The 134,990-nt window shown below is 42.9% G+C and overlaps 5 protein-coding genes across 15 annotated transcripts in view; 3 read left to right on the top strand and 2 right to left on the bottom strand.

Moving 5' to 3' along the window:
• Positions 1-18,188: 18,188 nt before the first annotated feature.
• LOC135552845 (arfaptin-2-like) lies at positions 18,189-26,955 on the top strand. Of its 4 annotated transcripts, XM_064984748.1 has the most exons (11): positions 18,189-18,389; positions 19,213-19,314; positions 19,474-19,506; positions 19,924-20,032; positions 20,480-20,575; positions 21,427-21,528; positions 22,082-22,197; positions 22,483-22,704; positions 22,946-23,103; positions 24,731-24,905; positions 25,010-26,955. In XM_064984748.1, the coding sequence occupies exons 2-11, from the start codon at positions 19,222-19,224 to the stop codon at positions 25,163-25,165; spliced, it is 1,260 nt and encodes a 419-aa protein (XP_064840820.1). In that variant the 5' UTR covers positions 18,189-18,389; positions 19,213-19,221; the 3' UTR covers positions 25,166-26,955. The 4 variants fall into 4 exon arrangements, with proteins under 4 accessions (XP_064840820.1, XP_064840817.1, XP_064840818.1 ...); XM_064984745.1 differs by lacking the exon at positions 20,480-20,575; XM_064984746.1 differs by lacking the exons at positions 19,474-19,506; positions 20,480-20,575.
• A 4,337-nt stretch (positions 26,956-31,292) lies between these two features.
• LOC135552844 (inverted formin-2-like) lies at positions 31,293-42,676 on the top strand. 4 transcript variants are annotated; one of them, XM_064984743.1, is made up of 13 exons: positions 31,293-31,655; positions 32,074-32,729; positions 36,504-36,565; positions 37,699-37,801; positions 38,074-38,159; positions 38,292-38,392; positions 38,495-38,565; positions 38,766-38,873; positions 38,964-39,034; positions 39,170-39,287; positions 39,688-39,852; positions 40,107-40,252; positions 40,426-42,676. In XM_064984743.1, the coding sequence occupies exons 2-13, from the start codon at positions 32,466-32,468 to the stop codon at positions 41,846-41,848; spliced, it is 2,718 nt and encodes a 905-aa protein (XP_064840815.1). In that variant the 5' UTR covers positions 31,293-31,655; positions 32,074-32,465; the 3' UTR covers positions 41,849-42,676. The 4 variants fall into 4 exon arrangements, with proteins under 4 accessions (XP_064840815.1, XP_064840812.1, XP_064840816.1 ...); XM_064984740.1 differs by having other exon boundaries at positions 31,984-32,729; XM_064984744.1 differs by having other exon boundaries at positions 31,293-31,660.
• A 2,709-nt stretch (positions 42,677-45,385) lies between these two features.
• LOC135552842 (tripartite motif-containing protein 3-like) lies at positions 45,386-97,953 on the top strand. Of its 5 annotated transcripts, none has more exons than XM_064984735.1 (15): positions 45,386-45,564; positions 71,918-72,096; positions 85,475-85,715; positions 86,825-86,976; positions 87,277-87,457; positions 88,209-88,379; positions 88,559-88,855; positions 90,885-91,149; positions 91,858-91,961; positions 92,485-92,652; positions 92,843-93,011; positions 93,666-93,725; positions 93,954-94,024; positions 95,523-95,663; positions 95,809-97,953. In XM_064984735.1, the coding sequence occupies exons 2-15, from the start codon at positions 71,951-71,953 to the stop codon at positions 95,959-95,961; spliced, it is 2,319 nt and encodes a 772-aa protein (XP_064840807.1). In that variant the 5' UTR covers positions 45,386-45,564; positions 71,918-71,950; the 3' UTR covers positions 95,962-97,953. The 5 variants fall into 5 exon arrangements, with proteins under 5 accessions (XP_064840807.1, XP_064840808.1, XP_064840809.1 ...); XM_064984736.1 differs by lacking the exon at positions 45,386-45,564 and adding an exon at positions 65,236-65,330; XM_064984737.1 differs by lacking the exons at positions 45,386-45,564; positions 71,918-72,096 and adding an exon at positions 72,298-72,343.
• Positions 97,819-128,485, bottom strand: LOC135552841 (complement C4-B-like). The gene is made up of 40 exons (XM_064984734.1): positions 128,217-128,485; positions 124,910-125,105; positions 124,630-124,816; positions 124,487-124,557; positions 124,306-124,391; positions 124,144-124,226; positions 123,976-124,063; positions 123,787-123,892; positions 123,533-123,659; positions 123,300-123,415; positions 122,888-123,064; positions 122,554-122,751; positions 122,126-122,320; positions 121,785-121,931; positions 120,423-120,555; positions 120,199-120,267; positions 117,119-117,325; positions 116,760-116,880; positions 116,441-116,511; positions 116,071-116,210; positions 115,683-115,886; positions 115,149-115,200; positions 114,950-115,033; positions 114,521-114,724; positions 114,190-114,422; positions 113,668-113,772; positions 113,327-113,495; positions 109,768-109,982; positions 104,301-104,456; positions 104,165-104,224; positions 103,963-104,056; positions 103,659-103,842; positions 101,859-101,946; positions 100,558-100,632; positions 100,292-100,394; positions 100,013-100,102; positions 99,808-99,900; positions 99,637-99,720; positions 99,290-99,431; positions 97,819-98,339 (listed from the first exon to the last, which is right to left on the bottom strand). Exons 1-40 carry the CDS (start codon positions 128,276-128,278, stop codon positions 98,198-98,200), a joined length of 5,157 nt encoding a protein of 1,718 aa, XP_064840806.1. The 5' UTR covers positions 128,279-128,485; the 3' UTR covers positions 97,819-98,197.
• Positions 128,486-134,626: 6,141 nt separating this feature from the next.
• The window catches only part of LOC135552840 (FRAS1-related extracellular matrix protein 2-like), a 124,739-nt gene continuing 124,375 nt past the window's right edge, over positions 134,627-134,990 (bottom strand). The window contains exon 26 of the mRNA XM_064984733.1: positions 134,627-134,990. This exon is cut by the window's right edge and continues 695 nt beyond it. Coding sequence (XP_064840805.1) covers positions 134,930-134,990 — 61 coding nt within the window. The 3' untranslated portion in view covers positions 134,627-134,929.

The raw sequence follows: 134,990 nt of genomic DNA, 5'->3' as shown, positions 1-134,990 counted from the left end.
TGATGTATGCTTGTTCTACTTTTAGCACTAGTGGCCCCATTTAGCTGATTCATTTGATATAATGAAGTGGTGAAGACGGCGCCAAACCGATTGTGTTTTAATGTTGTGGTTTTTTTGCGTTGTTTGTAACTTATTTTTGTACTTATTTTGTACATAATGTTGCTGCTACCATCTCTTATGACCGAAAATAACTTCATCAGAACAGCGATTACTCACAACAAACTGGCAGAAACATTTTTTTTTTCCATTAACGTGAACAACATACTGCTTTCCCGGAAACAGGCCCAAATCTCTGTTATTTGCATGAAGAGACAAACCAGAAAAAGAAGTCGGAGGTCGGGCTTGAATTCTGAGAATTCGTAGGCAATCTAATAAACCCACCCTGCCTTCTGTTCTTCTAGCTAGCGTGCAATCATTGGAAAATAAAATAGACGACCTACGAGGAAGATTAAACTACCAACTGGACTTCAAAAATGGTAATATCTTATGCTTCATGGAGCCATGGCTGAACGACGACGTTATAAAAATACAGCTGGCTGGTTATACGCTGTATCGGCAGGATAGAACAGTGGCGTCTGGTTAAACAAGTGGGGGTGGACTATGCATATATGTAAACAACAGCTTGTGCACGATATCCAAGGAAGTCTCAAGGTTTTGCTCGCCTGAGGTAGAGTATCTCATGATAAGCTGTAGAACACAATATCCTTCTAGAGAGTTTTCATCTGTATTTTCCAAGCTGTCTACATACCACCACAGACCGAGCTGTATTCCTCCATAAGCAAACAGGAAAATGCACATCCAGAGGCGGCACTCCTAGTGGCTGTGGACCTTAATGCAGGGAAATTTAAATGTTTTACCAAATTTCTATCAGCATGTTAAATGTGCAACCAGAGGGAAGAAAACTCTAGACCCCCTTTACTCCACACACAGAGATGCGTACAAAGCTCTCCCTCACCCTCCATTTGGCAAATCTGACCATAATTCTATCCTCCTGATTCCTGCTTACAAGCAAAAAGCACCAGTGACTCGGTCAATAAAAAAGTGATCAGATGAAGCACATCCTAAGCTACAGGACTGTTTTGCTAGCACAGACTGGAATATGTTCCGGGATTCTTCATATGGCAGTGAGGAGTACATCACATCAGTCATTGGCTTCATCAATAAGTGCATTGATGACGTCGTCCCCACAGGGACCGTACGTACATAGCCCAACCAGAAGCCATGGATTACAGGCAACATCCGCACTGAACTAAAGGCTAAAACTGCCGCTTTCAAGGAGCAGGACTCTAACCCGAAAGTTTGAAACAGGCAAAGTGAAACAGGCAATCATGAAACAGGCAAAGTGTCAATATAAGACTAAGATCGAAAAATGAAACAAGCAAAGTGTCAATATAGGACTAAAATCGAATCGTACTACACCGGCTCCAACGCTCGTCGCGTGTGGCAGGTTTTACAAACCATTACAGACTACAAAGGGAAGCACATCGAATCGTACTACACCGGCTCCAACGCTCGTCGCGTGTGGCAGGGTTTACAAACCATTACAGACTACAAAGGGAAGCACATCGAATCGTACTACACCGGCTCCAACGCTCGTCGCGTGTGGCAGGGTTTACAAACCATTACAGACTACAAAGGGAAGCACAGTGACACAAGCCTACCAGACGAGCTAAACTACTTCTATGCTCGTTTTTAGGAAAATAACACTGAAACATGCATGAGAGCACCATCTGTTCCAGACGACTGTGTGATCATGCTCTCCACAGCCTATGTGAGTAAGACCTTTAAACAGGTCAACATTCACAAGGCCGCAGGGCCAGACGGAATACCAGGACGTGTACTGCGAGCATGTGCTGACCAACTGGCAAGTGTCTTCACTGACATTTTCAAACTCTCCCTGTCCGAGTCTGTAATACAAACATGTTTTAAGCAGACCACCATAGTCCCTGTGCCCAAGAACAATAAGGAAACCTGCCTAAATGAATACCAACATGTAGTACTCACATCTGTAGCCATGAAGTGCTTTGAAAGGCTGGTCATGGCTGACATCAACACCATTATCCCAGAAACCCTAGACCAACACCAATTTGCATACCGCCCAAACAGATCCACAGATGATGCAATCTCTATTGCACTCCACACTGCCCTTTCCCACCTGGACAAAAGGAACACCTATGTGAGAATGCTATTTATTGACTGCAGCTCAGCATTGAACACCATAGTGCCCTCAAGCTCATCACTAAGCTAAGGACCATGGGACTAAACACCTCCCTCTGCAACTGGATCCTGGACTTCCTCACCGGCCGCCCCCAGGCGGTAAGGGTAGGTAACAACACGTCCGCCACACTGATCCTCAACACAGGGACTTACTCAGTCCCCTCCTGTACTCCCTGTTCACTCATGACTGCACGGCCAGGCACGACTCCAACGCCATCATTAAGTTTGCCGATGGCACAATAGTGGTAGGTCTGATCACTGACAATGACGAGACAGCCTATAGGGAGGAGGTCAGAGACCTGGCCGTGTGGTGCCAGGACAACAACCTCTCCCTCAACGTGATCAAGACAAAGGAGATGATTGTGGACTACAGGAAAAGGAGGACCGAGGGGCTGGAACAGGTTGAGAGCTTCAAGTTCCTTGGTGTCCACATCAACAACTAACATGGTCCAAGCACACCAAGACAGTTGCTAAGAGGGCACGACAAAACCTATTCCCCCTCAAGAGGCTGAAAATATTTGGCATGGGTCCTCAGATCCTCAAAAGGTTCTACAGCTGCACCATTGAGAGCATCCTAACTGGTTGCATCACTGCCTGGTATGGCAACTGCTCGGCCTCCGACCGCAAGGCACTACAGAGGGTAGTGTGTACGGCCCAGTACATCACTGGGGCCAAGCTTCCTGCCATCCAGAGCCTCTATACCAGGCGGAGTCAGAGGAAGGCCCTAAAAATTGTCAAAGACTCCAGCCACCCTAGGCATAGACTGTTCTCTCTGCTATCGCATGGCAAGCAGGACCATAGCGCCAAGTCTAGGTCCAAGAGACTTCTAAACAGCTTCTACCCCCAAGCCATAAGACTCCTGAACATCTAATCAAATGGCTACCCAGACTATTTGCATTGCAACCCCCCTCTTTACGCCGCTGCTGCTCTCTGTTATTATCTATGCATAGTCACTTTAATAACTCTACCTACATGTACATATTACCTCAATTACCTCGACTAACCGGTGCCCCCTCACATTGGCTCTGTACCGGTACCGGTACCTGTATATAGTCTTGCCATTGTTATTTTACTGCTGCTCTTTAATTATTTGTTACGTTTATTTCTTATTCTTATTCGTACTTTTTCAATTGCATTGTTGGTTAGGGACTTGTCAGTAAGCATTTCACTGTAAGGTCTACACCTGTGGTATTCGGCACGTGTGACTAATACGATTTGATTTGATTCAATAATAACTTTACCGGACCTCTTTAGCTGTACTCTTGATCATTTAAATATAACTCCTCTCCTGTCTGTGAGTTCTCTCAATATTCATCAGGGGGAGAGGGACCTGGGGCTTAGGGGGAGAGGAGGACTGGGGGTCTGGGCAAGAGGGGGACTAGAGGTTGGATGAGGCTTGAGATGGGGAGGATTCCGGGCCTGGGAGAATATGGGGGACTGGATGGCCTGGTGCAGTCGAGGGCCTAAGGCTTATGGGGAGAGTGGGTCTGGGGTTGAGGATTGGGATAGGGCTTGGGATGTGGTTTAGGATGAGAGGGCCATGGATGTAAATAACAGTGTGGTAAGGCCCGGGCATGTGACAGAATCTACACTCTGAGAAAAATGGGTTCAAAAAGGATTTTTCGGCTGTCCCCATAGGATAACCCTTTTTGGTTCCAGGTAGAATTATTTTGGGTTACATGTAGAACCCTCTGGGGAAAGGATTCTAAGTGTAACCCAATAGGGTTCTACCTGGAGCCAAAAAGGTTTCTCCTATATGGGACTCTGTGTGAGGGGAGGTTTGGAGGCTTATAGGTGGTTCTGAGAGGGAAAAGGGTCAACTCTAACCCTCTATCACAACCCTTATTCTAACTTTAATCCTTACCATAGCTCCATGTCCACATTCCAGTTCAACCCGAACCTTTAACCACAACCACAGCACTAACCCTAACCTTAGCCTGAATCTTCTACAACCACAGCACTAACCCTAACCTTAGCCTGAATATTCTACAACCACAGCACTAACCCTAACCTTAGCCTGAATCTTCTACAACCACAGCACTAACCCTAACCTTAGCCTGAATCTTCTACAACCACAGCACTAACCCTAACCTTAGCCTGAATCTTCTACAACCACAGCACTAACCCTAACCTTAGCCTGAATCTTCTACAACCACAGCACTAACCCTAACCTTAGCCTGAATCTTCTACAACCACAGCACTAACCCTAACCTTAGCCTGAATCTTCTACAACCACAGCACTAACCCTAACCTTAGCCTGAATCTTCTACAGCCACAGCACTAACCCTAACCTTAGCCTGAATCTTCTACAACCACAGAACTAATCATATCTTCATGTCTACATTCTGGTTCAACCTTAATCCTAGCTTCAAAAGTAGTGCACTATATAGGGAATATAGAGTGCCATTCGGGACGTAAACAAAGAGGGAGATATTAATCAGCAAATGCTATGTCTGTTGGCTGTGTGGATGCTTCATCGCATCTGGCCTGCTGCAGTGATTTACAGGAACACCTGCATGTGCTGTTCTGCTTCACTCTGCTCCTCACAGCATTCTGGGGAAGAGGGAGAGAAGAGGAGGGAGAGGCAAAGAGGGAAAGAGGATGAGGAGAGAGGAGGCAGGCCCTCCATTCTGTGGCATACAAAGGTTACATCCTAAGTGGCACCCAGTTCTCTATTTAGTGCACTACTTTTGACTAGAGCCCTATGGGACCTGGTCAAAAGTAATGCACTAAATAGGGAATAGGGTGCTATTTGGGATGCAAACGAGAGAGGCAGTCCCCTTCTACAGTAAAGTGTGCTGTATTTTTCCACGTGATAAGGAAGGGAAAGACGGAAAGGGAGGTCAGACACAGTGCTGGAGTCAACAGGCCCCTCTCTTCCTCTCTTTCCTCATCCCCCTCTCCTGCATGTAGATTTATGTGGGTATCTAAAGGGAGCAGAGGGGGTCTGAGGGGGACTCTGTCTGGGAACTCTGTCTGGGGACTGTGTCTGGGGACTGTGTCTGGGGACTGGGGTGCCTGGTCCAGGAGGATGTTATTCTAAACAGTATCTAAGGGAACTAGAGAAATAATGAACAGGACATCACATAGAAACAATTTCCTCTTTGGCTGTGTCCCAAATGGCACCCCATTTATTCTTTACATAGTGCTCTACTTATGACCAGAACTCTATGGGCCCTGGTCAAAAGTATTGCACTATACAGGGAATAGGGTGCCATTTTGAATACAGTGTGAGTGTTTCAGCAGCACAGTTTAAATGAGTCTGCTGATTGCAATCTACAAGACAGTATATGTATAGTATACTGTGTGTTAGAGTAACATTACAGAAATAAACATCTCCCACAAAGGGGCTCAGGGACTAGGGAGTATGAATGTTGGGATTCCCCAGTAGAGTCATTAGCAGTGATGTAGTATTCAGGCTGCTGTTAAGAAGGGCAGGGTCACTGGTTAGGAGCCTACCTGATATCATCTCTCTGATATGACAGTTATTTCCTGCTGTACTCTATGCATCCAAAATGGCACCCTATTCCCTATATTGTACACTACTTTTGACCAATGCTCCTAGGGAATGCAGGGGAAAGGGTGCCATTAGAGACACAGTGTATCACTGAATCTGTGGGCTCTCCATTGGAAAGTCTCCAAACTTGGTGTCAAAATAGCCACAAGTGTTAAGCACCAATGTACTCAACTGCAACACAACTCTACTTACCAAATCAATGATGCCTGAATTCCAAACTGCAATATAAATGTTAATGCACAGTAGGACCATATTGTATGTTGTACATAAAAACATGTGCTGTACAAAAGTTTTTACTTGCCTCTGAGAAGTTGTTAAAAAGAACATGAGAAAACCTACCGTTATGGAGCAGCTGTAGCCATACAGTACTGTGCCTCAGAGTTCTGCACATTCTATAAGAAATCAACTGGAAATCGACTGATTTATCCAAAATTCCCTGCTTGAATTGTTCAAAAAGTTTTGTTTTTATTCCATCAAATGAGATTCCAAGGTCTTTCATTCTCTGTTTCCCATTGGCAGCTTCTATGGTTTAATCCACACTACTTTTATTGCATTCCTCAGTCCAAGCAACACTACTACAGTATCAGTGGCTCGCAGTAAACACATTGCCATTTCATTGAGATCCGTCTGTCAAAATACTTAAATTAACAGCGAGGTTTAGGTCTGTATTTGAACTCAGGAGAGGTTTGAGTGGGTTGTTTGTTATCCTCCTGAGGCCAGTAGCAATGCAACGTACAGCTGGTTCAATATTACTACTGGTACAATCCCTCTGACAGCTACTGTCTAATTGGAAGACCTCTGACATGTTCTCGATCTCGGTTCCCAAACCAACTTCATGTCATATTGCTCTCCTTAACCACCTTTTGAAACATGTATGTTCTCTGAGGAGCAGAACACCAGAAACAGAGCATCTTTTTTTCCAGACATTTCTATCAGAAGGATTTCAAGGAGAGTCTATGACTCCAGGTGGATCCTCATAGCTCAGATCTGTCTAAGGGGGTTCTGTCTAGTTTTCAATGAATATTCCACTGACAGTATTTCATAATAACTTACAGGGATTTATGGAGAAGATTTAAAAAAATACAATAATAGCCAAATTAATGTATTTTACCCAAATAGGATAGCATACACTCTAGCGTCCTTAGTTGGGCTAAATGAAAATTGCATGGTCCTTAAAGACTACTTTTGTAGCTTACACAGCACTGTGAAATAAGAATATCTGGGGGATCAGAGAGTGAAAACAGTGATAAACTTAACGTTAGAAAACACATAACACAACTAAAAGATCTGCTGCTGCTGCTACGTGCATGTAGGGCCCCTGTTCACAACCCTCTGTGTGCCAATCACTGGTAGCTAGCTAGAGCTCACAAAAAAAGAAGGGTTTCAATGCTTCAGTGAAAATGCCAACAGGCCCCTTGTGGGATTTACGACATCTAAATTGCTCAGTGTGTTTACTTGCGGCGGCTTCTGACTAGTCATGGATCTGATGGTCTGTTGCTGCAGGTGAATTTAATGGGCGTATCAAGGCCTCCTGGTGGGGTAGTGGGGTAGTGGGGGAGGGGGATGATGGGGCAGCTGCTCTCCTACTGGTTGGTGAATTTCCTGGTTGGGTTTTATAGGCAGCAGGCTCGCACGGCATCCACAGGGTCAGACTGGCAGACTGACACAGAAAGCAGCCTGTGAACCACAGCAACACTCCTGTGAATGAGGAGGAACAGAGAGGAATTACATCATATATCCTATATAGTGCTCTAATTTTGCCCTGGTCAAAACTAGTGCACTACATAGGGAATAGGGTGCCATTAGGGACGCATATAAAGTCTATGTATCCATAAGCTATTTTTGTCCTTCTAAGAGAATGGGTTAATAAAACATACTAAATAAATGTAAAATAGTCTTTATGCCCATTCTCTTTGGACCCACTCTCCAGCTCAGGCCTTCTCTGAGGTCCCAAAGAGGCCTGAAAAGATTCTGATGGTAAGAAGGAAGAAAGAAATAGTGTGAAAAAGAGTGTGAAAGGCAGCACTCGGATTCCAACACTTTGGAGAGAGGATTTTTGTTTTTCATCCATATGATCTGTTTTCTGATTTTCTCACTTGTCAGGGAACTTAGAAAAGTGAAAACTCCCAGTTCCTCTTAACAGTTTTTTCATGGTTCTGGGCCTACACTGGAAAGAAGAAACCTTGAGAGAGGAGAGGATGAAAGGGAGAGAGAGCGAGAGAGCGAGAGAGAGAGAGAGAGAGAGAATAAACAAACTTGAGTAAATACTGTTTCATATCTTCTCCTCTGCCAAAAGCAATTTTATTGCAATCTAAATAAACCTAAACAAAAACACCATATATTCCTTAAGGATGAGGTCTAGATTAACGAGTGCCCCATGTTGATATGCAAAGTACTAATACATTTTGTAAAATATGTTAAAATCTGTTCCCCTATCCAGTTTCTACTGGAGAGGATAAACGATGATGACAGATCAGAAGTATTTCCGTTCTGTTGATGGCTTCTGTCCATATAGCTGAACTACTACCAATGGTAGTAGAATACAGCTGATGTATTTCATTGCTAAAAGGAATACTTGAGTAGTACATCTGCAATCAACAACAAACATCTTAGCATATGTTAACAGCCTATCAATCTCTCAACACTTTGAGATAAACATACATATTACGCTTGATTCCTCGCTCTATACTCTATATATCAACTATACTCACTACTACTCAATCTATGCAGTGTGGTCTCATTGCTCTATTTTCAACCAGGTCAAGCTACAGGACTGTTTTGTAGCACAGATTGGAATATGTTCAGTCACCGGCTTAGTTAATAAGTGCATTGACGACACCGTCCTCACAGTGACCGTACATACATACCCCAACCAGAAGTCATGGATTACAGGCAGCATCCTGTCTGAGCTAATTGTAAGAGCTGCCACTTTCAAGGAGTGGGATACTATTCTGGATGCTTATAAGAAATCTGGCTAAGACCTCCGACGAGCCATCAAACAGGAAAAGCAACAATACAGGACTAAGATCTAATCCTAGTACACCAGCTCTGACGCTTGACAGATGTGGCATGGCTTGCAAGCGATCACAGATTACAAAGGGAAACCCAGCCGTGAGCTGCATAGCAACACAAACCTACCAAATGAGCCAAATGCCTTCTATGCTCGCTTTGAGGCAAGCAACACTGAACCATGCATGACAGCACCAGCTGTTCCCGGATTACTGTGTGATCTCACTCTCTGTAGCCAATGTGAGTAATACCTTTAAACAGGTTAACATTCGTAAGGTCGCGCACCAGATACCAGGATACGTACTCAGAGCATACGCTGACCAGCTGACAAGCATCTTCACTGACATTTTCAGCCTGACCCGGTCTGTAATACCAACTTGTTTCAAGCAGATCACCATATAGTCCCGGTGCCCAAGAACGCCAAGGTAACCTGCCTAAATGACTATCGCCCTGTAGCACTCACAGGGCGATAGCTGATCATGGTCCACATCAACACATCCCAGAAAACCTGGACCCACTGCAATTCACATACCACCCCAACAGATCCACAGATGATGCAATCTCTATTGCGCTCCACACTGCCCTCACCCACCTGAACGAAAGGAATACCTACAGCATTTAACACCATAGTCCCCTCCAAGCTCATCACCAAGCTTGGGACCCTGGGACTAAACACCTCCTTCTGCAACTGGATCCTGGACTTCCTGATGGGCAGCCTATAAGGAGGAGGTCAGAGACGTGGCAGTGTGGTGCCATGACAACAACCTCCCCCTCTATGTCAGCAAGACAAAGGAGCTGATCGTGGACAGCAGGAAACGGACAGGCGAGCAAGCCCCCATCCACATTGATTGGGCTGTAGTGGAGCGGGTCGAGAGTCCACATCACCAAGGACTTTAGATGGTCCACACACACCCACACAGTTGTGAAGATGGCCCGACAGCTCCTCTTCCCCCATAGGATGCTGAAATGATTTGGCATTGGCTCTCAGATCCTTAAAAAGTTCCACAGCTGCACCATTGAGAGCATATTGACTGTCTTGATCACCGCTTGGCAAGGCAACTGCAAGGCACCCGACCCCAAAGCGATACAGAGTGGGATGAGTACGGCAGAGTACATCCATTGGGTGGAGCTCCCTGCCATCCAGGACCTCTATACCAGAGGGAGGCCCCAAAAATGATCAGACTCCTGCCACCTAGCAACAAGGCTGATGAATAGCTAATCAAATGGCTACCCGGACAACCTGCATTGACCTTTTTTTTTAAAGTAACTCTCTTGCACTGACTAGACTCTACACACACACTCGCATATACTTACTGTGACACCCCAGCACACACATACTTGTACTTTCATACCCACTATGTGTGCTGCTGCTACAGCTCAGTCTACTATCTATCCTGTTGCCTAGTCACTTTACCCCTACCTATGTGTACATAGCTACCTCAATTACGTCGTACCCCTGCACATTGACTCGGTACTGGTATAGCCATGTTATTTTTCCTCGTTATTTTGTTTCACTGTGCATTTCTTCCTTGCGTCACTATTTCTATTTTATATATTTTTATCTTTAACTCTGCATTGTTGGAAAATGACCCATAATGAAGCATTTCACTGTTAGTCTACGCCTGTTGTTTACAAAGCATGTGACAAACACAATTTGATTGACTGAGTGAGTGAGGTCAACCAGTCTTTGGTATTAAAGCAACCCAGCACAGCAGAAGCAAACTGAGTGCAATCTGCATGCCAGCCAGCAGTGGAGCGGACTGCAGCCCCAGAGGCAGATAGTGTGAGAATATCAGCAGGCAGCAGCATGAGTAAATGAAAGCGGCGTGGTCTCACTGCCGCTACACCCCTCTTCCTGTAATTGTTGTCCTGACTGGAACCTCAGGAATCCTGAGTGATTACTATGGAACGGAACGCTCTGCATCGTGTTGCCATGGCAACACCCACATCTTCTGTCCAGCAGCCTGGACCTCACCTCTCACACCAGTGATCCATTAGTTTAACCACTACCACAACCCTGAACCAGGTCAAGAATGGGTTGTTTTGCAGACATGAGTCGGGCTCCTTTTGGTCTAACCATCACGTAGTTTGTTTTTTTCCCCATGGGAGACTCGGATGCAGGTTTCGTCGTGACAGTTACGTCCCAAATGGTACCCTTTTCCCTTTATAGTGCAGTACTTTTGACCTGGTCCCATATGGCTCCGGGTGCAATTTAAGATGCACACATGGTCAATGCAACTCTGGGCAATAGATAACAAAGTATACAGGATCAAAGAAACCAAATTTACAGTCTACAGTAAGAATTTGCAGGCTAAAGTTTGAGGGAGTGTTGTCATTCTGTTCAGGTAGCAGGTAGTGGATGATTGAAAAGCTTTTGTATTGACTCTGCATGTCACGTCTGCCTTGCTCCACCCTCTCTTTCCTTCATCTGCTGTTTTCAAACCCTTGAGAAAACCACAAGGCTTTGATGGATATAAAATAAAATAAAAGAGAAAAAAGAATTGTTATCCGTCTGGTCATTCATTCTATTCCTATCGTTGTCTTTTCAGGGTTTTTAAAGCTGGATGTCTACTACAGTCACGCAGAATATAGATCCATGATGATGATGTACTTCTCCCTCCCAGATACAACACTGATTAAACCACTGGGTGGAAAAACCCTTGACAGCTTGTTTGAAATGGCACATTATAGATACTATAAAAGGATCATCTCCATATGCTATATACTATAAACACCGTGCAGTGTTTGTAATTGTTTTCCCAGAGAATAATGACATAGCAGGCAAGACATCCACAGTGTGGTGTATTGCCATGTTTTTCTAAGGTTCTTCCACCCTCGCTCACTCTCTCTCTCTTTCTCTCTCTTCTCTCCGGTGCTCTGATTGCTGCAGTAGGAACACACACTTTCTCTCGCTCGCTCTCTCTCTCTCTCTCTCTCTCTCTCTTCTCTCCGGTGCTCTGATTGCTGCAGTAGGAACACACACTTTCTCTCTCTCTCTCTCTCTCTCTCTCTCTCTCTCTCTCTCTCTCTCTCTCTCTCTCCCTCTCTCTCTCTCTCTCCGGTGCTGATTGCTGCAGTAGGAACACAGAGGTCTGTGTCAGGACAGGTCGCCTGCCAACATCTGGAAGCGCGCTTAATGACCATTAAAACACGAGACGAACCCTCCACTAAAATGTCAGGGGGTAGGAGGACGGGGGGGGGGTCGAGGAAGTCTCACGCTCCCCTCACATGCACTCAGGCAGCGGCTCCGTCAGCTCTGTGACATTGGCCTTTGCCAGGGCTCCATGCATGGAGCATTTAAATTTAATAGAACCTTGTTCTCTGTTAATGGCTGCCAGTGAAATTGCTTTTCTCCTGTGTGTGGCTTTTTGTGTACAAGGTTAGCCTCAGAGCCATAGAGCCTGATACTGTATTTACAATACAATCATCTAGAGAGACCATTGAGGTGTTCTGACTGTTGACTTTTACATTGAGATTGTGTTCTCAGCCTGGCAATATAAGCATTAGATAAATTAAATTAATAAATAATTTAACAACCAGGACTGTACAGTATATTACTCATAATAACCACTATCATGCAATGTGATAAAAGGACAATTGGGACTATATCAACAATGGACTAATGAAACAAATACCAAAATATACTTTTGGGGTGGAGTTTTCCTTTAACACAGCAATTGCACTGAAACGCACAGGATGACATTAACATTGTCATCACAAAACACATGATCATAACAGAAAGGCATTTTGCTCTGCAGTTCTGGGTTTTACAGTGACATGCCAGTACAGCTGAGGATTTCCAGTTTCCTCTGGTCTTGTGCAACTCAGGCCAGGAAGGTAGCTCCTGTCCTGATCTCCTCTCTTCCGCTTGGAGAAAGCAAAACAACTGGTTTATCAATTCAGAGCAGCGAGTCCTTGAGAAGACGACCGGCGAGCGCACCTCTTTGTGGACCGTGAATAATGCTGGAGGTCAAGGGTGAGGTTAGAGGATGTTGAGTCTGTCGCTCTCTTCAAATACTAAGTAAAAACATTCTACATGCATTTTTCACTGGCTAACACGGACGGAACTACTGGCTCGCAGGCAGTCGGACCTTCCAAACTCTTCCAAACACTCAACACGTGAAATGGTTTTAACATCCAGGTTCAAAACAGCTAGAGGAGAGACATTGTTTCATAGGCTTCTATTTCAGACACTCCCCACAGGCTCCTGGGTATCTGTTTGTAGGAGCATTGTATACTGTAAATCAGGGGTGTCAGATGATCCGGCACAAGGGTGGTTTTATTAAAAACATTATATATATACAGTAATTCCTTGGGGGGAGAACAAACTCAAGATACTTTAAAATAACTAAAACTAAATCGAAACTGTGAAGAAATTATAATGGATCTACATTTATTCAATTACTTGATTGTCCAGCTCGCTAATAATCACTAAACATTCAGGGAGCATCGAAGATTCCAAAAACGATGGATAGAGAACTATTTTTTGCTAATTTTGACAGCAAGGAAATATCACACATTTTCAGGGTGGCCCTCCGGACCTCGTTGAAGACCAAATGCGGCCCCCGAGGCAAACAGATTTTGACACTCCTGCTGTAAATGCATAGGCCTACTTCTAACTATGCTCTACATATCGAAACACATGATTGCTGATGAGTAGTGTATTTATTCAATGTAAAGTTTATGGCGTCTCTAGGTCCTTTGCTTATCTGCTTCATGTTTTCTCCAATGATAAACATCCTGGACCTGGTATGTAAGGGTATTCTCTCTCAATCAGCATCTCAGTTTAAAGTCTCTGCTGGGCGTTTGCCTTGAAAGATGAGCTTCAGAGAGAGAGAGTATGAACAAAGGAGACCGAGTTTGAGTCCCAAATGGCACCCTATTCCCTTTATTGGATATTCCCCTATAGGTCCTGGTCAAAAGTAGTGCACTATATAGGGAATAGGTTGCCGTTTGGGCCGCATGCCCAGCTTCTCTCCTCAATTGATATTAATGCATTTCAGTTCTGTAGCTTGTTGCTTTATGATGTTATAGAGATGATAAGAGGTCATGTTCCGGAGGAAGGCACCAGCACCAGCCAACTGTATCATCTACATTCATGAACAGACTGACTCACAGCGCAAAGCATATATGTCCCAAATGGCACCCTATTCCCTATGTAGTGCACTTCTTTTGACCAGATTGATGGGACTCCGGGCAATAGTAGTGCACTATGCATGGAATAGAGTGTCATTTGGGACGCACACCTGATAAGTCTCACCGACTGGGATTGGGGTTTATTCTGGGGTCGTTGAGGTGCTCTTGTTTTGTGTACTTTTTTAGGGTCGCTCCGATTTCTCGTCTGCTTAAACAGAATATTTATATCTTCAGGTCATACTGTTAAGGGGATGTATTAAAGATTTATCAAAGACAAGCGGATCTGTCCCTTGTCAGCAACTAGGCACTTTCTCTATAGTACACTCTTTTTTTACTATACTTCCAGCATAAACTCCCTTCTACTTGGTCTGTCCTAAATGGCACCTTGTTCCCTTTTGACAAGAGTCCTATGAGCCCTGGTCAAAATAAGTGCACTATATATGGAATAGGTTGCCATTTGGGATGCGTCATTGCTCTCTTCTCTGTGATAAAAGTAGTTTGTCAAGGTTTTGACACGTTTTGAACAGCTTCTCTCCTGACAAAAAGGTAGTCTTAGAGACCACTAGAAGACAGATTATTCAGTCTTAACACCAGCAGCCATACAGCCATTTCCTGTTATGGGAAGTTCTTGAATTTCTACTGGAATATCTTTGGGTTGACTAACCCTCAGTCTTGCGTGTGGTGTAGGGCCTGCAGTATTACAAAGCTTCTGACCTGTCCTGTGTCACTTAGTTGGTAGAGTATGGCACTTACGATGCCAATGCTAGGATTGTGAGTTTGATTCTCGCTGGGGACACACTTAAAAACATATATGCTAACAAGACTGGATAAAAGCATCTGCTAAATGGTATATATTATTCAGATTCTTACACAGTTGAAAACTTGGTTACCTCCATGTACCTTTCCAGGTCGCACAACGGTAGCCAGAGGCTTCTTCAAACCTCTCTGCTTCTTCTGTTCACGTCTGTAAACTTCATGAACTAGAACATTCAACAGTAGGCTATGCCAAAGATGGTTCTGTGGCTATGCTCCAGTCCAGTCATGTAAACCTCACATCCGTGACGGTATCAAATTTAAAAATACAAATCTTCACTGTATTCCCCGTGCTTACAGTGACACCCTCTGGCAAAGTTTGGTACCTTACTTACTACATTATTATTGTTTTTAAAATATGACAGAGAATGAGACATCATAGAGTTTAAAAAATAATAATGATAATTTAACCTTTACATAACTTAAAGGCAAGTCAGTTAAGAACAAATTCTTATTTACAATGACGGCCTACCAAAAGGCAAAAAGGCCTCCTGCGGGGACAGGGACAGGGATTAACAATTGAAAATAAAATTAAAATGTAAGACAAAACACACATCAAGAACATAAAACAAAAACAAAACAAAAACAGAAACATTAGTTATGACAGTATACGATCATGTGACAATGACACTTATTCCAAAAATAATTTGTTATAATATTGGACTGTAGACAAGCTTTTCTTAATATTTAGTCATTTTAGAGACTCAATTAAAAACCTAAAGTCTATCAAAAACCCTTTAAAGCAGTGGGTTGATTTAAAAAAGTTGGTTTTGTGGATATAAGATTTACCAACCAACCAAAATCATAACATTAGTTATACATTTCAAAGAGTTCAGAGTACTGTTAAACAAGGATATAACATCATTGCATTTAATATCAATAGAATGACAGGTTTTCCTTCATATCTATCCAAAATCGAATCATGCACAAACAACTGTAAAACAAATGTGTCAGCATTTCAGGTTCATCATTGCAGAAGGTAAACTTGTTGTCAATATCTGTAAACCTTGACACCATCGTGTTGGAGGGATACATGTTGTGTAAAATCTATAGTTCCACCACTCTAATCTTATTAGAAATACATTTAAAAGGACAAAGCCAAAACTATTTCCATCTTGGTGTGATATTTATTTTGCTATAAAAAATATTATCTTATGTGTTTATTTGTACACTTGGGACTTTTGATATCAAAACCATTAATAAATAGATTAGGTTCTATTCGAAGTGTATCTTGAAAACACATGACTTTTCATTAGCTGGGAAATACCAGAGGGAAAATCATTAACCACCAGGATTGGGGAGTAACAAATTACATGTCATCCGTTACATGTAAGGGGTTACAAAAACGGTAACTGTAATCCGTTACATTACCAGCAAAAATATTGTAATCAGATTACAGATACTTTTGAAAAACTAGATGATTACTTCGAGCATTACTTTTAAATGATGAAAGGAGGTTTGTGAAAAAAAATATTTGACACTTCTCTGTTTCTCAATTACATTCAAATCAGCATTGAAAAAAGGCGCAAGTTGAAGTTTTTTCCACCTGTGCGAGTCTGAACACAAGTCAGAGACTTGAGACATAGAGTAGGTGAACGAATGATCTACGCATGTGTGGTTCACACCGTGAAGCATGGAGGAGGAGGTGTGATGGTGCTTTGCTGGTGACACTGTTGGTGATTTATTTAAAGAGACACTTAACCAGCATGGCTACCACAGCATTCTGCAGCGATAAGCCATCTCATCTGGTTTGTGGAACTATCATTTGTTTTTCAGCAGGACATTGACCCAACACACCTCCAGGCTGTGTAAGGGCTATTTGACCAAGGAGAGTGATGGAGTGCTGCATCATATGACCTGGCCTCCACAGTCACCCAACCTCAACCCAATTGAGATGGTTTGGGGTGAGTTGGACCACAGAGTGAAGGAAGCAGCCAACAAGTGCTCAGCATATGTGGGAACTCCTTCAAGACTGTTGGAAAAGCATTCCTCGTGAAGCTGGTTGAGAGAATGCCAAGAGTGTGCAAAGCTGCCATCAAGGCAAAGGGAGTTTATATATATATATATATATATATTTGTATTATTTAACATTTATTTAACTAGACAAGTCAGTTAAGAACAAATTATTATTTACAATGACGGCTTACCCCCGCCAAACCCGGTACTTTGAATAATCTAAAATATATTTATTTGTTTGTTTAACAATTTTTGGGTTACTACATGATTCCATATGTGTTATTTTATAGTTTTGATGTCTTCGCTAATATTCTACAATGTAGAAAATAGTAAAAATAAGAAAAACCCTTGGATGAGTAGGTGTGACCAAACTTTTGACTGGTACTGTAGATATATAATTTATAAGTCCAAAAATGGGTGTACTGTAGCAACTACAGATTGCCCCTTTAAGTCTATCCAAAGTGTGTGAGTTTGAGCATGTGTCAATTAGGCCTATGGATTTAAAAAAAATAATCAGCATGAATTAGATTGAGCAATAAAAGCCTCCCTTTTATTTCACAGGCTGGGACCCGCACTATGCAGCTGTTGCAAGAGCTCATTTTTCACTGGCTGTCCACTGGTTTCAAAAACAATGATTGATAGGCAGTCTAAACTTCTTGAATTGAACCATTATTGTGTTCAAATACACATTTAGATTTGTGAACATCCATCCACAACAACCACAATCCGTAAGGCGCAAATAGCTAAATGAGAGAGTAGAAGTGTGATTCACATCAATGCGCAATGTAGATATCAATAATAAGCGATATCCGTATCGACGGAGATACTGCTGTCATCCTTACCTCCAAGCTTTATTCAAATTGGATTATTTTTGGATGCAGCAGTCGCACTATTGGAATACATAGCTTGGACTGTAGCCTACAAAAGCGTATTCCTGCTCTTTTTCCTCGATCCATCAAACTCATTTGGCGTGTCATCATATTTGTCTCTGATTTATGGTCAGACTCGCTCACGTTGAACAAATTTAAAATAGCGAATGTTTTCAATGCTGATCTGAATGTCATTGAGAAAACAGAGACGTGTCAAACATTTTGTTTTCGCAAACATCCTTTCTGAATTTAAAAATAACCCTCGAAATAATAATTTCGTTTTTCAAAAGTATCTGTTATCTGATTACAATATTGTAGCTGGTAATGTAACAGATTACAGTTACAGTTTTTGTAATCCTTTACATGTAACGGATTACTCCCCAACCCTGCTGAGAACCATAAAGATGCTGGAGTTCAACGATTTAATCGTAAAACTATTATTCCTATCCACAAAATCCAATAACTCAAAACCTCCTTCTGCCCTAGTTGCAGAGAGAACTTCATTTTTATGGTGGTGATGTTTGTTTTTCCACACAAACCAAACAATCCAAATCACTAAATGGTTGAGGGCAGAAGGGAGTTGATGTCGTCAACTGTTCGACGTGGCGACTTGACGTAGCGTTACGTGTAGCGCCAGAGGAAGGAAGGAGGGAGGGACTGGGCTTCAGGGATTTTATCTGCATACTGTGTCCGGTTCTACCGGGGGATGCTAACGGAATAACGACCACAGTCATGCGTTCATCAACTTACGAAAAATAAACATTGCAACGGTGTCATTCCGTTCATAATAGTAATATTTGATGAAATACCGTGTGGAATAAGCAGCTATATTTGACATTTTGGGAGATTTGACTACTGCACCTACACAGCAGGTAACGTTAGCTAGCTAACTGTGATCATAATTTTCAGCAGCACCACCAGTTTATCCAACTGGCTAGGGACGCAAGGTTGGAGCTAGCTAGCTATGTGTTGTATTGCTGGGACTAACAATCTAACTAGATACAATACGAATGATGATAACGAATAGCTAGCTATGGCTGCTATAATCTGTTGTTTGTTGTGAGAGCAGGTTATCGTTGCTTTCAGCACTGTGGACAGATCAGCCAGCTGGCTAAGGAATATGGACACTGCGTATTTACATATCACAGCTGGCTAAGGAATATGGACACTGCATATTTACATATCACAGCTGGTTAAGGAATATGGACACTGCATATTTACATATCACAGCTGGCTAAGGAATATGGACACTGCATATTTACATATCACAGCTGGCTAAGGAATATGGACACTGCATATTTACATATCACAGCTGGCTAAGGAATATGGACACTGCATATTAACATATCACAGCTGGCTAAGGAATATGGACACTGCATATTTACATATCACAGCTGGCTAAGGAATATGGACACTGCATATTTACATATCACAGCTGGCTAAGGAATATGGACACTGCATATTTACATATCACAGCTGGCTAAGGAATATGGACACTGCATATTTACATATCACAGCTGGCTAGGTTGGATATTATCCTGAATTAGGCAGATTTGATTCATATTACATTGAAACCATTCCTATCATTAATGTGAAAAGCTCAGTGTGTGATGATCGTGCTCTCTCTCTTCATCACCACTCCATCTCTCCATCTCCCATCTCTTTGTCTCTCTCCCAATGCTCTCTCTCCTGCAGACGACCACCATGGCAGACAGTTTTATGGGCAAGGCGGCTACCATGGAGATTCCTATCAACAGCAATGGAGAGACCCTGGCTGAGGATGACAGTTTGGAGCAGGTGGGTCATATGGTCTGTGTCACATGGGAATACGGTGCCATTTGGGATACAGTAACTATGTACAGTATTTATATGTATACTGTGTGTGGTGACCTCTCATTACATCAACTATTTGTTTGTGTATTTTATTGTACTGTATTATGTCTCACTTCTGTGCAGGCTGCAAAGATTCAGTGGACCTTAGATGAGAAGGTAGGGATATGCAGTAGAAGGGATGAGAGAGAGTGTGTCACGTCGTGGTTGGAGAACTGTAGATTTAGATGTAGTGTACGTGTTAACATGGACGACTTTCAGACTAACCACAATAAACCTTCATCAATAGGTTTTCTCCTAATTGTTTTTCACCTAATCTACTGAACCATTTTCATGTGTGTGAGTGTCTGTGTACAACAAAGATTAGGCCTATATGGAAGGTCATCGTCAGATTGACAATATACTCTACAGGAGTGTTACGCATTAGTCAGTCCCTCCAGGATTCACATTTGTTTTTTGGCGCAGCAAAATCAAGTGTTTTTGGCCGCAAATATCATAAATCTCTGCAAAATCAGTGAGGGACTGATTAGAGTTAGGTTATATCTATTCCATTGATGTGTTGTGGCTTCATCTTAGGACCTGCAGCAGGTGATGGTGTCTGGTCCCAACCTGAATGAGACCAGTATCGTGTCTGGAGGCTACGGAGGACCTGCAGGGGGCATCATACCCACCTCCTCCATCAAAGGTACACACAGCTCTACTGCTCTCACTAGCTCCATTAAAGGTACAGACAGCTCTCTCTCGCTCCGTACTGCTCTCATTGCTTTGCATTACTGGAATGTCCACTTAATTATGTCCACTTAGGCCTTATTAAATCAATGAATAGCCTAGTCCCTTAAGCAATGTCTGTGCTGCTTGCTTGGTTTGTTAGCATTAAGAATGGTGAAGACTACATTTTCAACTGCCCCAATGTGGTTTGTCCTGATGGAATTCAATTCATTTTTTTTGTTTATTTTAGGAGTTTGCCTGCATGCTGTTCTGCATCAGTGACTCTATTTTGACCTAACCTTCTTTCTGATCTTTCATGAGTCTATGAGTAGCAAACAGTCTCTCTACTGTATTGGCTATTTTGATTTTAAGATCTACTTCCTACTCTCTCTTACTGACTATCTTAACCAACCCTGTCCTCCAGGCCCCGCTATCCACTTCAACCCTCAGTATGTGGACAGGAGACGTCCCCCTGCCCTTAACTGTGCCCTTGTCCCTGGAGCCGAACCTCAGCCCACAGGTGGCTTTACACTGAGCTCAATTATTTTTTTGTGAAGTCACACAAAGTATCTGCGCATGTGTACGGGTTCGTTTCATGCTGTTCACAGCGTGGAGGCCAGGGCACCAAGACAGCGGAGAAGTTGAGCCTCGAGCTTCAACACTCTTAGTTGTTGTGGTAATTGACCCTCTGTGCTGTTTACTCTCTGCATCTACGTCATATTGCTGAGTCTGCCTGTTTACACTTTCAAGGGTGTTTTCATGAGTTACTCTTTCATTCTGTGGGAGAATGAGCCTTGCCTGTAGCCTGGGTTGCTGTTTAACCCCAGACACTGTTGAAGTCCCTCACTTCAAGAACACTGTGTACCTGTTGTCTACAGATGTCATGGGAAAGAAGGGCATGCTGCTGTACTGTCTAATGCATACTGAATGCATGTCGGTGGATGTTAACTAAAAAACTGGATATGTTTACTAACCTGATTGACTTCATTGCAGAGCTGTTTGATTTACTGTGTTATGTTTGCGTGAATGTTTCTAATGACGACGACTGCATCCCAAATGGATAGGGCACTACTTTTGACCAGAGCCCTATGGCTCCCCCATAGGGAATAGGGTGCCATTTTGGATGCATCCTATGTATGCAAATGTCACATGAAGTGGTTAACGAATGAAATATTGAGGTTCATTAAATCATGACATGTACATAATTTCATACTTTACTACTACTTATGTTCTCAACATGTTCATATTTCATATTTTTATCCATCTGCTTTTTATTCTGTTGTTTTTTTGACTTGGAAAACACCTTCACCAACCTTCATCTATTCTCTCCATCTCATATATCACATCTCCTCCCCCCCATGTCCATTCCAGACCTGCGAATGAAGTCCAGGGCACAGGGTGTAGGTCTGGTCCCCAGCCAGTCAGCAGCCAGCAGGATAGCCAACCAGAACCAGACCGACCAGCCATTCACAGGTACCAGAGGAGTAGGGTTGCAAAATTCCAGGTTCACCAAAATTCCCAGGTTTTCTGGAAATCCTGGTTGGAAGATTTCCAGAGTTGGAAGGTAATTCCAGAATTACTATAAGCACTACATTTTGAATTCTGCAACCAGGGTTTCTGGAAAACGTGGGCATTTTACCTGGGAATGCTACTGGAACTTTCCAGCCCTACACTGGACCCATACAGCACCACCCACCTTGTTCACTCATTCATTTCATTCACTCTCAACCGATCACTTAATCACTGTCATACTATTTGTCTCGAAGACATACTTGGTACATGAAATGAATATTTCAGGTCTTTGCTTTGAGGAGTAGTGATGAGGAGAGTGCCCAAGGAAACACTGATCTGCCTTCATGTGTATCGCAGCGCTACTGACTGAAGCTGGTTTTGTGACGGCGTTCATAGTAAATGAGATGAAAGGTCCATCTTATTTACTATAGACTTTATCAACTAGGTCTCAGCATCTAACCACTTTAAGGAATCCTCTGAGAGTGAGAAGGTTATTTTTTATCCTTTGTGTCAGGGTCGGGGATGCACCACAGTAACAGCAACCAGAACATGTCAGTGGAGGAGGCTAACCGTGGTGTGGCTGTGGAGAAACTAGACAGCGTTAAGAAGTGGGGCATCAACACCTACAAGGTACAGAACAGAACCTTTCTCCTGGGGAAAATGTGTTGAAGCCATCCTTCATTGAATCCTCACTGTGTTCTATGGGTGTGATTGCGACAGTACTGGTATGATCAATTGTCTTCATACAAGACTGGGAATAATTTCCTCCTTGGAAAGCAAATAACTCTTCTATTCAGTTCTATTCTGATCACATCTCTCCATGTCGTCTTTATCCCAGTGTGCCAAACAGATGTTCTCATCTCCTGTTCTCTCCTTTATCCTAATCACATCTCTTCCTCTCCATCTTTACACCAGTGTACCAAGCAGATGTTCTCTGAGCGGTTCGGCCGTGGTTCTCGGACGGTGGACCTGGAGCTGGAGGCCCAGATAGACGTGCTCAGGGACACCAAGAGAAAGTACGAGTCTGTCCTGAGACTGACCAGCGCCCTGACCAGCCACTTCTACAACCTGGTCCAGACCCAGCAGGCCCTGGGGGACACCTTCGCGGACCTCAGCCAGAAATCACCTGAACTACGGGTAAGAAAGACCTTTAACTCCTGACCCCTGACCTTAACCCCTTAACCTGACCTTAAAATCAGCTGCAGATGGCACACTGTGTGAAATTGGCCTCCAGAAATGTAGCCTGAAAATCCAGGCTGTAATCTTTGGTTGGAAACAAAGCCTGTCAGTTTCACTTTGGAATCCAGGCAACCTTACTGACTGTTCCTCTATACGAGATATTTATTGAGGATGTAAACGCAAGTGTTTGTGTCCACAGGATGAGTTTGGCTACAACGCGGAGACCCAGAAGTTGTTGTGTAGGAATGGGGAGGCTCTTCTTGGAGCCATCAACTTTTTTGTGTCCAGCATCAATACACTGGTTAACAAGACAATGGAGGACACACTGATGACCATCAAACTGTACGAGGCTGCAAGGTAACAACGAAGATGGGGAAAGTTAAAAAGATGCGGGGCGGCCTCCCGAGTGGCGCCGTGGTCTAAAGCACTGCATCGCAGTCCTAGCTGTGCCACTAGAGAATCTGAGTTCGAGTCCAGGCTCTGTCGCAACCGCCCGTGACCGGGAGACCCATGGGGCGGTGCACGTTTGGCCCAGCGTCGCCCGGGTTAGGGGAGGGTTTGGCCGGCAGGGATATCCTTGTCCCATCGCACGCTAGCGACTCCTGTGGCAGGCCGACACAGTCAAGTGGGCATTGTGTCAAGAAGCAGTGCGGCTTGGTTGGGTTGTGCTTCGGAGGACGCACGGCTCTCGTCCTTCGCCTCTCCCGAGTCCGTACAGGAGTTGCAGCGATGAGACAAGACTGTCACTACCAATTGGATACCATGAAATTGGGGAGAAAAAAGGGTAAAACATAATAACAAAATAAAGGTGCGGTGCCTGGAGATTCTCTAGTAGTTTCCTCCTTATAACAGTTTCAAATGATCATACTGACAAATTATGAGGTTTACAGTCTTTCTTTTACAGAGATCTGTGCTCCTTTACACCATGAAAATGTGGCCCTATATCTAGGATTGCCAGAGACATTATATAGAGTGTGTTTGACATGACATCATAGTTCTGTGTGTCAGGCTGGAGTGTAATGTGTACCATGCATACCTGGAGGAGTTGAACCTGGGTTTGAGGGTTATATACGTTGTTACAGGGTGTTATGTGGGTGTTTTATAGGATTGGGTGGTATACCGTATAGGTATTTTTTCTAAAAGCCACAGGGTGGTTTTTTAATAGACAAAACTATTTATTTTAAGAAATGTGAATATTTCTAGCTATTTTTTTAAGTTAATACCTGCAGTCAACTTGTGCAATACGTTAGGAGATAAAGCAGATTGTGTTCTTCATTTCACCTGTCAAATTATTTTACATTATGAAGCTTACTGCAGTTCCCCAGAACAGTTAAGCCAGTCACGTGTCTATTTATAAATAGCACAACGGGAGACAGCAGGAGCTGGTGAGTTGATAGCGTTCTTTATCTATCGGAGAGTCTCTGTTGTGCGGTGCACATGAGGTGATGAGGTTACACTTGTATGCAATTCACTATTAATTGTTTGCCATCAGTCATCGTATAACGGCTTTCTGCCGTGTTTGAGAAGTCAAAGAGCTCTGGATGGGTTGTCTTTACAGCTCCGGTTGATCACTGTGCTTCCTACTAGCTTTTTTCCCCTCTGTTCTACTCCCCTCTGCTCCATGTACACATGCTGCTCTTCCTTCAGAAAATCACAACTTTAGTCATTTGCACAATTTCTCTCGTTCACCTTTACTTGTAAATGTCCACACTCACTGAAAATGACATTCGGTAGCAACTAGCTATACTTGTATAACTTTATGAGCGGGATTTGCCTCTGCAATTAGTTTGCTTTTGCTCATTAGCATTTAGCTAACAGCATCTGTGTGATTTTTGTTTTTTAGTTTGTTTTGTTGTGTTTTTAGTTCCCCTCCTGTGTACTATGCTGGTAATACCATAAACCCTGGATGGCAGACGAACTAACGGTATGACTGGATACCGCCCAAGCCTATTTCTTTACGCTGCCTCTCCCCTCTCTCTCCCAGGCTGGAGTTTGATGCGTACAGGGCCGACCTGGAGGAGTTGAGTCTGGGTCCTCGTGATGCTGCCACCATGGTGCGTATTGAGGCGTCCCAGCAGCAGTACCAGGTGCAGAGAGACAAGTACGAACGGCTGCGCTCAGACGTCACCATCAAACTCAAGTTCCTGGAAGAGAACAAGGTAGGTTAGTTAGTTAGTTATGGGTGAGTTAGTTAGTTAGTTATTTGCTTAGTTAGTTTACAATAATGCTACATCACACTCTCTCTCTTTTTCTGTTTGTGTAGGTAAAGGTGATGCACAAGCAGCTGCTGCTCTTCCATAATGCTATCTCAGCCTACTTCGCTGGGAACCAGCAGCAGTTGGAACAGACACTGAGACAGTTCAACGTCAAGTTAAAGCCCCCAGGGTCAGACAAGCCCTCCTGGCTGGAGGAGAGCTAGAGTGATCAGCTCCCAGTCTCCTGGGCTTGTATGTATCGAGCATCTCAGAGTACTAGTACTGATCTCGGATCAGTTTTGCCTTTTAGATAATTATGAATCAGATTATATGGATAGGCAGGACTTGATCCTAGATCAGCACTCCTACTCTGAGATGCTTGATACATTTGGCCCCAGGTCTCAGTCAGGTCTCTGGTATATTAGGGACACAGATGGAGAGACACACTGGGGTTGGAAGACACAAGAGGAATGGATGGATGAGTAGACGGATGAACATATATATGAAACCTACACAAACTGTATATACAAACCAGAGATGGGACAAGTAGAGACTAGTGATGATCATACTAAGGGGAAAAGAACGCAGTTCTTACATTTAGTTTTGCCAATACATTGCTCATTTGTTTATAGAATGTCCATTTTATGTTGATTTGTTGTGTTAATAATTATTCTCAACAGAGCGTCATTATGTTGTTGCTATGTAGCGTAACTTTTAATTTATCATACTTTGAGAAGTTATTCTAAGATTATAGTTTACACATAAATGTAATCATTATTTTCAAATTGTTTTCGCTCTTTTGTAAAGCATTATGTAAAGCATTCCAGAGGTCATAATTTGAAAGGTCAGTAAACTGTTTACATATGTAGAGGATATTAAGAATAGGCTATGTATCTGGACCAGTTACATTGTTTGTACCTGGTGACGATTAGAGGTATATTTATTAATGAGCAAAGGCAGAAAGAAGCCTACAGTCTGTGGTATACTATTGATGACAGAAGTTATGGGATAAAGGGGCAATCTTGGATTTGTAAAAACAAAAAGCAGTCAACAATCAATGGCTATATATCATGAATTTAAAAGTCAAAAAATTAATTTGTACCAATCCCAGATTGCCCCTTTGTCTACCAATAATTTTGAGGACAGGAAATACAACTTTTGCATTTACAATAATCTCCCTCTGATTAATCCTGTATATCATTTAATTACACATGTATTGTCTTTAACATATCCAATATCTCAATAATCAAATAGAGTTAACATTTGTTCATAAAAATACCTTGACTTGGGCCTCCCGAGTGGCACTGCATCGCAGTGCTTGAGGTGTCACTTACAGACCCGGGTTCGTTCCCAGGCTGTGTCACAACCGGCCGTAACCAGGAGACCCATAGGGCGGCGCGCAATTGTCCTAGCGTCGTCCGGGTTAGGGGAGGGTTTGGCCGGAACGGATGTATGTCTCATCTCGCACTAGCGACTCCTGTGGCGGGGCAGGCGCAGTGCACGCTGACACGGTTGCCAGGTGCACAGTGTTTCCTCCTACACATTGGTGCAGCTGGGTTCCGGGTTAATTGGGCATTGGGTCAAAAAGCAGTGCGGCTTGGTTGGGTTGTGTTTCGGCGGACGCACGGCCCTCGACCTTCGCCTCTCCCGAGTCCGTTGGGGAGTTGCAGCGATGAGACAAGATCGCAATTGGATGTCACGAAACTGATTCCATTTAAATGTAAATGTTCTCTTTTGGTTTTTCTTTTGTTTTCTCTCACATTTCCACATCAATGTTGTGTCTTGTTCTAAAACAGATATGGACCTGGTGTACAGTATATTAAATGGTGGTGTACAGTATATGGTTTGGTATTTCCATAGAGAAGGTTTCCCCACAGAAGCTGTACAGTAATAACAATCCGTCCACCTGCTGTCCACTGAATATGTTGTTGTAGGCATCATCTGTATAAGTACTGTACCATATTGTGTTCATACATTACATGGCAATACAATCCAAAACATGGCTGAAAAATGATTGGTACTTCCATCTGTGATTGTCTTCTTTACTGTTAATCAGGCAACGGTCCAGGCGTGTGTCCCGAGTGGCACCTTATTGCCTAAGAAACACACTATGTTTAAGTAGTGCACTATATAGGGAATAGGCGCCCTATTCCCTACATAGAGCATTACTTTTGACCAGAGCCCTATGGGCCATGTTCAAAAGTAGTGCACTAATGGAATAGTGTGCAATTTGGGATGTGCGCCATGTTTAATCACATAATATTGCTATTTAATCATGTCGTACATGTCAACACCATGATCAGTGATGTGATGAATTCCACTGTCTTTATGTTGACATGTTTCACCTAAAAGTCTAGGGTGCCTGAAATGTAATATCCCAAAAGGTGGTGGTCAGGCCCTGAACCCCTGAATGTGTTCAGTTAATGATACTGAAAATGTTGTATAAAAACTCAGTATTAACACAAACTAGAAAAGGACATTTCATATAAAAGAAAATGTGTGCTTGCTAGTCTTGAAGTATTATGTCTGGGAAATAGTAGCAGTAATGGTAGTGACTGCAGTAATAATGGTAGTACTAGGGTTGTCATAAGCTACGAGTTAGTTAAAGATGGTTGTTTTGGGGTGGTTTGTACGTGTGGCGATATTATAGTGGCTTATAGTGGGCACTGTAGAGCATAATGTCGCTGTCTGATGAAAGCCTCTCCAAAACAGAAACCTTTCAGGAAGTTGAAAAATAGCCATGTTTTCCCATTAACGAACATACAGTTATTAAACTTCAGAGGCTATTTTTAATAAATTTTCTTAGTCCTAGAGGCATGAAATGTTCTGAGTACATTGAGGGGAGTTACAGCTTTCAAAAAAATTGGCAAAAATGGAGATGAGGTTTACATCAGACAGCGACGATAGAGTAATATGGCACCATAATCTATCAAATGTGTTTGTTTGAACATTCTGAAAGTTCTGTGGTGGTTGTTCTGCCATTGAAATGAATGAGGATACAACAAGCTTTATAGTTTATACAATAGCCTATGAATGGTATCAAAAAGATGTGTTGAAGCAATCTAAGTTGAGTCTGACTGCACATGTCAATGTTGGCTTGGTGTTTGTAGCATAAACGGTTCAAGAGCAGCGCGGATCCAACATCGAAGGTTGAATGGCTGTATGAGCATTTGTGGTCGTGGTTATGGGTCTGTTAGCAGAAATACAAAGCTTTGTTAGTGTGTTTGAAGCTTTTGGAGGTAGAAAAAAATGCTATGCTATTATGCTAGGTGGATACAGTGAAGCAGCTCAGGTGGAATGTATGGACAAAACAAATGTTTCTATTTGCATTACCAGTTTCACAGCTCCGGGCAAGAACACATTCTAGGCCAGGTATGGAGATCGCTTCAGTCAGGTTTCTCAACTCCACAATGTACAAATACAATGGATTTGAGTGGTGATGAGTGTGGGAGGACTGCACTTCCGACTCATCGAGTTGCTTTCCTTGTACGTATGTTTCTCCTGTGTAAATGCAAGCTTTAATTTAGTTGCTGAAATCTGTCGTCTTTGATAAATGTAGCATTTTACGTGACCTCTGCCAAGGGAACCATTATTTGTTAACAGAGAAGGAGCAGCCTGTCATTGCACACCATATTTTTTTGTTTAGGCAGGGGACGCATAAAATGCCAAAACGATGGATTCCAAATATAACAATCAGGACAAGCACAGGTACACAGTAAGCCTTAAAGAATGGATATTTATATAATGATGAAGTGGTAGTGCATGCTTAAAGTTGTAACTCACCTGGACTAGAGGGGAAATAACTATGTGAGAATGCTGTTCATAGACTACAGCTCAGTGTTCAACACCGTAGTCCCCTCCAAACGTATCACCAAGCTCGGGACGCTGTGACTGAACACCTCCCTCTGCAGCTGGATCCTGGATTTCCTGACTGGTTGTCGCCAGGTGGTGAGGGAAGGCAACAACACCTCTGCCACGCTGACCCTCAACACGGGGTCCCCTCATAGATCTGTGCTTAGTCCACTTCTGTACTCCCTGTTCACCTACGACTGCGTGGACACGCACGACTCCTACCACATCGTCAAGTTTGCTGACCAACAGCGATGACACAACCTACAGGGAGGTCAGAGACTTAGAAGTGTGGTTACAGGACAAGAACCTCTCCCTCAACGTCAGTAAGACCAAGGAGCTGATCATGGACTATAGGAGAAAGAGAGGAGAGCAAGCCCCCATACACATTGACAGGGCTGTAGTGGAGCGGTTTGAGTGCTTTCGTTCCTTGGCGTCCACATCACTACGGACTTAACATGGTCCACACACACTCGTTCAGCCCCTCTTCCCCCCTCAGGAGGCTTAAAAGATTTGGCGTGGGCCCTCGGATACTCCGAAAGTTCTACAGCTGCACCATCGAGAGCATCTTGACTGGCTGCATCACCCTCTGAATGGCGCACATACACAATCCATGTCTCAATTGTTTCAAGAAATATTGAGACAAAAATATTCTTTAACCTGTCTCCTCCCCTTCATCTACACTGAATGAAGTGCATTTAACATGTGACATCAGTAAGGTATCATAGCTTTCACCTGGATTCAACTCGTCAGTTTATGTCATGGAAAGAGCAGGTGTTCCTAATGTTATGCACACTCAGTAGCTTGATTATTGTGTATTTTATTCCTGTTGTGTTACTATTTCTATTATATATATATATATTTACACCTGCATTATTGGGAAGGGATCTTAAGCAAGCATTTCAAAGTCTACAGCTTTGCATTTAGCACATGTAACAAATACAATTTGATTTGATTTGAACTTACTACTCCATTGGAAAACAGTGGATTACGTGGCACAGTACTAGTCTGACAGACATCACATAAATTGCTACTTTTATCAAAAACTACCGATTTCAGAACCCAAAGAAAAAAATGCATTTACACAGGACAAACATGGGTACACGGAAAGTATTAACCAATTACATTTTTTACATGTATCAGCTGACAGTGACACGATGAAGTCGGAGGTGCACTCGCCCACACTGGTTTCCATTCAACTCCCATTGCAGCCTATGACCAGTTTTACACTGTTTACATCTCACTGGATTATATCAGTGGTATAATTCAGTTGGTATAATTCAGTAAGAACACTAGGCCTACTGTAAACTGACACATTTGGGTGGCCAGACACAGTGCAGATTTTACAGTACTGCTGTCAAAATGGAACATGGCACTGGCAGTAAGGGGGTTAACAGGGCATCTGGCTCAGTCATTAATGTATATATACACTAGATGACTAAGAGTGGGCACTGTGTTGAAGCCACCGTACCTCGATGGCTTCTGGCACTCCGATATTTTCGAAGGTATAGAAATGCATTTATTAATGTTTACATTAGTTTTTGCCACACACACAGACACCTTAATGCATGCTTTTAATTTATATTATATTAGCTAAACATATATATATTTTTCTTTCAAATGCAAGAGAAGTGCCACAATGTATTATTGCAGTTTAGGCACAATTTAGATTCTGGCCACTAGATGGCAGCAGTGTATGTGCAACGTTTTAGACTGATCCAATGAACATCAGCATTACTGTTCAAAATGATGTATCAAGTCTGCCCAAATGTGCCTAATTGATTTAAGTACATAACTGTGCACTCTCCTCAAACAATAGCATGGTATTCTTTAACTGTCATAGCTACTGTAAATTGGAGTTAGATTAACAATAATTTAAGTTTATGCCCATATGTCTATGTCCTGGGAAATGTTCTTGTTACTTACAACTTCATGTTAATCATATTAGCACATGTTAGCTCAACCGTCCCGTGTGTGTTATTTTTATTTTTACCTTTAAAAATAGGCAAGTCAGTTAATAACAAATTCTTATTTTCAATCTAGTAACCTTCAATAATGTATTTTCAGCTGTTTGAAGCTGTTGTACAAAACCAAATGTAAAATATTTAATAGTTTTACTTAATAATGGGAATCATAGAAATGGCACACGGAGAACAGATTTACCGCTTCTTAGACAATGAGAATGACAGACCTATAACACACATTTCTACGTGAATTTGGTGGGGTCGCCCAAAAAGTGACATAGTGCAGCTTTTATTGAAAAACTGTATAATTTCGATCATTCCTATGGAGGACTGCTCCTACTTGGGAGTGCCAATATGGCTGACCGGTGGCTGCAAAGCCTCTCAATGGCCAAAATGTTGTACCAGGAATTCAGGGTTTATATACATCTTTAGGCAGATAAAGTTGCGACATACTTTTACGTCTCCTCTGACACCTCGGTCGTCACTAGTTAACACAGCCACAAGGTCATAATTATGTCTAAACCCCGCCCATTTCTACAATTGATCTTCTTCAAATCTGATTTTAAACCTTAATCCTAACCTGAACTACACTGCTAACCTTATGCCTAACCCTAACCTTAAATAAAGAGCAAAAAGCATACTATATATGTTTTGGAAATGTTGACGATGTGGCTGTGAAACCTGACGATGTGGCTGTGAAACCTGACTTTGTGGCTGAGTTATCTAGTGGAAACCTGACAGCACTGGTAGCAGACCAGTGGTCGTAGTCAACTCAATTCACACGTCCGATGTTGAAGTTTGAAGAGGAAGGCGGCGGTATAACTCATGGATTCAATTGAATTGTAGTTTTTGGTGTTTCAAAATTGTTTTCACTCTTGGTGGAACGTTGCATATCGAGCAGGTAAGGTAGGCTACAGAATCCTCTTCCCTTACGTTGAATGTTATAACACATTAGTAGCTTAAAGAGAAAACCTGATCAAAATAGGTAGCTTACTGTATTCAGTTTTTCTGGTGGATGTATTGTTTTGATTTGTAAATTCATACACGTATTTTCTCATTAGGCTGCTTTCAATGTCTTTCGAATTATGCATTTGTTGATATGTTGTCTCATTTGAGCACTTCAGCAACAATTGTCATGAGGCTTGTTCGGTGCTGGGCAATAGAGTAAGTTCTGCTGCATGCCTACCATTCTCTGTTAAAAGTTCACCGGTACCATTATTTCTTTACAGGAGGGATCAATCAAAGAAAAGGATTATATCACCCTCTTCAATAACTGATTTTCAATACTAATCAAAGAACATTTCCGTGACACCTTGCAGGTACAAAATGGAGGTAATGATGAAGCAATAATGATGAGACCATGATCTGTTCCTGATCCTTGGTCCATCTAATTCTTTTCCACTAAAGATGGAATCAGCAGTCACTCTACCACCTCCTCTTCCACCACCACCTCCTCCTCCTCCTCCACCACCACCACCACCACCTCCCCTCGCCCCCCCACCTCCTCCTCCTCCACCACCACCTCCCCTCGCCCCCCCACCTTCTCCTCCTCCTCCACCACCTCCCCTCGCCCCCCCACCTCCTCCTCCACCACCACCACCTCCCCTCGCCCCCCACCTCCTCCTCCTCCACCACCACCTCCCCTCGCCCCCACCTCCTCCCCCTGGTCCCCCGCCTCCCCCTGGCCCCCGCCTCCCCCTGGCCCCCTGGCATGGACTTTGGGCTATCTAGAGGCCTCCAGCGCAGCGGCTCCAAGATGCGTAACTTCAACTGGGATGCGATCCCCAAACACGTGGTGGTGGGCAAACACAACATCTGGACGGAAGAGAAGACCCTGGGAGAGTATGAGCTGGACACTCAGAGGATTGAGGAGCTGTTCAGTCACAGCCGACATCAGGGACAGGGACAGGTACAGAAGGCTCTGAACAGACAGAGTCTCAGAGGCAAGCCAACCAACGGTCAGGGCACAGAAGTGGTGAGTTGACCTAACCTACTGTACTAGGAAGCACTTCTCTAGTTTTATACTGACAGATGGAGTTGAAAAGGTTAAGTCAAGAGGTACCACCACATCAGCTATTTTGCTCCTCGATCAGATACAGTATATAAGTCCTCTTCAAGGAATACCTAGGATAGGATAAGTAATCCTTCTCACCCCCCCCCCCTTAAATGATTTAGATGCACTATTGTAAAGTGGCTGTTCCACTGGATGTCAGAAGGTGAATTCACCAATTTGTAAGTCGCTCTGGATAAGAGCGTCTGCTAAATGACTTAAATGTAATGTTAAATGCAAGGCATACATATCCTATCTGGTCCCAGTCAAGGCCTCTTCAATGTCATGCAAAATTCTGTCATTCTTTTCTTGCTCATGATTTCTCACCTGAGAGTTTGTTTTGAGCAGCTATACTTTCTGGGGTTAGACGAGAGACCGAAACAGTGTATTGAAAATGAATATTTGTTCTGTTTATGACCAGAGATATTGGATATGTTGACATGTGTTCTTTAGACCCTAATTGATTTTCTTAGGGAGTGTGTGGAGTGTAGTTGTGGTGTACATCATATCATCACAGGGCGATGTGTTGTTTTCCTACAGCCTTTCTGTTGTAACAGGCTCGGTCATGTCGTCATAGTGGCCAGGGTTAGGGTTACGGTTAAGGTGGCTCGGTGGAGGTTGGGAAATACATCAATTCCAGCAGCCCATGACTCTTGTTTATCTCCATGATGATACTGTTTTCTGGTCTGGGCCCTGGTCAAAGTAGTGCACTCTTAAGGGAGTAGGGTGCCATTTGGGAAGCAGTCTCTCTATTGGTGCGGCTCCATCATGATTCTATGTGCGCCTCACTGGGATCAAACTCAAGTACATCAGGAAGCAACGATGTATTAGTGGAAATGTTGTGTTCAAAACAAACCAATCAGAATGAGCAAAACTTGGAGACGATTCCACCCTAATCTTTTTTTATAGGATTCATTATCATGCTGTGATTGGAAGGCTGTGTTTCCTTTCTGTCCAGATACAGTGCCTTGCGAAAGTATTCGGCCCCCTTGAACTTTGCGACTTTTTGCCACATTTCAGGCTTCAAACATTAAGATATAAAACTGTATTTTTTTGTGAAGAATCAACAACAAGTGGGACACAATCATGAAGTGGAACGACATTTATTGGATATTTCAAACTTTTTTAACAAATCAAAAACGGAAAAATTGGGCGTGCAAAATTATTCAGCCCCCTCAAGTTAATACTTTGTAGCGTTACCTTTTGCTGCGATTACAGCTGTAAGTCGCTTGGGGTATGTCTCTATCAGTTTTGCACATCGAGAGACTGAAATTTTTTCCCATTCCTCCTTGTAAAACAGCTCGAGCTCAGTGAGGTTGGATGGAGAGCATTTGTGAACAGCAGTTTTCAGTTCTTTCCACAGATTCTCGATTGGATTCAGGTCTGGACTTTGACTTGGCCATTCTAACACCTGGATATGTTTATTTTGAACCATTCCATTGTAAATTTTGCTTTATGTTTTGGATCATTGTCTTGTTGGAAGACAAATCTCCATCCCAGTCTCAGGTCTTTTGCAGACTCCATCAGGTTTTCTTCCAGAATGGTCCTGTATTTGGCTCCATCCATCTTCCCATCAATTTTAACCATCTTCCCTGTCCATGCTGAAGAAAAGCAGGCCCAAACCATGATGCCGCCACCACCATGTTTGACAGTGGGTATGGTGTGTTCAGGGTGATGGGCTGTGTTGCTTTTACGCCAAACATAACGTTTTGCATTGTTGCCAAAAAGTTCAATTTTGGTTTCATCTGAACAGAGCACCTTCTTCCACATGTTTGGTGTGTCTCCCAGGTGGCTTGGCAAACTTTAAACAACACTTTTTATGGATATCTTTAAGAAATGGCTTTCTTCTTGCCACTCTTCCATAAAGGCCAGATTTGTGCAATATACGACTGATTGTTGTCCTATGGACAGAGTCTCCCACCTCAGCTGTAGATCTCTGCAGTTCATCCAGAGTGATCATGGGCCTCTTGTCTGCATCTCTGATCAGTCTTCTCCTTGTATGAGCTGAAAGTTTAGAGGGACGGCCAGGTCTTGATAGATTTGCAGTGATCTGATACTCCTTCCATTTCAATATTATCGCTTGCACAGTGCTCCTTGGGATGTTTAAAGCTTGGGAAATCTTTTTGTATCCAAATCCGGCTTTAAACTTCTTCACAACAGTATCTCGGACCTGCCTGGTGTGTTCCTTGTTCTTCATGATGCTCTCTGTGCTTTTAACGGACCTCTGAGACTATCACAGTGCAGGTGCATTTATACGGAGACTTGATTACACAGATGTGGATTGTATTTATCATCATTAGTCATTTAGGTCAACATTGGATCATTCAGAGATCCTCACTGAACTTCTGGAGAGAGTTTGCTGCACTGAAAGTAAAGGTGCTGAATAATGTTGCACGCCCAATTTTTCAGTTTTTGATTTGTTAAAAAAGTTTGAAATATCCAATAAATGTCGTTCCACTTCATAATTGTGTCCCACTTGTTGTTGATTCTTCACAAAAAAATACAGATTTTTATCTTTATGTTTGAAGCCTGAAATGTGGCAAAAGGTCGCAAAGTTCAAGGGGGCCGAATACTTTCCCAAGGCACTGTACCTATGAAGTCTATAACATCATTTGAATGCCAACTGCCAGAGTGCTTGATTTAACTATACTCTCAGAGAATAGATTGATAATAAATATTTGCCCTCTACAAGTAGCATTAGTTCACCAGCAGAGGCTATCTAATCGGATTTATAGATAAGCACTAGTTCCCCATACAAAACTACTGTGAATAAGCAACACAATTGGACTAAATTAATGACCATCATTTTACTATGTATCCATTTCCCTTTTTCATGTGTGATATTGTGGGACTTATTGGAACTATGACATGTTCCTCTTAATGCTCCTCTGCTTAACAAACATAGGATGTTTATGCAGTGAGGTTTCATTTAGGAATGCGTTTATGTATAAACTGAAGGGTGGAGTCAATATAGCCTAACTATTCTTCATCAGTTTACCCAGGGAGAGTAAATTAAGCACTAATATTTGCTAATTGTTGCCATACAGTTGATACTTTTATGTATTGGCTAATGCTACCTCTATAACAAAGAACTGGGCTGTGGGTTCAGTTAAGATACAGTACTTCCCTTTCTGTAGGTGTCGGTTGGGATTTTACAGAACTGTTGTGAATCATTGTCCTGGTTTACAATGCTATTGTCATATTGACAAAGCTATTTCTGATCCTCTACTTGTTGTTTGCTAGTGAAACCACCCTGCTATCACATTTAGGCTACCTTGGCAGTACAATAAAGGTCAAATGTGGAGCTATTGAAACTGGCCTTTAGTCTCTTACCTGTCCTTGTTTCTAACTCAGTATAGAGGAGCAAGACTTAGGAATGTCAGTATGTTGACAGCTGTTGCAATGGCTTATCATGGGCTCTCAAAAACAAGTCAATCAAACCAGTAAAACCTTAACCGTCAGAATCAGTTGTTTTTGGGGGAATGAGGATGTATTTGTGATAAAGAAGAAGACTGTGTTTAAGGAAAACGCTAAGCACCTGATAAACTCAACGCCTGTTATTGACCTACTGATATCTTCACGTGTGTGTCTGTGTGAATGTGTGTGTTCTGGAATGACCGGCTGAAGTTGGTGCGTTTGTGTGTTCTATTTTTATTGACTAACTCATGTCTTCATGGCTATGTGTCCCACCACCACCAGGTATCTATACTGAACTCCAAGAGAAGCATGAACGTTGGGATCTTCCTGAAACAGTTCAAGAGGTGTGTCATAGAGAGGCAAAGATATACTGAATTCCAAATGGCACCCAATTCTCTAATTGTGCACTACTTTTGACCAGAGTCTGATCTAAAGTAGTGCACTATATAGGGAATAGGGTGCCATTTGAGACGTAATATAAACTGGAAGTGTGCTAAAGGTGTGGGGCTGTGGGTTTGTCAGAGCCACGTGTTTCAGGATAAAGATCACACAGTGGTTGAGTCACAAATTGCACTGTCTTGCTATAGTGCACTCCTTTTGACCACATAGGGCTCTGGTCAAAAGTAGTCCATTATATAGGAAATAGGGTGTAATTTGGGACAGCAAGGCTTGGTAGTCCTGAGGCTAGGCTGCTTGACATTCCCAGCTCTGTGTTTCTGAGGTACAGCAGCCTGTCCCAACAGGTCGACTCGACATGATAACTACTGCAGGAACAGTGCAAACAGGTCATTCCACAGATTAACTATTGAAACATGGCATTAATGTGTTTCTAAATGGTTTTCTCTGTAGGCCCACAGTATTACTGTGTTATATATTACACAATTACTACATGCCATGGGCTACAGTGTCTAACTTTCTGAAGATTCTCGCAGTACAGAAAACTCAAAAAGCAATAAGTATAAAGCAGTAAGACATAGAAGTATTATTATCCAAATGTTTTGTCATTACATTTATTTTTCATGTCCATGTATGGATGCACTTTTCTATTTTCTGTTAAATGTATTTTTGTGTCAAAGTTTTTGTCCTTGTGCTTCTGAGGAAGGAAGACATTGTTCCAGTTCAGCTGTAGTAGGTGTATACACTATGTGTAGCAGGTAAGGGCTTGTCTATGGTTGGTTAGGTGGAAAAATGCCGTAAGAGGGTGTTCAACCAATGAGGTAAGAAGGAGCCTTGCTTACCAGGCTTAAAGAAACATGGCAACGAGGAAATGAGCAACACCTTTAGAGACCCAACCCTAGAACATGAGTAATTCAGGAAAATAACCACATTGTGGAGTTGGAGATTAATGAATCACAGCTATTCTCCTTGACTAGTCCCCTAGGAGATTGAAAGAATATTGAATGAATCAGTCGATGAGGTTTCCAAAGTCACGTTGGTTTTAATACAGTAACTGATCAGTGTCTGTGTCTCTCCCCAGGCCAGTGGGAGACATGATCAACGACATCAGTTCAGGAAACGGCCTGAAATTTGGGACAGGTAAACTGAAGGAGCTGTGTAAGCTTCTGCCAGAGAAAGAAGAGGTACAGTACTTCACACAGCCTTTCCCAGTAGACAAGCATAGATCAGGCCGCTGTCTCTTTGGCACCCGTGTTCTGCATAGGGCAAACTCCAGTTCGACCACCATTGGGTGAGCTGAGGCTTGCCGCCAGCTTGCCGCCATTGTTGATGCTAACTATCACAGTGAACTGATCACATTTAGCTTGAGAGACAGTTATAACAGTGTTCTCCCAAGTTACCACCCTTACCGTAATGCTGTGTCTTCCTAAGATTGTTCCCTGTTGTGTGTGTGCAGGTGAAGCAGCTAGTTGGGTTCAAAGGGGACCAGTCAGCTCTTCCTGAAGCAGACCTGTTTATGATGCTACTTATCAAGGTTCCCAGGTGAGTGAGTGTGTGTGTGTTGAACCATCTACAAACGTCTAATTCACAGTTTTGTACATTTTTGTGTTTTCTGTGTCTTGAATGCCAGTTGTGTTCTAGAATGTGAATCATTATTCGTGCCCTTTCTTTTAGTTATGAGGAGCGCCTCAACAGTTTGGTTCTCAAAGAAGAGTTTTTCCCATTCATGGATGAAATGAAACGATCCATCGCCACCATGATCACAGCTGGAAAAGGTGACCTGAATGTGACCTGCATGTGATCGGGATCTTAATAAGGTAAATATGTATCTGTACTAAGCTCAACTGTCTCATTTGTCTGTCTGTCTGTCACTCCAGAGCTGTTAGAGTGTGACGACCTACACTCTGTGATCCGCCTGGTGCTGAAGACTGGAAACTACATGAACGCTGTGAGTGGGGGAAAAAATGATATCATAGATGACATTATATACTGTATACCTTTATCTATGGTGTAAACTAAGTTGTTGGCATCCGACGCTTTGAGTAAGCCCAAGAAAAATAAGAACTCATTCTACAAGTTTTGAATAATCCTCAGGTTAATTTGTCAGCCTGTCTGACTGTCTCTCACTTGTCCTCTGTGTGTCCATAGGGTGGCTATGCTGGCAGTGCCATTGGCTTCAGGATGGCATCGCTACTGAAACTAGTGGACACAAGGGCCAACAAACCAGGCATGAACCTCATGCACTATGTAGTCATGGTAATTAGAACCCTTATTTAAAGCTCATCCTTTATCTAGAATCTTGTTTGTCTCCGATGCAGTAGTTGTTCATGTGTATCTCGATTGTAGCAAGCTCAGAAGGTTGATGTGGCCATGCTGAAATTCCCAGACAAACTCACACACATCGCCGATGCTGCAAGGTACAGATATACAATGTCTTACGCACTTCAACAAAATGTGTAATATTGCTGTTTGCCCCACAATAAGGCATTCTATTGTAGTGATTGTGCTTTTCATTATTGAGTGATTGATATTGGTGTTCTGCCCCCCTGTAGGATCCATAAAGAGGACATAGAGAGTGAATTTCAGAGAGAGGTGAAGAAAGTAAAGGAGGCGAAGGAGGAGGTGCAGAAACAGGAGGAGCTACGGGCTCAGATGGAGAACTTTCTCAAGGTGAGGTAGCCTGCCTGTGTATTCTCTATGCCTTTCAGATCTTGTATCGCTACCTTCCCCTATACTGTATATCTATGTCATGTTTCCAGGGCCACAGGTTTTGCCTGACCACTTAACCTGAACAGGAAAAACTCTGGGCCCTTTTTATAGCCTTAATAATCTCTGGTGGTGAATCTACATCTCTAAGGCCAGTGATGAGGTTGTTGATGTTTGTGGTCCCCTGTAGTTTCAGAAATGTAGTCCGAGACCCTAATGGCACCCTTTACCTTTTTACGTATAGTGCACTACTTTTGACAAGGGCCCATGGGGGTTTATTCAAAACTACTGCACTATATGGAGAATAGGGTGCCATTTGGGACACAACCTTAGTTATTTCTGTTCTGTGTGTGGTCCCCTGTAGGAAGCAGAGTGTTGCCTGGCTGAGACTGAGCTCTCTCTGCAGTCGCTGGGTTCAGTCAGTGACTCAGTGGCTGAGTACTTCTGTGAAGACCCCAGCAAGTTCAGACTGGAGGAATGCTGCTCCATCTTCAGCTCTTTCTGTGCAAAGTTCCTGAGGGCGATCCAGGTAAAAAACGGTTTAGAAAGTAGTCTACATGCTCCTTTTACATACTATTATTTATGCTCTCTGTATTACGGACTTTTATCTTGGCCCCCTTGGGAGCCTAGCTTTCCATGTCACTCTTTTCTGTGTGAGGACTTTTTGCTGGCTTTTGTCTTCATTGAGTTACTCTTTTCTCTTTAGCCTTCCCTGCTTTTTTGGTGGACTCCAGTGTTCACTGTCTCTGGCGTGTGTTATTGTGTTATTGTATCTGTGTGTAGGAGAACCGTGATCGTGAGGTGGCGGAGGTGAAGAGGAGAACCAGAGACAGACTGCTGAGTGATGCTGCTAAACGCCGTTCCACCGCCACCTGCTCCATACGGGACAAGGATATGGAGGGTGTGGCCCTGGAGTCCGTACTACAGAAGTTAGACATACTTTAATGAACATCACTCTTTTGAACTTGTCTTTTGGAAATATAATCTGTTATCTAGCGATTTTCCTTTTGTATTGTATTTTTGTGTTTTTCATTTTTTTCTGTGAAAGTGTTTTGTGACATTCATGTTTACTTTGAATAAAGTTTCATTTGATTTGATTTAGGTTCCTGACCAGTCATGGGTCCCAAAGGAGAAAAGGCAAGGGCACACCTTCCTGCACCAGTAGCAGCCTATCAAAGGTCCCCATTCAAGTAAACCTCGTCTCGGCAGAACAAGGAAACCAAGGTTCTGTTAAGGCCACAGAGGTGTGGAAGGAGAATGAGCGGAACTCTGCCAGAGACCTGACTGGGACCTCTCAGAGCGACCAGAAGGACCAGTCCCACAGCAAAAATAACTGGAAAGAGAACATGGTTCCAAATCCAGAGGAGACACAGCAAAACCCTAAGAAACCAGAGCAGAACCACAGAGGTTCTAGTTCTGGTTCTACACAGCCAACCAGGAGAACCGGTAGCAGCAGCTCCTCCTCTTGCTCCTCCACAGGTAGACCCATCTCAGTGATGATGAAGGACAAGGAGGAAGAGGAAGAGGGAAATGAGGAAGAAGCCCAGATGTTGCGTGAAGTGTCCAAGAAGGTTCTGAGGTATCAGAACAGCCGTGGTAGTCTTTCGTCTGGGGAGTACGGCCTGGAGCAGCAGAAGTCTCCTAATGCCACCAATAATACTAACACCTCCACAAGATCACCCAACGCTACGACCACTAATGCTACATCCTCCACCATCACCTCCACCTCCCCTCACCAGAGGACCTTCCAAGAGGATAGACAGCGGCTGCTGGGAGATGCATGTAGAGGCAGCGAGAGTCTGGCTAGATACCTCCTCAACCCTCACCTCTCCCCCAAGGGAATACTCACCCGCAGACACACCTTCACCCTCCTCCCTAAAGCCCCTCCTACTGAGGAAGAGGAAGAGGATGATCTGTTCATTTTTCCTGCTACTCCTACTCTGGGGGTCATAGGGAGGATGAAGTCAGTAGACACTGGTCTGATGTCCCCGAAACACAAAGCCTCTGGAGGACCTAACCTCACCAAACTCCCTGGCCACTCTGAGAAGTCTTGTGTCCAAGACCTGGTGTCTAAGAGTCCCTTGTCAAAACACAACGTCATGACAACAAGTCTCAACATCCCCAGGGACTCTGAAAACAGAGGCTTGGTGGTACCCACCACCCCTCGCCACTGTGAGACATCTGGTGTCCAGCAGGACACGGTATCCAACAGCTTGTCAGCAGCAGAGAGACCTACACATGTAGAGCTAAGAGAGCTGAATCAAGACAAGAGCTCCTCTATAGTCAAGACAAAACCTCCCCCCTTACACCTAGAATTCAACCACAACCAAGATGAGGAGATAAAGGAGTTTTCTCCCACCCCTCTCCAGACTCTCGTCTCCCAGAAACCCAAGCAGGCTGACCCTCCTCAGAGTCCCAAACACAATATGGATAACCCTTCTAAGAGCCCGAAGCCCAAACCTTCAGAGACCAATGGATTCATGTCTTTCTTTAAACGCCTGAGAGAGAAGAGCAGGCCAATGTGAGGAATCTGGTGTCCAAGACCAGGTGTCCAAGAGTGTTATCAGAGAGACCTACACACATAGAGCTGAACCAGGAGAAATGGACAAAGGAGTCTGTCCTGGACAAGCCCTGAGCCCAAACCAGATGGCTATGGATTAATGTCTTTCTTTGAACAACTGGGAAAGAAGAGCAAGCCTTGCTAACAACAAGGATATAGACTCTAGAGGTGCTCTAGACTCGTGATTCATCTATTTATTCCGATTCAGACTACTCAGACAGATGTTACATTGCCCTATGGTCTATTGAATATATTTATATCCATCCATTGATTTTATAAAGGCTTAATTCAAGGGAACTGTTGAAGTGGATTTTTAGTGGTAAATAATGATCTGTTGAGACTTGGAGAATGTGTCCAAAAGACAAATGTAACTTTATTCCACTAGGTGGCAGAGTGAGACAGCAACGCCACATGTAGTGTGCTGTAGGCCACCAACAAATCACTGTTTATTCATTCTACCACCTCATATTCCCCCACAGAAGAGCATGACACTTACTGTAATATGTTTACCAATGTCTTTAATAATAGTGATATATTTACATCAGTATTCTTCTGACTGAATAAACCCACTGTTGAATAGAATGGACCCCATGTGATCTTTACCTTGGAAAATACTGGAACTATCTTTGCCATATCCAGTACTATTAAATTATATTTGCAGGAAGATATACTTACAGAGCTGTAGAAATTACATTCAATTACAGGCGAGGGCCTGTAAAGAGAAATACACAGTATTAAGATCAAATAATTTCATGGACAAACCTGTTAAATAATAAAAGTGTTTTGCATTACATTTATCACGTCATTTCAAATTTGTATTAAAGTGCTCCTCTTCTTAAAGTGCTCCTCTTCTTAAAGTGCTCCTCTTATTAAAGTGCTCCTCTTCTTAAAGTGCTCCTCTTCTTAAAGTGCTCCTCTTATTAAAGTGCTCCTCTTATTAAAGTGCTCCTCTTCTTAAAGTGCTCCTCTTATTAAAGTGCTCCTCTTCTTAAAGTGCTCCACTTCTTAAAGTGCTCCTCTTCTTAAAGTGCTCCACTTCTTAAAGTGCTCCTCTTCTTTTACTAATTTCATATGTATGTATTGTGTTCTATTCTACTGTATTGTAGTTAATGCCACTCCGACATTGCTCGTCCTAATATTTATATATTTCTTAATTCCATTATTTTACTTTTAGATGTGTGTATTGTTGCGAATTGTTAGATATTACTGCACTGTTGGAGCTAGGAACACAAGCATTTTGCTACACCCGCAATAACTGCTAAATATGTGTATGGGACCAATAAATTTGATTTGATTTGACAAACAACCAAACACTATTGTATTGCTCTTATTGGGGTCAGTGTTACAAAGACAGCCAGTCTCTTAGCCAGGCTGAATGGCAGGCAGCTCCATGGTGGGGAGGACGTCACTAATCCCAAACCAAGTTGTTGAGGTCTCAGTCTCAGAAATGAAGAGAGCCAGGCCATGGGCCCTTGTCAAAAGTACTATATAGGGATAGGGTGCCATTTGGGATGCAGCCCAAGCTACCAGCACCTGGTGGCATAGCACAATGGAGGGAGAGAGCCATGGACCCAGCAAGTACTCCCCAAACTGCTTCAGTGTGTGGCCCCAGCATCCCAGCCTCCACCTGCCTCCCCAAGGATGTACCCCCTGCACTCCAGCCAGCCTGCCGCTCTGCCAGTCCCAGGGACCACCCTGCCTCTCCTGGCAGCCAGGGCCTCAGCATGAAGCCCCAGAATGTACACCATGCATCCCCCTCTGCACCATGTGCCCCCCCCTGCCCACTCATGCACCCCAGTCTGCCATTCTACCAGGCATAGGGGCCCCCTGCCTACCCCCAGCTACTTCAGGCTGGCCTGATCCCAGGGGGTGGGTGAGGGATTAACTTGTGTTGCAGAGATCTCTGGGAGAGAGGAGTGAACGTGGCACTGTTTGTGACTTGAGTCGTGATGTATTATTTTGATAAACCTTTGTGATGGTCCTCATGAAAAAACACCAAACGATACCAAAAACCACTATATTAAATCTTTAGCTTTCCAGAAAGACATTATATATTGAAAGCTGTCCTCCTGCTCTAAATCCTGTGCTTGATAAGCATACAAATAGACAGACAGATGCGTGGATAAGAGCTTCCATTATGTAAAATTATCAGAGACCGTTATTGCTTGAACATTATATGCTTGCATTCTAAATGGGATCCTATTTCCTATATAGTGTAATACTTTTGACCAGAGGCAGTACACTATATAGGAAATAGGGTGCCATTTGGGACACAGTGTTATGTATGTGTAGCGGTAGTCTGTCTCTGTTATCTACTGTACAGTCTGGTTTCTGCAATCTGCGGCTGCTGTTGAGTCTGCCTGTCTGTCTGGCTGCCATCTGGGCTGGATGCAGTCTCCATAGCAACCCCATCTCTTACAATGCAACCCTGACAGGGCCGTCTATGCCCACCCCCACCCCTCCTCCACCCCCTCCAAACCTGTGTCAGCATAAATACAACACCTCCTATTACCACCATGTACATTATCTCCCTCCTCTCTCGCTTTCTATCTCCTCCACCTAGATGCACCAGTTTTCTAAACCCATTAATGAAGAACTTTATGGCTGTGGGGGAGAACAAAAGAATAGTGAGGATCACAAATCCTTTGTTGTTGAAACACTAGAGACGATCCTGGTCTGAGTCCCAAATGGCACTCTTTCCCTTAATAGGGCATCACTATATGGTGAGCGACAGTACTTCCCCTATGGGCCCTGGTCAGAAGTAGTGCACCATATAGGGAACAGGATGCCATTTGGGATGCCACCTCTGGTCTTATTGGGTTTTTAAACACCTCTTCTGAAAGCATCGCCTTGCATGTTCCACTGCACCCCACACTGCACCCCCCATCCCTACCCCCAAACCCTAGCACCACCCTGTCCTCTTGCCTTTCACCCTTCAGGATACAGAAGTCCCAGCTGGTCTGCTCTACTGTTTTCACATCCCTCCATCACTCCCTCCACTTCTCTTCTCATCTTCTCATCCTGTACTAACTTTGCATAAAGATAAGCCATTTTATCCAACCCCTAGATCTATTAATTGGAATCTTGTTTGGAATTCTAGTCCGAGTTATTTTCTATAAAGATCACCCCTCATCAGTTGCTCAATGGGTAAGCTACATTTATTCATGGTAAATACAGTTATTAGGGCTTGGCCATTGTCTTCTCTACAGCTTCTCTATGTGTTCCTTATGTCTTAAATAGCATCCTGATTCAGACCAGAGGAATCAGTGAAAAGCGACCTTTGTCCTTTTATGGGCAGGGGGCGTGGTTAAAAAAGGTCACACCCTATTGCAGTAGACAGTCTGTGTCCCTCCATCACATTCTGAGGATGCTCTACATCATTTATATCTCATTTACATACGATATATATCATTGGACAACTAAACTCCTCCCACTGCTCTCTAGCCAATCCTCAAACAGTCTTTGTATGGGTCCCGCCTCTCCCCCCTTCCTTTCTCTTCTCCTTCGTCTCCTGGTCTCTCTCTCCTTCTCTTCCCAAACACAGCAGACCCTGCCCATTTATTCCTTTCTCACCGTTCTCTCTGTGGATTCTGTTTTAACAAAGTAGGACTTAGACAATGGACAGCTCTCTGTGTGGACTTGGATGCTGACACTTCTCTCTAAGGCTGCCTGGAAATTCATGTGAGTACAATCCTCCCATTCAGCCTCTCTCTCTTGCTGTCTGTCTTTCTGGGCTTTCTCCCCAGCCAACCGTAGTGCAGTGCATTGCCATGTCCAGGATCTTTCGCTACATATGGATGCAAGGAAGCGTTTGAATAATTGATTACAGTATCTCGTCTGGCATCTGCCTCAGTTCAATGAATCACAGAACAGGAACAGCAGTGGTTACTGACCACTAGGCTTCTCCGGCTCTTCTATTCATAACAGGGGGGGGGCACACACACACACACACACACACACACACACTTCTCCATTTTGGCTCCTGGCTGCTTGCTCTTCTCGGTGGCAGGTGGGCATCTATACTGCAGTCTATGGGCAGGGCTTGTGGCTGGAAGAGGTTACAGTATTTTGGAGAATTGATCATATATGTCTATATATGTTTGTTATGTTTAAATGTTAAGATCTTAGGAATAAAAGGTACTAAAATGGTTCTTCAGCTGTCCCCATAGGAGAACACTTTGAATAACCCTTTTTGGTTCCAGGTAGAAACCCCTTACACAGAGGGTTATACATGGAACCCTAAAGGGTTCTTCTATGGGGACAGCCCAATAACCCTTTTTTCTAAGAGTGTATGTTAGATAATGTTATGTTTCAGTGTTAGGTAATAATGTTATGTTGTGTTTTGGTGTTATGGAAGGTAATGATGTTCTGTTGTTTCAGTGTTAGGTAATGTTAGGTAATGGTACTGTAATCTCCTACTGTCAGACAGGAACATGCGAATCAGCAGGTTAGATCTATGTTCAAGTCATTCTATGGCTCATCATTTGGCATTGTATTGTCACAGGGTTGGATGTCTAGGTACCTCCCCTATCCTGCATCAAACATTATAGATGTCCAGTGGTGTTCCACAATGTTGATTGCCTTTCTTAGTGAGATGTGTTTAAGTTTGTTGCAGTGCTAGGTTATGTTGGGTTGTAGAAGACTACTTTGGATGCCGTGCATGTTTGACTACTGGGTAGACTGTGTTTGATGCTGTTCCTACTGCCTAAGGGTTGCATGTCTGACTGAGGGTTGCAGTCAGGTCTTATTAACGGTGGGAGCTGACTATAGCGAACAGCGGTTCCCAGATCTGTTAATATATTACAGTGTGCACTATTAGGGCACTGAACACAGCTAACAACTGATCTCAGGTCAGTATGTAGGGGAGCTGCCCACAGCCCTGGTCTTGCTCAGAGTAAGCAGCCCTGCATGCGTAAGATCAGACAGACATCAGCAGCCATGACACAGGCTGTTCGCTGTAGTCAGCGCCCACCGTTAATAAGACCTGACTGCAACCCTCAGTCAGACATGCAACCCTTAGGCATGGTCTGAAGCTAAGCATGGTCTGACTGGTTACAGGATGCTGTCCCTACTACTACTACTACACTATTAATATTACATTATTACTGTAGTTTTATAATGTAATACTGTGTACTAATACATAATTGTACTGTGCTGTATTAATAATGTCATTAGTATGAGTCTTTGCTGTAATTCCATGCTGCTTTATGGGAGATTAATAGACAATGGTGCATTGTGACTGTGAATGCTGTGGGTTTGTAGAAGAGAGAGAGAGAGAGTCTGGAATCTTGTTTGGAATCCTAGTTCAACCCCCGTCCCCCCCAGTGGCCTCCATCATTCTTAAATGGAAGAAGTTTGGAACCACCAAGACTCTTCCTTGAGCTGGTCGCCCGGCCAAACTGAGCAATCAGGGGAGAAGGGCCTTGGTCAGGGAGGTGACCAAGAAATGATAGAGTTCCTCTGTGGAGATGGTAGAACCTTCCAGAAGGACAACCATCTCTGCAGCACTCCACCAATCAGGCCTTTATGGTAGAGTAGCCAGACAGAAATCACTCTTCAGTAAAAGGCACATGACAGCCTGCTTAGAGTTTGCCAAAAGGTGCCTAAGGACTCTCAGACCATGAGAAACAAGATTCTCTGGTCTGATGAAACCAAGATTGATCCCTTTGGCCTAAATGCCAAGCATCACGTCTGGAGGAAACCTGGCAAAGTCCCTATGGTGAAGCATGGTGGCAATATCGGAATCACCCCGATGTCTAGTTTAACGCCGATATCAAAGCTGGCGTGCGTGCCTATATAATGTAGGTAGATGATGTGCGTACCTATATAATGTAGGTAGATGACGTGCGTACCTATATAATGTAGGTAGATGACGTGCGTACCTATATTTATTTATTTATTTATTTATTTCACCTTTATTTAACCAGGTAGGCAAGTTGAGAACAAGTTCTCATTTACAATTACGACCTGGCCAAGATAAAGCAAAGCAGTTTGACACATACAACGACACAGTGTTACACATGGAGTAAAACAAACATACAGTCAATAATACAGTATAAACAAGTCTATATACGATATGAGCAAATGAGGTGAGATAAGGGAGGTAAAGGCAAAAAAAGGCCATGGTGGCAAAGTAAATACAATATAGCAAGTAAAACACTGGAATGGTAGATTTGCAATGGAAGAATGTGCAAAGTAGAAATAAAAATAATGGGGTGCAAAGCAAAATAAATAAATAAATTAAATACAGTAGGGAAAGAGGTAGTTGTTTGGGCTAAAATATAGGTGGGCTATGTACAGGTGCAGTAATCTGTGAGCTGCTCTGACAGTTTGTGTTTAAAGCTAGTGAGGGAGATAAGTGTTTCCAGTTTCAGTGCTTTTTGTAGTTCGTTCCAGTCATTGGCAGCAGAGAACTGGAAGGAGAGGCGGCCAAAGAAAGAATTGGTTTTGGGGGTAACTGGAGAGATATACCTGCTGGAGCGTGTGCTACAGGTGGGAGATGCTATGGTGACCAGCGAGCTGAGATTAAGGGGGGACTTTACCGAGCAGGGTCTTGTAGATGACATGGAGCCAGTGGGTTTGGCGACGAGTATGAAGCGATGGCCAGCCAACAAGAGCGTACAGGTCGCAATGGTGGGTAGTATATGGGGCTTTGGTGACAAAACGGATTGCACTGTGATAGACTGCATCCAATTTGTTGAGTAGGGTATTGGAGGCTATTTTGTAAATGACATCGCCAAAGTCGAGGATTGGTAGGATGGTCAGTTTTACAAGGGTATGTTTGGCAGCATGAGTGAAGGATGCTTTGTTGCGAAATAGGAAGCCAATTCTAGATTTAACTTTGGATTGGAGATATTTGATATGGGTCTGGAAGGAGAGTTTACAGTCTAACCAGACCCCTAAGTATTTGTAGTTGTCCACGTATTCTAAGTCAGAACCGTCCAGAGTAGTGATGTTGGACAGGCGGGCAGGTGCGGGTAGCGATCGGTTGAAGAGCATGCATTTAGTTTTACTTGTATTTAAGAGCAATTGGAGGCCACGGAAGGAGAGTTGTATGGCATTGAAGCTTGCCTGGAGGGTTGTTAATACAGTGTCCAAAGAAGGGCCAGAAGTATACAGAATGGTGTCGTCTGCGTAGAGGTGGATCAGAGACTCACCAGCAGCAAGAGCGACCTCATTGATGTATACAGAGAAGAGAGTCGGTCCAAGAATTGAACCCTGTGGCACCCCCATAGAGACTGCGAGAGGTCCGGACAGCAGACCCTCCGATTTGACACACTGAACTCTATCAGAGAAGTAGTTGGTGAACCAGGCGAGGCAATCATTTGAGAAACCAAGGCTGTCGAGTCTGCCGATGAGGATGTGGTGATTGACAGAGTCAAAAGCCTTGGCCAGATCAATGAACATGGCTGCACAGTAATGTTTCTTATCGATGGCGGTTAAGATATCGTTTAGGACCTTGAGCGTAGCTGAGGTGCACCCATGACCAGCTCTGAAACCAGATTGCATAGCAGAGAAGGTATGGTGAGATTCGAAATGGTCGGTAATCTGTTTGTTGACTTGGCTTTTGAAGACCTTAGAAAGGCATGGTAGGATAGATATAGGTCTGTAGCAGTTTGGGTCAAGAGTGTCCCCCCCCCCCTTTGAAGAGGGGGATGACCGCAGCTGCTTTCCAATCTTTGGGGATCTCAGACGACACGAAAGAGAGGTTGAACAGGCTAGTAATAGTGGCGGCAACAATTTAGACAGATCATTTTAGAAAGAAAGGGTCCAGATTGTCTAGCCCGGCTGATTTGTAGGGGTCCAGATTTTGCAGCTCTTTCAGAACATCAGCTGAATGGATTTGGGAGAAGGAGAAATGGGGAAGGCTTGGGCGAGTTGCTGTGGGGGGTGCAGTGCTGTTGACCGGGGTAGGAGTAGCCAGGTGGAAAGCATGGCCAGCCGTAGAAAAATGCTTATTGAAATTCTCAATTATGGTGGATTTATCAGGGGTGAGTGTGTTTCCTATCTTCAGTGCAGTGGGCAGCTGGGAGGAGGTGTTCTTATTCTCCATGGACTTTACAGTGTCCCAGAACGTTTTTGAGTTAGTGTTGCAGGAAGCAAATTTCTGCTTGAAAAAGCTAGCCTTGGCTTTTCTAACTGCCTGTGTATAATGGTTTCTAGCTTCCCTGAACAGCTGCATATCACGGGGGCTGTTCGATGCTAATGCAGAACGCCATAGGATGTTTTTGTGCTGGTTAAGGGCAGTCAGGTCTGGGGAGAACCAAGGGCTATATCTGTTCCTGGTTCTAAATTTCTTGAATGGGGCATGTTTATTTAAGATGGTTAGGAAGGCTTTTTTTTAAATATCTAGGCATCCTCTACTGACGGGATGAGATCAATATCCTTCCAGGATACCCCGGCCAGGTCGATTAGAAAGGCCTGCTCGCTGAAGTGTTTCAGGGAGTGTTTTACAGTGATGAGTGGAGGTCGTTTGACCGCTGACCCATTACGGATGCATGCAATGAGGCAGTGATCGCTGAGATCTTGGTTGAAGACAGCAGAGGTGTATTTAGAGGGCAAGTTGGTTAGGATGATATCTATGAGTGTGCCCATGTTTAAGGCTTTGGGGAGGTACCTGGTAGGTTCATTGATAATTTGTGTGAGATTGAGGGCATCAAGTTTAGATTGTAGGATGGCTGGGGTGTTAAGCATGTTCCAGTTTAGGTCGCCTTGCAGCACAAGCTCTGAAGATAGATGGGGGGCAATCAGTTCACATATGGTGTCCAGAGCACAGCTGGGGGCAGAGGGTGGTCTATAGCAGACTGCAACGGTGAGAGACTTGTTTTTAGAGAGGTGGGTTTTTAAAAGTAGAAGTTCAAATTGTTTGGGTACAGACCTGGATAGTAGGACAGAACTCTGCAGGCTATCTTTGCAGTAGATTGCAACACCGCCCCCTTTGGCAGTTCTATCTTGTCTGAAAAGGTTGTAGTTTGGAATTAAAATTTCAGAATTTTTGGTAGTCTTCCTAAGCCAGGATTCAGACACAGCTAGAACATCCGGGTTGGCAGAGTGTGCTAAAGCAGTGAATAGAACAAACTTAGGGAGGAGGCTTCTAATGTTAACATGCATGAAACCAAGGCTATTACGGTTACAGAAGTCGTCAAAAGAGAGCGCCTGGGGAATAGGAGTGGAGCTAGGCACTGTAGGGCCTGGATTCACCTCTACATCGCCAGAGGAACAGAGGAGGAGTAGAATAAGGGTGCGGCTAAAAGCAATAAGAATTGGTCGTCTAGAACGTCTGGAACAGAGAGTAAAAGGAGGTTTCTGGGGGCAATAAAATAGCATCAAGGTATAATGTACAGACAAAGGTATGGTAGGATGTGAATACAGTGGAGGTAAACCTAGGTATTGAGTGATGAAGAGAGAGATATTGTCTCTAGAAACATCATTGAAACCAGGAGATGTCATTGCATGTGTGGGTGGTGGAACTAATAGGTTGGATAAGGTATAATGAGCAGGACTAGAGGCTCTACAGTGAAATAAGCCAATAAACACTAACCAGAACAGCAATGGACAAGGCATATTGACATTAAGGAGAGGCATGCTTAGTCAAGTGATCAAAAGGGTCCGGAGAGTGGAGAGGTTGGTTGGGGGTCACGGCGATTTAGACAGCTAGCCAGGCCATCAGTAGCAAGCTAGGATGGATGGATGGACGTCTGTTATTAGCCACCTCTTGCGTTCCGTCAGTAGATTAGTGGGGTTCCGTGTGGTAGAGGGGATTAATCCAAATCACACAACAACAACAAAAATAAAAACAATAGATATAGCTAGAGGCCCAAAAAGAAAAAAATAACAATAACAATTAAAATAAATAAATAAATTGTCCGATTGTCTATTCAGATAGCAGCCGATAAGACAGCTAATGGCTAGCAGGCCGCAGATGGGCGCGCAGGCAACGTCACGACACTACGGAGGAGCCATCCGGATAACTCCTTCGGTAGATAATGTCGGCAGTCCAGCCATGAAGGCCCGGTGGGGCCTTTAATTTCCTGTAGCGTCATAGCTGGCTGGTTAGTGAGGTACTTTGTGCTCCTCCTGACCCCTGGCTCTGAGATAATGGACTATGTTCGCATCCCAAAAGGTACCGTATCCACTACATAGTGCAATTCTTTTGAGCAGAGCCCTGGTCAATAGTAGTGCACTATGGAATTAGATGCCATTTTGGACACAGACATGGACTTTATTAGCTTTCTGAATTCATATAGACAGAGACACTGAGCACCAGGTTCACTATCTATCTGTCTATGACTGTGCCTGTGTTGTATACCAGAATGTTTCTTTGTGTATGGAGAGGAGAGATGAGTCTTTTCCATTTGAATGTGTTGAGGCTGATTTGCATCTAGCCTCTTTTATCCCACATGAATCAATAAACTCGAGTCAGGACTACAAATGGCACCCTATTCACTATGTATTAAACTACCTGTGGCCAGAGCTATACAAAATATTGTTTATCATTTGAGACAAAGTGGGCCTCCTATGGGCCCTGGTCAAAAGTAGTCCACTATATAGGGAATATGGTGTCATTTGGGATGCTGACAGGGCCTATGTGAGTGACAGTAGTTAGCAGCAGATTGCAGCCTGGCTTGACAGGAGTGTGTGTGTATGTGTGTGTGTGTGTGTGTGTGTGTGTGTGTGTGTGTGTGTGTGTGTGTGTGTGTGTGTGTGTGTGTGTGTGTGTGTGTGTGTGTGTGTGTGTGTGTGTGTGTGTGTGTGTGTGTGTGTGTGTGTGTATAGGCCTTTTTGAGATCTGCAGTGCATGGTGTGTGTGTTTATGGAGGCTTGCGGTGTGTGTGCAGGCGGTAGCCTCTTTTTAATATGCCACATACATAGGTGTATGTATTCTAATGAGCGGCTGTGTTTGATGCTGAGTAGGATAGCATATTTTGGGAATATTCAGAGGTGGAAACCTTCCGTGGCAATTAACGGAAATAGATGCAAATTAATATGAATACCATTTTAAAATGTAGATGTTTTTTGCATTGGATATATTTACCATATCATATGGAGACAGAAACATAAACCGTTTACCTTATCATAAGTAGACATAATTGCAAATGATTAAATTCTTCCAATAGAAATAAAAAAAACAATTTAGTTACAAATTGAACTTTAATTAAATTAGTTGACTCTTCACATCGGATGATTTTACTGAACAACAAAAGAAAGGAAACATTGAATGATTCCCCCCCCCCAAAAATTCAACATACATAAAAGTATAGTCTAGAAACTAAAGCTTTGGTTGTCTTCCTCTCAGGCTTCCATGTCTTCTCCCTGGACCTCCTCAATGTCCTCCTCTTGAACATCAGACTCTGAGGCCTTATCTTCACTGTCACTTTCCAACTTTGTTGAGGATGGCTCATTGTCAGGCTCAAAAGCCTCAAATTTGCCCAGATGGCCACCAATTTTCAACCCTTGTATTGGTCAGCCTTAGTTGTGTGCTTTGGTGTGTGTGTTCCCAAACAAGGACCAGTTGCGCTCTGAGGTGGCTGATGTTGGTGGAACTTGGAGGATGATGGAGGAAACAGTGGAAAGAGCCTCAGATCCACAAAGCCCCTTCCACCAGGTGGCTGATGAGATATGTTGGCACAACTGCCATATTGCATCTCCATCCCAAAGCCCTTGTTTGGAAGTGTACTTCGCCAGACTGCCAATAAACTTGCCCTCATCCATGCCAAGGTGGCGAGACACAGTAGTGATGACATCATAGGCCTTGTTGATCTCTGCACCAGACAGGATGCTCTTGCCAGCATACTTGGGGTCCAACATGTACGCTGCGGCGTTTATGGGCTTCAGGCAGAAGTCTTCACGCTATTTGATGTATTTCAGAACTGCAATTTCCTCTGCTTGGAGCAACAATGAAGTGGGCAGGGCAGTACGGATTTCTTCTCTTGCATCTGCAAGCAGAGTCTGAACATCAGACAGGATGGCATTGTCTCCCTTAATCAGTGCAATGGCTACAGCTATAGGTTTCAGGCTGCTTACCACGCTCTCCCAAAATACATCATCCAGGAGGATCCTCTTGATGGGGCTATCCATATCGGCAGACTGTGATATGGCCATTTCTTGGAGAGAGTCCTACCCCTCCAGGAGACTGTCAAACATGATGACAACACCACCCCAACAGGTGTTGTTGGGCAGCTTCAATGTGGTGCTCTTATTCTTCTCACTTTGCTTGGTGAGGTAGATTGCTGCTATAACTTGATGACCCTTCACATACCTAACAATTTCCTTGGCTCTCTTGTAGTGTATCCATTGTTTTCAGTGCCATGATGTCCTTGAGGAGCAGATTCAGTGCATGAGCTGCACTGGCAATGGGTGTGATGTGAGGGTAGGACTCCTCCACTTTAGACCAAGTATTGTATGTCACCAGTGCAAATACCTTCTGTGGTCCAAGGTCATTGACTGCCTTCAGCTCATCTGCAATGTAGAGAATGGTGTGTCTGTTGTCCCTTGTCTGTGCTGTTGTAGAATACTGGTTGAGGGGTGGAGATGATGTAGTTAATTATTCCTTGCCCATGAACATTCGACCACCCATTAGAGCTGATTGCAATACAGTCTGCTTTCTCTATGATTTGCTTGACCTTCTCTTGATCTCTGCATCCAGCAAATTAGTAGATAAAGCATGTCTGGTTGGAGGGGTGTATGCTGGGCGAAGAACATTCAGAAATCTCTTCCATTACACATTGCCTGTGAGCATCAGAAGTGAACGAGTTGCATATATATACTGTATATATTTGTAATAAGGACAATTACAGCAATACTGAATTAACACATTTTTATTTTAACTAAATATAATACATAAATAAAAATCAATTTAGTCTCAAATAAATAATTCAACGTGCAATTTGGTTTAAATAATGCAAAAACACAGTGGTGGAGAAGAAAGTAAAAGTGGAATATGTGCCATTTAAAAAAGCTAACGTTTAAGTTCCTTGCTCAGAACATGAGAAAAGGAACTGGAACTGGTGGTTCATTTTAACATGAGTCTTCACATATTACAAATTTTAGGTTGTAGTTTATTATAGGATTATTTCTCTCTTTTGTATTTGTATTTCATATACCTTTTGACTATTGGATGTTCTTATAGGCACTATAGTATTGCCGGCCTAATCTCTGGAGTTGATAGGCTTGAAGTCATAAACAGTGCTGTGCTTCAAGCATTGCAAAGAGCTGCTGGCAAACGCAGGAAATTGCTGTTTGAATGAATGCTTACGAGCCTGCTGCTGCCTTCTACCGCTCAGTCAGACTGCTCTATCAAATATCAAATCAAAGATTTAATTCTAATTTAATAAACTCACAGAAATTTGAGCCTTAGGTCATTAATATGGTCAAAACAATAATTTTTAAACCAAAACGTTTATTCTTTCAGTGAAATACAGAACCGTTCCGTATTTTATCGAATGGGTGGCATCCATAAGTCTAAATATTACTGTTACAACACATTTAGATCTGGTAAAAGAGAATACAAACAAAATAACATGCGTTTTCTAGTTTTCGTTTTGTTCCATCTTTGAAATGCAAGAGAAAGGCTATAATATAATTTTGCAATTTAGGTGCAATTTCAATTTTGGCCACTAAATGACAGCAGTGTGTGTGCAAAGTTTCAGATTGATCCAGTGAAGCATTGCAATACTGGACAATATTTTATATCAAGTCTGCCCAAATGTGCCGAATTGGTCAATTGATACATTTAAGTACATGACTATAGAGAACATACATTTGTATTACCATATCATTTTTGTAAGTTTACACTCTTCCAGGAATGTCATACATGATGGATCATTAGCTTGTACACTAACTTTCACACATCTAGATGGCCGGGCAGAAAAAAATAAAAATAATAATTATCTCACTAAACAGAAATGGCTGGTGTATCCTTGTCTCTTCGCTTTAATAAGACTCAATTCCTCTTTTATTGTCATTTCTTCACCATAACTGGAGAGAGGACACTGGCTTTTGGAGTTTTATCTCTAATAAGTATTTCAGTAAAATGCTATAGTCATACACATTTTTGAAGTGCAAAACTAAAAGTTCCAGATTGTTTTGGTAAAGCTCTTATTCCAGGTCTGTGTCCGTTGCACTTACAGTATAGTGCACTACTTTTGACCAGGGCTTTTGGGCTCTGGTCAAAGTAGTGCATTATATAGGAAATAGGGTGCCATTGAGGACTCCGCTTTGGTGCTGTGCCGGTGTGCTACAGTATGTCTGCTGTATGAATGTGGATCAATGGGTCGACTGAGAGCCAAGGCCTTTTCTCTAAGGTGAAATATGAATGGCCAGCATGCTTGAGTTACTCTTGACTATCAGCTGTACCTTCCAATTACTCTTTAACATGAGCATCCATGTACTTTAAACTTGGGGTCAGCTGTGTTGACATATTTTCAGCCTCTACATTGGACTACAGAACAGTCCTCCAGCTCTGTAAACTAGGGGCGATTTTAAATAATACAGGAATCCAAATACTCAATTAGTGTTCAGCCATGCATGACCCAAGTACTTTAGACTATAGTCTTGCATATGTGTTCCCTGTGTATTTCCTATAGCCTGTACAATATGTCAATTCTGTCTACTAATGTCACTGATGGCCATATGTTGGATATTCTATATGCTTGATGTGCTCTCTATGTATCCCCATTCCACTACCTTGACCTGGGTCAGGGTACGACCCCAAGGCACTGGGTGGGAAGTGGAGAGTTCAAATGTATGGCTAGTTGTTTTGGCTTTCTACAGTATATCGCTTTTCAGGAGAGAGACACAGTTAGTTTAAAAGATTGTGGTTAAGGTGAAATATCTGTGTCTTGCCAAATTGATGCATTCTTGTTTGTTTGACAAATGAGGGGGTGTCCTGATTTCTACCATAACTTGTACATGGTTAGCTATCTGGAGCCCTGCACTCTACTCTTTAGCAAGTGTAGCCCACCTACTGTTACTCAAGTCTCTCTGCTGTCATTCTTCCTTTTGATGACACCGACATATCACTCCCAGTGACAAATAGGAGAAACCGACGGCCTTGCTGTCTTTCTCACAGTGTTGGGATCTAGATTACTGGATGATGACATGCCCACAGCAACAGATGTAGCTGGAAACATAAACCAGCGTCTATATTTAAACACACTTCGAGAGCACTGTAGACCTACAGTACACATCCCACATTAGGTCACTCAGACTGTCATCTGCAGCCCACCTCCCAGCTGACTGCTCTGTCAGACCTATGATGTACAGACAGTATAGAAACTATACAGTATCTTTACTGTATGGCTACGTAGTGCGCTGGGGCTTTGGTAGAATGTAGTGCATGAGATAGGGAATGTGGTGTTATTTGAGCCCCACCTCAGGAGTTGTGACTCCCCTAGAGAAAAGAGAGAGAGACTCTAAGTGGAGTCTTCTGCTCTGTGAAAATGTCTGTCTACAACAGATAACATAATTTGCTATGCATTAGTCAGGCAAACAGCAGTAGGCCTATATTCACTTCTTCATCCTGAAATATTTACACAGTGGTAATGATGATGATGAAAAAACTAAATGTAATACCACAAATGGCCATTTTTCCCATCCGGGTAGATCTTCCTAACCCTGTGGTTACAGGGCAGTGGTGGTGTGCGTTAGGGCTGAGGTGAATGCAGGGAGAGAAATTAAACTAGCCTATGGCTAGTACTTTTTTTAAGACTGGGCTCGTAGGATATTTGCAAAATTAGCCTGCAAGGGAGATTTTGTCTTTTCAAATATCACAGATTTTGGACACGCATATGCTACCTGTGCTAGTGAAAATCACTTTCTACTGGCAAAGCTGGTCAGTCCCCCAAATCCTTCAATTCCATCCCTGTACGTGTTGTGGAGTAAATCCCTGCAGGCAGATTAAACAGAAATGGATGTTTTGTGTGAATCTAAGGCTGCAGCGTGAGGTAGCAGATTAAACAGAAATGGATGTTTTGTGTGAATCTAAGGCTGCAGCGTGAGGTAGCAGATTAAACAGAAATGGATGTTTTGTGTGAATCTAAGGCTGCAGCGTGAGGTAGCAGATTAAACAGAAATGGATGTTTTGTGTGAATCTAAGGCTGCAGCGTGAGGTAGCAGATTAAACAACGTCCTGCAGGGAACGGTCTGATGATGACGGGACATTAGAGAGGAATGAGAATCCAACCAGACAACTAGTATTCACAACGCCTTCTAAATGTTTCAGCATTTAGAATAGGGATTTTACTGTGTATATTTACAGGAGCTTAGTAACATCTTATAGGTTATTCACACACCAACTCAGTGGCCCTGTGGTTTCCGTCCTGTGATAGGAAGGTTGGGAGTTTGGTCCCGGGTCGAGTTACCAAAGACTCTAAAAATGCATCTCTGCTCGGTATGTTGCATTAAGGAGATGGGTTGGAGGTAAGGCCCTGTCTCTAGACTAGCTTTCTATCCAAGGGGTGGTACTTGTACAGTACATCATGCTGCTTCACGCTACAGAAACAGCAGTTGGGCTCCTGCCCATTGGACCAGTCTGGCTTGGACAAGATGCTAAAGCCTTTACCAATGCCCATGTCCTGGCCAGCTAGGGTGTGGATGTGGGGCCTCTATGGTGCAGCTTTAATTTACTGTAGATGAGAGGTGACTAGACGTGTTAGTTACTGAGCGTCTGGGATTGTGTCAGTAGAGTCTGAGAGGCTGCGATCCAGACGGTGGACATAGCCCAGCACAGCAGGAGTCCGTTAAGCCACTTAGTGGAGAAAGAGAGAGAGAGTGGGTGAGATACCATACATAGAAAGTATGTCTGGGTCTCAAAAATCATTTGGGGCTCCCCTCCCACTCCAAAGCATAACTCGAACCCCTCACACACAAATCTATACTGACATCATGCTGACATTAAGGGCAGTATGACAGGGTTCTTGGGTGAGAATTACTGTAGACATGCATCACTCCTCACTGGATCAATCAGGATTAAGAATCCGATCTGACTGTGGTTATTATCTGATTATGGTACTGTGTCCCATTTGGGATGGAATCTGAGTCTTCATAGAAGAATGAAATCACTTTCTGTTATTTTTCCTTTTCTTTCCATGTATCATCTGTCAATCACATGTTGGTATTTGTATTATATGAGTGAGGGTTACACACTGTACAGTGTTTGAAAAACCCCTTTCATGCCGAAACGGATTCACCTTTCTGTGTGAGGTTACAATTCTGTGTAAACCTTGGCTTAAGAATCCCCTTTTCACACCCACCGTTATATCTGCCATTCAACCTTTCTCCACGGACTTGTCAGAGTGCATTAGTGAACAAAGCTGCTGTCTGGTGAACACACTGTTTTTTAAAGACAGATCCTCTTTCTGTGGCGAAGTGAGTGGGAGGAACAGGGAGGGGGCTGCCGGGTGAGTGTATGTGGAGGGAGGGGAGGTAGACTGCCGCAGGACTAGCGTTTTCCCACTAGTGAACATACAGAGAGATGGAGGAGGGAAGAAAGGCTGCTGCAGGCTTAGTGTAGCAACTAGCCAGCACACACACAGAGCAAAGAGGGAGAGAGAGGAGGGAAGGCTGCTGCAGGTTTAGTGTAGCAACTAGCCAGCACACACACAGAGCAAAGAGGGAGAGAGAGGAGGGAAGGCTGCTGCAGGCTTAGTGTAGCAACTAGCCAGCACACACACAGAGCAAAGAGGGAGAGAGAGGAGGGAAGGCTGCTGCAGGCTTAGTGTAGCAACTAGCCAGCACACACACAGAGCAAAGAGGGAGAGAGAGGAGGGAAGGCTGCTGCAGGCTTAGTGTAGCAACTAGCCAGCACACACACAGAGCAAAGAGGGAGAGAGAGGGGAGGAGCCTGAAGCGTTTGTCTTGGCATGATCCCTTTTGATGTCACCATTCAGCTGCTATCATTCAGCTGCTGAGAAGAGAGGGAGAGGGCTACAGAGGGAGAGAGGGAGGGGGCTATGGCGCGAGAGAGGGGGTGTGGGGGAAGAGGGAAAGGGATCTGCAGAGATTCTGTCACAGGGTCTTGTAATCACTGGGCAGGAAAAAACAATGGACCCTATAGCCTAGCCTGCTGCTTCTTCTGCTGCTGGCTGAGAACAACTCCAACTGTATGGTTGTGTACCAAATGCACCCTATTCCCTACATAGTGCACTACTTTTGACAAAAGTGGTTATTATCTAATATGGTTTGTGTCCCTAATGGCTCCCTATTCCCTTTATAGTGCTAGGCAAGTTGCTGAGATCCGACTGCTACTGTTTCTGCTGCTGGGATGGTTTAGATGGGAGGGGGAGGGAGGGAGAGCTCAGTGCTCTCATTGTATATGTGCTGAAAGCAGAAGGAATGTGATTGTTTGAGCTGCTCCCTGCAGCAGAGACAGATGCCTCTGGATGCTCTGCCTATTGGTCTGAGGGAGACTACAGCAGGCTAGCTCACCCTACTCTATCTCTCTGTATAGAAGCGAGCTCCCTGTGTATGTCTGTGTCTAGAGCTAGTTCATCTACTACTCTCCAAGAGTGTATAGGCTAGAGGTTGACAGATTATGATTTTTCAATGTCGATACCGATTATTGGAGGACCACAAAAAGACTATACCGAATAACCGGCCGATTTATAAATGTGTATAGAAGCGTGCTCCCTGCTTCTCTCTCTCTATCTGTGTATAGAAGCTTGCTCCCTGTTTCTCTCTCTCTCTGTGTGTATAGAAGCTTGCTCCCTGCTTCTCTCTCTCTGTATAGAGGCTTGCTCCCTGTTCCTCTCCCACTCAGTGTATTTTTATTTTATTTATCTTTTACCTTTATTTAACTAGGCAAGTCAGTTAAGAACAAATTCTTATTTTCAATGACGGCCTAGGAACAGTGGGTTACCTGCCTGTTCAGGGGCAGAACGACAGATTTGTACCTTGTCAGCTCAGGGGTTTGAACTTGCAACCTTCCGGTTACTAGTCCAACTCTCTAACCGCTAGGCTACCCTAGCCCCCTGCCCCTCTCTCTCTCTCTCTCTCTCTCTCTCTCTCTCTCTCTCTCTCTCTCTCTCTCTCTCTCTCTCTCTCTCTCTCTCTCTCTCTCTCTCTCTCTCTCTCTCTCTCTCTCTCTCTCTCTCTCTCTCTCTCTCTCTCTCTCTCTCTCTCTGTGTATATACAACAATACTGAATGAACAGTTATTTTAACTTAATATAATACATCAATAAAATCCATTTAGCCTCAAATAAATAATGAAACATGTTCAATTTGGTTTAAATAATGCAAAAACAAAGTGTTGGAGAAGAAAGTAAAAGTGCAGTATGTGCCGTGTCAAAAAGCTAACGTTTAAGTTCCTTGCTCAGAACATGAGAACATATGAAAGCTGGTGGTTCCGTTTAACACGAGTCTTCAATATTCCCAGGTAATAAGTTTTAGGTTGTTGTTATTATAGGAATTATAGGACTATTTCTCTCTATACGATTTGTATTTCATATACCTTTGACTATTGGATGTTCTTATAGGCACTTTAGTATTGCCAGTGTAACAGTATAGCTTCCGTCCCTCTCTTCGCTCGAACCAGGAACACATCGACAACAGCCACCCTCAAAGCAGCTTTACCCATCGCTCCACAAAAGCTGCAGCCCTTGCAGAGCAAGGGGAACACCTACTCCAAGTCTCAGAGCGTGTGACGTTTGAAACGCTATTAGCGCGCACCCCGCTAACTAGCAAGCCATTTCACATCGGTTACACAGCCATTTTCCAGCCAAAGAGAGGAGTCACAAAAAGCAGAAAGAGAGAGAAAATGAATCACTAACCTTTGATGATGTTCATCAGATGACACTCATAGGACTTCATGTTACACAATACATGTATGTTTTGTTCGATAAAGTTCATATTTATATCCAAAAATCTCAGTTTACATTGGCGCGTTATGTTCAGTAATGTTTTGCTTCCAAAACATCCGGTGATTTTGCAGAGAGCCACATCAATTTACAGAAATACTCATAATAAACATTGATAAAAGATACAAGTGTTATGCATGGAATTATAGATAAACTTCTCCTTAATGCAACCGCTGTGTCCGATTTCATAAAAGCTTTACGGAAAAAGCACACCATGCAATAATCTGAGTACAGCGCTCAGGCACCAAAACAAGCCATACAGATACCCGCCATGTTGTGGAGTCAATACAAGTCAGAAATAACATTATAAATATTCACTTACCTTTGATGATCTTCATCAGAATGCACTCCCAGGAATCCCAGTTCCACAATAAATGTTTGTTTTGTTCGATAAAGTCCATAATTTATGTCCAAATACCTCCTTTTTGTTCACGCGTTTACTTCACAAATCCAAATTCATGAGGCGCGAGCCCCAGTTGAAAAGTTCCGTTACAGTTCGTAGAAACAATGTCAAACGGTGTATAGAATCAATCTTTAGGATGTTTTTAACATAAATCTTCAATAATGTTCCAACTGGACAATTCCTTTGTATTTAGAAATGCAATGGAACGCAGGTCGCTCTCATGGCCACGCGTGTGATCAGCTCATGGCCTTCTGCCAGACACCTGATTGAAACAGCTCTCAAGCCTGAAACAAGGTTCTAAAGACTGTTGACATCTAGTGGAAGCCGTAGCAAGTGCAATCGGACCAAATGTACACTCTCTTGGATAGGCAAAGAGTTGAAAAACTACAAACTAGAGGTTGACCGATTAATCGTAATGGCCGATTTAATTAGGACCGATTTTCAAGTTTTCATAACAATCGGAAATCGGTATTTTTGGACGCCGATTTTGCCAATTTAAACTGCATTTTTTATACCTAGGAACGGTGGGTTAACTGCCTTGTACAGGGGCAGAACGACAGATTTTTACCTTGTCAGCTTGGGGATCCAATCTTGCAGCCTTACAGTTAACTAGTCCAACGCTCTAACCACCTGCCTCTCATTGCACTCCATGAGGAGACTGCCTGTTACGCGAATGCAGTAAGTCAAGGTAAGTTGCTAGCTAGCATTAAACTCATTTTATAAAAAACAATCAATCAATCATAATCACTAGTTATAACTACACATGGTTGATGATATTACTAGTTTATCTAGCGTGTCCTGCGTTGCATATAATCGATGCGATGCGTATCGTTGCTCCAATGTGTACCTAACCATAAACACCAATGCCTTTCTTAAAATCAATACACAGAAGTATATATTTTTAAACCTGCATATTTAGCTCAAAGAAATCCAGGCTATCAGGCATTATTAACCAGGTGAAATTGTGTCACTTCCCTTACTTTCATTGCACGCAGAGTCTGGGCATATGCAACAGTTTGGGCAGCCTGGCTCATTGTGAACAAATTTTACGTAATTATAACATAACATTGAAGGTTGTGCAATGTAACAAGAATATTTAGACTAACGGGATGCCACCCGTTAGATGAAATACAGAACGGTTCCGTATTTCACTGAAAGAATAAACGTTTTGTTTTCCAGATGATAGTTTCCAGATCCGACCATATTAAAATAATTGAATGTTAGCAGGCAATATTAACTAAATATGCAGGTTTAAAAAATATATACTTGTGTATTGATTTTAAGAAAGGCATTGATGTTTAAGGTTAGGTACACGTTGGAGCAACGACAGTCCATTTTCGCGAATGCGCACTGCATCGATTATATGCAAAGCAGGACATGCTAGATAAACTAGTAATATCATCAACCATGTGTAGTTAACTAGTGATTATGATTGATTGATTGTTTTTTTATAAGATAAGTTTAATGCTAGCTAGCAACTGACCTTGGCTTATAAGCTGACAAGGTAAAAATCTGTTGTTCTGCCCCTGAACAAGGCAGTTAACCCACCGTTCTTAGGCCGTCATTGAAAATAAGAATGTGTTCTTAACTGACTTACCTAGTTAAATAAAGAAAAAAGAAAAAACAATCGGCCAAATCGGTGTCTAAAAATACCGATTTCCGATTGTTATGAAGCCTTGAAATCGGCCATTCCGATGAATTGGTCGACCTCTAGTATAGAAGCTAGCTCCCTGCTTCTCTTTCTCTTTCTCTGTGTGTGTGTATAGAAGCCAGCTCCCTGCTTCTCTCTCTCTCTGTGTGTATAGAAGCTATATCCCTACCACCATACTACTGTTATGTACCTACTACTGCTCCCAGACAGACAGATGGACAGACAGGCATGCAGAGAGAGAGAGACAGACAGACAGATATACAGACAGGCATGCAGAGAGAGAGAGAGACAGATATACAGACAGGTGGTCCTCTCAGAGCTACTGTTATTCAGCTCTCTAGGCCAGCTGGAAGTCAGGCAGGGGGAGGTACAGGGGAAGGAACCAGGGAGGAATTTGGGGAGTGACATTTTAAGGCTTCCTCTTTTTACTCCTTCCTCTTTCAGCACCAGAACAACACAACAGAGAGAGGAGCTAACTGCCTGGAGAGCTACACAGAGAAGAGCTTTTTGCTTTGTCTACTGTGCCAAGCAACTAATCTCACAGTCTGGTGTGTAAATAAATAACCAACAGAGAGAGAAAATGACAGCCAGGAGGGAGAACAGAAAGATGGGGTAAAGAAGGAGGGAATTGCAGCATTCATTGTGGTCTGTTTGTGAGCAGAGCAGGAGAGCTTTAAGAAAGCTCCCAGGCCCAGCGGTCTGCGGGTCCGCTGCTCCATCAGAACAGAACTGGACAGAGCAGAGCAGGAGAGCTTTAAGAAAGCTCCCAGGCCCAGCGGTCTGCGGGTCCGCTGCTCCATCAGAACAGAACTGGACAGAGCAGAGCAGGCGAGCTTTAAGAAAGCTCCCAGGCCCAGCGGTCTGCGGGTCCGCTGCTCCATCAGAACAGAACTGGACAGAGCAGAGCAGGAGAGCTTTAAGAAAGCTCCCAGGCCCAGCGGTCTGCGGGTCCGCTGCTCCATCAGAACAGAACTGGACAGAGCAGAGCAGGCGAGCTTTAAGAAAGCTCCCAGGCCCAGCGGTCGGCGGGTCCGCTGCTCCATCAGAACAGAACTGGACAGAGCAGAGCAGGCGAGCTTTAAGAAAGCTCCCAGGCCCAGCGGTCTGCGGGTCCGCTGCTCCATCAGAACAGAACTGGACAGAGCAGAGCAGAGCAGGAGAGCTTTAAGAAAGCTCCCAGGCCCAGCGGTCTGCGGGTCCGCTGCTCCATCAGAACAGAACTGGACAGAGCAGAGCAGGAGAGCTTTAAGAAAGCTCCCAGGCCCAGCGGTCTGCGGGTCCGCTGCTCCATCAGAACAGAACTGGACAGAGCAGAGCAGGAGAGCTTTAAGAAAGCTCCCAGGCCCAGCGGTCTGCCGGTCCGCTGCTCCATCAGAACAGAACTGGACAGAGCAGAGAAGTCAGACTGAGAGATCAGTTGAATTTACTTGTCTCTGCGGAGAGATTACTGACCAAGCCTCAGTCAAGCCCAGCACATGAAAGATGAGTCCAGACTACAGTCCTACACTACAGGCTGTGGTGGTGGTGAAGATGTGAAAGGTGAGTGGACGTTTCTCTCTAAGGGAAGACTTGCGTTAGCTCAGCGGACGAACACAGTCTTGTAATCACGTTCATTCTCTGGATTAGTTGCATCAGGGCTGTGGTGGTAAAGATGTGACGGGTGAGTCACTGGACATTTCTGTAGAAACAAGGTTGAAGCATAGAGAATAGAGATTGTATAATTCATTAGAGTGGAAATTGGCATCTTAGCAACATGACTAAAAATGCAGGTCTATGACATCATCCACTCTAGTGAATTGTAGGATATCTATGTGTGTATGTTTCTCACATTTCAGGGAGTTCCCCCCCTGTCCCTGTATTCCATTCCCTTGATTAGTTTCTATCTAGGTCACTCAGGCATGGCCTGAAACTGTATAGCATAATATTACCACATGCTACCATATGTCCTTTTTTAACACAACATTTTCTCCAAAATTGGCTGTTTGTGATACAGTATTTCCTGCACTCAGTGAATACGTTATTTTAGACAGTGTGGCCATTGTTCTCTTATCAAGCCTGATTTAAGGCCCACAGATTTAAGGCCAGTTTGTTCTTTTGTAGCATACCGCTTTCTATCCCTGGTAACCTTCCATGTTGTATCACCCAGTAATGCTGAGTCCCAAATGACACTCTATTCCCTATATAGTGCCTATATAGTGCACTACTCGTGACTGGAGCCCTATGGGCCCTGGTCAAAATTAGTGCACTGTATATGGAATAGGGTGCCATTTGAGATGCAGACTATGAATACCTGCTTTGAGATCTTTGCAACACAAATATCATTTCAAAAGACATTTCAACCTGCTCGTTTTAAACATGATCTATACATAATCGTAGGTGTTACTGACAATGGATTTGTGTTCGTACTTTGCAGAGCAGACAACCATCACTACATAACAGGTTGTCATATAAGCGAGTACAGTCTTAAAAAAAAGGTTCCAAAAGCGTTCTTCAGCTGTCCCCATAGGAGAACAGTTTTGGTTCCAGGCGGAACCCTTTTTGGTTCTAGGTAAAGAGAAAGGGTTGCAGAAAGGGTTCGACATGGAACCCTAAAGGGTTCTACTTGCAACTAAAAAGGGTCCTCTTATGGGGACAGTCGAAGAACTCTTCGAGTGGCACCTTTTTTTCTAAGAGTGTAGTGAGTCATAAAAGGGCTGGCTATTTCATTTTAAAGTAGAATGTACTTCTTTTTTTTAATCAAAGCTGTCTGAGAGTAGGACCTAAACGGGGATGACATTACTCTTTAACAAGGAGCTTATGACTGCTTCTGCATAAGGACATACTTATTACCAAGCCTAATATAGAAGAATAATAAAATAAATGTAGAAGAATAAGGCAAGCTTTTACATATGAAGCTAAAATAAAGCGTTGAGATTATGGAACGGTTGCAGCAAGTGGGCAGATGTGTTGGGGTAGGCGTGTGGCTTGTTGGAACACTGGGCTGTATCAATGGGCTGATATGTGGTATACTATTACTGTACAGTAGCACTGGGTTTGATATGTGGTATACTATTACTGTACAGTAGCACTGGGTCTGATATGTGGTATAATAGTACTGTACAGTAGCACTGGGTCTGATATGTGGTATACTATTACTGTACAGTAGCACTGGGTCTGATATGTGGTATACTATTACTGTACAGTAGCACTGGGTCTGATATGTGGTATAATAGTACTGTACAGTAGCACTGGGTCTGATATGTGGTATACTATTACTGTACAGTAGCACTGGGTCTGATATGTGGTATACTATTACTGTACAGAGGCACTGGGTCTGATATGTGGTATAATAGTACTGTACAGTAGCACTGGGTCTGATATGTGGTATACTATTACTGTACAGTAGCACTGGGTCTGATATGTGGTATAATAGTACTGTATAGTTGCACTGGGTCTGATATGTGGTATACTATTACTGTACAGTAGCACTGGGTTTGATATGTGGTATACTATTACTGTACAGTAGCACTGGGTCTGATATGTGGTATAATAGTACTGTACAGTAGCACTGGGCTGATATGTGGTATACTATTACTGTACAGTAGCACTGGGTCTGATATGTGGTATACTATTACTGTACAGTAGCACTGGGTCTGATATGTGGTATACTATTACTGTACAGTAGCACTGGGTCTGATATGTGGTATACTATTACTGTACAGTAGCACTGGGCTGATATGTGGTATACTATTACTGTACAGTAGCACTGGGTCTGATATGTGGTATACTATTACTGTACAGTAGCACTGGGTCTGATATGTGGTATACTATTACTGTACAGTAGCACTGGGCTGATATGTGGTATACTATTACTGTACAGTAGCACTGGGTCTGATATGTGGTATACTATTACTGTACAGTAGCACTGGGTCTGATATGTGGTATACTATTACTGTACAGTAGCACTGGGTCTGATATGTGGTATACTATTACTGTACAGTAGCACTGGGCTGATATGTGGTATAATAGTACTGTACAGTAGCACTGGGTCTGATATGTGGTATACTATTACTGTACAGTAGCACTGGGTCTGATATGTGGTATACTATTACTGTACAGTAGCACTGGGTCTGATATGTGGTATACTAGTACTGTACAGTAGCACTGGGTCTGATATGTGGTATACTATTACTGTACAGTAGCACTGGGTCTGATATGTGGTATACTATTACTGTACAGTAGCACTGGGTCTGATATGTGGTATACTATTACTGTACAGTAGCACTGGGCTGATATGTGGTATACTATTACTGTACAGTAGCACTGGGTCTGATATGTGGTATACTATTACTGTACAGTAGCACTGGGTCTGATATGTGGTATAATAATACTGTACAGTAGTACTGGGTCTGATATGTGGTATACTATTACTGTACAGTAGCACTGGGTCTGATATGTGGTATACTATTACTGTACAGTAGTACTGGGTCTGATTAAACTGTGGGTAAGACTGTGGGTAGGACTGTGGGTGGTTGTAGTAGTGTGGTGTAGCAGTGGTCTGATACTAGTAGACCTTCGTCCCTCCTCTCCACAGCGTCTATAATAAGGCCGGTCTGTATCAGGACCTCAGAGTGGCATGTGGCTGGTGTCACAGTGATCTGCTCCAGGCCATGCTGTGGTTGTGGCTCAGGCTCTGCTCTGTCCTGCTGTGACAATACAATAGGCCTACCCCATAATGTCTTTATGACCTGGCTCTCAGAAGACAAAGACCATACAGCATCTATCAAGTGGTCAACCCAAAACATGTTTATATATATATATATATATATATATATATATATATATATATATATATATATATATATATATATATATATATATGTATGCTAATATGGTGTATTTACAGATTGTGAGAGGAACTGCTGCTCGATTCATGAATGTGAATTAACCATTTTAGAGCAGTATGTCTATGTACAGTTGTCACTAATAGTTACCACTTCATGGCAGTATGTTGTTGGTGATGTAGGGGTTAATCTGTGTTGTACAGCATGTCATCATCATGGCATCTCCACACTGTTAATCTGTGTTCATATAGACAGTAATCTGGAGTTGACCCACTGATAAAAATCATTGTACTGCCAGCTCTGGCTTTATGTGCAGATATCCTATCAACATCATTACTGTTTCTAGGCCTGCTTCAAACCGCTGATTTGTCATTTTACTATACCCTAAAAACGTGATATATGAATCAGAGAAACAAATCCCAAAAATGTGTTAATGGGTTGCGTCCGAAATAGTACCATATTCCCTACATAGGGCAATAGAACCTGATCAAAAATAGTGCACTATAAAGGAAATAGGGTACCATTTTGGGCTCAGCCATGTTCTCTTGTTACCTCTGACAGCGATCATCAGTCCAGACTTCTATGTCTGTGGGTTTGAGTGAAATGGTTCATTTCCTCACACTGGGTGATGAATGTATGACTGCTGCTGGTGGTGTGGATAATTAGATTGCCTTTGAGCTGAGCCCTCTGGCCCTGTGGCCCTCTGGCCCTGTAATCGTAATCACATGGATCAATTTGTCTCCCCAGTCATTAAGTCATGAAGCAGTTCAGTAATATTACCTTAGTTATTGCCTCAGTCCCCCTGAAGGAGCTGGAGTCTGTTAGTGAAGACGAAGAGACTGCCTGGGTTATACCAGAGAGGAAGAGGTGACGCGAGAGGGATAATCTGTCTTCCCCAGCAGTTGCCGTTTTTGTGTGTGTGCGGGGAGGGGGGGGGGGGATTGCACACCAAGCGAGGATTTTTTTGTTGTGTGTGGGTTATTTGATCGATTAGAAGTTTCATAATGATTACGTTATGAGTGTACGGAAATAATATGGACACGTGACATCCTGGCAACTTTGAGAAAAAAGTAGAAAGTGTTATATCGAAGTTGTGCCTGATCATCACTAGTTACCACAGTCACAAAGTCTCAAATCAAATTTTATTGGTCACATACACATGTATAGCAGATGTTATTGTGGGTTTAGTGAAATGCTTGTGTTCATAGCTTCAACAGTGCAGTAGTATCTAACAGTTCACAACGATACACACTAATCTAAAAGTAAAATAATGGAATTAAGAAATATATAAATATTAGATTGAGCAATGTTGGAGTGTCATAGACTAGAATACAGTAGAATAGAATACAGTATATACATATGACATGAGTAAAGCAGTATGTAAACATTATTTAAACATTATTAAAGTGACAAGTGTTCTGTTATTAAAGTGATTCCAAGTCTATGTATATAGGGCAGCAGCCTTTAAGGTGCAGGGTTGTGTAACCGGGTGGAAGCCGGCTAGTGATGGCTATTTAACAATCTGAAGGCCTTGAAATTGAGATTGAAAAACTGCTTCTATCTCTCGATCCCAGTTTTGATGCACCTGTACTGACCTCACCTTCTGGATGATAATGGGGTGAACAGGTAGTGGCTCGGGTGGTTGTTGTCATTGATGATCTTTTTGGCCTTTCTGTGACACCGGGTGCTGTAGGTGTTCTGGAGGGCAGGTAGTTTGCCCCCGGTGATGCATTGGTCAGATCGCACCACCCCCTGGAGAGCCCTGTGGTTGTGGGTGGCGTGGTTGCCGTACCAGGCGGTGATACAGCTCGACATCTGTAAAAGTTTGTGGGTTTTAGGGGCCTCAGTCTCCTGAGGTTGAAGAGGCGCTGTTGCGCCTTCTTCACTTGTCAGTGATGTGTACGCCGAGGAACTTGAAGCTTTTCACCTTCTCCACTGCGGTCCCTTCGATGTGGTTAGGGACGTGCTCCCTCTGCTGTTTCCTGAAGTTCACAATCAGCTCCTTTGTTTTGTTTACGTTGAGGGAGAGGTCATTTACCTGCCACCACTCCACCAGGGCCCTCACCTCCTCCCTGTAGGCTGTCTCATCATTGTTGATAATCAAGCCGACCACTGTTGTGTCGTCTGCAAACTTGATGATTGAGTTGGAGGCATGCATTGCAACGTAGTCATCGGTGAACAGAGAGTACAGGAGGGGGCTGAGCACGCACCCTTGTGGGGCCCCTGTTTTGAGGATCAGCGAAGTGTAGGTGTTGTTTCCTACCTTCACCACATGGGGGGCGACCCGTTAGGAAGTCCAGGACCCAGTTGCACAGGGCTGGGTTCAGACCCAGGGCCCAGAGCTTAAGGATGAGCTTGGATGGCACTATGGTGTTGAATGCTGAGCTATAGTCAATGAGCAGCGTTTTTACGTCGGAATTCCTCTTGTCCAGATGGGATAGGACAGTGTGCAGTGTGATGGCAATTGCATCGTCTGTGGATCTATTGGGGCGGTAAGTAAATTGCAGTGGGTCTAGAGTGTCAGGTAGGGTAGAGGTGATATGATCCTTAACTAGTCTCTCAAAGCACATGATGATAGAAGTTAGTGCTACTGAGCGATAAGTCATTTAGTTCAATTACCTTTGCCACCCTCCTATTTCTACAATTTATCTTCTTAAAATGTGATTTTAAACCTAACCACACTGCTAACCTTATGCCTATCCATACCCTTAAAATTACATTTAAAACAAGAGCAAATGTTTGTTTTCAGGGATACGATATAGACAATTTTGACTTTGTGGCTGTGGTAACCGTTCTGCATGTTCACACACGTATATGCCCTGTCAATGGCTAGAATAGTCCCACCTGATCTTGCCTCCTCCCCACTGCCTTCCTGCCATTTGTTAACATTTATTTACATTGTTAGAGTGGCCAATAGAGAATCTGGTCAATATAATGGATTGATCATCTGTGTTTATAGGGATATGGTTGGATAAACTAGGAGAGTACCCTTGACTTTATTTCCTAATGATGATGATGATGATGATGACGCTGTTTCTGGTCATCAAGTAATTATTCTATACAATGACATCTTACTCCTGTGAAGCCTTGAACAGGTCGTGATCCTGTCCTCCCTTCGTATGGTCAGGTGGGGCATCCTCTTTCTCCATAGTTGCACTATGATTTTCTATTAATTCACACCAATCCAATGCTTCAACAATCTATGAAGAAAAGTAAGCATGAATACCCTCCAGGGAAAAGAGTTTGTATTCATAATGCAGCTTGTTTAACAGTGTTCTCACCTGCTCATCTCTCTTTCTTCAGGTGAAAAGGTGCTTGTGCTCCTTCTCCCTGTGAATGTCTGTCGCCATGGCGAAGCGTGAGACGGGCAGCACCAGTCCAGTGGTTCGGCAGATAGACAAACAGTTCCTGGTCTGCAGCATCTGTCTGGACCACTACCACAACCCTAAAGTCCTGCCCTGCCTACACACCTTCTGTGAGAAGTAAGTCTCTACCATACACCATACACCCACACCAAACCACTACCACAACCCTGAAGTCCTGCCCTGCCTACACACATTCTGTGAGAAGCAAGTCTCTACCATACACCCACACCTAACCACTACCACAACCCTAAAGTCCTGCCCTGCCTACACACATTCTGTGAGAAGTAAGTCTCTACCATACACCCACACCTAACCACTACCACAACCCTAAAGTCCTGCCCTGCCTACACACCTTCTGTGAGAAGTAAGTCTCTACCATACACCCACACCAAACCACTACCACAACCCTGAAGTCCTGCCCTGCCTACACACCTTCTGTGAGAAGTAAGTCTCTACCATACACCCACACCAAACCACTACCACAACCCTGAAGTCCTGCCCTGCCTACACACATTATGTGAGAAGTAAGTCTCTACCATACACCCACACCTAACCACTACCACAACCCTAAAGTCCTGCCCTGCCTACACACATTCTGTGAGAAGTAAGTCTCTACCATACACCCACACCTAACCACTACCACAACCCTAAAGTCCTGCCCTGCCTACACACATTCTGTGAGAAGTAAGTCTCTACCATACACCCCACACCTAACCACTACCACAACCCTAAAGTCCTGCCCTGCCTACACACATTCTGTGAGAAGTAAGTCTCTACCATACACCCCACACCAGGGATCATCAACTAAATTCAGCCGCAGGCCGATTTGTTCTTGAGCAGATGATCAGGGGGCCGGAACATAATGACAAATAATCTGTAGACTGCTGATTGACCACTAGATGCTCAAACAGATATAATATTTGACTAAAACATCATAATTTCAAAACTTGCTTACATTTGTATATGATCACATATATCTCTATCATGCGTGGGAATACTTTGGAACAGATGTCCAAAATTAAAATCACTTGGAGCTGATTTGCTGGTGTTTTTACAGTCTTTTATGTCCAACAATTACATTTTTTTTTTAAATGTGCTTTTTGGCTCAGAACTTGGGGGGGCAAATACAATCATAGCCAGCTGGGGAACACTACCCTACACCCGAACCACTACCGCAACACTGACATTCTGCTCTGACTACACTCCTTCTGTGAGAAGAGATTTGAACCCTACCTCTCCCTAACCTTAACTACTGGCACAATCCCAAGGTTCTGCTGGGGTCTGGTAGATCCTGCTGTGTGTAGGAGGAAATGAACTCAAATTAATGGTCTTTGCAAAACTACTTTACCAGATGTATTTCTCACTTATTTTAATCTAAGGAAAATGTATTTCCTGCCCTGCAATAGTGAGTTGTTGAACTGGGTCAGGGCAGGAGGTCATGTTTGTGTTATGGAATAAAGTCATGAGAGTCATGTGTTATGGCATAAAGTCATGTGTTATGGCATAAAGTCATGAGAGTCATGTGTGTGTGATGGCATTAAGTCATGAGAGTCATGTGTTATGGCATTAACTCATGAGAGTCATGTGTTATGGCATTAAGTCATGAGAGTCATGTATGTGTTATGGCATTAAGTCATGAGAGTCATGTGTTATGGCATTAAGTCATGAGAGTCATGTGTGTTATGGCATTAAGTCATGAGAGTCATGTATGTGTTATGGCATTAAGTCATGAGAGTCATGTGTTATGTCATTAAGTCATGAGAGTCATGTGTGTGTTATGGCATTAAGTCATGAGAGTCATGTGTTATGGCATTAAGTCATGAGAGTCATGTGTTATGGCATTAAGTCATGAGAGTCATGTGTTATGGCATTAAGTCATGAGAGTCATGTGTGTGTTATGGCATTAAGTCATGAGAGTCGTGTTATGGCATTAAGTCATGAGAGTCATGTGTTATGGCATTAAGTCATGAGAGTCAGGTGTGTGTTATGGCATTAAGTCATGAGAGTCATGTGTGTTATGGCATTAAGTCATGAGAGTCATGTGTGTTATGGCATTAAGTCATGAGAGTCATGTGTTATGGCATTAAGTCATGAGAGTCATGTGTGTGTTATGGCATTAAGTCATGAGAGTCATGTGTTATGGCATTAAGTCATGAGAGTCAGGTGTGTGTTATGGCATTAAGTCATGAGAGTCATGTGTGTTATGGCATTAAGTCATGAGAGTCATGTGTTATGGCATTAAGTCATGAGAGTCATGTGTGTGTTATGGCATTAAGTCATGAGAGTCATGTGTTATGGCATTAAGTCATGAGAGTCAGGTGTGTGTTATGGCATTAAGTCATGAGAGTCATGTGTGTTATGGCATTAAGTCATGAGAGTCATGTGTTATGGCATTAAGTCATGAGAGTCATGTGTGTGTTATGGCATTAAGTCATGAGAGTCATGTGTTATGGCATTAAGTCATGAGAGTCAGGTGTGTGTTATGGCATTAAGTCATGAGAGTCATGTGTGTTATGGCATTAAGTCATGAGAGTCATGTGTTATGGCATTAAGTCATGAGAGTCATGTGTGTGTTATGGCATTAAGTCATGAGAGTCATGTATGTGTTATGGCATTAAGTCATGAGAGTCATGTGTTATGGCATTAAGTCATGAGAGTCATGTGTGTTATGGCATTAAATCATGAGAGTCATGTGTGTTATGGCATTAAGTCATGAGAGTCATGTGTGTGTTATGGCATTAAGTCATGAGAGTCATGTATGTGTTATGGCATTAAGTCATGAGAGTCATGTGTTATGGCATTAAGTCATGAGAGTAAGGTGTGTGTTATGGCATTAAGTCATGAGAGTCATGTGTGTTATGGCATTAAGTCATGAGAGTCATGTGTTATGGCATTAAGTCATGAGAGTCATGTGTGTGTTATGGCATTAAGTCATGAGAGTCATGTGTTATGGCATTAAGTCATGAGAGTCAGGTGTGTGTTATGGCATTAAGTCATGAGAGTCATGTGTGTTATGGCATTAAGTCATGAGAGTCATGTGTTATGGCATTAAGTCATGAGAGTCATGTGTGTGTTATGGCATTAAGTCATGAGAGTCATGTATGTGTTATGGCATTAAGTCATGAGAGTCATGTGTTATGGCATTAAGTCATGAGAGTCATGTGTGTTATGGCATTAAATCATGAGAGTCACGTGTGTTATGGCATTAAGTCATGAGAGTCATGTGTGTGTTATGGCATTAAGTCATGAGAGTCATGTATGTGTTATGGCATTAAGTCATGAGAGTCATGTGTGTGTTATGGCATTAAGTCATGAGAGTCATGTGTTATGGCATTAAGTCATGAGAGTCATGTGTTATGGCATTAAGTCATGAGAGTCATGTTTTATGGCATTAAGTCATGAGAGTCATGTGTTATGGCATTAAGTCATGAGAGTCATGTGTTATGGCATTAAGTCATGAGAGTCAGGTGTGTGTTATGGCATTAAGTCATGAGAGTCATGTGTTATGGCATTAAGTCATGAGAGTCATGTGTGTGTTATGGCATTAAGTCATGAGAGTCATGTGTTATGGCATTAAGTCATGAGAGTCAGGTGTGTGTTATGGCATTAAGTCATGAGAGTCATGTGTGTTATGGCATTAAGTCATGAGAGTCATGTGTTATGGCATTAAGTCATGAGAGTCATGTGTGTGTTATGGCATTAAGTCATGAGAGTCATGTATGTGTTATGGCATTAAGTCATGAGAGTCATGTGTTATGGCATTAAGTCATGAGAGTCATGTGTGTTATGGCATTAAATCATGAGAGTCACGTGTGTTATGGCATTAAGTCATGAGAGTCATGTGTGTGTTATGGCATTAAGTCATGAGAGTCATGTATGTGTTATGGCATTAAGTCATGAGAGTCATGTGTGTTTATGGCATTAAGTCATGAGAGTCATGTGTTATGGCATTACGTCATGAGAGTCATGTGTTATGGCATTAAGTCATGAGAGTCATGTTTTATGGCATTAAGTCATGAGAGTCATGTGTTATGGCATTAAGTCATGAGAGTCATGTGTTATGGCATTAAGTCATGAGAGTCAGGTGTGTGTTATGGCATTAAGTCATGAGAGTCATGTGTGTTATGGCATTAAGTCATGAGAGTCATGTGTTATGGCATTAAGTCATGAGAGTCATGTGTGTGTTATGGCATTAAGTCATGAGAGTCATGTGTTATGGCATTAAGTCATGAGAGTCAGGTGTGTGTTATGGCATTAAGTCATGAGAGTCATGTGTGTTATGGCATTAAGTCATGAGAGTCATGTGTTATGGCATTAAGTCATGAGAGTCATGTGTGTGTTATGGCATTAAGTCATGAGAGTCATGTATGTGTTATGGCATTAAGTCATGAGAGTCATGTGTTATGGCATTAAGTCATGAGAGTCATGTGTGTTATGGCATTAAATCATGAGAGTCACGTGTGTTATGGCATTAAGTCATGAGAGTCATGTGTGTGTTATGGCATTAAGTCATGAGAGTCATGTATGTGTTATGGCATTAAGTCATGAGAGTCATGTGTGTGTTATGGCATTAAGTCATGAGAGTCATGTGTTATGGCATTAAGTCATGAGAGTCATGTGTTATGGCATTAAGTCATGAGAGTCATGTTTTATGGCATTAAGTCATGAGAGTCATGTGTTATGGCATTAAGTCATGAGAGTCATGTGTTATGGCATTAAGTCATGAGAGTCAGGTGTGTGTTATGGCATTAAGTCATGAGAGTCATGTGTGTTATGGCATTAAGTCATGAGAGTCATGTGTTATGGCATTAAGTCATGAGAGTCATGTGTGTGTTATGGCATTAAGTCATGAGAGTCATGTGTTATGGCATTAAGTCATGAGAGTCAGGTGTGTGTTATGGCATTAAGTCATGAGAGTCATGTGTGTTATGGCATTAAGTCATGAGAGTCATGTGTTATGGCATTAAGTCATGAGAGTCATGTGTGTGTTATGGCATTAAGTCATGAGAGTCATGTATGTGTTATGGCATTAAGTCATGAGAGTCATGTGTTATGGCATTAAGTCATGAGAGTCATGTGTGTTATGGCATTAAATAATGAGAGTCACGTGTGTTATGGCATTAAGTCATGAGAGTCATGTGTGTGTTATGGCATTAAGTCATGAGAGTCATGTATGTGTTATGGCATTAAGTCATGAGAGTCATGTGTGTGTTATGGCATTAAGTCATGAGAGTCATGTGTTATGGCATTAAGTCATGAGAGTCATGTGTTATGGCATTAAGTCATGAGAGTCATGTTTTATGGCATTAAGTCATGAGAGTCATGTGTTATGGCATTAAGTCATGAGAGTCATGTGTTATGGCATTAAGTCATGAGAGTCAGGTGTGTGTTATGGCATTAAGTCATGAGAGTCATGTGTGTTATGGCATTAAGTCATGAGAGTCATGTGTTATGGCATTAAGTCATGAGAGTCATGTGTGTGTTATGGCATTAAGTCATGAGAGTCATGTGTTATGGCATTAAGTCATGAGAGTCAGGTGTGTGTTATGGCATTAAGTCATGAGAGTCATGTGTGTTATGGCATTAAGTCATGAGAGTCATGTGTTATGGCATTAAGTCATGAGAGTCATGTGTGTGTTATGGCATTAAGTCATGAGAGTCATGTGTTATGGCATTAAGTCATGAGAGTCAGGTGTGTGTTATGGCATTAAGTCATGAGAGTTATGTGTGTTATGGCATTAAGTCATGAGAGTCATGTGTTATGGCATTAAGTCATGAGAGTCATGTGTGTGTTATGGCATTAAGTCATGAGAGTCATGTATGTGTTATGGCATTAAGTCATGAGAGTCATGTGTTATGGCATTAAGTCATGAGAGTCATGTGTGTTATGGCATTAAATCATGAGAGTCATGTGTGTTATGGCATTAAGTCATGAGAGTCATGTTTTATGGCATTAAGTCATGAGAGTCATGTGTTATGGCATTAAGTCATGAGAGTCATGTGTTATGGCATTAAGTCATGAGAGTCAGGTGTGTGTTATGGCATTAAGTCATGAGAGTCATGTGTGTTATGGCATTAAGTCATGAGAGTCATGTGTTATGGCATTAAGTCATGAGAGTCATGTGTGTGTTATGGCATTAAGTCATGAGAGTCATGTGTTATGGCATTAAGTCATGAGAGTCAGGTGTGTGTTATGGCATTAAGTCATGAGAGTCATGTGTGTTATGGCATTAAGTCATGAGAGTCATGTGTTATGGCATTAAGTCATGAGAGTCATGTGTGTGTTATGGCATTAAGTCATGAGAGTCATGTATGTGTTATGGCATTAAGTCATGAGAGTCATGTGTTATGGCATTAAGTCATGAGAGTCATGTGTGTTATGGCATTAAATCATGAGAGTCACGTGTGTTATGGCATTAAGTCATGAGAGTCATGTGTGTGTTATGGCATTAAGTCATGAGAGTCATGTATGTGTTATGGCATTAAGTCATGAGAGTCATGTGTGTGTTATGGCATTAAGTCATGAGAGTCATGTGTTATGGCATTACGTCATGAGAGTCATGTGTTATGGCATTAAGTCATGAGAGTCATGTTTTATGGCATTAAGTCATGAGAGTCATGTGTTATGGCATTAAGTCATGAGAGTCATGTGTTATGGCATTAAGTCATGAGAGTCAGGTGTGTGTTATGGCATTAAGTCATGAGAGTCATGTGTGTTATGGCATTAAGTCATGAGAGTCATGTGTTATGGCATTAAGTCATGAGAGTCATGTGTGTGTTATGGCATTAAGTCATGAGAGTCATGTGTTATGGCATTAAGTCATGAGAGTCAGGTGTGTGTTATGGCATTAAGTCATGAGAGTCATGTGTGTTATGGCATTAAGTCATGAGAGTCATGTGTTATGGCATTAAGTCATGAGAGTCATGTGTGTGTTATGGCATTAAGTCATGAGAGTCATGTATGTGTTATGGCATTAAGTCATGAGAGTCATGTGTTATGGCATTAAGTCATGAGAGTCATGTGTGTTATGGCATTAAATCATGAGAGTCACGTGTGTTATGGCATTAAGTCATGAGAGTCATGTGTGTGTTATGGCATTAAGTCATGAGAGTCATGTATGTGTTATGGCATTAAGTCATGAGAGTCATGTGTGTGTTATGGCATTAAGTCATGAGAGTCATGTGTTATGGCATTAAGTCATGAGAGTCATGTGTTATGGCATTAAGTCATGAGAGTCATGTTTTATGGCATTAAGTCATGAGAGTCATGTGTTATGGCATTAAGTCATGAGAGTCATGTGTTATGGCATTAAGTCATGAGAGTCAGGTGTGTGTTATGGCATTAAGTCATGAGAGTCATGTGTGTTATGGCATTAAGTCATGAGAGTCATGTGTTATGGCATTAAGTCATGAGAGTCATGTGTGTGTTATGGCATTAAGTCATGAGAGTCATGTGTTATGGCATTAAGTCATGAGAGTCAGGTGTGTGTTATGGCATTAAGTCATGAGAGTCATGTGTGTTATGGCATTAAGTCATGAGAGTCATGTGTTATGGCATTAAGTCATGAGAGTCATGTGTGTGTTATGGCATTAAGTCATGAGAGTCATGTATGTGTTATGGCATTAAGTCATGAGAGTCATGTGTTATGGCATTAAGTCATGAGAGTCATGTGTGTTATGGCATTAAATAATGAGAGTCACGTGTGTTATGGCATTAAGTCATGAGAGTCATGTGTGTGTTATGGCATTAAGTCATGAGAGTCATGTATGTGTTATGGCATTAAGTCATGAGAGTCATGTGTGTGTTATGGCATTAAGTCATGAGAGTCATGTGTTATGGCATTAAGTCATGAGAGTCATGTGTTATGGCATTAAGTCATGAGAGTCATGTTTTATGGCATTAAGCCATGAGAGTCATGTGTTATGGCATTAAGTCATGAGAGTCATGTGTTATGGCATTAAGTCATGAGAGTCAGGTGTGTGTTATGGCATTAAGTCATGAGAGTCATGTGTGTTATGGCATTAAGTCATGAGAGTCATGTGTTATGGCATTAAGTCATGAGAGTCATGTGTGTGTTATGGCATTAAGTCATGAGAGTCATGTGTTATGGCATTAAGTCATGAGAGTCAGGTGTGTGTTATGGCATTAAGTCATGAGAGTCATGTGTGTTATGGCATTAAGTCATGAGAGTCATGTGTTATGGCATTAAGTCATGAGAGTCATGTGTGTGTTATGGCATTAAGTCATGAGAGTCATGTGTTATGGCATTAAGTCATGAGAGTCAGGTGTGTGTTATGGCATTAAGTCATGAGAGTTATGTGTGTTATGGCATTAAGTCATGAGAGTCATGTGTTATGGCATTAAGTCATGAGAGTCATGTGTGTGTTATGGCATTAAGTCATGAGAGTCATGTATGTGTTATGGCATTAAGTCATGAGAGTCATGTGTTATGGCATTAAGTCATGAGAGTCATGTGTGTTATGGCATTAAATCATGAGAGTCATGTGTGTTATGGCATTAAGTCATGAGAGTCATGTTTTATGGCATTAAGTCATGAGAGTCATGTGTTATGGCATTAAGTCATGAGAGTCATGTGTTATGGCATTAAGTCATGAGAGTCAGGTGTGTGTTATGGCATTAAGTCATGAGAGTCATGTGTGTTATGGCATTAAGTCATGAGAGTCATGTGTTATGGCATTAAGTCATGAGAGTCATGTGTGTGTTATGGCATTAAGTCATGAGAGTCATGTGTTATGGCATTAAGTCATGAGAGTCAGGTGTGTGTTATGGCATTAAGTCATGAGAGTCATGTGTGTTATGGCATTAAGTCATGAGAGTCATGTGTTATGGCATTAAGTCATGAGAGTCATGTGTGTGTTATGGCATTAAGTCATGAGAGTCATGTATGTGTTATGGCATTAAGTCATGAGAGTCATGTGTTATGGCATTAAGTCATGAGAGTCATGTGTGTTATGGCATTAAATAATGAGAGTCACGTGTGTTATGGCATTAAGTCATGAGAGTCATGTGTGTGTTATGGCATTAAGTCATGAGAGTCATGTATGTGTTATGGCATTAAGTCATGAGAGTCATGTGTGTGTTATGGCATTAAGTCATGAGAGTCATGTGTTATGGCATTAAGTCATGAGAGTCATGTGTTATGGCATTAAGTCATGAGAGTCATGTTTTATGGCATTAAGTCATGAGAGTCATGTGTTATGGCATTAAGTCATGAGAGTCATGTGTTATGGCATTAAGTCATGAGAGTCAGGTGTGTGTTATGGCATTAAGTCATGAGAGTCATGTGTGTTATGGCATTAAGTCATGAGAGTCATGTGTTATGGCATTAAGTCATGAGAGTCATGTGTGTGTTATGGCATTAAGTCATGAGAGTCATGTGTTATGGCATTAAGTCATGAGAGTCAGGTGTGTGTTATGGCATTAAGTCATGAGAGTCATGTGTGTTATGGCATTAAGTCATGAGAGTCATGTGTTATGGCAATAAGTCATGAGAGTCATGTGTGTGTTATGGCATTAAGTCATGAGAGTCATGTGTTATGGCATTAAGTCATGAGAGTCAGGTGTGTGTTATGGCATTAAGTCATGAGAGTTATGTGTGTTATGGCATTAAGTCATGAGAGTCATGTGTTATGGCATTAAGTCATGAGAGTCATGTGTGTGTTATGGCATTAAGTCATGAGAGTCATGTATGTGTTATGGCATTAAGTCATGAGAGTCATGTGTTATGGCATTAAGTCATGAGAGTCATGTGTGTTATGGCATTAAATCATGAGAGTCATGTGTGTTATGGCATTAAGTCATGAGAGTCATGTGTGTGTTATGGCATTAAGTCATGAGAGTCATGTATGTGTTATGGCATTAAGTCATGAGAGTCATGTGTTATGGCATTAAGTCATGAGAGTCAGGTGTGTGTTATGGCATTAAGTCATGAGAGTCATGTGTGTTATGGCATTAAGTCATGAGAGTCATGTGTTATGGCATTAAGTCATGAGAGTCATGTGTGTGTTATGGCATTAAGTCAAGAGAGTCATGTGTTATGGCATTAAGTCATGAGAGTCATGTGTTATGGCATTAAGTCATGAGAGTCATGTTTTATGGCATTAAGTCATGAGAGTCATGTGTTATGGCATTAAGTCATGAGAGTCATGTGTTATGGCATTAAGTCATGAGAGTCATGTTTTATGGCATTAAGTCATGAGAGTCATGTGTTATGGCATTAAGTCATGAGAGTCATGTATGTGTTATGGCATTAAGTCATGAGAGTCATGTGTTATGGCATTAAGTCATGAGAGTCAAGTGTTATGGCATTAAGTCATGAGAGTCATGTGTGTGTTATGGCATTAAGTCATGAGAGTCATGTGTGTGTTATGGCATTAAGTCATGAGAGTCATGTGTTATGGCATTAAGTCATGAGAGTCAGGTGTGTGTTATGGCATTAAGTCATGAGAGTCATGTGTGTTATGGCATTAAGTCATGAGAGTCATGTGTTATGGCATTAAGTCATGAGAGTCATGTGTGTGTTATGGCATTAAGTCATGAGAGTCATGTGTTATGGCATTAAGTCATGAGAGTCAGGTGTGTGTTATGGCATTAAGTCATGAGAGTCATGTGTGTTATGGCATTAAGTCATGAGAGTCATGTGTTATGGCATTAAGTCATGAGAGTCATGTGTGTGTTATGGCATTAAGTCATGAGAGTCATGTATGTGTTATGGCATTAAGTCATGAGAGTCATGTGTTATGGCATTAAGTCATGAGAGTCATGTGTGTTATGGCATTAAATCATGAGAGTCATGTGTGTTATGGCATTAAGTCATGAGAGTCATGTGTGTGTTATGGCATTAAGTCATGAGAGTCATGTGTTATGGCATTAAGTCATGAGAGTCATGTGTGTGTTATGGCATTAAGTCATGAGAGTCATGTATGTGTTATGGCATTAAGTCATGAGAGTCATGTGTTATGGCATTAAGTCATGAGAGTCATGTGTTATGGCATTAAGTCATGAGAGTCATGTGTTATGGCATTAAGTCATGAGAGTCATGTGTGTGTTATGGCATTAAGTCATGAGAGTCATGTGTGTGTTATGGCATTAAGTCATGAGAGTCATGTGTTATGGCATTAAGTCATGAGAGTCAGGTGTGTGTTATGGCATTAAGTCATGAGAGTCATGTGTGTTATGGCATTAAGTCATGAGAGTCATGTGTTATGGCATTAAGTCATGAGAGTCATGTGTGTGTTATGGCATTAAGTCATGAGAGTCAAGTGTTATGGCATTAAGTCATGAGAGTCAGGTGTGTGTTATGGCATTAAGTCATGAGAGTCATGTGTGTGTTATGGCATTAAGTCATGAGAGTCATGTGTTATGGCATTAAGTCATGAGAGTCATGTGTGTGTTATGGCATTAAGTCATGAGAGTCATGTATGTGTTATGGCATTAAGTCATGAGAGTCATGTGTTATGGCATTAAGTCATGAGAGTCATGTGTTATGGCATTAAGTCATGAGAGTCATGTGTTATGGCATTAAGTCATGAGAGTCATGTGTGTGTTATGGCATTAAGTCATGAGAGTCATGTGTGTGTTATGGCATTAAGTCATGAGAGTCATGTGTTATGGCATTAAGTCATGAGAGTCAGGTGTGTGTTATGGCATTAAGTCATGAGAGTCATGTGTGTTATGGCATTAAGTCATGAGAGTCATGTGTTATGGCATTAAGTCATGAGAGTCATGTGTGTGTTATGGCATTAAGTCATGAGAGTCAAGTGTTATGGCATTAAGTCATGAGAGTCAGGTGTGTGTTATGGCATTAAGTCATGAGAGTCATGTGTGTTATGGCATTAAGTCATGAGAGTCATGTGTTATGGCATTAAGTCATGAGAGTCATGTGTGTGTTATGGCATTAAGTCATGAGAGTCATGTATGTGTTATGGCATTAAGTCATGAGAGTCATGTGTTATGGCATTAAGTCATGAGAGTCATGTGTGTTATGGCATTAAATCATGAGAGTCATGTGTGTTATGGCATTAAGTCATGAGAGTCATGTGTGTGTTATGGCATTAAGTCATGAGAGTCATGTATGTGTTATGGCATTAAGTCATGAGAGTCATGTGTGTGTTATGGCATTAAGTCATGAGAGTCATGTATGTGTTATGGCATTAAGTCATGAGAGTCATGTGTTATGGCATTAAGTCATGAGAGTCATGTGTGTTATGGCATTGAATCATGAGAGTCATGTGTGTTATGGCATTAAGTCATGAGAGTCATGTGTTATGGCATTAAGTCATGAGAGTCATGTGTGCTATGGCATTAAGTCATGAGAGTCATGTGTGTTATGGCATTAAGTCATGAGAGTCATGTGTGCTATGGCATTAAGTCATGAGAGTCATGTGTCTTATGGCATTAAGTCATGAGAGTCATGTGTGTTATGGCATTAAGTCATGAGAGTCATGTGTTATGGCATTAAATCATGAGAGTCATGTGTGTTATGGCATTAAGTCATGAGAGTCATGTATGTGTTATGGCATTAAGTCATGAGAGTCATGTGTGTTATGGCATTAAGTCATGAGAGTCATGTATGTGTTATGGCATTAAGTCATGAGTCATGTATGTGTTATGGCTTTAAGTCATGAGAGTCATGTATGTGTTATGGCATTAAGTCATGAGAGTCATGTGTGTTATGGCATTAAGTCATGAGAGTCATGTATGTGTTATGGCATTAAGTCATGAGTCATGTATGTGTTATGGCATTAAGTCATGAGAGTCATGTGTGTGTTATGGCATTAAGTCATGAGAGTCATGTATGTGTTATGGCATTAAGTCATGAGAGTCATGTGTTATGGCATTAAGTCATGAGAGTCATGTGTGTTATGGCATTAAATCATGAGAGTCATATACAGTATGTGTATGCCAGAGATTTCCTTATCAGCTTGGCTTCCCAGTGACTTAAGGTGACAGGCAGTCTCCCCAGGCTTGGTGGAGGGAGAGCAGGGTGCATTCTCCTGAGGGTGCCAGGCTACTGCTGCTTCACCCATCCCACCACATATTCACATGAAGAGGAGGGGCCACAAGCACCTTTCAGCTGGAGAGGGAGAGGGTGAGAGAGATGGAGGAAGAGAAAGGAGAACACAGAGGAACAGTGAGCATTCTCCTGATGGTGGCACAGTCCACAGTGGTGCTGCCAGCTAGCAGCTCTTTCCACCCCTGCTACTCTCACTTGACAGGAATGCTCTCATCAGCACTCTCTGCTCTCCATATTGCCAGACACAGCTCACTGACATCTGCTCTGTACTCGGCCCTGTCTGTTCTGTTCACATCATCTTCTGGAGAGGGCTGCAGCAATGTTGTAAGCTCCTTGACTTGACCCTTTGTATTGGTGCCAAATGGTGAAAGGGTTGACATTTGTCTAAATGTGATGAGCACCATTAACTTGACATGGTTTATAACAAGCCATCCCTGTTGTTCTCCTGTCTTTTCTAGATGTCTACAGAACTACATCCCCCCTCAGTCCCTGACACTATCGTGTCCCGTGTGTCGTCAGACGTCCATCCTGCCAGAGAAGGGTGTGGCCGCGCTGCAGAACAACTTCTTCATAACCAACCTGATGGAGGTGCTGCAGAGGGATCCAGAATGTTCTCCTCCAGAGGCCTGCAGTGTGCTGGAGTCAGTCAGTGCAGCTGCCGCCTGCCAGCCGCTCTCCTGCCCCAACCACGAGGGCAAGGTAGGCTTCTATTATCCCTCTGCTGCCCCAACCACGAGGGCAAGGTAGGCTTCTATTACCCCTCTCCTGCCCCAACCACGAGGGCAAGGTAGGCTTCTATTATCCCTCTGCTGCCCCAACCACGAGGGCAAGGTAGGCTTCTATTATCCCTCTGCTGCCCCAACCACGAGGGCAAGGTAGGCTTCTATTATCCCTCTGCTGCCCCAACCACGAGGGCAAGGTAGGCTTCTATAACCCCTCTCCTGCCCCAACCACGAGGGCAAGGTAGGCTTCTATTATCCCTCTGCTGCCCCAACCACGAGGGCAAGGTAGGCTTCTATTATCCCTCTGCTGCCCCAACCACGAGGGCAAGGTAGGCTTCTATTATCCCTCTGCTGCCCCAACCACGAGGGCAAGGTAGGCTTCTATTACCCCTCTCCTGCCCCAACCACGAGGGCAAGGTAGGCTTCTATTATCCCTCTGCTGCCCCAACCACGAGGGCAAGGTAGGCTTCTATTATCCCTCTGCTGCCCCAACCACGAGGGCAAGGTAGGCTTCTATTATCCCTCTGCTGCCCCAACCACGAGGGCAAGGTAGGCTTCTATTATCCCTCTGCTGCCCCAACCACGAGGGCAAGGTAGGCTTCTATTATCCCTCTGCAGCCCCAACAAAGTGGGAAAGGTCTGGCATCTAATTGATGACACATTGGCGTCGCTGACTGTTAGTGAACACAACTGATTTTAGATCAGTACCTGTATCCACAAAACATTTCAGAGCTGGAGGGCTGATCGAGAATCTGTCCATATAATCTGATTCATTATGATCTAAAAGGCCAAACTGATCCTAGATCATCACACCTGCTATGAGATGCTTAGTCGATATGCGCCATGGACTAGCTAAATCAGTACCTATCTGAGTTGAAGGAAGAATGTCTGAGGGCCGACCTTGCCAGTTTTTTATTGAAGTGAGCGTATTGTTCACAATTGTGGATTCACACCAATTACAAGCCCCTGAACATTGAGTAAATGTATCCATGTTTGACCTTGTCACTGTATGAACCTGCCTGGTCTGAGGTGAGTCATCATGTGTGTTGAGCTGTGCTATGTGTTGCTCCCCTCCACCTCCTGCAGGTGATGGAGTTCTACTGCGAGTCGTGTGAGACTGCCATGTGTTTGGAGTGTACTGAAGGAGAGCACAGGGAACATGTGACTGTCCCTCTTAGAGATGTCTTGGAGCAACAGAAAGCAGCCCTGAAGACCCAGCTGGATGCCATACGCAACAGGTACTGGATGGTAAACCGGTCTATACTGCTCTGTCTGTAATGATGGACGGTTTTAAGGTTGTTAAAGCCCTATTCTGAGTTCATTGACCACTGTGTGTGTACACACTTGATAAGTCTGGTAAGTGCAATGACAAAGTACCAGAGTGCAGTTTTTCAGTCTCTAGGTTTCAGCTTCTAATGAAGGACTGAAGATCGATGGAAATTACACACACATTTAGTCAGTTCCTCTGTTCATGCCTGTTGGTTACTTGATCTGACTGTGAAGTTGTGACAGTATACTGTTTCCTCTTCCTGTCCCAGGCTGCCCCAGCTGAGGGCTGCTATAGAGCTGGTAGGGGAGATCTCCAAGCAGCTGACTGACAGGAAGAACGAGGCGGTGACAGAGATCAGCAGTACCTTTGAGGAGCTAGAGAGGGCGCTACACCTCAGGAAGACCACCCTCATCACTGACCTGGAGAACATCTGCTGCACCAAGCAGAAGGTACCTGCAACCGGATTAGGTCTGCTGTTCCAAATGACACCCTATTTCCTATTTAGTGCACTACTTTTGACCAGGACCTGATCAAAGGTAGGGCACTGTATAAGGAATAGGGGGTCATTTGGGACACATTGATGGTCTATCTCTCTCTTACTTCTGTGAATCACTATCTCTCGACTCTCTTTCTCTCTCGGTCTTTCCCTCTTTTTCTCCCTTTCTCTTCGCTCTGTTTCTGACTACCTACCTACCAACCATTCTCTCTCTCTCTCCTCTCCTCCCTGTCTCCAACTATCCCTCTCTCCTCCTCCCTGTCTCCAACTATCCCTCCTTCCTCTCCTCCCTCTCTTAGCATCTCTTCTTCTCTCTGTCTGTAGGTGCTCCAGGCCCAGCTCTCCTCTCCTCCCTAACTGACTATCCCTCCCTCCTCTCCTCCCTCTCTTAGCATCTCTCTTCTTCTCTCTGTCTGTAGGTGCTCCAGGCCCAGCTCTCCTCTCCTCCCTAACTGACTATCCCTCCCTCCTCTCCTCCCTCTCTTAGCATCTCTCCTCTTCTCTCTGTCTGTAGGTGCTCCAGGCCCAGCTCTCCTCTCCTCCCGAACTGACTATCCCTCCCTCCTCTCCTCCCTCTCTTAGCATCTCTCCTCTTCTCTCTGTCTGTAGGTGCTCCAGGTCCAGCTCTCCTCTCCTCCCTAACTGACTATCCCTCCCTCCTCTCCTCCCTCTCTTAGCATCTCTCCTCTTCTCTCTGTCCGTAGGTGCTCCAGGCCCAGCTCTCCTCTCTCCTGCAGGGTAAGGACAACATCCAGAGCTGCAGTAGTTTTACAGAGCAGGCTCTGAGCCATGGCAGTGCTACAGAGGTTCTGCTGGTCCAGAAACAGATGGGAGAGAGGGTCAGCGCCCTTGCCCGACACACCTACCCAGAACAGGTTTGTGGACACGTTTATATGTTTGTTTCACATATATGCATAGCCTATATCATCATTGTATATGTCCCAAATGGGACCCAGTCAAATGTAGTTCACTATATAGGGAATAGGTTGCCATTCGGGACGAAGCCATAGGGATGCTGGTTAAACGTAACAAGCCTTCCCTTGCCCCCTCCCAGCCCCATGAGAACAGCCATCTTGACTGCCAGGTGGAGACAGAGGGTCTTCGTCGTTCCATCCAGAATCTGGGTGTGCTTATCACCACAGGAGCCGTAGGCCACACCTCCGTCGCAACGGGAGAGGGACTACGCCACACCCTGGTTAGCCAGCACACCACCGTCACCGTGACGACCAAGGACAAGGACAGTGAGCTTGTGAAGACGGGCAACGCGGCGCTGCGGGCCGAGATCGTGTCGATGGACGGGGCGGTAACCACGGAGACAGAGGTGGTGGATAATAAGAATGGGACGTATGAGGTGAGGATAATTGTACTTTGTGTATGACATCTAACTTGCAATATATGTATTGTGTTAATGTATGTAACGTACAGTTGAAGTCGGAAGTTTACATACACTTAGGTTGGAGTCATTAACTAATTTTTCAACCACTCCACACATTTCTAGTTTTGGCAAGTCTGTTTACATTTACATTTACATTTAAGTCATTTAGCAGACGCTCTTATCCAGAGCGACTTACAAATTGGTGAATTCACCTTCTGACATCCAGTGGAACAGCCACTTTACAATAGTGCATCTAAATCATTAAGGGGGGGTGAGAAGGATTACTTATCCTATCCTAGGTATTCCTTGAAGAGGTGGGGTTTCAGGTGTCTCCGGAAGGTGGTGATTGACTCCGCTGTCCTGGCGTCGTGAGGGAGTTTGTTCCACCATTGGGGGGCCAGAGCAGCGAACAGTTTTGACTGGGCTGAGCGGGAACTGTACTTCCTCAATGGTAGGGAGGCGAGCAGGCCAGAGGTGGATGAACGCAGTGCCCTTGCTTGGGTGTAGGGCCTGATCAGAGCCTGGAGGTACTGCGGTGCCGTTCCCCTCACAGCTCCGTAGGCAAGCACCATGGTCTTGTTAGGACATCTACTTTGTGCATGACACAAGTCATTTTTCCAACAATTGTTTACAGACAGATTATTTCACTTATAATTCACTGTATTGGAAAAAAATTCCAAAAATGATGTCATGGCTTTAGAAGCTTCTGATAGGTTAATTGACATCATTTGAGTCAATTGGAGGTGTACCTCTGGATGTATTTCTAGGCCTACCTTCCAACTCAGTGCGTATTTGCTTGACATCATGGGAAAATAAAAATAAATCAGCCAAGACATCAGAAAAACAATTGTAGACCTCCACAAGTCTGGTTCATCCTTGGGAGGAATTTCCAAATGCCTGAAAGTACCACGTTCATCTGTACAAACAATAGTATGCAAGTATAAACACCATGGGACCACGCAGTCGTCATACCTTTCAGGAAGGAGGGCAAAAGTTAAAAGTGCACATCGATCCCAGAATAACAGCAAAGGACCTTGTGAAGATGCTAGAGGAAACAGGTACAGAAGTATCTATATCCACAGTAAAACGAGTCCTATATCGAAATAACCTGAAACGCCACTCAGCAAGGAAGAAGCCACTGCTCCAAAATCACCATAACAAAGCCAGACTACGGTTTGCAACTGCACATGGGGACAAAGATTGTACTTTTTGGAGAAATATCCTCTGGTCTGATGAAACAAAAATAGAACTGTTTGGCCATAATGACCATCGTTATGTTTGGAGGAAAAAGGGGGAGGCTTGCGAGCCGAAGAATACCATCCCAACCGTGAAACACTGGGTGGCAGCATCATGTTGTGGAGGTGCTTTGCTGCAGGAGGGACTGGTGCACTTCACAAAATAGATGTCATCATGAGGATGGAAAATTATGTGGATATATTGAATCTCAAGACATCAGTCAGGAAGTTAAAGCTTGGTCGCAAATGGGTCCTCCAAATGGACAATGACCCCAAACATACTTCCAAAGTTGTGGCAAAATGGCTTAAGGACAACAAAGTCAAGGTATTGCAGTGGCCACCACAAAGCCCTGACCTCAATCCCATAGAACATTTGTTGGCAGAACTGAAAAAGCGTGTGTGAGCAAGGAGGCCTACAAACCTGACTCAGTTCCACCAGCTCTGTCAGGAGGAATGGGCCAAAATTCACCCAAATTATTGTGGGAAGCTTGTGGAAGGCTACCTGAAACGTTTGACCCAAGTTAAACAATTTAAATGCAATGCTACCAAATACTAATTGAGTGTATGTAAACTTCTGACCCACTGGGAATGTGATGAAGGAAATTAAAGCTGAAAAAAAAAACTGAGTTTAAATGTGTTTGGCACACTTCAACTGTGTGTATTGCGTCAATTGTTTAATGTACAGTGTTTATTTTGTATACAGCAGGACTGTCTAGGACTATATTCCCCTGGAGGTGCCTGATAAGGTTCTGTTCCGTAATATTCTGCAGGTGGGCTATACCATGCGCTCTGAGGGGGAGTTCTCCTTCTCTCTCCTCCTGTACGACCAGCCGGTCAGGGGCAGTCCATTCCGGCTGCGTGCGGTCAAGCCCTCGGACGTCCTGCAGTCTCCAGACGATGTGAAGAGGAGGGTGAAGAGTCCTAGTGGGACGGGGGGCCACATCAGACAGAAGGCTGTGAGGAGACCCTCCAGTATGTACAGCACCACCAAAAAGAAGGAGAACCCCATCGAGGATGAACTCATCTACAGAGTCGGTAGGTGCAGATCGTAGAGACATGTAATCCCTGTTTAATATTCGTCTAACTCTGTGGTACAGCTGCTCATATTGACTTTTTAGTCATTTAGGTGATTATCTTTTGACTTAAAAGAAGTGGATTTAACTAAAGTAGGTAAGACAATAACAAGTCATATTGCAAGTAAACACATTTTAAAAACAGCTTTCTTTGCTACACTCTTTGCTAATCAGTTAAAAAACCAGCCATGGGGAAAGAAGGGAATACAACACATTGGTTCAATGCTCCTATCATTTTTTTAAGCAGTATTACTGATGAATACATTCACATTTGACTTGTTATTTTACTCTTGTATCCAGAGGCAGTGCATGCAACTGAAGTTTGTACAGTAAGACTAATGTAAGACCACCACATATCACGATCAAGTTGGAAATAGCTCTCTTAGTTATCTCAAAGTGCAGGCTGCAGGGTACAGACAATGCTGTGGGAAATACTCACACTTTGTTTCACTGCTTCCAGCAATCTTACTGATGAAGATCTATTGAGGTCTCTGTGATAACTCGTGACTCTGCTATTTAGCCCTTGGGCCCATGGACACAGACTGTGTTCTTATTTTATGTGTGATGGTTTGACTCAGTCTTCTTACTGGATGTGTGATGGTTTGACTCATTCTTCTTACTGGATGTGTGATGATTTGACTCATTCTTACTGGATGTGTGTATTTGACAGGAACCAGAGGGAGAGATAAAGCAGAGTTTACAAACCTCCAGGGAATCTCCACCTCCAGCAACGGACGCATCGTAGTGGCTGACAGCAACAACCAGTGTATACAGGTGAGACTACAGCCATACAACCAGTGCATACAGGTGAGACTACAGCCATACAACCAGTGCATACAGGTGAGACTACAGCCATACAACCAGTGTATACAGGTGAGACTACAGCCATACAACCAGTGTATACAGGTGAGACTACAGCCATACAACCAGTGTATACAGGTGAGACTACAGCCATACAACCAGTGTATACAGGTGAGACTACAGCCATACAACCAGTGTATACAGGTGAGACTACAGCCACACAACCAGTGTATACAGGTGAGACTACAGCCATACATCCAGTGAGAGAAAGGTAACCATGTGTATAAGTGACAGTGTGCAGAGTGGAATGAGTGTAAACATGAATGGATGCAAAGCAGAAAATGTATTAGGTTGAGGCTAAATTTTCAATCATAGTATCACAGGTCAAACACATATATCAGGGCAAATCTCAAATGCCACATTGTCCCTTTTCGAAAAAGATGATCTCAAATCCAAATCTGTTTCTGAGTGTTATTGTTGTGCTATTCTTATCCAGGTGTTCTCAAACGATGGGGCATTCAAGCTGAGGTTTGGGGTCAGGGGTCGGTCGCCGGGGCAACTGCAGCGCCCCACTGGGGTCACCGTGGATATGAACGGTGACATCATCGTGGCCGACTACGACAACCGCTGGGTCAGCATCTTCTCCTCCGACGGAAAGTTCAAGGTGAGAGGTCATCAGGTCACTCTAGGAGACTGGTCTTGAGAAAGACCTCGAGCTGAAACATCAACATTAAACAGTCTCTACTATATCCCCTCTCCTTGTATGTTCTCTACATACCAGATGCACTGAGCTTTCCCATAGCTGCTCCTCAGATCAGACTCATCACATCTCTCCCTGTCCATCCCTCTGACAGAGTAAGATCGGGGCGGGTCGTCTGATGGGCCCTAAGGGCGTGGCGGTGGACAGGAACGGACACATCATCACCGTGGACAACAAGGCCTGCTGCGTGTTCATCTTCCAGGCCAATGGGAAGCTGGTCACCAAGTTTGGAGCCAGGGGGACGTCAGACAGACAGTTCACAGGTAGGGGAGACACTCCTTGCTTGATCTATCTGTGGGTTTGCAGTTTTGGAACAATTCCTGTGCAAGTATTTGACATGTACAGTATACTGTATTTACACCAGGTCTGGGCACAGCTAGCACTGAGCAACGACACAAACCAATGTATTATACATAATATATTTGACATGTACAGTATACTGTATTTACACCAGGTCTGGGCACAGCTAGCACTGAGCAACGACACAAACCAATGTACTATACATAATATATTTGACATGTACAGTATACTGTATTTACACCAGGTCTGGGCACAGCTAGTACTGAGCAATGACACAAACCAATGTACTATACATAATATATTTGACATGTACAGTATACTGTATTTACACCAGGTCTGGGCACAGCTAGTACTGAGCAATGACACAAACCAATGTACTATACATAATATATGCACTGAGCTTTCCCATACCTGTCTCTTTGATTTGCACCTCAGACAGTTTGCAGGTACTTGGGGGAAAATAAAATGTATTCTCCTTGTTTTCACTCTTTGGTCAATGTGATTCTCTTCCATTTCTATAATCTTCCAATGATATGGCTCCACTATCTACATGGAGAAACCTGTCAATCGTTTCAATCTCATCTCTGACTTTGACATTTTTATTGTTTATTTTTTAGAAAAAAGTGGTACAAGCATTTCACTGGAACCAAAGCTGAGTAAATCTGGCCCTGCGTTCAGTAAGTATTGATGTATTGTATAGCAGTCTCTTCATGATACAATTGCCCATTGCCATGTCTTACGTTGTACATTGCTTGGTGTTTCCCTTTGTGGCTAGTGTTTCCACAGTCCTGTTGTGTACAATGTCCTAAAATAGTCTGGAACTTCCTCTACTGCACTGTTATGTTGATGACTCATCTCTCTCCGCCTCCTCTCTTCCCTCTCTCTTCCTCCCTCCCCTTCCCTAGGTCCCCACTTTGTGGCGATCAACAACAAAAATGAGATTGTGGTAACAGACTTCCACAATCATTCGGTGAAGGTACATCTCACTATTCTCTCTTTCTGTGTGTGTGTGTTACTGTAGTCGTATCAGGTTGGTTTAAAATGCTTTGACTTCAGGCCTTCAGTGTTCTGTTGTGGCAGCTTTGTGTCACTCCCTCACTGCCATCCTGTAGTTACTGTACGTCACTGTGCCACAGGAAAATGTCCCACTCCCACTGTTGGCTATCTGATGTCAGTTTGAATCATTTCAAATGAAAGGAGTAGAATTCCACAAACTCTGTTATAGTCAATGTTGGATGTGTTATAGTCAATGTTAGGGTTAGGGTTGTGGTTTAAGGTTGTGCTTGAGGCTAGGGTTAGTGGATGTGGACATGACGCTAGGGATATGGACATGAGCTAGGGTTGAGGTTACAGTTAGGGTTGAACCTGGCTGTGGACATGAGCTAGGGTTGAGGTTAGAGTTAGGGTTGAACCTGGCTGTGGACATGAGCTAGAGTTGAGGTTAGAGTTAGGGTTGAACCTGGCTGTGGACATGAAGCTAGGGTTGAGGTTAGAGTTAGGGTTGAACCTGGCTGTGGACATGAGCTAAGGTTGAGGTTAGAGTCAGGGTTGAACCTGGCTGTGGACATGAGCTAAGGTTGAGGTTAGAGTCAGGGTTGAACCTGGCTGTGGACATGAGCTAGGGTTGAGGTTAGAGTTAGGGTTGAACCTGGCTGTGGACATGAGCTAGGGTTGAGGTTAAAGTCAGGGTTGAACCTGGCTGTGGACATGAGCTAGGGTTGAGGTTAGAGTTAGGGTTGAACCTGGCTGTGGACATGAGCTAGGGTTGAGGTTAGAGTTAGGGTTGAACCTGGCTGTGGACATGAGCTAGGGTTGAGGTTAGAGTTAGGGTTGAACCTGGCTGTGGACATGAGCTAGGGTTGAGGTTAGAGTTAGGGTTGAACCTGGCTGTGGACATGAGCTAGGGTTGAGGTTAGAGTTAGAGTTGAACCTGGCTGTGGACATGAGCTAGGGTTGAGGTTAGAGTCAGGGTTGAACCTGGCTGTGGACATGAGCTAGGGTTGAGGTTAGAGTTAGGGTTGAACCTGGCTGTGGACATGAGCTAGGGTTGAGGTTAGAGTCAGGGTTGAACCTGGCTGTGGACATGAGCTAGAGTTGAGGTTAGAGTCAGGGTAGAACCTGGCTGTGGACATGAGCTAGGGTTGAGGTTAGAGTTAGGGTTGAACCTGGCTGTGGACATGAGCTAGGGTTGAGGTTAGAGTCAGGGTAGAACCTGGCTGTGGACATGAGCTAGGGTTGAGGTTAGAGTTAGGGTTGAACCTGGCTGTGGACATGAGCTAGGGTTGAGGTTAGAGTTAGGGTTGAACCTGGCTGTGGACATGAGCTAGGGTTGAGGTTAGAGTCAGGGTTGAACCTGGCTGTGGACATGAGCTAGAGTTGAGGTTAGAGTCAGGGTAGAACCTGGCTGTGGACATGAGCTAGGGTTGAGGTTCGGACACACTACTTCTGAACAGTTTGACTCCCTTCCCTAATAGGTGTACAGTGCAGACGGGGAGTTCCTGTTTAAGTTTGGTTCCCATGGCGAGGGGAACGGACAGTTCAACGCCCCGACGGGCGTTGCCGTGGATGCCAACGGGAACATCATCGTTGCCGACTGGGGGAATAGCAGAATACAGGTCAGTTATTGATGATCTTGATGACAAGATCAACAAGCAGCCTGTCATTATTTTTTGTTTTCCCTTTTGCGTTAGATCAAAAGTAATGTAACTTTACAGCTGACTTTACAGCTGACCCTGACCTTGTTTTTGTATTGTCCTGCAGGTGTTTGATAGTTCTGGTTCATTCCTGTCCTACATCAACACCACAGCAGACCCCCTCTATGGTCCACAGGGCCTGTCTCTCACCTCTGATGGACACGTGGCTGTGGCTGATTCTGGCAACCACTGCTTCAAGGTTTACCGCTACTTGCAGTAGCAATTGCTTTACGGTCTGTTGCAGGCATACCACTACCAGGGTACGTCCCAAATGGCCCCCTATTCCCTTCATAGTGCACTACTTATTACAATAAACCACAAAAGTAGTGCACTATGTAGGGAATAGGTTGCCATTTGGGATGTACCCCAGATCCGGGCCAGACAGACAAACCAACCACAGCCTGACCTGGGTCCCAAAAATAGGTCAAATACTTGAAAGTATTTGAGATGTGCTTGATTTATCTATTTATTTGAGTTTGCACTTTTGGGACTGTTTCAGGCAAACGAAATCAAGTGCAGCGCTTGAAGTATTGGAAAGCATTTGATCTAATGTATGTATTTTTGCCCCCAGGTCAGAGCACATGTGATATCACTGAGCAACGACACAAACCAATGTACTATACATAATATACAGGTGCAATGAGCTTTCCCATAGCTGTCCCTTTGATTTCCACATCATCCAGTTAGTGTTCTCTGAACCCCCCAACATCATGAATATAACCCCCATTTACTCCTCCATGTGGTGTGTTATGGAGTTTACTTTGTCCCAAATGGCACCCTATTCCTTATGTAGTGCACTATGTAGGGAATAGGGTGCCATTTGGGATGCATCATGTGTGTGTAGAGTCTATTTACCTCTTTGTTCGGTCATTGATGTAAAACTATGAGGAGGTATGAAGTGTGTATATATACTGTAACTGATATGAGACCTACACGACGTTCAGATCAGTGATAGATTGACGTATAATAGAGCCATGTTGTGAAGGAGCTGGTCCCAATGCATGAAGTTGTATCTTTACCTTGTCAGCTCAGACAGGATGACATAACAGTGGAGTTTATGAACTCAGTTGTTTCTTCTCCATGATAAGTGCAATGAACAAATCAAAAGGAACGATGTGCTTACAGTGAAACCAACCAACGCAAAAGCTTTTGAAACAATTTATTTCTCAGTTATCTAAGAATAAACTGACTAATCTAAAGCCATCTCACATTTAAAAGGTCATCACCATCTGTGCATTGATTTGCTGTATGTACTGTGTATGCATAACTGTGTAATGGATCATTATGCAGCGTTATCTGTGCTTTCATTTAAAACATCTTTTGGTTATTCCGAGAACAGCAGTCTAGCATTCGTTTCTAACTAAGTATGGCAGCTGTCCTAAAGTGTGCTTTTTAAAACAGTTCAGCCGGAGAAGAGGTGTCATAATTATGGCATGTGAGCAGCACAATTATTATAAACTTTTGAAAAAGTACAAAAATGAAAAATGGAATTGCTAATTTATTTTATACACTAGCTCAGCATTTTACAAATTATTTTTCTAATTTGTTTTATTTGTATTTTTTTTAAATTCACGCCTTTGTCATTTGTCTCAATATAAAGAAAAAAAATCTAACCACTTGAGGGGACTTTTCAGAGTCGAACAAACAGTGCAGATTTAAAATTTGTAAGATTTGATTTGCCAAAAAATAAATAGTCGGTTTTGAAATGTGACAAAAGTTGGAGTACATATTGAAAACCAGTACCCATGATTATATTACTTAGTGTTATTGAACATGCAAAACTACATTAGATTTGACTAACTTATGTTTTCAATCTTAAATAAACAGTCAACAGAATTACCGTTTATACAGTTGGTCTTCAGAAGCTGAAACCACAGTGTGAGTTAAAGGACTAGAGCTATGTTTCATTGCCTTGTTATCAGTTCATTACCGGGTTATACAAGTTCATTACCAACTTATAACTTGTCCTGAGGGAAACATTAGCATTTGACAAGCTACAGTGGAACACCCCCTGGTTTTCATCACTGTAACAGAGTCCCTATAACCTCTGACGTCATGAAGCCAAACAGCAGCCAGACAGATTGCAGCCAATCACAGGCTATTTTATTAAGGAGTATTAGACACACAGTCTAACTTTGTTTCAACAATATGTCTCTCAATCTTCTTTCTCTGTGAATATGCACAGGTAATAAAAGCACATGGTTTATGGAGATACTGAGTGTGCTTTCTGCTTTCCTCTATACAAAAAAATATATCCTTCTCTGAATCAGTCTCTCTGATTCCCTGGACAGTTATCCTAGGTCAGGTGACATTCAGGAGGCACAACTTTCTGAAACGTTTCAGATAGAAATGTATTGCATAGAGCCAACACGTTTCCCTATTCTCAATGGCAGAAAAACATGTCTGTTCTATATAATTTATTTCTATCTGGACGTTCACTGAAGGGAAGCCGTGGTTTAGATTGAACACTGGTTGAGCTCGTAATATACCATGAAGTCCTTGAGCATGTTGCAGGCTTTACGGTTCTTACTAGCTTTACACTTCCTCTCCTCTGGAATCTCCTCCAACCACATCTTATTATCCAGGACATAGACAGGCCTACGGAAGACAGCATTTAGTTATAGGGGCATGGGTAGGACAACATTTAGTTATAGGGGCCTGGGTAGGACAACATTTAGTTATAGGGGCCTACGGAAGACAGCATTTAGTTATAGGGGCCTACGGAAGACAGCATTTAGTTATAGGGGCCTGAGGTGGACAACATTTAGTTATAGGGGCCTGGGGTGGACAACATTAAGTTATAGGGGCCTGGGGTGGACAACATTTAGTTATTGGGGCCTGGGGTGGACAACATTTGGTTATAGGGGCCTGGGGTGGACAACATTGGAGCCACTCACTCAAACTGCACTGGAATAGTCTCCTATTCTACGCTGTACATATACTTTACATTTCCCAATAGAGAAATCACAATCTATGGCCCAAATAGTTTAATTTTTACAGAATCTCAATTCAAAGATATCCTCTCTGCTGTCTTTCTTACCTGGTGATTTCATGTATTATATCAACACTGTCTCACAATATATTGACACACATAGTTAGTTGAAAAGGAAGACTGTGTCCCAAATGGCACCCTATCTGTGGAAGCTGCTGAGGGGAGGACGGCTCATAATAATGGCTGGAAAGAAACCATATGTTTGATACCATTCCATTAATTCCGCTCCAGCCATTACCACGAGCCCGTCCTCCCAATTAAGGTGCCACCAACCTCCTGTGCACCCTATTCCATAAATAGTTCACTCCTTTTGACCCTGGCTATGACCCCACTCTTCGAGGGTGTCTCAGGGGGAGTTGAGATATGCAAAAAACTAATTTCCAAACTAATTTCTTACACGTGTACATGTGAAATATCAAAAATAATAACACTCAACTAATTATTATTATTTTTATAACATGGTGCACTACTTTGACCAGAGCCCTATGAACCCTGGTTAAAAGTAGTGCACTATATAGGGAATAGGGTGCCATTTGGAACACACCCCATCACTTACTTCCCACTGTGGTCAGTGGTGTGAGAGATGGTCCCATCTCTCCCCATGATCAGGTAGTTACTGTCAGTCTTCATGTCAAACTCATCACAGGCTTTACGTTTGATCATGTCTCTCACTGCTCCAGTCTGCATCACGTCTTTACCTGTCATAGCAGAGAACCAACACAAGAATAATGTAAAGGAAATTATACTTCCAAGAGAATGTGTGCGTACCAAATGGCACTCTTTTCTCTATAAAGTGTACTACTTTTGACCAGGGCCCTTCAAAAGTAGCGCACCATAGGAAATAGGGTGCCATTTGGGACGCACATTGTAACATTGTGAAGATCTGTAGAGCAGAGCACTCACCTGTCTGTAGGATTTTGGTCAGTATTGTGGTATAATGTTTAAAAACTCCGTCGTCGGATGAGTTGACAATCTTGACGACGTAAACTGTCAGAAGGACAACAAGATGGTGTTAGTACCGACTACAGCACATTAGATTTATTTTGAACATTTGGATTAGAGGTATAAACTCACCATAATTTGCAACAGGAGAGAAACAAGCAAAGGTTCTGCGAGTCTCTTTCTCCATTTGTTTACTGTAAGTGACTCTCTTCTTTGGGCAGTCACCTGAGACAAAGCAAATAAAAATATATACACAATAGTTCACAACATAACTGATATATTGTGAACTAAATATATATTCTGTCCAGACAATACAAGCTGTATGGAGTGCACATACCCTCTGCACAGGAGCACACATTGTCCTGACAGATCTTGGAGATCATGTTGCTCTTCTGCGGTGCGCTGTAAAACACAGTGCATCTCCTCTCTGTCGGGACATAGTTCAGCATTAGTCACTCAGACGATGACTGTGTCCCATACAGCATCCTATTCTCTTTATTGTACACTACATTTGACCAGGGCCTAAACCCTCACCAGGCTGCTCCAGCCCCATGGACCTTCCAGACACCTTACAACAATAGACATAACATACCCTAAACTAAACATGGTGGTATACCTGGGTTGTAGTAGTCATAGACCACAGCAGCAGCGGGCTGCACCAGGCCCATGGGACTGATCTGTTTGGCCCGGAACGCCACACACTGTGGTTCCTCTGTGATCTGGAACACATAGCGACAATACAACGTCAGAGGCAAGAGAGGAAGGCATCGGCGAGAACACGAGGTCTCAAGATGTAAATTGAATCACCAAAGTTCTATGAGTGGTACAGTAGTCATAGCTGATACTCATTGACGTCATGGCTTTGGATACAAGAGGTCTTACCTTAGCGAAGTAGAGGAACACTTTATTTGGGGCGATGTCATAATGGTCAATGTACTTCTCAGTACCCTTCACATTCTAGAGGAGAGGAAAATAAAAAGATGGCAAATGCCATAGTCTGACTGACAACATGTCACTAGACAGGTTTCCATTGACCGAGGTTTATTAGACAAAAGTAATGTCACGCCCGATATGTTTAATGGAAACAGCAGATATGAGAAATGTTCTAAAGATCGAAAACATATTTATCTGTTCGACAGGGGTGGATTTCTTTTGTCAAACTTTCTTTATTGCGACAAATGATGATGGAAACTGTGTTTTTAGAAGAAATGACATTTGCTAAATAATTTTGATGGTGCACGGGACATGTGATTTCACCATGTAAATGTAAAGCTATTTGTATACAAATATTATTTCTTTGCAGGACAAGGAGGGTCCTGACTTTCAAGAATGCCTGAATTGCTTTTCCGATTGGCTGGCAAGTTTCACCATCCGATTATGTCAGATCTACAGGAGTGCAAGGTTCACCATGTCACGGACCGTGGTGATACGTTGGCACAGGAGAATTATTAGAATATGGCAAATATCTTTTCATTATTGCATTCTACCCATACTGGCTTTCGCAGGCTACCTGAGACATGAAACAGACAGGCTACCTGAGACATGAAACAGACAGGGGAAGGGCAGACAGGCTACCTGAGACATGAAACAGACAGGTGGGAGGGCAGACAGGCTGTTGCCGTATTTATTATTGTGCAATTTGCCTAAATGGATAATAGAAACACTTCAACCACTACATTTAATTAGTTTAGCTGTGGCGTCATTAAGTCACGCTGTTTTTATCTTCACAATAAACGCACCCTAGCAGGCAATTGTCTGATATATTTTATTGTTAGTTAAGTTAATGGAAACAGTTAGGTTAATGGAAATAGCTAGTGTGAATGGCTAAAATGTGTTTTCTTCCCGGAACCAATTCTGCCATTTCAAAGGAGGGTCGCAGTAACTGTGGTATATGGTTGTTTTTTCCTTTTGGATTCAATCCATAGTGTTGAAGATCCGCAATACAGCGCCACTGAAATGTAAAGGCAATTTCCAATTGAGCAGTTAAATGCAGCATTTACCATGAATGCAGTCTCAGTGAACACGGAAACATTGACTTTAAATTTAAATTGTGCTGTAGTGCGGATCTTCAGCACTACGGATTGAATCGAGCTCATAGATGAATGCACTGACTGTGGATAAAAGTGCCTGCTAAATAACAAAAAAAAGAATGTAAATCAATGTCAAATGTAGGCCTACTGTACCTCCTCCAGATCCTGCATGTTAGGTTTGAGTCCACTGAGAAGGGAGATGTCCACGATGACCATGCCAGTAGAATTACCACTGGTCAGTCTGTAGGAGAAGAGAGAGAACCATGTCTCCACTCATCCCACCCCATGCACGCACACACACACACACACAGTGGGGCAAAAAAAGTATTTAGTCGGCCACCAGTTGTGCAAGTACCCTTCAACTATGTGGAAGGACCACTAGAGGGCAGGCTGGGCTCATGGATAGTAGCCCAACAAGGCATGGGAGACAAGGTAACCAGAGTCAATTAAGCACAGCTGACGGTACTAATGACATACTCTCCTTCCCCTATAAAAGAGAGAATGGAACCAGCAGAGAGGGGGGAAAACTCTCTCTGGAAGATGGCCATCGACAGAGAGAAGCTATGCAGAAAGAACCACTAAGACGGTGACAATCCCGTGATTTATTTTTTGTTGTAGTTTAAAGATAATCCTATTGTGTTCTTGTTTCATCTGGAGAAGAAGATGTATGTTTTTCCTTGGAAGATTTTTCATTGATTATGTTAGAATGTTTTTGTTGACAAAATGCCCTCAATAGAGAACTGTGTTCAATCAAGAAACCTACTCCTGACTCGTTTATTCCACCTTCCTGCTTTAGAGTGACGCCCAATTACTTGGTCCGCTCACAACTATGACAGACAAAATGAGAAAAAAAATCCAGAAAATCACATTGTAGGATTTTTTTATTTATTTGCAAATTATGGTGGAAAATAAGTATTTGGTCACCTACAAACACGCAAGATTTCTGGCTCTCACAGACCTGTAACTTCTTTAAGAGGCTCCTCTGTCCTCCACTCGTTACCTGAATTAATGGCACCTGTTTGAACTTGTTATCAGTATAAAAGACACCTGTCCACAACCTCAAACAGTCACACTCCAAACTCCACTATGGCCAAAATCAAAGAGCTGTCAAATGACACCAGAAACAAAATTGTAGACCTGCAACAGGCTGGGAAGACTGAATCTGCAATAGGTAAGCAGCTTGGTTTGAAGAAATCAATTGTGGGCGCAATTATTAGGACATGGAAGACATACAAGACCACTGATAATCTCCCTCGATCTGGGGCTCCACGCAAGATCTCACCCCGTGGGGTCAAAATGATCACAAGAACGGTGAGCAAAAATGCCAGAACCACACGGGGGGACCTAGTGAATGACCTGCAGAGAGCTGGGACCAAACTAACAAAGCCTACCATCAGCAAGGGCATTGAAGATGAAACGTGGCTAGGTCTTTCAGCATAACAATAATCCCAAACACACCGCCCGGGCAACGAAGGAGTGGCTTCGTAAGAAGCATTTCAAGGTCCTGGAGTGGCCTAGCCAGTCTCCAGATCTCAACCCCATAGAACATCTTTGGAGGGAGTTGAAAGTCCGTGCTGCCCAGCAACAGCCCCAAAACATCACTGCTCTAGAGGAGATCTGCATGGAGGACTGGGCCAAAATACCAGCAACAGTGTGTGAAAACCTTGTGAAGACTTACAGAAAACATTTGGCCTCTGTAATTGCTAACAAAGTATTGAGATAAACTTATTATTGACCAAATACTTATTTTCCACCATAATTTGCAAATAAATTCATTAAAAATCCTACAATGTGATTTTCTGGATTTCTCATTTTATCTGTCATAGTTGAAGTGTACCTATGATGACAATTACAGGCCTCCTTTTTTTAAGTGGGAGAACTTGCACACTTGGTGGCTGACTAAATATTTTTTTGCCCCACTGAATACGCACAGACACACATCGCTGTACTCACCCCACACACACAGTGTAGACTAGGGACTTCTCCCTCTCCTCATCCTCCTGTGGGGCATGTCTCTTCCTGCGTGTGCGCAGGTCAAACCATTCTACCCTGCTCATGGGCTCATCACTAGGGTTCCCGTCCCCTTCAGACTCATAGTTATAATAGTCGTCTAGCTCAGGACCATCGTCCGCGGTCTCTGTAACATTGCACATTATTCACCGTTACTCATTTATACTGACAATGAATAGTGTTATATTTTCAAGCAGCACTCCAGCAAATGTTTCGTGTTTATAGATGCGTTCTGACAGAAACTTACTTCTGTACTTAACCTCTCCCTCCACCGAGACATTGAGACTGTAGAAATCACAGAACAAGTCCTTCTTCTCCAGAGTTCTGTAGGTCTGGACCACCTGATGACATATAACAAGCACTGTGGACACTTCCACAGATTCAGACAGCCTTACAATGTTAGAATCATCATCACTTACTTTTCAAATTCATTTACTGAATTTACTTACGGATAAGGTCCCGTTTCCCTTCCCCATTGTGTTAATAGTGATCGGGCTTCCTGGGTCCACCTGACCAGACAAACCAGACAACAGAGATGTAAAACAGCATTTGAGAAAGGAAATCAGAGTACTACTGAAATCTCACCTGGAAGGCTGATAGGGTCAGGGCATTATGTTTCGTAAGATGAACTCCCTGCTTTCGGCCGTTTTGGTGACACATCTCAACATTAAGATCCAAGTCTTCAACATCATTTTCCAGGATGCTGTACTTAGCTAGAGCCTCAAGAGCTACAACAGTATCCTGTTGGAAAGAGATAGAAAGTGGCAGAGAGAGAGCAAAAGAGAGTAGAAGAGAAAGAGGGGGAGACAGAGCGAAAGAGGCATAAAGAGGTATAAAAAGAGGGAAAGAGAGAAAGAGCAAGCGAGGGAAAGAGCGAGCAAGCGAGGGAAAGAGCGAGCAAGAGCGAAAGAGAGAACGAGAGAGACGGAAAGAGAGGGAAAGAGAGAGAACGAGAGAGAGGGAAAGAGAGGGAAAGAGAGGGAGGCAGAAAGAGAGAGAGGCAGGATGAGAGAGAGAAAAGAAAGAGCGATTTGCACATTGTTACAACACTGTACATAGCCAATAATATAACATTTGAGTGTTATGTTTGTTTTTTATTGTTTATTTCCCTTCTGTTTCTTGTCAATTTCACTTGCTTTGGCAAAGTAGACATATGTTTCCCATGCCAATAAGCCCTTTGAATTGAGAGAGAGAGACAACTTCGACAATATAAAAAGCAAGAACGGGAGAAGAACAGAGCACGAGAGGAGAGGATCAGACTGCTGGAGGAGAGGTTGAGGGGGATGGCGTGTGACAGAGAACAACCCACTAGAGAGGTGGCCACCCCCACAGAGAAGCCAGCAGAACAGCCCACCTCAGTTCCCGACAAAAGTCTCAACACCACAGCAGAACGGTCCACACCAGACCCTGGCCATAGCGTCGACATCTCAGAGGAACAGATAAATGAAGAGCCCCAAGCCCAGGGTCTCTCACCCCCCTCTGAGCCACCCTGATAGCCCTCCTGACACCCCCCCCCCCCCCACACACACACACCCACTGGGGACATACACAAGACACAGATTGTACTCCTTATGGACTCAAATTAGAAATATATACAAGAAAAAAGTGTCTAAACTCTAGTGTCCAAACAGCCAGCGCGCCCTAGACCTTCTGTCTGAGGACCAAATAGGTTCACCTAGCCAGATAATAATACACACAGGCACAAACGACCTGAGAACACAGCAGGAAAGGGTGGCCACAGCACTGAAGGGAGTGATTGAAAAAGCTTCATCTACTTTCCCCAATGCACAAGTGACTATCTCCACCCTGCTACCACAAAAATACTTCCACCCTGCTACCATACAGTGGGTAAACGCAAGTATTTCGCGTGACTGTGCCTCAAAACCATATGTTTTCCTGGCCCACCACTCCACCCTAGACTTGAACAGCCTCTATGACCAGGTCCACCTATACAAGGCAGCAGTGCCCACCTTCACCCGGACCCTAAAGGACATCGCTCTCAAACGTAGCCCCAACCCTTCACACAGGAGCAACAGATCAATTGACAGCCCGTCCAGACCAGAGAGAGACACCCCCCCACCCCCCGGACCTGCACATAGAGGACCCACGCCGAGAGGACCTACATCCAGACCACAACACCACCAGCCACATACACACCCCCACCCCACCCAATCAACCCCCAAGTCAACCATGCCCACACCCCATTTAGGCCCCCTCAGATCAGACCTATGCCCCTCCTGCCGACCCCATGCACCCCACCCCCGCAAAGAGGGCCTCAACATGGAAGTCACACATACGCCCAGGCGGTGAGTATGTAAACAGGCCCAACCCCCACTCTTACACTAGCCCAAGCCAATGGCATGTACCAGATGCTCAGCAGGCTCTGTTCACACTTACTGGCCTGAGGCCAAACCACACGACCAACAACATTGGACACTTTATGGAACACAAAGCCTTCACTATCTCATCCTGGAATATCCAAGGCCTGAGGTCATCTGCCTTTGGCCTAAAGAGCAGGAGCCTGGATTTCATCAAAGAAATCAGAAATACAGACATTGTCATCCCTCAAGAAACCTGGTATAGAGGAGATGGACCCACAGGTTCCCCTCTTGGTTACAGAGAGCTGGTAGTCCCATCCACCAAACTACCAGGTGTGAAACAGGGAAGGGACTCGGTGGCTATTCTAATTTGGTATAGAACAGACCTAACTCACTCCATTAAATTAAATCAAAACAGGAACATTTTACATTTGACTAGAAATTCAAAAGGAAATTATCTTAACAGAGAAAAATGTCCTCCTGTGTGCTACCTATATCACGCCACTAGAATCACCATACTTTAATGACGACAACTTCTCAATCATGGAGGGGGAAATCAATCATTTTTCAGGCCCATGGACATGTACTAGTCTATGGCGACCTAAATGCCAGAACCGGACACCCTCAGCACACAGGGGGACAAACACCTGCCTGCAGGGGACAGCATTCCCTCCCCCGTATGCCCCCCTAGGCACAACTATGACAACATAACCAACAAAAACAGGTCACAACTCCTGCAGCTCTGTCATACGCTGGTGTAACGGTTTTCCTCCTCTTTTGAGGAGGAGTAGGAAAGATAGGACCAATGCGCAGCGTGGTAAGTGTCCATATTTTAATGAAATATAACCGAACACTGAATACAAAAGAACAAGAGAAATAAATGAAAACGGAAAGAGATCTATATGGTAAAACACAGAAAACAACTACCCACCACCCATAGTGGGAAAACAGGCTGCCTAAGTATGGTTCTCTACGATCGACAGCTGCCTCTGATTGGGAGCCATACCAGGCCAAACACAGAAATACAAAATCTAGAATACACAACATAGAATGCCCACCCCAACCAAACTAAAACAGAGACATAAAAAAGGAACTAAGGTCAGGACGTGACAGCTGGGTATGTACATAGTTAATGGTAGGCTTCGAGGGGACTCCTATGGTAGGTACACCTATAGCTCATCTCTTGGCAGTAGTACTGTATACTACTTTCACTGAAATTAACCCAGAGTCCCTCAGAGCGTTCAGTCAGCACACTGACACCCCCATCAGTACAGCAAAATCACAATCTGCATGAACAGAGAAATACTCAATCATGAGGCATCAAAGCCAAAGGAACTGAATAATATTAAGAAAAGCTATAGATGGAAGGAAAGTAGTGTAGAAACCTACCAAAAAGCTATTAGGCAACAACAAATTCAATCAATTTTAGACAACTTCCTGGATAAAACATTGCACTGTAATAGTGAAGGTGTAAACTTGGCAGTAGAAAATCTTAACAGTATATTTGACTTCAGCTTCCCTATCAAATCTAAAAATCTCAAATAGAAAACCGAAGAAAATGAACAACAATGACAAATGGTTTGATGAAGAATGCAAAAATCTAAGAAACACTGAGAAACCTGCAAATGTCAAATTGGCTTTTTACCAAATTACCGTACGACAGACCACGTGTTCACCCTGCACACCCTAAATGACAAACAAACAAACCAAAACAAAGGCAAAGTCTTCTCATGCTTTGTTAATTTCAAAAACACCTTAGACTCAATTTGGCACGAGGGTCTGCTATACAAATTGATGGAAAACTAAGCCCTACCCTCTTCAACATATATATCAACGAATTGGCGAGGGCACTAAAAAAGTCTGCAGCACCCTACTAGAATCTGCAAGTCAAATGTCTATTCTTTGCTGATGATCTGGTACTTCTGTCACCAACCAAGGAGGGCCTACAGCAGCACCTAGATATTCTGCACAGATTCTGCCAGACCTGGGCCCTGACAGTAAATCTCAGTAAGACCAAAATAAAGGTGTTCCAAAAAGATCCAGTCGCCAGGACCACAAATACAAATTCCATCTAGACACTGTTGCCCTAGAGCACACAAAACACTATACATACCTTGGGCTAAACATCAGCGCCACAGGTAACTTCCACAAAGCTGTGAACGATCTGAGAGACAAGGCAAGAAGGGCATTCTATGCCATCAAAAGGAACATATAATTCAACGTACCAATTAGGATCTGGCTAAAGATAAAGAATTAGGAGGGGGCGAAGAGAGAGAGAAAAAGAGAATAGTATAACTAGGGCCAGGAGTTTTTCCAAGTCTCTTCAGGTGGTCAGTGATAACTCCTAGCTCCAGATCATAATGCTCTGATGGTCTACTGGTGGCTTGTCCTACAGTACCTACCCGTCTGTCTACTGGTGGCTTGTCCTACAGTACCTACCTGTCTGTCTACTGGTGGCTTGTCCTACAGTACCTACCTATCTGTCTACTGGTGGCTTGTCCTACAGTACCTACCTGTCTGTCTACTGGTGGCTTGTCCTACAGTACCTACCTATCTGTCTACTGGTGGCTTGGCCAACAGTACCTACCTTTCTGTCTACTGGTGGCTTGTCCTACAGTACCTACCTATCTGTCTACTGGTGGCTTGGCCAACAGTACCTACCTTTCTGTCTACTGGTGGCTTGTCCTACAGTACCTACCTATCTGTCTACTGGTGGCTTGTCCCACAGTACCTACCCATCTGTCTACTGGTGGCTTATTCTACAGTACCTACCCATCTGTCTACTGGTGGCTTGTCCCACAGTACCTACCCATCTGTCTACTGGTGGCTTGTTCTACAGTACCTACCCATCTGTCTACTGGTGGCTTGTCCTACAGTACCTACCCATCTGTCTACTGGTGGCTTGTTCTACAGTACCTACCCATCTGTCTACTGGTGACTTGTCCTACAGTACCTACCCATCTGTCTACTGGTGGCTTGTTCTACAGTACCTACCCATCTGTCTACTGGTGGCTTGTCCCACAGTACCTACCCATCTGTCTACTGGTGGCTTGTTCTACAGTACCTACCCATCTGTCTACTGGTGGCTTGTCCCACAGTACCTACCCATCTGTCTACTGGTGGCTTGTTCTACAGTACCTACCCATCTGTCTACTGGTGGCTTGTCCTACAGTACCTACCCATCTGTCTACTGGTGGCTTGTCCCACAGTACCTACCCATCTGTCTACTGGTGGCTTGTCCTACAGTACCTACCCATCTGTCTACTGGTGGCTTGTTCTACAGTACCTACCCATCTGTCTACTGGTGGCTTGTCCTACAGTACCTACCCGTCTGTCTACTGGTGGCTTGTCCTACAGTACCTACCCATCTGTCTACTGGTGGCTTGTTCTACAGTACCTACCCATCTGTCTACTGGTGACTTGTCCTACAGTACCTACCCATCTGTCTACTGGTGGCTTGTTCTACAGTACCTACCCATCTGTCTACTGGTGGCTTGTCCCACAGTACCTACCCATCTGTCTACTGGTGGCTTGTTCTACAGTACCTACCCATCTGTCTACTGGTGGCTTGTCCCACAGTACCTACCCATCTGTCTACTGGTGGCTTGTCCTACAGTACCTACCCATCTGTCTACTGGTGGCTTGTTCTACAGTACCTACCCATCTGTCTACTGGTGGCTTGTCCTACAGTACCTACCCGTCTGTCTACTGGTGGCTTGTCCTACAGTACCTACCTGTGTAGAGCGGAACCCTCCTCCATACTGCCTCTGCTCAGTGAGCCAGCGGGCGATGCGCGTCGCATACTTCACGTCTTCCTCCGCCACCGTCTGGAGCAGGGCGTAGGCCGTGGTCTCCACAGAGATGGCCTTGGCCTGGGGAACCCGATTGGCCCTCTTCTCCCCACTCAGCCTTAGAGCGTCACTGGCCTCCCAGTGACATGTAGCTTCCTCTACAGGAGAGAGATAGCACCTTTTATCTAAGATTGTATCTAGAACCTTAGAGGGTTCTTGGGCTGTCCCCATAGGATAACTTTTTGAAGAACCTTTTTTGGTTGCAAGTAGGACCTTTTCTGTTCCAGGTAGAACCTTTTTTGGTAAGGTGGCAAAAAGAACCACCATTGGGACAGCGCACAGATGATTTCTATGAGCGCTGGTGTGCCATCCTGTACAAATGCTCTATTGATTTAATTACATTGATTGTTGACCAGTTGAAAAAGCTTTTTATTGAAATGGATAACACAATTGAAAAGAAACGCACAGCTCTGCAAGGAGCTGGTCCCAGAACCCGTGGGACTGAGTGTCTTTAATTTATCAAGCAAGATATTGAGCCCTGCACATGTCTCCTTGCTTAATAAAGAGTTATATTTTGTGCTATATTTTGATGTTAAGGTAGACACGTTTAAGTTTTTTTTTTTAGAAACATCCGTTTAAGGGAATACTTTAGCTCCTCTAATCGTACTATTTCTACTGAACCAGCAGGTTACCCACCTGCACATACTCCGACTCCTTTTAGAAGTAAGAGTTATTTTATACCTCCAGCCAATCGCAACCACTATATCGAGACATATCGCAAACTCGACCAGCAGTATGATCTCTACTATTGAATCTCTTGATCCTCTCCCTGAGAATACTTTGTTAGTTACTTTTGACGTTGAGTCGTTATACACAAATATTCCACACGAGGGCGGTATTGAAGCTCTGGAACATTTTCTTCTGCAACGTGACCCTAATGAACTACCTTCCAGTGCCTGCATTATAACATTGGCTGAAATAGTACTCATGCATAACTATTTCATGTTTCTAAATGATTTCTTTATTCAGACGAAGGGTACTGCTATGGGATCCACCATGGTTCCTAACTATGCTAATTTGTATGTGGGTTACATGGAGAAACAGTCAATTTTCAATCCTCTCAAAAATGTTTTATTGCCTAACATTATTATGTGGAAACGGTACATTGATGATATTTTTGTTCTATGGAGGGGTGATGCAAAACAGCTCCAGGCGTTTCATGCTTTTCTCAACTCTTGTTCTGAGCATCTGAGATTTACTATACAATCTGACACATTTCAAATCAATTTCCTTGATCTTCTGATCTTGTGTGAAGATAAAGTTCTATACACTGATCTATACAGGAAACCTATTGATCGTAACAGTTTGTTGAGGGCTGATAGTTGTTACCCGCTTCCCTTGGAAAACAGTTTTCCCTACAGCCAATTCTGTCGAATCAAAAGAATTTGCAAAAAAACAAAACAGATTTCGACAGAAATAATATGCAAAGAAAAGTCAAGGAGAAGATGTACAAAAATGGTCCGATTAATACTGCCATTGAGAAAATTCAAAACAAACCGCGACATGATCTTTTTCTAGGTCAGTCTCACAAAAATAAGCATTCTTGCGTTCTAACTACCCGCTATTCAAAGTGCTCTAAACAAATTAAGGGAATCGTCCAAACATTGGCACATTCTAAGAACCGATGACAGTATCGGTAACGTTATTGTGTTTTCGGACCATCCTTTGGTCGTGTTCTCTCGAGGCAGAAATATCAGAGATCAATTGTTAAACTCTGATTTACCACCCCAAGAAATTCCTGAACAACTTCTATTTGCGCCCCTACTGGATGGAAATTACAAGTATAATGGCTGTGCTCAATACAATGGCACTTATAAAGGTAGATCCTTCAAACACCCACAAACAGGGAAACAGATCCCAATCAAAGGTGTTATTATGTGCTCCACTAAGGCAGTTATTTATCTTATAACTTGATGTGGTTGATATACATGATGTGATGTGGTTGATATACATGATGTGATGTGGTTAAACAAAGCGCAAATTAAAAGTACGTATCTCAGAGCGTCGTAGCCCCATTAGGTGCAAAAACTCGATTTACCCAGTTCCGGTCTACTTTTCGGAAGCACACCACTCGATTTCATCCCTACATTATAATGGCATCGAACATGTAACCCTCCCTATGAGAGGGGGTGACCTCGACAATTTATTGTTAAAACGAGAGGCTGCTTGGAGCTTTAATTTAAACCCTTGCTCTCAACGTAGATTTTGATCTGACGTCATTGTTGTGATTTTCTTGTTGTAAATATATGTAGGCCTATGTAGCCAAATTATACCTATGATCGTATGCTATCCATTCACGTTTTTGGTATGTTATTTTAATATATGAGAATTAACCAACGATATCAGGCCACACCCGGTCATGATTACAGACACCTGTGTGTGTGTGTGTGTGTGTGTGTGTGTGTCCTTTGACACTATATAAACTCGTCACCCGCAGTGTTTGTCATTATTCCGTAATGAAGACAGCTTGTCTGTCGAGACGTTGGATATTAGGTTATTGAAGTATTGCATCTGGGCTCCGAGAGTGTGCGGCTCCCCTTTAATTGTTCAAGTGTTCTACTCCTCGAGCCAGCACCTCGCCAAAATAGATGTGGGTTTCTTTCGCCTCTAGAACCCTTTTGGGTTCCAATTCAAACCTTTTCTAAGAGTGTACAGTAACTTTAAAGAGCGAGTAACTTCTCATTTTGAAAACGGCATATGTGCCATCGATGAGTCAGAAACATGTATTCTAGTGTCAAAATTGACCTCAACGTATAAATAGGATAATTTGGTCAGTGTTGTTCGAAACGGTCATTTGCTAGATAGGAAGAAAGTGTTATGTCATGGAAAGCAGGGTACCGAAACAGTTTTCCTTGGGTTGGGTCAAACATGCCCACAGCTGGCCTAACCCAAGTAATCAATTCGGAGTGCAGCTTCTCGCGACACGATCGTAATGCCCATGGTCAATTTGGTTTTTACATTCGATATCCCTATGGGATTAGAATGTCAATGGCTCAACACAAACAAGACACCCACATTAAACCACCACCCCAAGACACGGCCGCTGTATTTCCTAATGACCAAGACGGAAAACTAGGCCAAATTAGGAAGTTCAGCCCCCACTTTAACAGTGGCATACTTTTGCAGGGGAGACCATCAGTAATCTGTCGCCCTCTGCTGTTTAAATATGGTCATTGTGTATCTGCCTACTTCACTCAATATTCATACAGCCAAGGAAATCAATGTCTACGCAGAATATCTCCAGCCGCTACTGGTAATACTTTACAGGAGCTATTTATCAAATCAGGTTAATATCCAAAGGAATTAATTAACAGTATTTATGTAAACACTTGTGGTAGACGAATATATCCCTCTGATCTAGAGGACTACTGAAGTAATATGACAATTAGATAACCCATAGTCCCTCTTATCCAGATGACTAGTAAAGTTACAAGGTACTGACCGTTGTCACAGTGTGCCAAAGCCCTGAGTTTGGTCTGAGCCGTGGAAGCAGCATCTCCACCAGGGGACGTTAGAGAGAGGGCATAGGAGGTGATGGATACAGCGAAGGGCCTCTCAAGGGAGTCCAGCTTCGACCCCAGATAGACCTTAGCCTGCTCCATAGCATACCTCTAACATGGGAATGGTGGATAGATTTAGCATTATAATTAGCAATATGCATGAGCTTCATTCTGGTATATTCTGTTGCAAAACCTATTTGCCCATTTAGGATAATTCCACAACTTTTAGTCAGGTTAAGTCAGTGATGCTAAGGTTAAGTCCATGACTTGAATGATGTATTACCACTTCTGAGTCTTGTCCTTCAGGGTACAGCGGCACAGCGTGGTGCATGGCTATTAGAACGAACGCTGTCAGGGACACCTCTCCCTCAAACCCTCCCACTCCACCCTGATGGGAATAGAGAGATAGCAGACAGGTAAAGACACAGTAATGTATTGTATGTTATGGTAATATGGTAATGTACCTGCATGGTCCGGTCGTGGAGAACATTTGGGTCATACATAGAGGTTAAAGGGGTGGGATTGCTACCGGAAACTTGCCAGTTCGAATCCCTGACGGGCTGAAAGAATTGGACGAGACGACTAGAGGGTTGTTAGGTGACAAATCCTAGAAAGACGACATCTCCAGCTGCTGTGCCCTTGAGCAAGGCACTTAACCCATAAACTGCTGACCATGCGGCGCACTATGGCTGCCCACTGCTCCAGCTACTCCAACCGAATGTGTTTTTGTGTATGTGTTTCTATATTGAAGTGGTTGGGTACAGCAGAAAACACATTTTCACACAGATGAATAAAGTATTCTTACCTGCATGGTGCGGTCATAGAGTGGGTTAGGGTCAGTGAAGGCTCCACTGGACAGCTGTTTAGACACCAGGTAGGAGATGGACTGTTGGATGTAGGAGTCCTCCACTGAAATCACGTCCCTGCACTGGGACAACTCCTTGGCTATAAAGGCTGTCAACCAAACACTGCTTGGTGTTGTCAGGAAAGCCCCATAGGATCCGTCTGTCTTCTTGAAGGTCAGGATTCTGCCGTATCCTTGGAAAGAGAAAGAATCAATTCATTTCAACTGTTTGATTCCCACAAGGGTAGATGTCTCAAAGGGATTAACTTAAGATGTCCCGGTGTCCCCTCACCAGCCTGTATCATAGCCTGAGCTTCGTCTCTGCGTTCAGCCTTCAGGTCGATCCACTGTCCTGTGGTGTCCAGGTATCTCATGGCGTGGATGGCTGGAGACATGGTGACCATTGTCTGCTCCGCACACCCCATGGGTAGGGAGATGAGCCGGTCCACTCCATCCAGGTTCAGACAGTTCTCCACGGACTCTCCCATCACGCCACCTACATGGGGGGTACATGGGCACAGAGCTTATACATGGGACCAGGAGGTTTCCCCCCTATAGTTGTTAACTAGACCTGGAGATTGGTCAGGGAAGACTCCTAGTCTGAAATAATATCTCCTGGAACAATATATATATTTTTAAATGTAAACGTTCAGTACTACAGACCCCACATGAACAGTCTGTTTAAAGGTGTGGGTAGAGCGAGTCTGTGGACCCTACTTACCTTTGACACTGATGTAGGCGTCAGATTCCAGTCCAGGTACAGCACTAGGAGGAGGTGGGATTTTAAGTTCGATTGACTTGGCAGCTGTGCAACATAGATAAGAAGTCGAGAACCTCTTTTAACTCAAAGTCTGATTTGGCCTGTTTGCATCAATGTCCCTTTTACTACCGATGTCTGATGTTCTGATAAACAACATTACCATTCCCATCAATGTTGTATTCATGTTGTATTGAGACCACTTCCCCTTCCCCCTGTATAACAGAACAAAAGGTGAGAGTCTCATTCAGAATGGTTATACAGACATATACAGATGTAGGATCTGAATTTGAGCCAGTTCACTACAGCAGGAAAATAATCCTGCAGTAGCAGGAAATTTGAATTATGACATTTTTGTAAGGGTTGCACATTTCTTTTCATAAGGGAAAATCAAGTCTGAAATGTCAGAGTGGAAATTCCAAACTCCAGAGCCTTTTTAAACCTCAAAAACACTACAAGTTTTAAATGTCATGCATTGCAGGAAGGTTTTCCTGCAACAGGGTGATCAAATTAATTTTGTAAAATGGTAAAAAGAGATTAAAATCCACATGTTGCCAGTTGTGTTCAGCACAATAATGAAGTGAGAACCACATGTAGCCTAATGTACATATGTATTATAGAGACAGAGGAGAACTACTGTGTATTAGAAGGAGAAAAGTGATACAAGTTGAAACATTTGCCAGTGGTGTGTTCATACCGTGACTTTGAGGTCCTTCTTGATCTGGTCGCGAGCGGTCTTAGTGTAGGCCTCTACCTGGATAGGGATGTTTCCTATGACCAGAGGAACCACGGTGAAGTAGACAGGGAAAGCAGACTTACCAGGTACTGTCACCACCTCCTTGTTCCCTTTGTCCCCCCCTGCACTGCACAGACCCTCCACCCATGCCAGCTCTACTGTCACCTTCACAGAGAGAAACACATACAGTAGACATAGCAGTAGATGTAAGTATAGTGAAAATGTCTACCAAAGGAATCTACAGATGATAATGTCTGCAACTGCTGTTTATTTGAATAAATGGCTGTTGGGGGCATTTTGGATTTGAATATATTGTTTTGACATATACTGTTTTAAGAAAACAAGTTACCTCCATACTGTCGGTTCTGTAGTTGTACACAACAGCTTTCACCTGCAGCTGTTCGTTTCTCTTCACAGAATAGGGCAGTCTGAGTGAGACAAAGAAGTCCTGGAACACCACCAGAGGCTTGGGCTCTGCTATACAAAACCCTGAAGGGAAAGCCATCACTAACATTAACCACTTGATGACTGTCCTCTGAAAGTCTAATGGTGTAATGATAACCTGAGCGCCAGTCTCTTTGTGTTATCATGACAACTTCTTGTCACTCGTTGTCATGGTTGGCTTGACAATCAATGTCAAACTGAGTTGGCAAGAGCACAAACAGATCTGGGACCAGGATAGTGTAATGGTCTTAGGTTAGAAGGAAGACTTGACCTGCCTTTTGTTTTAGAGATTCCCACTGCTTGAACCTCCCAGGTAGTGATGGAGTCAGGGACAGCAATACTGTGTCTAAAAATAATAACGTACAACATGATTTAACTACTAGTTACACTACAGTATATTGGCTTCCAGGTTTGACCCAGTCTGTTCACATGGTCAGGGAAAACTCTGGGCCCCAGTCATGACAGTCCTGGCTTGTGTCCCAAATGGCACCTTATTCCCTAGTCTACCAGTCAAAAGTACTGCACTATATAGGGAATAGAGTATCATTTGGGACGTGGCCCTGAAGTCCACGATGTTGCAGATTACCAGGTTACCTTACGAAACCAGAGGGCTCCACATCAACGATGTCCCACATCCAGGTCTGAGGGAAGTAAGAGCGCAGGTGGACAGACACCTCATCTATGGCCTCCTCCTCCTCATCCATTTCACCATTCACTAGACAGGAGGACAGGGAAGAGGACCGGGAGATATGCATATACTCAGAAAACATTCAAAAATGTTCAGCTTAATCAATGCAAAATATGTGCATATACTGTAGTACAACTAGTCTGCAAAAATACAAAAGTAGTGATTTATCTATTACTGAATGCGCCACAACAATTTGTAGATTGTAAGATTCTTCTTAGATGTTATTGTCCAACTACTAATGTAATAATATAATAAGATAGTGTACTTCTAGCCAGGCTATATGTCTTCCTGGTCTTCTTGATGTTGTTCCTCAGCTTGGTGGCATCTCTGCAGCACTTGAGGAAGGCAGTGCGACAGGAAATAGACTTGTGGGTGGTTTTAGCATGACGACTCTCACAGGACAGACCCAGGCTGTTAAACCTGGCCCCATCCTGACAACACCTCTTCTCCATATTATCTGGGTACCTGTTGACTGCAGACAAGAACTCTGTCTCTAACTAATACATTATATACAGTGCCTTGCGAAAGTATTCGGCCCCCTTGAACTTTGCAAACTTTTGCCACATTTCAGGCTTCAAACATAAAGATATAAAACTGTATTTTTTTGTGAAGAATCAACAACAAGTGGGACACAGTCATGAAGTGGAACGACATTTATTGGATATTTCAAACTTTTTAACAAATCAAAAACGGAAAAATTGGGCATGCAAAATTATTCAGCCCCTTTACTTTCAGTGCAGCAAACTCTCTCCAGAAGTTCAGTGAGGATCTCTGAATGATCCAATGTTGACCTAAATGACTAATGATGATAAATACAATCCACCTGTGTGTAATCAAGTGTCCGTATAAATGCACCTGCACTGTGATAGTCTCAGAGGTCCGTTAAAAGCACAGAGAGCATCATGAAGAACAAGGAACACACCAGGCAGGTCCGAGATACTGTTGTGAAGAAGTTTAAAGCCGGATTTGGATACAAAAAGATTTCCCAAGCTTTAAACATCCCAAGGAGCACTGTGCAAGCAATAATATTGAAATGGAAGGAGTATCAGACCACTGCAAATCTACCAAGACCTGGCCGTCCCTCTAAACTTTCAGCTCATACAAGGAGAAGACTGATCAGAGATGCAGCCAAGAGGCCCATGATCACTCTGGATGAACCGCAGAGATCTACAGCTGAGGTGGGAGACTCTGTCCATAGGACAACAATCAGTCGTATATTGCACAAATCTGGCCTTTATGGAAGAGTGGCAAGAAGAAAGCCATTTCTTAAAGATATCCATAAAAAGTGTCATTTAAAGTTTGCCACAAGCCACCTGGGAGACACACCAAACATGTGGAAGAAGGTGCTCTGGTCAGATGAAACCAAAATTGAACTTTTTGGCAACAATGCAAAATGTTATGTTTGGCGTAAAAGCAACACAGCTCATCACCCTGAACACACCATCCCCACTGTCAAACATGGTGGTGGCAGCATCATGGTTTGGGCCTGCTTTTCTTCAGCAAGGACAGGGAAGATGGTTAAAATTGATGGGAAGATGGATGGAGCCAATTACAGGACCATTCTGGAAGAAAACCTGATGGAGTCTGCAAAAGACCTGAGACTGGGGCGGAGATTTGTCTTCCAACAAGACAATGATCCAAAACATAAAGCAAAATCTACAATGGAATGGTTCAAAAACAAATCCAGGTGTTAGAATGGCCAAGTCAAAGTCCAGACCTGAATCCAATCGAGAATGTGGAAAGAACTGAAAACTGCTGTTCACAAATGCTCTCCATCCAACCTCACTGAGCTCGAGCTGTTTTGCAAGGAGGAATGGGAAAAAATTTCAGTCTCTCGATGTGCAAAACTGATAGACATACCCCAAGCAACTTACAGCTGTAATGGCAGCAAAAGATGGCGCTACAAAGTATTAACTTACGGGGGCTGAATAATTTTGCACGCCCAATTTTTCAGTTTTTGATTTGTTAAAAAAGTTTGAAATATCCAATAAATGTCGTTCCTCTTCATGATTGTGTCCCACTTGTTGATTCTTCACAAAAAAATACAGTTTTATATCTTTATGTTTGAAGCCTGAAATGTGGCAAAAGGTCGCAAAGTTCAAGGGGGCCGAATACTTTCGAAAGACACTGTACATGTCATTTGCTAAGTAATGTTTTTGCTGAAACATATCTGAACATTTGTCTAGGAAGGATTATTGAAACGTATCCTTTGGAGTGCTGTCCATCTTATATAACTAATAATAGTTGATAATCTCACCATAAGAGTAAAACTAGCATGCTCAGAGGATGGAGGGAGAATAGAAGTCCCACCAAACGGGGAACATTCCCAGAACATTAGCTAAGATTCCCATTAAGTTGTAGATAGGGTTTGATCTAACATTAGGATTTTAAAAAATACAAAAAGTTAAATATCCTTGGAATGTTCTCCTAAAGTTCACTAAAATGTTTTACATGGTATCCAAGACTATGACTGATCTAGGATCACTTTTGACTCTAAGAAAAGGCTAAATGTATATTAGGTGAACATCAATGGAATATTATGTTGAACCTAAAACAAATATGCTATGAACGTCATAAAAACTGACCTATTTGGAAATTGTGGAACATTGTGGGAATGTTCTGTGCAACCTTTGTGAATATCAAGAATATTTTTGCAACATCCCAGACAACATCCAAGACTTAATTCATATGTTCTGTCAACATTCTTACAACATTAAGGGAATGTCCTGTGCAACCTAACTTAGACATTGTATGAATATCATCATAACTGAGCATATCCCTTGTAATGTACCCACCAGGTTACCACAAATGTTCTGGGAACCTTTAAAGAACTCAGAAAGGCTGTTCTGTCAACATTCTTGCAACATCAAAACAATGTTTTGTGCAACCTGATACAAACATTATCTGTCAGCACAACTGCACAGTTGCCATATCCCCACAATGTTCCCACAACTTAATGAAACATTCTGGGAACCTTTAAAGAACAGACAAAATGTGGTCTGGGAATGGCTTGTATGTTAGGTGAATGTTTTTTTTGCCCCTTAAAAGAAACATTGTAGGATCGTCCGCACAACTTGGATAGTTTTTGTGTTTTGGAAAGATATCTTTTGTGATGCCCCCACAATGTTCCAACCTAAAGAAACATTCTGGGAACCTTTAAAGAACATATGAAATGTGTTATAGGAATGATCTTGTATCATCAGGCAAATGTTTTATTCAAACGTTCTATAAATCATCAGCAAGACTGGACACTTGTGTTATGAGAACATTTCCTGCGACCTAAAGAAAATTCTGGGAACTTTCACAGAACCAATTTTGGTTTTCTGAGGTTACTGCTACACCTACTGATATCAGAGAAAGCCTGGTGATGGTTCAAGGCTCTCTTCTCTCTTGTTATGTTGTTACAGGAGTAATCTGATCAGAGGACAAAAGAAAAATAATTTTACAATATTGTGTGGATTAAATTCCATCAACAACAGCAGCAGCAATGTGCTTTTACCAACCAGGATCCGTACATGTACTATTCATTCAATATTATAATAAGTTAAATGTCTGAATGTAAACCGTACCATTTCTCACGTGATTCTCTTTATCCACCCAGTTGGTTATAAAGGTGAGCCCAGCATCCTGTAACACAGACTGGGAGTTCCTTCCTCCTCCCATAGAACACGCCAGGTCATAGGAGTTCATGTAGGCAAACATCTAAAAGAAGAAGAAGATGACTTTATTTTTTTATTTAACAGATATTTGTCTTTTGCATATCCCATTCTCCCTGGTAGACAAACACATCCTGTCCTGTACATTCAGTAGATACATATAAACACAGTACATACACGGGGAGATACAGTCTCAGGTATACTGTATTTTCACAGACAAACCTGCTCTCTGTGATACAGTACATTAGCTCAGCGTTTTCCAAACTCGATCCAGAGGACACCAAGGGGTGCACATTTTGGTTTTTGCCTTAGGACTACACAGCTGATTCAAATTATCAACTCATCATCACGCTTTGGTTATTTGAATCAGCTGTGTAGTGCTGGGGCAAAAAAACAGAACGTACACCCCTTTGGTTATTTGAATCAGCTGTGTAGTGCTGGGGCAAAAAACAGAACGTACACCCCTTTGGTTATTTGAATCAGCTGTGTAGTGCTGGGGCAAAAAACAGAACGCACACCCCTTTGGTTATTTGAATCAGCTGTGTAGTGCTGGGACAAAAAATAGAACGTACACCCCTTTGGTTATTTGAATCAGCTGTGTAGTGCTGGGACAAAAAAACAGAACGTACACCCCTTTGGTTATTTGAATCAGCTGTGTAGTGCTGGGGCAAAAAACAGAACGTACACCCCTTTGGTTATTTGAATCAGCTGTGTAGTGCTGGGGCAAAAAACAGAACGCACACCCCTTTGGTTATTTGAATCAGCTGTGTAGTGCTGGGGCAAAAAAAACAGAACATACACCCCTTTGGTTATTTGAATCAGCTGTGTAGTGCTGGGACAAAAAACAGAACGTACACCCATTTGGTTATTTGAATCAGCTGTGTAGTTCTGGGGCAAAAAACAGAACGTACACCCATTTGGTTATTTGAATCAGCTGTGTAGTTCTGGGACAAAAAACAGAACGTACACCCATTTGGTTATTTGAATCAGCTGTGTAGTTCTGGGGCAAAAAACAGAACGTACACCTCTTTGGGCCTCCAGGAATTAGCTTAGGAAATGCTCTATTAGCTGATACCAGGTCATAGCCTTGTGAAGCTGTCAACATACACCTGGGACTGAGCCAAAATCCAGACTAATAATGTTATGTTACTTTATCATTTCATCTTTATTTAACCAGGAAGTCACATTGAAATTGAAATATCACCAGCAGGCACACATACTGTATGTAGCTATTCATTCAAGCTGGTAAATGTGTGACAGACAGAGGTTCTGTACCTTCTGAGGAGTGAGTTTGTTGTTCTTGTTGAGGATGTAAACAGCTGTATCTACAGCAGCCAGAGCTACCTTGTCTCCCTGGTCTGTACGGACCACCACATTCACCAAGTCAGCTGGTTTATGCTCTTTAAATGGAAGGATCTCGATCTGAAAACAGAGCAACAAAGGCATTGTCACAATCTGCCTCCATGCAAAACTAGATCACTTTGATTGATCTTTATTAGTCAAGTTAAAATCATAAAATGTGCCTTCTTGATGCACAGCACTGACAACAGGATCAAACCATAACTGGCTAAGTGTAGTAAGAGTAGAAGTAGAGAAACAAGCAGTGACTATAGAACCTGTCCTTTGCAGATATCTTTGACATCGGCCCATACAGAGTCAGCCACTATGGTAGTCTTCTCTGGTGCCTGTGTGAAGTAGTAGGCCACCAGTCTGAAGGAAGGGACCAGGTCAAGACTGTAGGGCAGACTGAAGGTGGTCAGCTCAGTCCTCTGGACCCTGTTCAACTGGACCACTCTGCCCTTACTCAGGACCTGAAAGAATGGAAACAGAGGAAATAACACATTATAACACTTCACTACAGATTTTGAAAATGTTAATTTCTCAACCCCAACGTGCTTATATTGATGTTGGTTACAGCTATGACAACCCCAGTCTACTGTAGTGTATGGAAACGTGAAGCTATGCACAGATAAAGTATGTTGCAGAAGTGGTAAATGGTTATCTCCATCCATTATTAGAATGGACTGATACTCCAATATGTTACCATATAGTAGATGTAGGCTGGTCGTGGGGTGCCTGGAGGGGTGATGTCTCTGAGAGTGACTGTCATGGTTCCTCCAGGCTCCAGGGTGACATGTTCTATCTCTACACTCAGGTAGCTGTTCCCCTCAGACTGGACTGCTGACACTGTCATTTTGGCATCACTCACTACTACCTCTTTATCCTCTCCCTCAGCAAACATCTGGAGAGACAAGAACATACAGTGCAAAGTTACAGTACGTCAATATTACCTCCCATGGAAATTAGAGCCACATAGAACAGTTGACATAACTACAGTGTTGATTGAAAGTTGAAAGTTCTCTGTGTCTGTCCTGTACCTTGATGTCCATAGACGTGGCCAGTTTGGGGACTTCGAAGGTGAGAACAGCCTCACCCTTAGAGTTACTGGATCCCTCCAACTTAGACTCCTGTGTGCCTCCTACAGAGGTCACTGAAGCTGAAGCCCTCATACGGAGGTCAGGGGCTGGGGATCCATCTGGGTGGGTGGTGGTGGCCTGAGAAGGAAACATGCAGCACATGCCCAGTAGACTATGTCTATAGATACAGTCATATTCTAAACGGTAAGGCCAATACAATTGATAACACTGATAACTATTGTACGGTATGTCTCATTTGGAAAAGGGATTTGTTCTCAATATCATCTCAATATGATGTCCTGAATGAATACAATTATATTTTACTCTGTGGCGTTAAAGTTTGTCTTAGAGTGCAGAAACGACCACACAGTACCAGGATAGAGAACTTTCCTCCAGGTGTGAAGTATTTCTTAGTCTTAGACATGTCAATAATGTATGGAGACGTCACTATCTTTACTGAAGTGCTCTCAGCTTCTTCTAGATCTCCGCCTGAGAGAGCGAGAGACAAAGACAGACAGAGTTACTGTCATACAGCACAATATCCAAGAGAAAACATCTGGATCTGCTGGCATGGTCATGTTTTATCTGACCGAATGAAGGACTTACTTGCTGTTTCTAAAGCTGTAACAGCTATGTACAGATTGTATCCCTCCATGTGTTGGATGCTTTGCTTTTCTGCTTTCCCACGTAGGTCTTCAGTTGGCAGGGTAATGCTGGCGACGCCGTCTTGAATCTACAATACACCAGAAAATAGTCAACGGAACTGGCCTGGATACAAAACAATAACTCTACAATCAGAAAATTTGACCATAATTTGACATTTTTTAATGTACATTTTTAAGATGATAAAGTGAACTCACAGAAGTCTTGTTTTCTAGGCCAGGTAGATGTATTCTGTTGCCTTCTATGTCTATTAGTCCAAATCTAACATAAGCTATGCCATTGACACCTTTGCCATAGGTGTACCTGCAATCAACACACATTTACTTGACATGCTATGAACAATTCACAAAACAGTCCATAAATACAATCTGCTTCAACAATCTCACCTTACAGAGACGCTGAATTGAAAGGATTCTTCTGTCACTAAATAATATGGCTTCAAAGCTGTTATCTTCACCTCAAAAGTAGGAAGAACTGAAAGAAATAGAGGTGAGCTTCACTTTGTTGTTGTTGGGCCGTATCATAGAGTCACGCAACCTATTTTTGATACTCACCATATTCCCTGACCTCAAACTCCACTGAAGAGTTGGACATGGGATGGTTGATAAAAGTGGCAACAATCTTCCAATGGCCAGCCCTGAAACATATTGACAGAGTAGTGGTCAGTGCTACTCATGTCCTGTGTTCCATAGATTTTATGTCAACATACTACTTACGTCTCAACATCAGGGATCATTATGTTCCTCTGAAGGAGTTTACTGCAGTGTAGAGCCTGGTTGTACACCAGCAGGCCTTTGGAGTTCTGCAGAGAGACAGTGAACATTATTTTGAGAACAGAGATTCAATATAACACAATAATTCAACTTTAACAAACAGATAGATGTCTTGCAAACGTACAAATATCTTGACATTGATGCTTTCCTCGACAGGCAGCAGATAGTTGTCTAATGTGAAGACCCTGAAATTGACTGGAAAAGGACAAATTGGGATTATAACTAAAATCATATATAATAGTCAACATGTTTTATTTGAGACTTTACCATTCTCTCCTGGATTGTAGAGTGGTTTGTCTGTCTGGATGAAGACATAACCCTTTTTTGTTGACAAAAGGATTGTTTTTTTATTTTTAAAGAAGCCATTGCTCTCTGCGGCCAGTTGGATATATGGCACAATTGTCTTTGTTTTTCCTATGTTTTTGATTGCCTCTTCGTACAGGCTAGGAACAACCTGTAAAACATGATAATAGAGGCAGAATCATATAAATGCACATTCCAGTAGTTCCATAGGGTATGAAAGGAGGTTAGCCTTCTGCATACTTACGCTCATTTTCACCACCTCCTGATAGCCATTGGCTTCATTGAGAGTTACATGCTTTTTTCCAGACAGAACTTTATTATTGTCAGTTTGGTACAGAAAGTATAGTGTAATCTGTGTAGGCTTGATAGCTCCCTGGAGCTGTACTGTCACTGTCTCCTCTACTCCCAGGTGGACTATGTTGGGAGCAGTGATGAGACATCTGCAAACACACACAAACACAAACAAACACACACAAACACACAAACACAAACAAACACACACACACAAACAAACACAAACACAAACACAAACACACACACACACACACACACACACACACACACACACACACACACACACACACACACACACACACACACACACACACACACACACACACACACACATACGAACACAAACAAACACACACATGAACACAAAAAACACACACATGAACACAAACAAACACACACATGGACACAAACACACACACACACACACACACAAACACACACACAAACACAAACACACACACAAACACAAACACACACACACACGGACACAAACACACAAACACAAACAAACACACACACGAACACAAACAAACACATGCAGGAATAAGCAGGTGGGAGGATAATTTCATAAAAATAGTGAAACAGACAACAACAAAAAATCATTTTTATATAATACTTTACTAAATATATTCACGTCACCAAATAATTGTTTAAAATACACTGTTTGCAATGAAGGTCAGCAGTAGCCTCAACAGCACTATGTAGGGTAGCACCATGGTGTAGCCAGAGGACAGCTAGCCAGAGGGCAGCTAGCCAGAGGACAGCTAGCCAGAGGACAGCCAGCCAGAGGACAGCTAGCCAGAGGACAGCTAGCCAGAGGACAGCTAGCCAGAGGACAGCTTGCCAGAGGACAGCCAGCCAGAGGACAGCTAGCCAGAGGACAGCTAGCCAGAGGGCAGCTAGCCAGAGGACAGCTTGCCAGAGGACAGCTAGCCAGAGGACAGCTAGCCAGAGGACAGCTAGCCAGAGGACAGCCAGCCAGAGGACAGCTAGCCAGAGGACAGCCAGCCAGAGGACAGCCAGCCAGAGGTGGAAAAAGAACCCAATTGTCATACTTGAGTAAATGTATAGATACCTCAATAGAAAGTTACTCAGGTGAAAGTCACCCAGCAAAAAACTACTTGAGTAAAAGTCTAAAAGTATTTGGTTCTAAATATAGTTATGTATCAAAACTAAATGTAATTGCTAAAATATACTTAAGTATCAAAAGTAAAAGTAAAAGTATAAATCAATTCAAATTCTTTGTATTAAGCAAAGCAGACACCACTGCAGCTAGCTTCTGTCCTCCTCTGGATACACTGTATCACATTTAGGTACGACCCAGATGCAGACAGTGTAGAAACAAGAGTTTATTACAACCACGGGGGCAGGCAAACGACAGGTCAAGGCAGGCAGGGGTCAGTAATCCAGGAAGGGTGTAATGGGTCCTGAACGGCAGGCAGTCTCAGGGTCAGGGCAGGTAGGGGTCAGTAATCCAGGAAGAGTGTAATGGGTCCAGAACGGCAGGCAGTCTCAGAGTCAGGGCAGGTAGGGGTCAGTAATCCAGAACGTGGGGTAAACTACAAAACGGCAGGCTGTCTCAGGGTCAGGGCAGACAGAACGGTCAAAACCGGGAAGGACTAGAAAACAGGAGCAGGGAAACAGGCAGGAGCAGGGAAACAGGCAGGAGCAGGGAAACAGGCAGGAGCAGGGAAACTGGCAGGAGCAGGGAAACATGCAGGAGCAGGGAAACATGCAGGAGCAGGGAAACTGGCAGGATCAGGGAAACTGGCAGGAGCAGGGAAACTGGCAGAATCAGGGAAACTGGCAGGAGCAGGGAAACAAAGGCTGGCAGGTTTTACGAACAAAACAAACTGGCAACAGACAAACCGAGAACACAGGTATAAATACACAGGGGATAATGAGGAAAATGGGCAACACCTGGAGGCGGGTGGAGACAATCACAAAAACAGGTGAAACAGACTTCAATACAAAACCTAGGAGGCTCTTGGTTCTCACCCCTTTCCATATACTTACACAGTAATTATGAATACTTCCGGAGGACGTCCTCCAACCTATCTGAACTCTTACAGCATGAACTGACATGTTGTCCACCCAATCAAAGGATCAGAGAATTAATCTAGCACTGAAAACATAAGCTACAGCTAGCTAGCACCGCAGAGATAACAATATGGTGACTAGTTGACTTAAAGAGAGAGAAAGACAATAGTTGAACCGTTTTGTTAAGTCAAGTTAAGCTTTTGGTTTACACTGTACACTGTACTGCATGATTGTATCGGGTTTACTAATGCTCTAGTTCTAGTAGCTATGTTGACTTGACGTTAGCTAAAATGGTGACACCGATGTAGACTGTGCATAGGGGTTAGCGGCTATGATATGAAGGTTGGCTTGGAAAGGTTTTATCGCCTGGTCATAGACAGCTGACGTGTTGTGTTGTCCACAAGCGAATGGAAATGGTGAGAGGAGGAGCGCGTGTAGATGCGAGAAGGAATTATCCAACGATCAAAGGGATCATGCGGACTTATGTGGCTGCTATGTAAGTGAACTGTGTTTGTGTTTGATCAGGGGTGTATTCCTTCCGCCGATTTTGTTGAAAAACGTTTCTTAAACGAAAGCAAACATAACGAAACAGGGATAAACATACCTGTATTTGTCAAATAGAAACTGTTGTTTGCAACTGTTGGACTAATGATTACACCCTAGATCAGCTAGATGCAGGCAAAATAGTGCAAGGCGATATTGAATGTATCCGTGTCTGTCACCTTGATCAAATTTCTCTCGACCTGTGCAACTACATTGTAAAATTACATTCATAGACTAGGTTACAGAAACCTTATGATGGGTATAGGGAAAATATGAGTATCATGCAGTAGCCTAAATCTATCGATATTACATTGATTTGGGGGAATGGAATGTGAATCCAATATGCTGTTATAGAAATAAGGCCATGCTCATCCCCCAAAATATTGTCATCCCTCATCTTAAGAGTCATCAACCGCCATTGACACACACACACACACACACACACACACACACACACACACACACACACACACACACACACACACACACACACACACACACACACACACACACACACACACACACACACACACACACACACAGGCACGCACACACACACACACACACACACACACACACACACTGTAGTAATATTTGAGAACATGACAGAAAATGACCAATGATGCAAGTAAAATATATCTACAAAGAATTAGCATGGATAGAACATAACTCACATTGGGTTCTGCTCACTAACTGCAGTCAGTGCAGCCATGATCAGAAGCAGTGTGTTCCTCATCTTTCTGCTTTACCGTCTGATCTGTATCATGCCACTGGAACAAAAGTCTTCTTTTCTTGTCTCAACCCCAAAATATTTAACAAAATACTGTAGAAGTTATCTGTATAGCAGCTATGTCTGTAATGTTCCAGTTTGTGAGTGCAGCTGCAGCTCACAGAGAACAGGGTGCAGGATCTCAAATTGCACCCTATTCCTTACATAGTGCACTACTTTTAACCAGGGCCCATAGGGAATAGGGTGCCATTTGGGATGCACTCAGCATCAACACCTCCTCTAGCCCACCTAACTCTCCTCCTCTCAGCTTCTCTGACTCTAGTCTTGGCATTGGAGAAGGAACATTATGAAATAAATCACGTGTTTTCCCAGAAACAAGATTTTGTTGTGTCCCAAATGGATTCCTATTCCCTACATAGTAAACTATGTTTGATCAGAACCCTATGGGCCCTGGTCTGAAGTAGTGTGATATACAGGGGCTCTGGTCAAAAGTAGTGCACTATGTAGGGAATACGGTTCCATTTGGGAAGTAGCCTTTCCCAAAAAGCCCAAATACATTCACAACATCTGTTTTTCAAACAAGACAGCAGTCTGATTTTCTTCAAAACACTTTATTTGCAGACCACTTTGTGCTTTAGGTCTATGTTACAAATACTTACAGCACATATGCCTTTAACATTGACAATTCCCAAAACATCCAAACGGTATATTTATTTGCAATACATATGTGTGTATATATACAGTACCAGTCAAAAGTTTGGACAAACCTACTCATTCAAGAGTTTTTCTTTATTTTTACTATTATCTACATTGTAGAATAATAGTGAAGACATCAACACGATGAAATAACACATATGGAATCATGTAGTAACCAAAAAATTGTTAAACAAATCAAAAGATATTTTATATTTGAGATTCTTCAAAGTAGCCACCCTTTGCCTTGATGACAGCTTTGCACACTCTTGGCATTCTCTCAACCAGCTTCACCTGGAATGCTTTTCCAACAGTTTTGAAGGAGTTCCCACATATTCTGAGCACTGCTTTTCCTTCACTTTGCGGTCCAACTCATCCCAAACCATCTCAAATGGGTTGAGGTCGGGTGATTGTGGAGGCCAGGTGCTCTGATACAGCACTCCATCACTCTCCTTCTTGGTCAAATAGACCATACACAGCCTGTAGGTGTGTTGGGTCATTGTCCTGTTGAAAAACAAATGATAGTCCCACTAAGCCTGATTTATGCAGTCTCCCCTGAATAGTTGATGTTGAGATGTGTCTGTTACTTGAACTCTGTGAGGCATTTATTTGGGCTGCAATCTCTGAGGGGTAACTCTAATGAACTTATCCTCTGCAGCAGAGGTAACTCTGGGTCTTCCTTTCCCGTGGTGGCCCTCATGAGAGACAGTTTCATCATAGCGCTTGATGGTTTTTGCGACTGAACTTGGAGAAACTTTCAAAGTTGTTGAAATTTTCCAGATTTGTTTAACACTTTTTTGGTTACTACATGATTCCATATGTGTTATTTCATAGTCCTGATGTCTTCACTATTTTTCTACAAAATAGAAAATAGTAAAAATAAAGAAAACCCCAGCAATGAGTAGTTTTACTGGTACAGTACATGTTTCTGTGTATATAGATATGTGAGTGTGTGTGTGTGTGTGTATGTGTGTGTATACACTCACACAGGCATTAAATGCATTCAACAAAATCCTGAAATCATTATGGTGATGGTAGTAACATGATTTAAAATCAAGATATAAAATCAGCAAAACATACGCATATTAAAATATAAAGAAATATTGGTATTCAATACTACTTTAGCAGTATGATATTGTAAGTTGCATAGCATTTATGTTTTAAAAAATAAAACAGCAAACAATATACACATCTGAAGTTTATAAAGCAGTGGGTATATGTATTCAGCATCTATCGATACAGTATGGAGGTCATTGTGTGTTATTTTTGTATTATGACTGGGGCATCCATTGACAAGGGGATGGTCTATACCTTTCCTTTATGCATCATTTCAGTGTAAACGTGGCAACCATGTCTGTAACATATTTTATGGGGTTTGTGGCTAAATAGAACATTATCTGTAGAGGGAAACAAATATCAGATCTTCATTATTGGCAATCCCTATGGAATATGTGATCAAATAAATACATATTTCTGTAATGTTGTAACGATAATATCTCTAAAATCCGTGACTTAGATCGTAGTAGCTCATAGTTGGTTTCCCTTTAACTGCTATGTGATAAAAACATATTCTGCAGTCCCAAATTGTGCCCAATTCTCAATATCGCACAATACATTGGACGAGGGCCCCGCTGGTCAAGAGTAGTGCACTATAAAAGTAGTGAACAATAAAGGGAATAGGGTGCCATTTGGGACACACTCATCTTCATGGATCATTAAGAATGTTTTTATCATACGATACAAAATATAATGTAAAACCTTTGGAGGACATTTAGTACAGATCAGTCACCTTGTAGCCCTGTAGAGAAATAGAGTGTGCCCAGAATGGCATGGTGCCTTTTGGGACGCAGACGTAGACATAGCTATGAGTTCTTACCACTAAGAATCACTGACCAAAGAAATCCCTGACCATGCTGAACAGATACAGACACAGAACATAGAAGTACAGTACATAGAACAGACTATCTATGCTGTTTGTGCCTAGTGGATCCATCCAGAGCTGCTATAAACTGTACATTGCAGACCAGCTGTCTTTAAAATCAACTCACTAGGGGAGAGTGTGGTAAGTTGAGCCACCCTTGTCTCTAGGAAACCATACACAAAATTAATAATTTGACCAAATATTTGGGAAGAGATCATCATTTCATGAAGTCTGTGAAGGAAGAAACCACATGGAAAAAGTGGTAAGCAAGTTAGATCCAAAAAACAGATTTTCACCAAGTCAAATTTATTGTGTTAAGAGGTAAGAGGTTTCATGATAGTTAACTAAACCAAAGTCGATCATTTAAAGATTTTTCTATACATCAGTTGGGGTGTCTATAAGCTTCAATATGAGGTCCTAAACCTAGCGTGAAAGTGCATCCTTGTACGTAGCTGTGTGGGCTAATAAAGTCTAAATGTTTTCCATGGGGTAAGTTGAGCAAATGGTTGAGCCAATGGCAAGTTGAGCAAATTGAAACGTTTTCTTCCCAGGCCTAATGCAAGGCATTATCTCTGCGATTTGGGAAATAAAGATATGCATGGTTTTAAAAAGGTAGTGGTAATATTTCTTTCAGTGCAGAAATTTGTAGGGGTAAGTTGTGCCAAGATACCACATTTTGTGGACAAGCTATGTTTTTCAAAACTGTAATGTTTACATGAATTCCGATTATTTCCAGGGATACACAACATCCTGAAATATATGTATACTGAACAAAAATATAAACGCAACATGTAAATTGTTGGTCCCGTGAGCTGAAATAAAAGATCATAGAAATGTTACATACGCACAAAAAGCTTATTTCTCTCAAATTTTATACACAAATTTGTTTACATCTAGATGTGGCTCATTCCTCCATTCCACTTGGCAGTGTTCAAAACTACACGGTTTCTGGCAGAGGGTATGCGATACCATATCCTCAATTCACAGGGTTGCATTCCCTTTAGACCCGGAGGTCTGTCTACTGGGTAACTTTACTAACACCAATCTTAGGTAAAGCCATACTATAAAGCTAACAGAAATATTGCTAGCGATTGCCAAGAAATGTATTGCCTTGAAATGGAAATTGGATTCCTCCCTGCCAGTTGCAATGTGGCTTTCGGAAGTTAATAGTTGTATCCCTTTGGAGAAAATCACTTACTACTTGAGGAATAAGTTAAAGACATATTACAGAATTTGGCAGCCTTTTATTGACTATATGGAGAATCTCCCCCCACATCTCATTGATTGAATCTATATATAATCCTCACATAATGTTTCACACGTAATGTATAATATGTAGCCTACGGCAGGTGATCCAATGTCTCGTTATTTTTTATTTTATTTATTTATTTAATTTTTTATTATTGTATGTTTGTTTATATAATTATAATTTATTTTTGCTACGTTCTTCTGTTACTGTCACTTTGTCCTTATCGTTGTCTAATATCTTTTCACTTTCGTTTTGAATGTTCTTAATTGGAAAATGCAAAAAATATATATATATATATATAAAATAAAAATGTTTTTGTTTACATCTCTGTTAGTGAGCATTTCTCCTTTGCCAAGATAATCCATCCACCTGACAGGTGTGGCATATCAAGAAGCTGATTAAACAGCATGATTATTACACAGGTGCACCTTGTGCTGGGGACAATAAAAGGCCACTCTAAAATGTGCAGTTTTTTCACACAACACAATGCCACAGATGTCTCTGTGGCAGTTTTGATGGAGCGTGCAATTGGCATGCTGACTGCAGGAATGTCCACCAGAGCTGTTGCCAGAGAATTGAATGTTAATTTCTCTACCATAAGCCGCCTCCAATGTCGTTTTAGAGAATTTGGCAGGATGTCCAACCAACCTCACAACAGCAGACCATGTGTTACCACGCCAGCCTAGGACCTCCACATCTGGCTTCTTCACCTGCAGGATTGTCTGAGACCATCCACCCAGACAGGTAATGAAAATGAGAAGTATTTTTGTCTGTAATAAAGCCCTTTTGTGGGGGAAAACTCATTCTGATTTGCTGAGCCTGGCTCCCCAGTGGGTGGGCCTGGCTCCCAAATTGGTGGAATTATGCCCTCCCAGGCCCACCCAAGGCTGCGCTGCCCTGACCAGTGTTGAAAATCCATAGATTAGGGCCAAATAGATTAATTTCAATTGATTGATTTCCTTATATGAACTGTAACTCGTTAAAATAGTTGAAATTGTTGCATGTTGTGTTTTTATTTTTGTTCAGTATAGATATCTTTGTTAGAAAGAATACTATATTTCCCTTGACGGAGTGATGCTGAATGTAAAAAAATGTGTCAACTTACCCCACTCTTCCCTACAGGATATACAGTACCTTTTCTCATTAGATCATTAAATTCAGTGCTGTACTGTATGTATTCCAATACAGGACCACACTGATATAGTTTGTGTCCAAAATGGCACCATATTCCCTATATGGCACCCTAATTCCTTATGGACACTGAACAAAAGTAGTGCACTAAATAGGGAATAGGATGCCATTTGGGACGGCCCCATAGAAAGTCATTACAACCATAATTTTGAGACTATTGAGAGAACAATTGAGACTATTGAGAGAACAATTATCCGAAAAACAATGTGTGATAAACTTGGAACTCTGGATAGAAAAAGTCTGAATTACCTACAGTAGATTTAACACATTTCCCTCCACAATTTCACCCAAACCTGCTTTACATAGTATTATACAAGTTTAAACAATTATAAAATCAAAGGCAGGCACAAATGATAGATAACCATTAATACATACAAAACAAATAGAAAGTGTTTCTTTAGCACCTACTGTAGGGGTCCTATACATCACATAGAATAACCATGTGATGGAAACAATCTAAGCACTTGTCCCAAATTACACCCTATTCCCTAAATAGTGCACTACTTACAGTGCAAAATAGGGAATAGGGTACCATTTGGGATGCATGTTACAGTATAACATCCAGTGGATTCTTAGGCACCTGTTGAACTTCAACATGAATCAGTCTCCATACTTCAGTACAGAGAGCAGACCTGGGTTCAAATACTATTTTAAATCATGTAAAATACTTAAGCTGTGATGAATTGAGCTTGCCTGTTGTAATGGAACCAATATAAAAGTCCCACTGGGCACTCCAGGCAGGCTAAAGCAAATATATTTGAAAGATTTCAAATAGTGTTTGAACCCAGGTCTGACAGAGAGCTAGAATAGGACATTACAGTAGGACATATTCCCAGTGTTAGCAGACTATTGACAGTGGCTTGACACGGGATAACAAACACACGTTGACAACTATGACAGTTCTATGCCAATTTTGCGTTCATACTGAATACTGAATACCAGGAATACCGGTATTCGATTCTGGGCCTGGAAGGTAGAAACACTTCTGGCTTTCATTCTTTCCTTCTAATCAGGAACTGATTACATTGTGGGCCTCTCTAGCCAATCAGTAACATTAATCAATCAATCAGTCAATCAATGAACTACAAGGTAGAAAAGACAACCATCAGTGTTGCTGCCCTACAGGCCTGGAGCTGAATAGCCCTGCTACATGGTCTTTTACCAACTCACTGGACCACCATCCATCTTACAGAACAGAGGCATCTGCTGCTTTAGCACCTTTGGACAAATCATAAACATTTTTGGGATCAAGTGTGACATCATAAAACAAAGCAATAATACACGTGGGCAAGTGCCTTAAACAGAACAGGTTACAGGTACTACCTTAGTTGGGGCTGTCTCCCCATATAGATAGATTGTTTTACCTCTATGGTCTCCCCTACAGCAGAGCAGAAGAGCTGCAAGATTTCAAGTAGGTTTTTGTACAGAACTAAACTCTCATTGTTGATTGTGTTGTTTCAGTTGTCCCCTCCCTCTTTTTATGTCCCAATGTAAAAAAACAAAAACAAATAGGCACATAAAAAATATATCTGTCAGCGTTTATTTTTATGTGGTGAATGTCTGTCTGTCTCAGTGGTCGTGTCGAAGGAAGTCTGTCTGTCTATCAGACCTCTGAGCTGTCCAAGCCACCGCTAGTGAACCCTGATGTTATCATGGGCTCAGTG

The sequence above is a fragment of the Oncorhynchus masou genome, chromosome 13 (assembly GCF_036934945.1).
Source record: "Oncorhynchus masou masou isolate Uvic2021 chromosome 13, UVic_Omas_1.1, whole genome shotgun sequence".
Classification (NCBI taxonomy): domain Eukaryota; kingdom Metazoa; phylum Chordata; class Actinopteri; order Salmoniformes; family Salmonidae; genus Oncorhynchus; species Oncorhynchus masou.
The sequence above is the reverse complement of the archived record's forward strand: the minus strand, read 5'-3'. Positions and strand labels throughout refer to the sequence as shown.

Coding starts and splice junctions, on each gene's coding strand:
- LOC135552845 (XM_064984748.1), top strand. CDS start 19,222: ATGGCAGACAGTTTTATGGGCAAGGCGGCTACCATGGAGATTCCTATC. Junction 21,529..22,081: donor GACCGACCAGCCATTCACAG/GTACCAGAGGAG, acceptor CCTTTGTGTCAG/GGTCGGGGATGCACCACAGT. Junction 22,198..22,482: donor GGGGCATCAACACCTACAAG/GTACAGAACAGA, acceptor TCTTTACACCAG/TGTACCAAGCAGATGTTCTC.
- LOC135552844 (XM_064984743.1), top strand. CDS start 32,466: ATGGACTTTGGGCTATCTAGAGGCCTCCAGCGCAGCGGCTCCAAGATG. Junction 38,874..38,963: donor TCATGCACTATGTAGTCATG/GTAATTAGAACC, acceptor TCTCGATTGTAG/CAAGCTCAGAAGGTTGATGT. Junction 39,035..39,169: donor CACATCGCCGATGCTGCAAG/GTACAGATATAC, acceptor GCCCCCCTGTAG/GATCCATAAAGAGGACATAG.
- LOC135552842 (XM_064984735.1), top strand. CDS start 71,951: ATGTCTGTCGCCATGGCGAAGCGTGAGACGGGCAGCACCAGTCCAGTG. Junction 72,097..85,474: donor CTACACACCTTCTGTGAGAA/GTAAGTCTCTAC, acceptor TGTCTTTTCTAG/ATGTCTACAGAACTACATCC. Junction 94,025..95,522: donor TCCACAATCATTCGGTGAAG/GTACATCTCACT, acceptor CTTCCCTAATAG/GTGTACAGTGCAGACGGGGA.
- LOC135552841 (XM_064984734.1), bottom strand. CDS start 128,278: ATGAGGAACACACTGCTTCTGATCATGGCTGCACTGACTGCAGTTAGT. Junction 116,512..116,759: donor GAGCCCTCTGGTTTCGTAAG/GTAACCTGGTAA, acceptor TATTATTTTTAG/ACACAGTATTGCTGTCCCTG. Junction 100,103..100,291: donor CTATGACTACTACAACCCAG/GTATACCACCAT, acceptor ATGTCCCGACAG/AGAGGAGATGCACTGTGTTT.